Source organism: Botrytis sinoallii (genome assembly GCF_014898435.1).
Source record: "Botrytis sinoallii strain Bc 23 chromosome Unknown BSIN_011, whole genome shotgun sequence".
Classification (NCBI taxonomy): domain Eukaryota; kingdom Fungi; phylum Ascomycota; class Leotiomycetes; order Helotiales; family Sclerotiniaceae; genus Botrytis; species Botrytis sinoallii.
In genome coordinates, this window is record NW_024066038.1 from 1,019,330 (window position 1) to 1,138,922 (window position 119,593).

At 35.9% G+C, this 119,593-nt stretch overlaps 16 protein-coding genes across 16 annotated transcripts; 9 read left to right on the forward strand and 7 right to left on the reverse strand.

Moving 5' to 3' along the window:
* Nucleotides 1-1,995: 1,995 nt before the first annotated feature.
* On the forward strand, nt 1,996-3,221 carry EAF02_006951 (uncharacterized protein; the record flags this gene model as incomplete). Its single annotated transcript, XM_038902999.1, has 2 exons — nt 1,996-2,529; nt 2,580-3,221. The coding sequence occupies 2 exons, from the start codon at nt 1,996-1,998 to the stop codon at nt 3,219-3,221; spliced, it is 1,176 nt and encodes a 391-aa protein (XP_038757320.1).
* A 2,328-nt stretch (nt 3,222-5,549) lies between these two features.
* On the forward strand, nt 5,550-6,036 carry EAF02_006952 (uncharacterized protein; the record flags this gene model as incomplete). Its single annotated transcript, XM_038903000.1, has 2 exons — nt 5,550-5,594; nt 5,650-6,036. The coding sequence occupies 2 exons, from the start codon at nt 5,550-5,552 to the stop codon at nt 6,034-6,036; spliced, it is 432 nt and encodes a 143-aa protein (XP_038757321.1).
* A 1,436-nt stretch (nt 6,037-7,472) lies between these two features.
* On the forward strand, nt 7,473-8,319 carry EAF02_006953 (uncharacterized protein; the record flags this gene model as incomplete). Its single annotated transcript, XM_038903001.1, has 2 exons — nt 7,473-7,611; nt 7,664-8,319. The coding sequence occupies 2 exons, from the start codon at nt 7,473-7,475 to the stop codon at nt 8,317-8,319; spliced, it is 795 nt and encodes a 264-aa protein (XP_038757322.1).
* Nucleotides 8,320-12,721: 4,402 nt separating this feature from the next.
* EAF02_006954 (uncharacterized protein) lies at nt 12,722-18,345 on the forward strand. Its single transcript, XM_038903002.1, has 3 exons — nt 12,722-13,058; nt 13,113-17,013; nt 17,062-18,345. The coding sequence occupies exons 2-3, from the start codon at nt 13,266-13,268 to the stop codon at nt 17,928-17,930; spliced, it is 4,617 nt and encodes a 1,538-aa protein (XP_038757323.1). The 5' UTR covers nt 12,722-13,058; nt 13,113-13,265; the 3' UTR covers nt 17,931-18,345.
* A 1,791-nt stretch (nt 18,346-20,136) lies between these two features.
* EAF02_006955 (uncharacterized protein) lies at nt 20,137-22,082 on the reverse strand (the record flags this gene model as incomplete). Its single annotated transcript, XM_038903003.1, has 6 exons — nt 20,137-21,244; nt 21,311-21,466; nt 21,536-21,583; nt 21,645-21,704; nt 21,774-21,962; nt 22,037-22,082. 6 exons carry the CDS (start codon nt 22,080-22,082, stop codon nt 20,232-20,234), a joined length of 1,512 nt encoding a protein of 503 aa, XP_038757324.1. The 3' UTR covers nt 20,137-20,231.
* Nucleotides 22,083-34,714: 12,632 nt separating this feature from the next.
* On the reverse strand, nt 34,715-36,237 carry EAF02_006956 (uncharacterized protein; the record flags this gene model as incomplete). The annotated part of the gene is made up of 2 exons (XM_038903004.1): nt 34,715-34,777; nt 34,828-36,237. 2 exons carry the CDS (start codon nt 36,235-36,237, stop codon nt 34,715-34,717), a joined length of 1,473 nt encoding a protein of 490 aa, XP_038757325.1.
* A 630-nt stretch (nt 36,238-36,867) lies between these two features.
* On the forward strand, nt 36,868-39,940 carry EAF02_006957 (uncharacterized protein; the record flags this gene model as incomplete). The annotated part of the gene is made up of 7 exons (XM_038903005.1): nt 36,868-37,314; nt 37,375-37,576; nt 37,644-37,874; nt 37,929-38,768; nt 39,159-39,476; nt 39,524-39,729; nt 39,914-39,940. The coding sequence occupies 7 exons, from the start codon at nt 36,868-36,870 to the stop codon at nt 39,938-39,940; spliced, it is 2,271 nt and encodes a 756-aa protein (XP_038757326.1).
* A 30,528-nt stretch (nt 39,941-70,468) lies between these two features.
* On the forward strand, nt 70,469-74,199 carry EAF02_006958 (uncharacterized protein; the record flags this gene model as incomplete). The annotated part of the gene is made up of 3 exons (XM_038903006.1): nt 70,469-71,324; nt 72,245-72,652; nt 73,943-74,199. 3 exons carry the CDS (start codon nt 70,469-70,471, stop codon nt 74,197-74,199), a joined length of 1,521 nt encoding a protein of 506 aa, XP_038757327.1.
* Nucleotides 74,200-74,888: 689 nt separating this feature from the next.
* EAF02_006959 (uncharacterized protein) lies at nt 74,889-76,661 on the reverse strand (the record flags this gene model as incomplete). Its single annotated transcript, XM_038903007.1, is given in 3 exon segments — nt 74,889-75,115; nt 75,133-75,575; nt 75,610-76,661. The coding sequence occupies 3 exon segments, from the start codon at nt 76,506-76,508 to the stop codon at nt 74,889-74,891; spliced, it is 1,569 nt and encodes a 522-aa protein (XP_038757328.1). The 5' UTR covers nt 76,509-76,661.
* Nucleotides 76,662-81,531: 4,870 nt separating this feature from the next.
* Nucleotides 81,532-82,866, forward strand: EAF02_006960 (uncharacterized protein; the record flags this gene model as incomplete). Its single annotated transcript, XM_038903008.1, has 2 exons — nt 81,532-82,065; nt 82,120-82,866. The coding sequence occupies 2 exons, from the start codon at nt 81,532-81,534 to the stop codon at nt 82,864-82,866; spliced, it is 1,281 nt and encodes a 426-aa protein (XP_038757329.1).
* A 564-nt stretch (nt 82,867-83,430) lies between these two features.
* On the forward strand, nt 83,431-84,238 carry EAF02_006961 (uncharacterized protein; the record flags this gene model as incomplete). The annotated part of the gene is made up of 2 exons (XM_038903009.1): nt 83,431-83,552; nt 83,794-84,238. The coding sequence occupies 2 exons, from the start codon at nt 83,431-83,433 to the stop codon at nt 84,236-84,238; spliced, it is 567 nt and encodes a 188-aa protein (XP_038757330.1).
* Nucleotides 84,239-84,941: 703 nt separating this feature from the next.
* EAF02_006962 (uncharacterized protein) lies at nt 84,942-87,478 on the reverse strand (the record flags this gene model as incomplete). The annotated part of the gene is made up of 5 exons (XM_038903010.1): nt 84,942-85,371; nt 85,876-85,891; nt 86,296-87,042; nt 87,111-87,212; nt 87,271-87,478. 5 exons carry the CDS (start codon nt 87,476-87,478, stop codon nt 84,942-84,944), a joined length of 1,503 nt encoding a protein of 500 aa, XP_038757331.1.
* A 3,991-nt stretch (nt 87,479-91,469) lies between these two features.
* On the reverse strand, nt 91,470-92,203 carry EAF02_006963 (uncharacterized protein; the record flags this gene model as incomplete). Its single annotated transcript, XM_038903011.1, has 2 exons — nt 91,470-91,784; nt 91,847-92,203. The coding sequence occupies 2 exons, from the start codon at nt 92,201-92,203 to the stop codon at nt 91,470-91,472; spliced, it is 672 nt and encodes a 223-aa protein (XP_038757332.1).
* Nucleotides 92,204-94,077: 1,874 nt separating this feature from the next.
* On the reverse strand, nt 94,078-95,326 carry EAF02_006964 (uncharacterized protein). Its single transcript, XM_038903012.1, has 2 exons — nt 94,491-95,326; nt 94,078-94,432 (listed from the first exon to the last, which is right to left on the reverse strand). Exons 1-2 carry the CDS (start codon nt 95,086-95,088, stop codon nt 94,182-94,184), a joined length of 849 nt encoding a protein of 282 aa, XP_038757333.1. The 5' UTR covers nt 95,089-95,326; the 3' UTR covers nt 94,078-94,181.
* Nucleotides 95,327-96,009: 683 nt separating this feature from the next.
* EAF02_006965 (uncharacterized protein) lies at nt 96,010-96,647 on the forward strand (the record flags this gene model as incomplete). The annotated part of the gene is made up of 2 exons (XM_038903013.1): nt 96,010-96,193; nt 96,259-96,647. The coding sequence occupies 2 exons, from the start codon at nt 96,010-96,012 to the stop codon at nt 96,645-96,647; spliced, it is 573 nt and encodes a 190-aa protein (XP_038757334.1).
* A 1,146-nt stretch (nt 96,648-97,793) lies between these two features.
* On the reverse strand, nt 97,794-99,591 carry EAF02_006966 (uncharacterized protein; the record flags this gene model as incomplete). The annotated part of the gene is made up of 2 exons (XM_038903014.1): nt 97,794-99,227; nt 99,349-99,591. 2 exons carry the CDS (start codon nt 99,589-99,591, stop codon nt 97,794-97,796), a joined length of 1,677 nt encoding a protein of 558 aa, XP_038757335.1.
* Nucleotides 99,592-119,593: the final 20,002 nt, after the last annotated feature.

The window sequence follows — 119,593 nt, forward strand, 5'->3', positions numbered from 1 at the left end:
GTGCAAAGCAATTTGAATATATTTATAGATTAGGGATTCGGAAATTTCATATTCGAGTAATTTGTTAATCTCCTTCAGCTCAGCATAATACATAAATGCCGACTAAAGGTATTAATACCAAACCTGGGGGTCCTCCAATACAGAAGTACCAAATTCTGAGGAGTCCTTAAACTGATTAGATAAATGCAAAGCAATCATCGCAAAAACAATATTTTAATAGATCAAAACTATATAGTATCACAAGGATAGGCAAGTGGGATAGAGTTCTAATAACTTTACTCTAATCTGATAAAATTATATTGATTTGGATAATAGGTTCAAATTAAGGATTAAAATGTAACTCAAAGAGCTATAATACAGAATCTTCTGAATTAAAGATATACGGAATTTTCACAGCGAGCTAGCCCGATCGGGCCCTAGCTCGCTTGCGCTCTGGTGTGAGTGCTCCTTTCGGTCCTTTCCGATAGGACTAGCATATCATGTGAGCTCACACCGTGACAGAACCACGTTTTTCGTATCTCTCTCGAACCAACAATTATAATAATAAAAATTATATTAAAATAATAAGAAAAATCAACTCTATATAATAAATCTACAATAGAATTCTACAATGATTATATAATTTAATAATATTAGTTGAAAAATCAGAAAAAGCTAAATTGTTATTATTCATATTAAAGTTAAAACCAAATTGTTTCAGATCCTTTGGTGAACCCTCAGGAGGCTTATGCCTCGAAATCAAGGCCTAAATTATGTAATCACCGTGGGTCTGAGGATGAGATAAGGGCGATGCTGGATTGATGAACGTACTTCAGTCTTATAAATTCCCAAGGGAGGACGAATACTTTCGAGACTTTCACATAGTAGTCTCTCTTGGAGATACTTGAACTCTCTTCATCCGTATCGTCATACACTTGCTCTTTTTCACAGGGCACGAAATCCATTACACGTGGTAATATTACTAACTGAGTAGTCATTTGGTGATATATTCCTAAGATAACTTATTTGATTTCTATCGGTCCACCATTGTTTCCTAGGCTTTCAATTTCTCCAGACTGGGAATACTAGGAGTAAGTATAAGCTTACAAAGGTAATTTGAGGCAAAGTTCAATGATCATGCAGCTTGACACTGGTGTGGCCCCTTCATGTTTAGTCTTCTACACTGGCACTGTTAGCTCGAACCTTGTTGCAATAAGGGTTTCTATGATCCACAGCCAGCTACGAAACTCTTTCCCCGGACGATTGAAATTGATTACCTGGACTACTATTGAGGCATGCCAATACATACGTATTCGATCCAGCTCCTTTTCCTTCCATTCTCTCGGGGCTTGGAGGTGTGAGTTGTGGTAATAGAGAAGTTAAGTGCGGGCTCTAGAGAGCAATGATCATTGAGAAAAATACCAATAGCTCATATATATAAATCAAAAACATTCACAGGGAAAGTCCTGACTGACTCTGTAATATCCTTGGGTCTCGGCTAACGTATTTGAAAATATTCTTACCCTTCCACTGGTTCTCTATTCAAAAGTCGTGATGAACTTAATTGGGAAGATTATTCGAAATTGAACTAAGCAGCAGAACTCAATGGACAAATGTCAGTTCGACAATCTTTGAAGGAGCGATCAATACCTAGTGGACCTAGCTTAATACTATCCCCCACACCAACACTATCAAGCTTCATTTGGCCTGAGCTTAGTACACGCTATAAATACTAGCTCAGTATATTTCTTGTTTGACATTCTCTGTACACCTCACAGTCATTTTCTCGAAGTTTGCTTGAGCAGAGCTTGATTGACTAGATTCAAACTTAGTCTTAAATTGTACATCATGGACTTCTAGCCTTTCTTACCCCGTTTTTCTCTAATATATAAAGCCAGATAATTCCTCTCCACTTGCTTTTTCCATCTCACCTCGACAAAGTATCCAGGACATTCTAGAACCACAACATATACTTCAAATATTTCAGATCTCAATCATCCACTGACAAATATCAAGATGCCTAAGAAAATCAATCAACGACGGGCGAAGATTGTGATGGCGAAAGTCGAATACGAAATCAAACCCAAGCCTCCAGCCCCAAAAAACTCTTTCGAATCGGAGCTATGCGAATCCGTCTTTGATAACGACCTAATTTTCGATCAGATCTGCTCTCATCTCGAAATCAAAGATCTTAGCTCGCTCCGTCGTACCACTCGAAGGTTCAAAGATCTTTACGCAAGAGTCCTGAGATCTCAATGGAATATCCGCAAACAACTTTCCTACTACGTCGTTGATACTGATCAGTTTAGAGCACGAATGGGAATGCACAATGTCTTTATTACTGGTCAAATCGCACTACAATTCTTTGATCGCAATAAGACCGGTGTTCCATTCAAATTACTAGATGGAAGTGATGCCGCAATGGAAATGGTAGCTAGCTCTGGAAGTCATGCAGAAGCTTTTGCAAATTATTTCACTGAAAAGGAGCTGTATATTGTTGATGGATTGGGCATTTGTATGTGTTGTAGGAAAAAGGGAGGCTGTTCGAAAGTGTGTTTTCTTTTCCCAATACCTGAATAAATATACTGATTGTTAATTAGGTAAGACTATATAAAAGGGCTGTAACAGATGGCAGCATCAGGCGCATCCAGGTATCATACCTTCAAAACGAATGGTGTTGTAGAAATGGCGGTGACGATGATTCCATTGGTAATGGTCTATACACGGCAGGTACTCTCAAGGATTCATTGACTACGGCCCAAATAAACTTCATCACATGGAATAAAGCTTATTGCCTATTTCCGAAGGCTCTAGCTGAACACAAACTTGTCTCTTTCGAAACTAACGACATCGATCGTGCCAAACCTAACTCTTCATCAGATTATGTTAAACGCGGTTGGAAATTAGATACAACGTGGACTGCCGAAATGGGACGAATTCCACAGGTAGAAGCTGGTTTCAGAAGAATTGGAGATTCACAAACTTGGAAAATCGACTTGCCAAAAATCAAAGTAAATAGACGAGACAAAAAGTTGCCGGACGGTGTTATAGAATGTTCAAAATTTAGCATCCGGGCTCGTAAGAGATCGGCTGATGATGATGATGATGATGATGATGAGCGAACCTTTTTTAAAATAGCAGCAACTTGTGGCGTTTCCAAAAAATACAAATACATCTACACTGCCGCTTGGGGTTATCCAGACGGTGGCTGGTCCCCACTTGGTTCTGAACTTATGGATTAGTTAGGCATGAGGATGTATTCAGAGACTGGATGGAAGCTCTTTAGAATCATGCACCAAAGTCATATTTGAGCCGAAGTTTATTGATGTTGCAAAAGGGTTTTGTCAGGACAGACTCTCATCTCAATTTTATCGGTACCTCTTAGGATCATACCGATGAGATAGGGCTATATTCATCGAAGAATAAATGTCGAGTAAGCCAGACACCCCTCTTGGCCTTTTCCCAGAAGTTTGAGTATGAGGACCGACCTGGAAATATAAGCTTTCACCAATCCCCCCCCCCTAAAAAAAAGCACGGCATTGATAATTCAGAACAGCAATTTGAATAAGGTGCAGGTGGCAGGGAGGAGACGGCACAGCTCGTAGGCAGAGAAATACCATAGAGCACCTGGGCAAGTAAAGAGATATCTCCTCTCACCACCACCATCTGGGATGACTGGACTGAGATAATATTCTCGTGATAGTACTAAAGAGGGCCGGGGACTTGTCGTCTTCGGATAATAGCATATACTCCATGATGTTCTTGGAACTTCGAATGATATGTCTGTCATATGAGGATGGTATTCACACGTCTTATACTTTGGCGATTTACTTGTTCTTTTACACAAAGTCTGCTTAATTTAATGTACTTTGATAGTTCCATAGAACTCAGTAGAAAAAATTGAATCATATCCGTTGAAAGTGACCAATTTCCTGTATGTGCACTGGATATTATTAGCCATCAAGAGATATATCTCCTCTTGATAACATTGTCTCAACACAATAATCATTACAAAGAAAGCCTGTATACACTTACAATAAGATCTCTCACAAAAACACCTTCAATCACATTCACAATCACAATCCCCCATAACAAAAAGTCCAAAAATTTCCTGAAAAATAAAATTTCATTAGATCCAAAAAAACCAAAAAGCCCAAAAGCCAAAAGAAAAAAAAGAGAATCAGGTTCGCAATCCATCACAAGAACTAGTCAGTTTCCCAACAACCTCTCTGCGATTTCTCGACTACATCCCTTCTCTCGATCTCGTTTATCTACCTAGTACACATATTAGTAATTCCTAGTTTTGTTTTCGTATCGTACTTACCTCCAATACATTTTTTCTTGGATGAAGAAGAAATGTGTTGGGTGATTTCATTCCGCCATTTGGGTGGAGGAGTGAAAGTTCAGTTTGATACTCCAAAAGACGGGCCGGAGAACTGGTACCTGGTCCTGATGATGGGATTTCATGGTATGTGGTTTTTGAGGAGACTTTTGGAGATGGAGAGGCAGTTTTAGATGGGAGGGAGAAGGGGTTATATGGGAATAGGGGCTGGTTTGTTCTGGTTTGTTGTGATGATAGAGGTGTGGATGTTTAAGGATTGTTCTTTAATTTCTTTGTCAGAGAGGTTCTTTGTAGATGGATTTTTTATTGCTTTGTTTCTTGTTATTTGGAAGTTTAGATATAAAAAGTCCTTGGATGATTCTTTGTGAGAATATCTCTTTGTTTCAGGACCAGAGTATGATTGATTGTGAATATTTACCATGCAAAAAAAAAAAAAGCATCAGTCTAACTATTTCACACCACTCGAGACCTATCATACCACCAGTTCTGGACTCTTTTGATCCAGGATGTTGCACCATAGCATTCATAATTTGTGATGCCGCTTGCCAAAACTCATTGGTAGTTGCTCCCACCCAATCAGCTACCCGAGGGTCTTCTGCTAACACTCTAGAAGCGCTACAGAACCCTTGCGAAGCTCACTAAATCTACGTTTTGTCATGGTCTGACGAAGGATACGTCGTTCATTAAGCTCATTGGCACCACATAGTTTGGCAGTATCTGCATGTAAAGCTTTCACACAAAAAATATCAAAATAGAGCTTTATATACTGAGCTATATACCGAGAGAGATGGAGCGGCACCCTTTTAAGGAGATTAGTCTATGAGAGTAGCACTTCGGAAGAGGTAGCCACTGTCCGACAAAGAATGGTGATGTAAAACCCCAAAACTTTGGCATGTTACGAGGAGTCATGTCAGAGAGTAAAAATAGATGATTTGAAAAACTTAGCACGTTTCCAACCTGAGACATAAATTGAAATGTGAATTTAAATATGGTGTCTGTTGACCAGTTATGTTCCGTAGGAGAATGAGTAAGTTGCTCCAAATTCTTGCCCGAATCTTCGGACAATGAAGTGGATGGAAACGGGGTTTGAGGAACTTTCCAGTATCTCGACAATGTCTTAGTTGAGGATATCTCGAGGACTATAAATGTTGCTACTTACCAATAATTCTTTCACATCACCTATCACTGATCTCTAAACATTAATTCATCATTCATCATTCACGACATCATGCCGCCCCCTACCACCATAATACATGTAATGAGACACGCTCAAGTACGTATATTCAATGTGCGCCTATAGAGATTGCCAGCTAATTTCATGCCTATAGCATGATGATTCCACCGGACTATTAACGGTTGAAGGGGAGGAACAAGCACGAAGACTTGCTCGCCTATTCCTAAACGAACGATTTTTAATGGCGCAACATATCACCCATATTTTTTGTTCGCCAGTGCCTCGATGTCAGCAAACTGCGAAAATAGCCCTCAGAGATGTGATTTCTCGTGGAATTCCAGTTGTCACTGTACAAGAGCTTTCTGACAATAGGGAAGTAGGTCTCTCTTTCCTTTGGAGACACATCAGTCTTCGTGAGAGAAATGAGATCATAGTGATAACTCAGGGAGTTGTTCTGAAGACACTCCTCGGTCTCCACAACATTTGTTCGTCCCATTTTACTCCCTCTGATGCTAAAAGACTTTGCGTAAGACATGACTAACGCAAGTATCGCCTAGTGTATCAACCGGAAGAGTTTCCTAATGTTTTAATCAGAAGCTACCTTTTGATACAAGAGCTTCACTTTGTTCCTCGTCCAAGGTTACGTAGGGAGAGAGGGCCAATAGATCAACCGCCTGACTATTCAACCGCACACTACCGCATGGCTGTGAAATGTGCCAGAGTTTTGGTTAAATACGTACCGATCGTATGGTTTGTCATTAGTGTGATGGGTCTAACGATTTATTTCACAATTCCGTCGTCTCAAAGGGTCCACTAGTGTTCGTACATTCGAATATCCACATTCAATCGATATCTGATCTTCCATGATGCAAACCTAATCATCAACCACTTGGACGTTCAAGATCCTTAGTCATTAGCGATGAAATGATATCTTGGAATTGAAGCTTTCATGATAGACATAAAATTTGATAGATCCATTGTTATTTTCCTCTGCCTGCTATTTGCCATTCTACCAACAGAGATTTGAAACAATAGTCAATTCAGATTACAATAAAATTTCATACCCAACGAATGAAATTCGATTTGGTGAACTTGCAACCGTGAAACGAATATCTTGAGACTAAAACATGTTTTCTATGGGCCGGTAGTGCTCGGGAGAATAGAGTTCCAAGAAAATAAGCTACAAGCTATCCAGCAGTGAATGCAAACTAACATATCATCTGTTGCAGCAGAACCATTATTAGCTTCTCAAAATAATAGCCTTTCAGATTAAAAGTAATGGACGGGCTTTCACTGGGCGAGTATATATTGATGGGATGTTTGATAGTGAGCCGGAATTACTAAGAACACCATGCCGCCTTGTCACAATGTTCTCTAGAGCAAATGTTGAGAACTGAGATATCAATTTTTCCATCAAGTAGTAAAGAATGAGAAAGAATGTTCCCACGCTGCAGGATATCTTCACACAGTGACGGCAGTATGAACATCTGTTGAGGTTGTTAGAGACACTCTCTAGAAGCGCGTGGTCATCACATATTCCCCAAATGTGAACCAAAACTTGAGGTGCAATTCGGAATGATACAATGATAAATGAGCAGTACCCAAGTGTGGTATATCTTTTACATAACGTGATTTCACTCATAGAATTATAGAAACCATAACTACAACCGTACGATTTGGTAGAGTGATAGGGCAGGAGGGCAGGACAAGGGAGGAAGAAATGAGGCCCGAGGTCCATTTCAGCCACACCCTGTACTAAAATATCAAGGTACAGCCACACGTTGGCGCGAAATACTTGGTCGCATTTCCCATCTCGACGCGTTCCTGGCTTAAAAGGAATCCCATCAAATACCTAACCTCAACTTCAATTACAATTTTGACCTCAAGAATCATCAACTCAATCAAGATACTGATCCGCCATTGTATTTCTCATCACCTCACCAATTTCCCAACTCAAAGTACAACTACACCGCTAAGATGACGGACTATTCCCAACTCAAGGTCCCTGAGCTTAAGAAGCTCCTCCAAGAGAAATCCTTGCCTATCTCTGGCAACAAGGCAGATTTGATCGCCAGGTTACAAGAATCCGAGAAAGCGCCCGCTGCTGAAGCTACAGGTACGTTCAATTGAAAAATGCGGTCTAGAAATTTAGAGCTGAAAATTCTTAGCAACAACAGGAGAAGATGAAATCGATTGGGACGAAGACGACGAAAAGAAGCCAGCACCTGCAGAAGCCGCGATAGCTGCAGCTGGAGGAAAAGAAGAGATCCCCAACCCTACAAAAGTTCCAAATCAAGAACCTGCGATCGATCTTGCCAAAACCACAGATTTGAAGGTTACCGGAGGCGAAGGTGTTCCAACAGCTGAAGATGGTGCAATTGCAGCCTCGGGTCCCACCACAACTGAAGTCGCACCTGTACCAGAAGCACCCAAACAAGATTTCAGCGCCGGTATTGAGAAGTCTGATGCACAGAAGGAGGCAGAGAAACGTGCTGCAAGAGCCAAGAGATTCGGCATCACAGAGGACGATGAGGCGGCGAAATTAGCAGAACGTGCGAAGAAATTCGGATTGGATAACAGTAAAATTGTGGAGGGATTGGATAGCGCATTACCGGAAAGAAGACCAAAGAGAGCTCGGGAAGATGGTAGACAAGGAGGAAGAAATTCAAAGAGACCAACACCAGACTCCAGGAGATCACAACAGGGCCCAAGAAATGCGCAGAAGTCCGGTCCAAAACCGCCTGCAGCAGGTCGTGTCACCGATAACCCGGCTGAGAAGGCAAAGGCGGAAGCTAGAGCAAAGAGATTTGCAACTGCTGAATAAAGGGACCTACGAAGATGACATAGCTATCTGTCGCAACAACACGATTAGCTAGCGTTCCTGTATACTAGTGATTTTTTAATTTTCCACGGAATTCAGCGGCCTTAATCATTTACAGAATACTATTGATACGAAACATTTACTCCATCTTGTTTCGGATCCCGTGAGCGCTTCAATTTCCCAAAAGATACGTCAAAACAAGCTCTGTCCGTGCATTCAGATCAAGTGCCATTTCCACGAGGACTTTTGCAGTTGTATTTTATCTATTTCAATGGTTTTCAACGTTCAGGCGCAAGGTCCATCCAGGTCTCGGACAAATATATCATTATGAGTATGCAATAGTTGGAATTTTGAATGTTGGGAAGAATAAAAGGAACCAATAACCACTTGTGATTTGAGCAAGAGATATAATAGGCACTCGATAATGCCAGGGGAAGGTCGATTGAAATCTTGACGTCCAACGATTATCCTTTGAGCTTCCCGAAGGATCTGCACTATGCATTTGATGGAACCAAGTACCGCGAATGGAAATTCCCAAGTGACTTTTATAGATGTGATAGGAGTAGCAGAGAAAATGGTAAATATCCGCATCTACACACCTAAAAAGACATGCACGCCGATGCCCGGAAAAAGGTCTCTTGGATCAACAATTTCCTCATCCAATGATGTGACAGAACAGTCGATTTTCCCCAATCTAGTACGCCATCGATGTTCCAGACAGAAAAGCGGAATAATCGAACGGCGAGACGTAACTGGGTTTACAGCCATACATTTGAGCATCACGTTACCGTTTTGGACCCGAAGTTAGGGAAAGCTGTACTTTGTACGTCTTCTGGTGGTCCAATGAGAGGGTCGAGAACCCTGGTCGGTGGGAATTCATCCATCACCCGTGGCTTGGAAGTTGGAGAATGGATGGTTGCGGTGCGGTGCTGGGGCCCGGAAAAAGGGTTTTCGGTGGGTGATGTTTTTATCGCGTTTGATTGATGGATTGATTGATATTCCCTTTCCCCCTCTTCTCTTCTCTTCTCTTCTCCTAAAAATAAAAGTAAAAATAGGAATAAAATAAAAATAAAAATAAAAATAAAAAATTGGAATTTGAGTTTGAGGTTTTTTTTTCTCTCCCGAAAAATTTGAGAAATTTGCCTGCCAACGCATAGTATAGAAACCGGTCTACCTAGAAAAAAACCAACATCCGGTACCTAGGTACCTATCGTGTAGTGTAGTGTAGAAAATCATAAGAATTGTGTGGATTCAATATGTGGCGTAGGTATGTATGTTCTCCATCGTATGGATCCATCGTCGTGTATCTCCAGGGCTACCTAGGTATGGATGGATTCCAAGGTTATGTATGTATGTACTTCGCCACAGTGCAGCGACCCAGTTGATGATTTTCTGCATCGCATCGCATTGTGAGATTGTGTACCTAGGTAGGTAGAGTATGACAACGCAGCAAGTTCGCCTTTCGGTTGTGGAGTTGGGTGGGGGTGGATGATAGGGTTGAATTGTGGCTAGGTATGGAGTAGAGGGTAGGTAGACTTCAGCTTGTCTGGGAAGGGGTTGTGGTTATGGTATGTAGGTACCAAGATTTGGAGATGTGTATGTATGTGAGGTACCTATGTGTATGTGTATGGGGTTCTCAGACCGGTAGGTGGAACGTGAGGATATGTATGTACGGAGTATGGATAGATGGATGTTCACTCAGCCTCAACTGCCAACTGTTACTTTGGGACGGGAGTCACTTGTGCACGCACGTACAGATTGGATTTTGGGAAGGGAATGGAATGGAACGGAATGGAATGGGATTTGGAGAGTTGACGGAGTAGTAGAGGCGGGATTGGAATGTTGGATGGAGTATTGATTTGATTTGATGTTGGGGTTTGGTGTGTGTTGTGTGTTTTGTTTGTTGATCGTAATGATATTTGTCTGTGTTGGGTAAGGGAAGAAGAATTTGTGGTGTTGGGTGTGGGCAGGTATCGGTTCCTTGTATATACCTAGTATGTATGTTTCGCGTGTGCCGATATGCTTAGATTAGTAGGAAGTAATTGTATTGACTGACTGGTGATTTGATTTTACTGTTTGTGTGTTTGTACGGTGGGAGTGCTGGATTTCTTGATTTCTTGATGGGCAAGTAAGTCGATGTAATTACTGGGCTCAATCACTCAACGGAATACTACGTACTCTCTTCTCATTTGGATATATTGTGGACAAGGGTTCACGAGCTAAGATGTCATGTATACAGTATGGCTAATTGATGAACAATTGATGAACATATTGCATTCCTAACTGTTTTTGACCACTCGAGTACATTATGGATAGGTGATCAATCCTTCAGGATCCATAGACGGGTGAGAACTTTGTATGGTTGAAGATATCGTACAGGGAGACGGGTAAAGATATTCTGCACTCATCCTATCGTAGAGTACCAGAGCAATAGCAATGTAGCATCATGATATTACTCCGACGCGGAATGGAAAGGAGAAAGGTTCCTTCGAGCCGCTCCGTACCAGGTTTACGTCTGGAGATTGGGTCTTATAGGCTCGTTCATCTAAACCCCGGATTGTTAGTGTTGAGCCCGTCACCATATGAGATGATGAGAGGCCAGTTTACGGGGATTCTTGCTGAAAGCTGATGTGGTGTACGATGTGCGATGTGCGATGTTCGATGTGTGATGTGTGATGTACAGAAAAGGTAATAGGTAATTGGTAGTAGGCACCTTAGTCGTCTAGTTCAGGAAGGCGCTTGACAACGTTTAGTCCAACCCAACACCCAAACTTCAATAACCACGGACGGTGAGAATGAATGTCACCCAAGTACAATGTTACCAACCTTTTCAACCAAATTACCAACCAACACATACGACGATGGCATGGCAGAAGCGCAAAAGACCCGCTCAGCACATGGGCAAAGAAAGAAGAAAACCCCCAACTGGGCGTGCAACAAGCGCGCTTTGGAATCTGAGACTACATCACATGATTCACATCGTAGTACCTACATATCAATCATTTCGATCATCGTCAGGATTAAACCAATGGGAAAATTCACAAATCATACCATCTAGTCACCTCAATCGTTCACGATATGTTATCCATTATCTACCAATTATCCATTATTTTGGCTGTCTCATCTACCAATTATCTCGGACTCGGGCTGTCTCATCAATGTAACCTTGTTATACCCGACGAATGATGATTTGGCGTTTAACACGAAAACTCTGCAATCGGATCTTGAGCCAAAATTGACTCGTTGACTCGTTATGTGATTTACGGAGTATGTGATGGATAGACGGGTGTATGGTTAGAAAATTATAATCACAAAATAGCTGGGTCGCTGGGTAGCTGGGTAGCTAGGTATGTATATTGTCCAAGCAATTATTGCCTCCTCACCACCAAACCAAGCTTCGTCGTTTACCAATGAATCTTGGAATGAGGCCCAAGAAGCAGATCATAGGCTTTCGAGTCCATATCGGCCATTCTAACATGACTGTTTTGCCTTGCATTTACCTCTTTTTCATTATGCAGATACTCTCTAACCCTTACATGTACACCAAACCCGAGAATTGTGATCTTCCAAACGACTCAATTGAGAACACAATGACTAGACTGGACTTTTTGCTTTTTACTTTTGCTTTTGCTTTTGACTCTTTATCCTACTAGCTTTACATCTTAGGCCTCAATTTAACGGTCACTAATCTTTATTCATATCAAGATCTTCGTCTCATCGGCTACTCCAGAGGCACAGTCACATATGCCCATGTCGATGGACCGTGAAAGAGACCCAATCCTTCCGACAAATGGTTGAGCAGATGGGACCTCACAACCACGAGAACGCCACAACGCAAGCAAGTACCGGGCACGAACGGAGAATACCTAGGTAGCCTATGATACCGCCTCCAGCTTCCTAGGATCTCGAGAAATCATGATGACTCTCTCATGTATCGCTCTCCACCGCATACCCAGAACTCTTGGTTCATTCGGGGTGGAATCGAATTATTGGTACATTCTCCATACATGTACGCACACCTACGTACATATCATACCTCCATACCTATCCTTTGCATATAACCAGAATTCATTCGTACGCTATGTTATATTACGTCCCGCACTCTTGCTGCTCCAAGTGCAACCAAAAATAAATCAATCCAATGTCGAGACTCCATCGAGCTGCAGGAACCAAAACTCCAATCGGCGCCAGTGGTTTATCGCTCTATGTGTCGCTCTATCGCTCTATCGCTCTCTCGTCTCAAAAAGGTATCGTCTCCATTATTTTGACGAGAAAACTATACGGTGACAGTCCCCACACTCTAGGCCCTACCTATCCTTTTCCCGCTAGGTACGACCTTTATTATCAACCACAACCACAACGACTGGTATTCCTCAAAAATAATTCTTAAGAAAATCATCGGCATTTTTTTTCTTCTCTTTTCTTCTTTCTCTTTTCTGCTTTTGTTGCTTTTGACTCTTGAATAGTCAACTTAATCTTTCGTTGTATTTTCGGGATTTCCTATAGCTTTTGCTTTGTTTCAATATCCATACCCATACCCTGAGATACCCTACCCTGGCGGTGATCATACGTTTTTCATTATCCATTTGTTGCCTTCACGTGCTCGAATCCAGATATATTGGATACACATTAATTTCCTGCCATTACGACCACACCATCTCGCCTTTCAATATTTCTATGCAATAAAATCTTCAATGAGACGCAGATCCCCCGACTTGATAATCTAAGAGAGTTCTAAAAAGGTATTATACCTTACCACTTCCTTCATTGTCCGTCACTATACTCACTGGCTTTAGTCCTGAAAAGACATTGACTTTCTCATTGAAAACAAGGTTGTTTTTACATATACCATAGATTAAATGTCAAGAATATACCCTTGTCACTGCTTATAACCACCGGTGGATCCACACACACCTTTTCTTGAAGAATGTTACTTGAAGCAAGAAATCATGGCATCCAACAATATGCAATTTGGTTTACCATCCAGGCCAAATGTCACAGTATCGCAAAGAAGAGTTCCACGCCAGACCCAGCCACAAGAAGTTAGCAAGCCAAGGGGCGTAAGAGACGATAGTGCATATATTAAATCCAGAAGAGAGCAAAGAAGGGCAAATTTGGAGTTAAATCAGCAGACACAGCTACCCCGGCCGAGCATACGACAACCGTCGCCAGTACCGAGATCAAAATCCGAGACTGGATCCAGAGGAACGACAGCACCTTTATTAGGAGCTGGAGCTCGTTCAAATGGGGATGTCTCGACCATTCATCTGGTTCCGGCCATCAATGGAAACGTGTCTGGAAATGTGTTGAGGAGAAAGCCCTCATCGATAGCTCAACATGCTGAGCTTAGTCGGCCAACAACGGCTAGGACCGCGAATAGTTCCCCAGCTAATTGGGGCCATGTATCTGAACCTAAGCCTACCACTCCAGCTTCAATTAACCCAGGACATCCACGTATGGAAGCCTCACAGCAAGTTCGAAAGGTTTCCTCATCTTCTATCAAGGAAGTACCGCCACGGATTATACCGGAGTTGGATAGATATCGAACGAGACCGGAACAACACCGCGAGGGGTTGAATGCTAAGTTTGGATCCAATATTCCCTACAAATTAAAGACTCCCGATATATCTCCTCCAACTCCTTCAATGTCGGCGGGATTTGTAAGTTCGGGATCCAGTCACAAAAGGTACAGCGGATATAGTGGAAGCGGATACAGTGCAAGTCCCTCTACAAGGTTTTCCGAGTCACCGGGTCCAAGCGCTTATAGTAGAGATACGACTCCTACTTCGATGTCGTCTGTATCGCCTAGCATCTTTGTGCCTTTCAAGTCTAGCATTCCAAATCGTCGAGGAAGTAGTCCCACTAGGACTAGGCCACCTGTTACTCGGAGACGCGAAAGCGATGCATCGAACGAGCTCAACAATGCAATCATCGATTCACGTGGGCTACCATCGTTACGAGAGTCTGTTAATTCTTCTTCGTCTAATTCTACGGTAAAGGCGGATGGGAAATCTCGGGATAAGCTTCATAAGAAGAAGAAGTCTTTGTCTTCTCTTCCACCTAGTCCACCACCTCGTAAGTCGTCTAATCAGTTTCAGAGGTCGCCGCAAGAAAAAGTGTCACCTACCAGAGCCATTCCAAACCCATCATACGCAGGACCGATTTCATCTCCGATGTCATCGCCTCCGAGGCCATCAGTTCCATTGATAGAGACGATCGATAGACCTTCACCCCCAAGAAGGCCTAGCAGGGATGGTACCCCGGATTTGAGGTCCCAGATTGAAGACTTTGCAGTACTTCAGAGCAACTTTACTGGCATGCGGTTTACACACAACAAAAGCAATAGCGTTTCCTCACAAAGAGCAGCATCATCTCCTCTTCAAACTTCAATGACTCAAGCATCACTAGAGTCATCCCGGAACCCATCTCCAGTACCAGTCCACCCACTACATCGGGATCCTACTCCAGCACCTGCCGGTCTTGGAATAATCCCAAGCCTCAGGCCACCTTCTCGAAATCGCATGACTCGCACTCCAAGTCCAAGTGTTGATAGTGGAAAGCATCGTTTTGGACTTTTTGGTCGAAGGACAAAGACAGCCCCTGAAGTGACAACTCTCTCGACAGAAAAATCTCAAAAGAAAGGACCAGCTGCAGGTACTGGCCATGAAGGGTATACAAGATATGCTCTACGTGGGCGTACTACTACCAGATCCACTGCCGGTAAGCCTCGGGAAAGAAGTTTGAGTGGAGCTCCAACGTCCAAAGATCAATTGGATACCACGGATCCATTTTTCCGGGATCGTATGAGCCCTGTTATCATATCCGGTGGTGGAACTATAAAGGAGAATCGCAACTCTATTGTTGAAGTTGTCAGTCGTACAGAGAGTAATACTAGTCTTTCTGCACTAGATCAGAATATTTCTCAGACTAGTTTGAGTCAAAAGGCGCCCAGAACCATCCCGCAACCATCGGCAATTCCAAAGGAAAATAGTAAGAGAACTTCTACTGTAGGTTCTTCCAAAGTTAGAAGACCTTCCGATAGCCAAGATGAAGATGATTCAAAGAAACCATCCATTGCATTCCGAAGGTCGATCCAACGTCTCAATAGTGCGACAACAACTGTGAATATCCCTCAACAACTAAATATCACAACGAAAGTTCCTTCATCTTCGATAAGCAGCCTGGATCCTAGCTTAATGTCTGGAGAATCACAACTAGAATTGGAAGAAGAAGCCGAGCGTGGAAGACAAGCCCAACCTGGTAAGCCGGGAAAATTGGAGAAGCGAGCAAGGTCACCACGGAAGTGGAATTTCTTTCATCGACACGCACCAAAATCAGAGACCGAGATTAAATACGATGCGGTACCTGTCACCATTGGTAGACAGCCTGTTAAACCGATACCACACTACGCTATGTTTGAGTTTTCTGATGAGCCAGAAGATACCGATAGTGTGGATCTAGCGGAAATTTTGAGAGATTCAGAGGTGGTAGGACTAACTGATGAGCAATTGAACGAGCTTAGGTTTAGCAATTATAAGGAAAATATCCGACGTATCGAAGAACTTCAAACGGCAATGGCACCTTCGCTTCCAGAGATGGTTCCAGCAACCGTTGCTTTTTCACCACCGGAATTGATAATGCCTTCATCACCGCAAGTTCCTCAGACTCAAATAGAATCTCAGGTTCAGAGAGAAGTGACACCTATTCGACCGAGTCGCCTCCAACAAGTTGGTCGGATCCCAAAAGTGGTCTCTGCAAGACCTGAAGCTACATCTCCAATATCTTTCTCGAGACCATTTGCACGATTGAGCACTATACAACCTGCCATGGATGTATCTTCATTTGATGCTAATTCAGTTGCTTTGGGAGCAAGTCCACCGAAGTTTTCTAGCCCTGAAACTTACCCAGCGAAATTCAGTAGTCCACCATCGTATCAAGGAGAATTTCTATCCTTTTCACCAAGAAGGTCTCCTAGGAATAATTCCACAGCTACGACGAGTAGTTCGAGCACAATTAATGGTGCTGAGATTACGGCAATTATCCCCGAACCCGATTCGGCATTAGCGGAAGATGAAGTATGGGATGAATACGACGATTTGATCGAAACGGAAAGTACGACGAGGAAATCTCGCATTGTTTCTACGACATCATCTTATGGTGTTCCATTTCAATATGAAACGTATCAAAGTCCCTCTACCCGCATGATTAAGCCCATGCTTCAGGCTTCTCCTTTTCCTAATCGCGAATTGCCTGAACTGCCACGTCGAAGATCTGCTATTACCTCTATAGCGTCGAGTTGCTTTAGCGTCGATGTGGATGCGACTGTGAAAGCTGAAGATCAAGATGCGTTGAAATCGAAACCATCGTCAACAGCTCCGGCCTTCTCTCCCGAATTACTCAAACGCAACGATTCTGTTCATTCAACGCAATCTCAACACCTTTCGATAGTCGAATCAAGGAAATCTGGTTCGAGTAATACATCACGGATTTCAGGAGCTAGTCTTTTGAGAATTGAATCTGAAGAAAGCAGTTCTCCAATTTCGCAAGTGAATTTGAGAGTTGGAAGTATGAGTGTTAGTAAATGGCTTACTTTTGGGAATGTATTGTTTAGTCCAGCTAGGGATGAGGTAGGCAATTTGATGGATGGACCCAGGACGAAATGTCATTCCATTTTGGTTATTGATGGACTTGGCAATGGTATGTTTGATCCATATTTATCCCTGGCATGAAACTGATACAAATTAGACGACTGGTCTTTCTATGCTGCAGAAACTTATCCGACTTGCACTTTCTACAATCTATCCCCTACCGCCCCTCCTCCGACCACTAATCCCAAAAATCCTTCCTATTTACTTCCACCTCCTAACCACCGACAAATTCAATTTTCTCCTCTCAGCAGCACTTCCAAATTTCCCTTCTCTTCTTCTACATTTAGCACCGTAATTTTCCGCTTTCCTTCCTCTCTCACAACTCAAGTTTACAATCACATCCTCTCCGAATCTCGACGCGTACTCAAACCAGGTGGATACATTGAGATTACACTTCTCGATCTCGATATGTTGAATATGGGACCTCGTACTCGCCGCGCTGTGCGAGGTCTCAAAACGAGATTGAAGAATAGAGATGAGGGTGTTGTGTTGGGCAGTTTGGGAGATATGATTTTGAGAGGACTTGGAGTGAGAGCATTTGGGGATGTGAAGAGTTGTCGGGTGGGGATTCCAGTGGTGGGAGTATTGGAACGGGTTAGGAGCGGCAAGGAGAAGGAAATCGAGGAGGTTAATCGACAAAAGGAGAAGAAAGAAGAACGAAGTTTGGCCGAAATGATGAAGGAGGAAAGTGAATCTGCAGATGAGAGTATTACTCGCATGGTAGCGAAAGTGGGAAGGTGGTGGTATGGAAGATGTTATGAAGCTTCTTTACTTGCTTTTGAATCGAAAACCAAGATGGAGAATGACGAGAAAGAGGGAGGAGACCCCAAGGGGAAAGAAACGAAAAGCATCTTTACCGATATCAAGGTCTTGGATGAATGCGAAAAGTGGAACGCGAGTTTCAAATTGGTGGTTATACATGCGCAGAAACCGGTAGTGGTTAGGAGGAGAACTAATAGTGTTTGAGTTTTGCTCTATTAAACAAGACATGATTAATGAATGAAAGAATGAAAGAATGGGAGAGGGGAAAATTTTTAAAAATTTCATGAGATGGTTGGATGGGTGCGAACCCGGTTTTTTGTATACAGGTTTTTCTCTTTTTTTTTTTTTTTTTTTTCTTGGATTCGATTCGATTCAATTCGGATGGAGGTCACCGGTTGACTTATTGATAATGATGTGCGATCTGAGATTGCGGGTTTGGTGACTTGGGGCTTGGATGGGATGGTATTGAATAGTATGGGGTGAGAGGAGGTGGATGAAAGAAGAGGCGGATGAGAGAGAGCGGGGGAGATTTATGGATTATGAATTATAATGAGTTTATGAAGTTTGCTATTCTATTTGTTTTGTAAGTTGTTTGGGTGGTGGAGGTGGTGTAGGTGGTGCAGGTGGGAGAGAGTAATGTTGTTATGTGGGGGGAAGAGCGGGGTGGAGATGGAGTGGATGTGGATGTGGAAAGGGGGAAGTGGAAAGGGGAAGTGGGAAAAGTGGAAGAGAAGAGAAGGGAAGGGAAAGGAAGATACTCGGTTATTGAGTTTGGTTTAGATATATAGGAAAAAGAATAAATAAAATTAATAAATCAATAAATCAATAAATCACTAAGTTAATTATGAGTGAGTAGAGACGAGGTGGACCTGAGGTTTTTAATTATCTTGCTTTCTTGCTTTCTGAGAGGAATACTAGTTATAGTAATGGTAGTAATAATAGTAATAATAGTAGTAATAATAGTAATAATAGTAGTAATAATAGTAATAGTAGTAATAGTAGTAATAGTAGTAATAGTAGTAATAGTAGTAATAGTAGTAATAGTAGTAATAATAGTAATAATAGATGTAGTAATGTGAGCGAAACTTAGTGCTGGTCACGTGACCCTTTCTGTAGCTAGTATTTATAGCTCTTCTTTGTATAGTTTAGAAACGATAGTCAGTTTCCACTCAATTTCTAGTACGTCTTGTGAAACGCTATGTAGAGCCTTCCTCTCCTCTCCTCCGCCAGAGGCGCTATGTTGCAGTGACTTCTCTATGGTATATGCGAAGGACTACTCTATGACCCTACCACCTTCTACTCTTTTATAGTAATAGTAGTAATGATAGAAATTGAAAAATGAGCTCGGTATTATGTCACGTGATCACACATTGACCCTGACGACGCGAATATCTAAGCGAAAGCGAAAAATACTTATGAGGGGAGGGGAATGAATTTTTAATAGAAATTGTAATATGATTGAAATAATTGGAAGAAAGAAGTTTGATTATCTGAGTAAATATCTAGCGATATTAGAGTTGCGAATTGATTGTCTTTTTAAGTTATGAAAAGGAGCGAGGCTGTTAGATTATATAATACATTTAAGAGACTATATCATTTTAGAAATCCTTTGGATTCCTTTTTGATTTTCTATAGAATTCTATACTTTATTAATTGAACCCTAGTTTTTTATAACCCTTGATAAGTTACTTATTAATTTCTGTTTGTTAACTCGATTTCTTACTATTAGTCAATTAATTTAAGTAAATGAATAGTATAGTTGAAAGACCTCGGGAAAGCTAGATATATATATTATCGCTAGATGGATAAATATTGAGGGTTTAGAAAACAAAGAAGAAAAAGTATAAAATATTCTATTCTTCTCTTTTCTCTTTTCCCTATGCTCTTTTTTCTATAAGCCAACCACCTATTACCTCTATTTTCCTTTACAGGGTGATAGTCAGTTCAAATCATTTCAACATCAATCTCGTCATTAATGAAAATCACGGGCAGATGTCTGTGTTAGATTTACATCTTAAGCAATATATAATTAAAAACTAGATATATATTTGTAAGAAAAGAAGAGAGGATAATCTTTCATCCCTGAGTGTATTTTCCTATAGGCTATCTATCTCCTTTGCTTTAGACTCTATGTATAATGCACACGAATATACCTGGTAAATACGTAGGATCCTCCGTATCTTTTCACCCGGCTTGTATCATGATGGGTCGGTTATACGCAATGTGCATCGTGGATACGTGACTATATCTTGATAACAATAAAGTACGTTGCTTGTATTTAATTTAAATTTATATTGGCGAGTGATGCAGTCTCATTGTCCGAGTACGCGATACAAGATTACTGGCATATATTATTTCGCACATTGATTGCATTGTTTTTAATCTAATAAAAAAATCACAGTTTTATTGTTACCTAGTTGATGTTATCATGATACTAAATTCCATTCCATAGTCGAGTTTAACGCAAGCCAAATTTAAAAATATCAGAGAAATTGAAGCAAATTCTTAACGTTCTTGGAACTCGCTATATTCGGACCCCCGAGATGATATTTGAGCATGTGCTCCATCCTGCGCTTGAGGGTAAGGCTGATTGTACATAGCCTGGTTTGATTGAGTAACGGGTATCGGCATCTGACGAGGAATAGCGTTGATCTGACCGGGAGTTGTTTGAGGGGCTGTCTGCTGCCATCCCTGCTGCGAATATTGATTTGGATGTTGTTGTCCTCCATGAGATTCGTGGACTATACTAGGTTGATTGTAGGGGGTATTAGACGGTACCAATCTGGTTGGTTGATTGTAACTATATGTCTCTTGTTGCGCTCCGCCGAATGATCCGCTAGGTCCGTATTGGGCGGGCCCGTGGCCCGTTTGTTGGTAGGGTGAGGGACCCCGGGGAGGAAGATGTCCGTTGCCTTGGTACACGACATTGGTATGTTGATTTGTGGGTTGGAATTCGGTATCGCGATATTTTGACTCCGAGTTTTCCTTTTGGTGACCTTTGAAAGATCGATTCAATTCTTCTCGAGCGCGAAGTTGGTTTTCCTCGGCTCTCTTGTCACCCTCCGTACCGAAGACTTCGCCGAGATATTTTGCAAAGGCTAGATATGCTTTCTGAACTGTTGTGAAGTGACCCTGTTTCAAGTGCACCTTTGTACTATTGTCAATTTCCAGGGCAAGGGATTTGTTGAGAGCATCGAATTCAGCAAGAGCTAGGGCTGTTTGTGAGGCATTGCGAATTTGTCGTCCATTCCATCGTGCATGTTTATGTTCGTCGTAATGTTGTTTTGCGAAGCTTAGAACAGCGGAATCGTCGAATTCCAATTCTCGATTCTGAGCCTTGAAACGGCTTTCGATGAGCTCAAGGTTGAGCTTGAAGACTTTCTCCGTCTGCTCTCGATTGAGCTCCGGGTAGTATAAACTCATATGGATTCTGGAAGCGAACGCCTCATCAAAGTCGCCAACTCGATTCGTAGTGAGAAAAAGTATACCCGCATAGTACTCGAGTACTCTTAGAAACACTATTGACTCTTAGTACACCAGAAATAGGTTCATGCATATCTCACTCCATTCTGTCGTGGACTCACCCGCTACTAAGCCATTCCGTATGAAGTCTTTGCGCTCTCGCTGAGCAAGGAAAACATCTGCTTCATCCAGTAAAAGAACACAACCCCACCGACTTGCAAGGGCAAAATTCCTCTCGAATTCCTTCTCTACTTCATGTGCGGTGGTACCTAAATCTCCTGGTTTATTCCAAAATTCAATGTCAGCTGTTGTAAAAGCTAATATCAATTGAAGGGTAGCATTCTAACCACAAGTAATTTGAAAGAGAGGTCTCTTGAATGATTCCGCTACACCCTCTATTGAGATAAATTAGTACATCTTATTGAAAGATCTCTCGGAATAGACACTACAACATACCAGCCGTCGTAGTCTTTCCGACTCCTGGAGCACCATGAAGGAGTATGATAAGGCCCTTCCCTGAAAGTACGAATCAGCAAATTACTTGAGCAAGTGGCTTATTTCAAACTCCGTTCTTTCGAAACTCACCTTTCCCTCGAACAAGATCGTATTGCTCATCTCGAACAGAGGATGTCTTCTTGTCGCGAAAATGCTGGGTAACCAATGCCTGTACTACGTCCTTGTGACCTTCGGGAAGGACGAGCCGTTCGAAAGCTGTTTGCACCGTTTTGTTGTTTGCTTCATTCTCGTAACGTAGATATTTGAGGTCGAGTTTGGCTAGTAAAGATAAAAGTGATTAGTATTCCGAGAATAAATCGTAAGAAAAAAAAAAGGGTGGATTGTGTGTGTACCCCACTTCCGGGTTCTCAAAACAAACCCGAAAACTCTGAAAGTCATAATAGCAAGTTCATCTTTGGATGGTTCATTGCCACCACTTATCACTTCCTGCAATGGTCGAGGGTATATTATCAAAGATGGGTGCTGAGATGAAGTTTCTGGAAGCAAGCTTTGAACAAAATCTTCTGCACGGTACCTGTCGACTTGAGCATCTTCATATACGAATTGGTTCCTACAACACGAGGCTTGACAGTTTTGTTCCCGTGTTGACGTACTTTTATCGACAGTTGTTGTCACTAGTTCAATATCTGGAGCCCAGTGTTTGCGGTGTTCTTCAGCCAGTGCCTCATTGAAATCGATTACCACCTGGCTATCCACCTCATCTTTGGTATCTACAGTCGATTGATTGATTGATTGATTGATTGAATTTACGTCCACCTTCAGTCTAAGACTATATAGGACGACTAGGCCTTAAGGGCCTAGTAGATAACTTTTTATTTTATAATAATAGGAATAAACAATTTGGGGAAGTGCAAACGAACATTGGGGACCTAAGCCTATTTACTATATGTATAATATATAGTAAGACAATAAAGAAATCTATTCTATAGAGTATTCTTCCTTTTTTTCTCTTTCTTTAATCTCTCTTTCTTTTTCTCTTTCTTTTTCCATTTGAGTTCTTGATAAATATCAAACTTTTGTAGTAATTTTAATTATATTAATGAATTTGATAATTAATTCGATTCCTATTTTCATATAAAATAAAAATTGTAGAATGATTTTAGAAAGTAATATATTCTGAAATATCTCTTTTCTTTTCATTTTGTATATTGAGCAACTAATCAAAAGATATTGAGATATCTCAATATTATTATATATACATTTATTATTAAAGTAATTAAAATAATATAAGTATGATTTAATATAACCATGACCTAGTTTCAATTAAAAAAAAGCGTTAGTTATATTTCACCTTGTTTCAATTGATAACTTGATTTTCAATTCAATTTTCCATAAAAATAACTTTGAATAGATTAATACTATTTGGTTTGATCTGAGTTTATATTGATTGAGAGTCGAGCTCCATTAATCAAAAAAGGATTCTTTGATTATTATTTTTAATAATCCGAAATTAGTTTTATTTAAAATAGATTGTATTATAATTGTTTCCTTTGCTAGTTTATCTACTAGCTCGTTTCCTTTTATTGAAATATATCCTAGTATCCAATTTAAGGATATTTCCGTTTCTTTAGTTCTAATAGCTTTGGCTACTTTGATTGCTCGAATTTGATAAGCTTGACCAAAGTAATCCGAAAGTGTTTTTAGTTATAGTAGGCCTGTTTGATTATCTAAATAAACCTTGAATTTCTTTTTATTACTAGTAATTGAGTTAGTATATTTAATAGCTTGAATAACTCCATATAGCTCTTCATTATAAATCAATTAATTGCTTTCAATATTCACTTGTTCTTGATATGAAATTTGATTATTCGATTATATTGTTACTATCCCTATACCAATACCTATTCCTTTTTCTATAGAAAAGGCATCTGTATAGATATAGATAGTATCTTAATCTCTATATTTGAAAATAATATTATAAAATATTGTTACATTTTCTTTTGAAGTCTTACTAATATTGATTTTGAAAGGGATTTCCTTTTTCTATAATGGAAAGTAAAAATAAGTAATCTTTTTGAGAAAGAATGAATTGAATTTTTTATTAATTGATTCTCTTATTTTATTAAATTAGATTGGTTTATATAGTTTTCTTTAAGGAATATTGATTGATTCTCGATTAGCATATTGATTTGCTAAAATAGCTTTTTCGATATTAATTGAATGATTAAATAAAAGTTTTATTAATCGAAAAGTATACTACTTGATATTTGAATTTAATTAAATATTTACTGATTTTAATCCCACTTTAATTTTCATTGGGAGAATTGAAATGGTTTTAAAGATTCCTAATATCTTTCGAAAAGCTAGATTTTGAAGAGCTTGCATTTTATCCCTAAAATAGGATTGTTCTCTCTATCAAATCACTAATCCGTAATCTACTATACTAATTATACAGACTATATATAACTATCAAAGGGCTTTCGAGCTTAGGCCTTTTTCCATATTGGTTAATCGAGTTATTCAATAAAAGGCTTCTTTTGCTTATATAATTCGAATATTGATATATTGATTGAATTTGAGATTTGAATCAAACTATATACTTAGCTATCTAATCAGAAATTGGGGTGTAATAATATTGGAATTAGATAGTTTAATTAAGTGATTCTTAGTTAACTTGAAAGCTAAGAAATACATTAACTCTGTTTTTGCTAAATCGAATTGAATAGCGTTTTTCGAGCTAAATTCATAAATTTGCTTTATAGCTTTCTCAAAAGATATAATATTCTTTTTCTAAGAAGATAAGTTTATAATCAAAGCAATATCATCAATATAAAAAAGGAATTTGATTGATTTTGAAAGAAATAAATCTCTAATATATATTAAAAATAGAATTAGAGAAATAGAACTGTCTTATAGTATTTCAGTCGAAATAAACTTGAAAAATTCGATTTGATTATTAAAGAACAATTTGAATTGTTTTTGTTGAAGGAATAAGACTATCCAAATAATTAGATTTGTTGATAGTTTTAGCTTCTTATAAATATTTAATAATCGATTTTTTGAGATATAATTAATGTGACGATTCAGTCCCTTTCAGGTTCCTTTCTCAGTCACTTAGCTTCTAGGACCTTAGCCTAGCACGTGACTCATTGGTGTATATAGTCCGGAGCCCTTACAATTCTCTTCTTATTCTTTTCTTCCTTCTTTAGTTTTAGATTCTAAGGTAGAATTGAATCCTTTTATGACAGTCCTTTACATTATCTAAAACTCACTTATACAAGCCTCTGCTGGTAACGGTATACCAAATAATATCTTACCTTTTCTTAGAAAACCCAAGCATCAATATTGCATAGACTAGAAGAACCTATACCAGAAGATAAGGAAATGTTTCTAAAGGATGGTTAATCAACAATAATCCCCTAATCCTTATACTAATTTTTCAAAAAGATCGAAAAGAATTGCAAAGAAGTGTACTCAAGCTTTTCCTTACGATTCTAAAGAATCCAGTATGATTATAGTCTTTCAAAGTAAAGGACTATTGCGTACTCCCCCTTCTCAAGCAGAAGCTAGCCCTTCCATTTCAACCTCAAATCAGTTTGCTATTCTCGATGATAATGAAAAAGATTCGGATTCCTTTACTCCTGGAATAATTATACTACAAAAAGACAAAGAATCAGATAAAGAAGAGCCTTTTGCCTGGGCTAATAATCTTCTCAATCTTATCATTTAGCAAAATGCTATTATTACTAAATTGAGATTGGAAATCAATAATATTCGTATCTCTCATTCTTCTAAGAATAACTCTCGAAATCAATTTCCTGTTTCTCGGGAAGCCTTATATTAGTTAGTTCTTGATACAATTGAATTTGTAGATCCTATAAAAACCATTATACACCTTTCGCATAAAAAGGATACTCATCTTATTCCTAATTCAATCTCTTTTCGATAATTTATATTTGATAAGCAAAATACAACTTTCTTTATTTCTTATAGAATAAAGAAGATCCCCTATCTTACGGAAAAGCTTTTGAATAGCAAAGTCTTGAAGCCCAAATTATGGAAATATCTGATTGAATATAATCTGGAATAATATATATATGCTTTTATTAGCGAAAGGTAATGTAGGATTTATATTATCGTTAATACCGAAGATATAGTTTGTGATTATTTGTAGTCCCTGCTTTTTGATTCATTTCCCAAATATAACGCATAAGAATTAATTGAAGCCGCTGTATAAGTTACTACTAATCCAACTGAGTAACGAATGGCATTAGATCAATATGAAATATTGAGACAAGGTGTAAATCAGCCATTTTGGGAATTCTATCAAAAATTTCGACAATTAGCTAATACTACCAGAATTCAAGATAGCTCTACTCTTCTCAATAACCTTTGAAACCGAATTAATATCAGATTAGCATATATTTGTATTACAGAGTTCGCTAGTTTTCGAAGTATTAATAATTATGCAGCTCTCCTTCAAATTTATAATGTGAATTACCAATCTATTAAAACTAGGGAATATGCAATTGCATTGGTTACCCAATCGAACCCTACTAGTAATTGTACAACTGCTTTACAATAGTCACACTCTACGCTTAAGATTAGTTAAAAAATCCCATAATATTTCGTAAATATTGTTTTACTCTGTTTACTATCGAATTATTAATCCAATACAGTTTCTATCTCGAATAATCCTTATCATAATTCCCAATCTTGGAAATCTAATAGTTCAGTAAGAAATTCGATTTTAGCTCAATCCGATTTCCGAATTCAAGAGATTATTGATGCTAATGAATTTTTTAGCAAATCTACCGGTAACCCTTCCGATACCTAACATTTAATGGATTTTGTTTAAAAAAAAGAAGTAATAAATATAAAGCCCCCAAAAAACGAATTCTAGAAAAAGTCTCCCTTCTAGAGTATCTGAGAGATATGAGATATCTTGATCTACAAAAGCTAATGGGAGGTTCTTATATGACTATTCCTTACACGATTTCGAAATAAGGAATTGCTTTTCAAGTTTAAGTTCTTATTGACTCCGAAGCTAATAGCTATACATTTATTAATAAAGCCTTTTTATAACAAATCTCCTTGGTATTCATTATTTTTATTGCTAAACTACCCGCTCTAATATTTGTCAAAGAGTATAATAGCACTGTAGATAAACAAATTATTCATTACACTCGTTTTACACTTATAATTAATAAATGTATTCAATCATACACTCCTTTTCTGATTACTATTCTTCAGAATAATAATGTTATTCTAGAACGATAATGGTTAGCTAAGCATTCCCTCCTTCTTAATTACAAAAAGCAGAAATTGCTTTAGCCCCATTCTTATCCTTCAACTCTTTCTTTTATTTCCAATCGTATTCTCTCTTGAAAAGATCTTAAACCTAAGCCTCTAGATTTAGTAATGCAATTAGACACTAAGCAAAAAGATCGAAAGTTAAATCAATATTAAAGAAAACGAAAATCCTCTATTTTTAATAATATACATTATTCTTTGAATCTAATTTTACAAATTGATTTTGATTATGAAATCACCCTTTTAGATAATTCAACAGAATCCAATATATTCCTTAATATTCAAGCATTAAAAGTTCCTCCTCAAGAAAGCTCCAAAGTCTTGAAATCTTTAAAAAGAACTTTGAAAAGATTTTAAAGGAGATATCCTCGATTCTGATTACTACTAGCAATACTTTCAAGAAATCAATAACTAAAAGTATTAAGCGAATAAACGAAATTCTGAAGGATCTATTATACAAAATCTTAAAGGATAATTCATCTATATCTATACCTTATAAAAAGCGCTTTTCTATCCCGCATTCCTCAGATAGCTACAAAGTGCCTAATCGAATTGCTCTTATTATAAGCCCTGCATTCCATTTGACCTATATACGCCAACAAAACAATGAATTATTCATTAGCTCTTTCCACAAAATTAGTGAATTAATTAATTAATGCTTTAAAGAGGAAAGATCAACCAAATTAGTTGATATTGCATTGCAAGACCTTTGTTCTAGCCTATTGCAACACCATACAGCTGCACATTCGTTATTAGTCTCATTATCTACGCTGGATGCAGAATCTTCCATTCCACCAGAATATGAAGACTATGCCGATATATTCTCGAAAGCCGAATTGGATATACTATTACCACATTGATTATACAACTATAAGATTATTTTTGAAGGTAATAATGAAAAAGCTCTCAAATACAATTCTCTTTATAAGATATCTCTTAAAGAACTCAAAATAGTCAAGAAATATATCATTGATAATCTTTATAAAGACTTTATTGAATCTAGTCAAACCCCGTTTACAACCCCTATCCTTTTTATAAAAAAAGCAAATAGAAGTCTTCAACTCTGTATCGATTTTCATATACTAAACTCACTTACTCGAAAGGATCGATATTCTCTCCCTTTAATTGATAAAATCCTTGGCTGTTTTACTGACACTAAGATTTTCACCAAACTCGATATCCGTCAAGCATTCTATCGAATTAGAATGAACCCTCAATCCGAAGAATATACGACTTTCCGTATGCGCTATGGAGCCTACAAGTACTGTGTTCTTCCTTTTAACCTAATCAATGATCCTGCTACCTATCAATGTTATATGAATAATGTTCTTTTTGATTACCTCAATAACTTTTGTATAGCCTATTTGGACGATATCTTGATTTACTTTTTAGATCCTTTGGAACATCAGATTCATGTGAAAAAGGTCTTACAATATTTAAGAGATGCTAATCTTTAAGCCGATTTAAAGAAGAGCGAATTTAGTATTATTTATACTAAATACCTTGGCTTTATAATCTCTATAGAAGAAGTTGAAGTAGATCCTGAGAAAGTTGCAACGCCGCCAGCAACTCCTGAAAGACGATCAAATCGATTCTCTTATCCTGGCTCGCGAGCTTCGACCAGATCCTGCCGAAGAAGCTCTTATCCGAACCCTAGATCTAGCTCCGATTTTCCCAGCTCTACGGATTATCGATTGTATTCTACTCACTAATCGCTATACTCCTTCTTTGAAAGCCTTACAGAAACAAGCACAGAAAGACAATAATCACTTTAGCCTTGAAGATGGACTATTATTATATAAAGATAAACTAGTGGTTTCTGATATAGATAACCTTTATATTCTCTTAATCTGAGAAGCCCATGATAATATCTTTACCGTATATCCAGACATCCGAAAAACCCTGAAATTATTAACCGATTACTATTATTGGTAAGGAATCTTTCAAATAGTAGTTCAATATTGTCGAAATTGCAATATTATTGTAGAATAAATATTCCCCGAGACAAAACCCCTGGCTTGCTATACTCATTGCTAATATCAAGCCGACCCTGGGAATATATTATTATGGACTATTGTAGCTTCAACAAAGACAAATATGGATATGACAATGTATTTGTTATTATCAATCGATTAGCAAACAAGCTATCTCTATTCTTTATAAAAAAACGATCGATTTAATTACAATAACCAAATTATATATTTATTATATTTATCACTATTTCGATTCTCCTCTTTCTATAATATCCAATTATGGATCCTAATTCATATTAAGTTTTTGAAAAGAATTTTAAAAGATTCTAAATACTAATATTAGCTATTCAATTATGAATTACTTTCAAACTAATTGTCACGGGATCACTTCTGGGAGTATTCAGAAGCTTTACCGCTGAGCTAAACGCCCAAAAGACTAGGAGGTAGAACTGGAAGTTCTACCTTACTCTCACATATATAGCAGGACAGGACAGGACAGGACAGGACAGAAAGGGCTTAGTGTCACCCCGTGACACCACCCCCCTCCTCAAGGTATGGTCTCCATACCATCACCTACTAGGAGGTTTCAGGATTCTGGATTCTAATGCCTCAGGCATTCAGACAGGCAGACAGGATCTATATATGCTAGCCCCCAAACCAATGAAGGCTTGTAAGCTATAAGTGGGCCCCCCGCACAGCTCCACATATAACCAAGGGTAGTTCTACCTAATGTCACGGGATCACTTCTGGGAGTATTCAGAAGCTTTACCGCTGAGCTAAACGCCCAAAAGACTAGGAGGTAGAACTGGAAGTTCTACCTTACTCTCACATATATAGCAGGACAGGACAGGACAGGACAGGACAGAAAGGGCTTAGTGTCACCCCGTGACACTAATGGATAAACTGAGATTTATAATCAGTATCTTTAAAAGAGACTCTAACCCTTTGTTTCCTATTATTAAAATAATTGATTAGAACTCTTATTGATGATGGATTACACACAACTTATCTTATCTCATAATTCTCTTGATAATATTTCTTTATTTGAAGTTATACACGGCTATCCCCTATAAACCTCTTGGGATTAAAAGTTTTATAACATTGAAACCAAGGATAAGCTTAATATAGATAAAATCCGTATTATAGTTTAACAATATTATAATATATGGAAACTCATTATAAAATACTTTATAGATGCTCAAAAAAAAGCCTAGTTCAAGATTAATACATATTGACAATCTATTGATTTTAAAGTAAGCGATTTTGTATGACTTGATATGCAATATTATCGAATCGAGCGCTCTTCAAGAAAGCTAGATTTTCTAATAAACGGTAAGTTTCTTATTATCGAAAAGATAGGGTATTCCTTTAAGCTAGTGCTATCAGATATAATAAAAATTTTCGATACATTTCTAGTTGAAAAGCTACGAAAAACTATGAATAACCCTTTTTCTGGTTAAGTAAACAATTCTAACCCTTCAATCAACATTATTGATAAAGAAAAATAGAAAATCAAACAAATTATAGCTTTAAAGAGTATTTGTAATAATATTTACTATTAAGTATAATGGCGTAATTACAATATTAACCTTACTTGGTACACTGCTGATAATTTCAAATACTTTCTTTACAAACTCAAAGAGTATCACCTGGCCAATCAAGACTTTTCCGATCTGTCTAAAACATTATCTCAATGACTGAAATACTACAAAGATGGTAATAATAAGTATAATGATATTGTTAGAGATAAGGAAATAAATAAACACTCGAAAGCAAGCTTTTTTCAGACCAGGGGGTAATATAACGATTCAGTCCCTTTCAGGTTCCTTTCTCAATCACTTAGCTTCTAGAACCTTAGCCTAGCACATAACTCATTGGTGTATATAGTCCGGAGTCCTTACAATTCTCTTCTTATTCTTTTCTTCCTTCTTTAGTTTTAGATTCTAAGGTAGAATTGAATCCTTTTATAACAGTCCTTCACAATTAAAGGCTTTCTTTATATTTATAAATAGAATTGAGATCTTTTTGTGAATTTACTTATTTTTTTCGATTTTTATAATTAAAAGAAAAACTATATCAATTACTGATTTCTTTTGTCGGTTTCCAATTTGACTTTTGTGTAATAAACTAATAGTTTTTACTAAATAACCTAATCTTTAAGCTAATATCCTTTTGCTAATCTTTTCAAAACAGTTTAGAAATATAATAACTCTATATACTTTTGAAACGAAATAGTTAGGTTTTAAGGCTTTCTTCAAAATCACTTTAATAATTTGTTTTTAGTATTGTGGATAATATTCAAGATTGATTAGATTACTAAATAAATTAAAGAAGATCTATGGAATTGTTTTATATACTTTCATAATAATCTCTTGAGTGATTCTATTTGGGTTAGAGGTTTTTCCTTGGATTTTGATTAAATAGATATTATTTAATTTGATTTATAAAAAATTAGATCATTTCTATTTTTTGGATTGCTTATATTCTTTTTATTATAGTTTTGAAGTAATTGGGGGGGGTGGGAATAGAGTCGATCTGAAAATAGAGCATTTTTCTTTAAAAGAGCTTTTGGTTGAAATATCCGATATCCTTTAATCTTAATAGTCTTTTATATAGACCATTGCTTTTGAATATTATCTGTATATCCTTCTTTTCTAGAAATTTATTCCAATAATTCTTTTTTACTGTTTTAATAGTCTGAAAGTATTTATTTCTAGCAATTCGATATTCCTCTTTGAAATTTGAGTTTTCCAATCAGATTTGATTAATTATTTTACTTTTCCTAATACTTTTCGAAATTCTTTTAGTTTGGGTGTTTATTATAGTTTTTCCCTTTTTTCCAAACTAATTTTAAATATAGATTTTTTAGTAGCTTTTTGAATAATTCTTATAAGTTTGCTTACTATTTGATTCAGATTAAAATAATCATTTCTTTCTTTTAGATTATTGAGCGAATCCTTTTTAGATAAAATTGTTAATATCAAAGTAAAAAGAGTAGGAGAAAATAAGGTTTCTGATTTCAATATCAATTCGAATTTATTCTAATTAGCTAGCTTGGTATTATATTTAGCTAGCGATATTGTATTATGGGAACTTGATTCTTCTTTTTCTTTAAATTCAAATAATATTTCTATATGATCGAATTCTATATTTGATAATATTTGCCAGTTTTGGATTTGAGAAACAATTCCTTTTAAAACTAATGTGAAATCGATAATACTTGGATTAAGGAGATTATTATGATAGAAGGTATTAAGACCAGGCTTGTTTAGAAGAATGAGATTCTGATCTTTTAGTTATTTGGCTAATTGATTAGTGTTTCCGCTTTCTTCGAAAAAGGATCTTATTATAAGTGATGGGAGTTGAAGTTGTTTATAAGAATAGTTTTTTGTATAATTAATGAATTATATAAGTATCTTTCAAATATAAAGCTCTTTTCTTTAGCTTAATCAACTTTATTATAGATATTAACAATTTAAAAAGCTTTATTTCTATTTTGATAATCGAAGATCTAAATATCAGGATCTTTTGGAGAATTAGAAGAAAGATTGATTATAAATTAAAGGGTTTTTGAGGTGTATAATAATATTCATAATCGATATTTGAAATCGAATTTCAAAAGTGTTTGTATAAAATTAGGGTGTATAATCGATTTAGCATTTGAATAATTATTTCCGTTTTTGATAATTTAAGGTTCTTGAATAGTAATAAATTGATATTGAGTTTTATTACAATTTATAAAATGTTTTCTATAGTTTATAAATTCTGATTGAAATTTATTTAAAGGATTCAAATATTGATATAATTTATTAAAAGTATTATTCGATTTTTATTAAATAGCCTAATAGGTTTTATATATTTTCGAATTTGCTATATGATTTCCTTAACAATTCGAGTATTTCACTACTAAATGTTAATAGAATTTTCCTCTAATATTATATATTATATATAAGTGTATTAATATAATATACTTATCTTTATATAAACCATAAAAAGGGTTTCTTTTATAGTGAGTATTCTAATATCTAAACCCTTGATATTTCTGATATTGTAATAGTTGATTTTGATTTGTAGAATTTTTCTATTCTTATATTACTTCTGTGACGATCTGGCCTCAGGCCTAGATTAGTCCATCCATTTGCCCCACCTGGCAGGTCAAATCTCGCTTCGCTTTTGGTCCCCTCTTGGTCCCCTCCTGGTCCCCTCCGGACCTATAAAAGCCTCTTACAGGTTCACCCTTTGTACAGTAGTTTGTTATTCTCTAGTATCGATAATTGATTCATTTACTATCATGTCGTGAACCTGTTGTCGTCACAACTTCCAGTAAAATATAATTGCTTTCAGATAGTTAATTCCGTTTTTAATTTGGTAGCAAAAGTAATAACTATAGCTCTCTCTTATTGATAAGCTCTTTTCAAAATAGGAGTAAGCTAGAAAGAGATTCCTATAAACTTGAAGTCAGAATTGAAGATCTTGATTTCGTTTAAGATAAGATCCATTCTCTTTGCTCCTAAGAATTCTTTAATAGGGACTTTGTGAATAATAACTTTATACTATTCTTAATCCTTTTGAATCCTTTTGAATTTGATAATATTATTTCAAATAGCTTTTTTTTTTATTAAGAATTATAATATAAAAGGATTGTTTATTGTAATAATAATATTGTTATTGAAGGATAAAGTAATTGTTATAATAATTAATCCTTTAATTCCAGTCTTTTGAAAAGCTTATTTATTTTGTTTCGAATAATTAAAAAGGAAAAGAAAATGGGTTTGAGATTTCTAGTTTAATTAGAATAAGTTGTTTTTAGATTGAATCTATCTTTTCCTTTATAAGGATTGATTTATGCTTTTTTTGAAACTAGATTTTATTTTTCTTCTGAAACTTTTGTATATATTGATTTTGATATTGGGATAATATAAATATAGAAATTATAATTTAGGGCTTTAGCTTGGGATTCGATTTTTCGAATAACTGATTCGAAATAGGTGATTTAAGAGATAATGATTTTGGAGGTTATAATAAGGTTTTCCTTTTCAATATACTTTCTAAAGATTTCTAAAAGATTTAGAAGCTTGGATTGTTTGTTGTATAATTGAATAAATATTAAAGTTAGTATTATAAGATCTCTTGCTTTCAAAATAACTTCTTTTGAAGAAAAAGGGTTATCTTGAATTTTGGATTGTTTGTTTTGATTACCGAAAGGTATTGTGGGGCTGCATTTCTTGTTTTGATTAAAGATATAGGTAGTATTATTTGTATTTTGAATGAAAAAGAGATCACTAAGTAAATTGATTTCTTTATTTCTTTTTTTGAAGTTAATTAATAAAATTGGACTGGAGATTTCGAATATAGAGGTTTCAGAATGTAAATGGGGACTTGATATAGGAGTATCTAATATGATTGTAGGATAGGTATTAGATATAATAAAGACTTTGGGAGAAGCTTTTATTATATTAGTATTCTTCAATATATTTGAGGAATTCATTTTGGGGATTGTATTTCTGTTCTAGAGATTAGAATGAAAAGTTTTCTACACAAATTTTCGTATGTATTTCGTGTTTTGGGATATTAACAATAGTATTATAATAATTACTGGTTTAAATCAATTGGGAGGAATTGCAATGATTTGGTTTAGTAACTATAATCTATAGTGATTGCGAAACGGTCGTATTTCGAAGAAAAAGTTTCCTTCGAAATTTGTTGTGTGTATTGGTATCTACAGTCATACCCATGTAATACATAGATTTAACGGTCTTTATATCCAAAAGCATCCTACCACGCTCAATAAGTTGATCTCGATCGATCTTTTGGCGAGCGAATCGAAAGGGGAATATCGGTAGAGATCTAATTGGCTTTTCGCCATCGTACCGCGAGATAGAAAATTCGACGGATACTGGGCCCAAAAACTTCCCATCAAAATCAATGTAAACGCAATATATTTGGAAAGGCTTTTCTGAAGACTCTTCATCAGAATTCTTGTAGAATCTTCTTGCCCATGAAGGAGTGGAATCATGAACAGGAGTCTCAACTCGGATAACTCGGAACGTCTGTCGCTCGGCTTGATCAATGACTTCATCGCCCGGTTTGTAAAGATGCCAAAGATCATTGAATGATATATCCTGGAAAGTATTTCCATTTAAGAGATTCAACTTCGGTTGTATCTTGGTATCTATAAAATTAAGGACGCAGCGCAGCTGCAGTGCCTCCCTAATATCATTGTTGTCAACACCTTCACCTTCTCCAGGGATATAGTCATCTTGCTTGCTAGTCGGTTGAGTATTTTCAGGCTGAAGAATGTCTGTCTGACTCGCTGATATCGTTTCATCATCATTTTGGGGTGAACATGTTCTCATTTCATCCTTTTCGCTTGACTGATTCTTTTCTAGCTTCGCCAACCTATCTCGCATTTCCGTTTCGCAATAGAGAAGAATCTTGTACGGTCGCAGAATAGTGATTCCAACTTCAGTGTAATCCATTGAGGCAAAACTGTCGGATATAACGGACAAAGCATCAAAAAGAGACTTAGAAACAATCTTGATCCTTTCAGGAAGAGGATCTTGTACCCCAAGATTGTCTTTCTTTGCAATTGCCTTCGTTTCTTGGGGTTGCTTCATTGTCACATCCGATTCATTTGGCAAGACCACATATTTCTTGAATCCAATGCCTACTTCCGGTTCTCCAACCAAGACTTGAATTGGATGCAATATGGAATCTTGGCCTTTACGTAAAGCACTAAAATATTTCCAATCCATATACTTCGGGGTTAATGCTTCACCCTTCATAACGAGTTGAGAAATTAACAGTTTCTCTTCCGTTTCAACGTCTGAATTTGGGGCATTTTTGACCTGTGCTGTTTGCTCATTCCTGCTGCGTAGGCCTGGTGGGCTTTCCTCGGATCTTATCTCCCTTTCAAGTTTCCGGCGCATTCTTCTCCTGATCGTAGATTCAAGGGCACGATTTAAAAGTAATTTTTGATATTCGTCTTCTGTGTCTGAATCGTCATCAATATCTTTGATGTCATGGCTCAGACTGGATTGTTTCTCTTGGTTTATGCGCTGCATAAAGCCATCCATGAACGCAAGTTTCTGCTCAAACGCCTGAAGCTTTTCAAGAACCTGCTGATGTTGTTCACGGGGTACGAAGTCTGACATCCCGTTCTGCACATAGGCAGGAGTTTTGTCACCGATATCTTGATTTTTTTGAACAGAGACCATCTCATCATGGTCTTCAGAGCTGGCATTGCCTGAATCTCTATCAAGAACAGCTGGTGGCGTTTCATCGGGAATAAAGTTGGATGGTTCCATAATGCATGAAAAATGATCAATGTGCACAGTAGAATGTAAGAGAAAGGATAAATCCGAGTTCAATGTTCCTGGAGTGATGAGAACGACCAAAAAGTTGAAGATCGGAGAGAATTTATGTACTCGTATTACTTTTCTTTTCAGTCCGAAGCGCTGCAAGATCAAGATAAATATTTTCGTGTAGGTGGGATTGCATTTATGCAAGATTAATGCAGCATATCAACTGAGAAGCAGTCACTTCCAAATAAATAACTACAGCCTGTTTTCAGCGAATGAATTTTCCCTGTAGGTAGCCAATCTCACATACTCCTGCCAAATCCGTCTTTTGGGACATATCGGCAGAACACCCATCACCTGTCTGGACCAATGAATGAAAGCAAAGGGGTAGGGAGTATCGGCCAATCATGGCTTGTACCAAAATTGAAATACGGATAATCGAATAATGAAATCAAACCACAAGAATTCGATAATCAGTCTTCAGAATCCAATTTTTTAGTCTTTGTTTCTCTGACTACGATGGATAATCACTTAGCTCAAGACGTTCCTACCCCGCGGCTTCATCTTCATTCTCCTGCCGTGGATTTTGTAGAAAACAGACTCCTTCAATACCATCCTGCCTTCAATCAATCAAATATGATCCTTGATCCAGTATTACATCGATTTGTCGATGCCTCATCAATTGGCGTTATGCACTTGCAGCCTTATGGAAACCAGCATGTACAGCCGACACCTCGGCCACTACCACCTAAAGTCGAGGCAATGAAGTTCTGGGATAAGATTTTCCCTTCAGCTATGAAATGCCTAAGAGCTTGTGAAGAGCCGTACGATCACAGGAAATCTGAATTTGAAATCCGAACCTCTCAAGCGTGGGTAGAAATCTGTCGTCGTTTGGAAAATGCAAGAGAAATCTACGAGCATCGGGTCGCAGCAAACAAGGCTGAAAAGTTGATCAACAAGGCAAGAATAGGATTGAGAACAGGCATGGACAAAGGTGCTGGTCCGCTTAAGCAGGCAGCTCAATTTGTTCCAGATATAGACATTGCCAGTCCGATTATTGGGGCAGTCAAAGTGCTTTTCGGTGTGAGTTGGGTCTATATCATAACATTCAAGTGACATGGAGTTATTAATTAGTTTTACTAGGCATACCAAAATGCAATGAAAGTCCGTGAGGTAATCAATGATGGTTTCGACGATCTTTCCACTGGCATAGCGTTTATCGACATCGACTTTTACGTCACCCAATTTCCAAATGACCCAAACATTATCAAGACATCTGAGGATTTAGTCCTTGCCATATTCAAGGCCGTTGAGCACGCAATTGGATTTTATATAGGACATCAGAGTAAAGTTGCCAATTGACATTATTATTAATGTGCGCAAATGATGAACCTCGCTGACCCTTGCCGTAGTTAAGAGAGCTATGTCGGCCGTATTTGGAGGTGACAGTTATCAGGAACGTTTGAAAAATAGTCTCAGTGATATAAAAAGTTGTAGCCGATTGCTCAAATGCGAAGGAGAGAAATCCGAGTTCCATTATAACAGCGAATCTCGCCGACAAGACAGACAAGAATCAGCGACAATGTCATATCAATTAAACGCGACGAACCAGTTCCTTTATTTGTTGTTCGAAAGTGAAAGACGTGAGGATTTATATCTTGGAGAATATCTTTGTGGTTGCTGACCAAAAGTTACAGGGCATTATCAATCACTCGCCGAACAAATATACACTATCTCGAGAGCACCAAGCCCACAACCTGTGATTCAAGCTATATATACCCCCAAACATATCTGGAAAATGCTTCACATTCCCAAATTAGACGATGTTGATATATCGCATAATATGAGTCGAGCAGCAAGCTTTCTACCTGAGGACAATGGTCGCGCAGAGCAGCTTGTCGGTACGACACAATTTCAAACATGGATTTTAGATCACAGAATGAACAAGTTACTAGTCCACGGTGACTTTGGCATTAATAAACCCGAATCACCATTCTCGGTGCTCTGCGCCAAGCTTATGCAAGCGTTGCGTTCTCAGTCTGGTTTTATCAGTCTTGTGTTCTTCTGTGGATGCCATCGAGCACCACGTGATCACCACTCAGGGCCACTGAATATGATTCGAAGTCTTGTTGCGCAGGTTCTAGAACAATTTACGCAGATTCCTGATACGCTCGCGAATGATGTGAATCTTGCCAGCGTGGACGCTGGAGAAATCCAACATTTGTGTACACTATTCGTGTGTCTTGTCAGACAGCTTCCTGCGACGACCACAATCGTCTGTATGATTGACGGCATACAATTCTATGAGCAAGATCAGTATGAGAATGATATAGAGTTGGTGTTAGGTTGTCTACTTAGCCTAGCTGAAAATGAGGACCCGAGCATAAGCGTTAGGTTCAAAATACTCTTAACAAGTCCTAGGCTAACAACACGAGTGCGAAGGCGTTTTCAGATCGGTGTTTCATTGTTAAATATGGCATCTATTACCTCTAATGAGCAAGGTCCAAGTCAAGCGCGGCTTGAGCGTCAACTGGCGAGTTCTGGGTTTTCAAGATAAAGGAATTGGGATGAAGCTTCAGATCCAAACTATCATGACTTGTCGATGGATTTCATTGAAACGCTCGGATGATTAAAGGTGCTAGTTTTTGAATGTGTGATTTTTATTTTCAATACAAAAACTTTTTAAACAACTGCATTAGTAGGCGTGCGCGCGTATCATTGTCGCGTGACACAACGCGCTAATATGCCTCCTCGAAGTAAATAATCTCAACTCAAAAGATTATTCTCGAAAACATCATCAACACACCAACACATCAATTCAACCAAGCACAAGAATAACCCAACCCAACTATTCAATCCCTCAACACCCACCTTGTGAACATGAATCCCAACCAAAAAAACCCTCTCATCATCTGCCGATGTAAAAGGTACTGTTGCCAAGCCTGCTACCGATCTTGGCAATGTTCCTGTTACCACCACTGCTCTTGTTACTTTGAATCCGCACATAGATTTAGAGCTTATGCGAATTGATCATAGGAGTACTATAGATCAAATCAATGTTCTCGAGGCTCATGTTGTTACTTTGAAAGAAAGAGCTTCGATGTTACAGGAGAGAATAGAGAGATTAGACTCTATTAATGAGGTTTCGACGGCGGAAGTTACTTATGACGCTAGGAACAGAGGATTGTTGTTACCGGCAACTCAATCTGCTGTTGCAGAGAAAGAGTCACTGTCGATTGAGAGATGTAAGTTTTTAACCTTTGAATTGCTTTTCATGACTAATTAATTGTAGCCATGGTACCTGCGAGATCTGCGAGAAGTCGTGGGAGAGGCCGTAAGAATCGTTCAAAAGTTACACACGCATCCGATCTTCCTGGTGATCATCTTCAACATGATTGTGTTAACACTCCTGTTACGCCTCTCGTTACCCCTTCTCAAATACTTATCGACATGTCTCCCGATGTTACCTCTCCTGTTACTACCGCTCTCTTTGTTACTGTACCAATCAATAGCAACTCCCCCCCCCCCCGTTGCCATTCCTGCATTTGTGGAAGAGGATCGATGTCCTCAAAATGCAGAAGAGGAAGTCATCTACGAAGCTTGGATCCGCTGGCGAGTCTTGAAATTTTTTGAATTTGCAGAACGGGTTCGAGTGAATGCTTAAGATATTGATGTTTCGGAGACCAAAACTGCTGGTGTTATGTCATAATGTGTTTTTATAGGGTGAATTTGAACAATTGCAAGCATGATGATTAAACTATAAACCATGTTCCACCATTATTTTGGTATGTCTTCATGTGTAATGTGGGAATAACCTGGAAGGGATTATCAAACTGTGCAATATATGTAAGATTATATTTAAACCGCCATCTCGTATTAGGGGATAGACACAACAAATTTCGAAGGAAACTTTTTCTTCGAAATACAACCCTTTCGCAATCGATTTAAATCATAATTATTAAACCAAATTGATTGCAATTGCCCCTAAGTGATTCTGATTAGTAATTGTTATGATACTATTATTAGTACTTTAAATACAAAACTCATACAAAAATTCGCATAAAATTTTTACTTTAAATCTTCAAAATAAGAATATAATTCCCAATATAGATTGTTTTAATAATTTATCTCAAGGCGGACGATGATCTTCCAAACGATTCACTACACAATCAAACACACAAAGGGACCCTCCCCTAGAAAAGAACGATCTCGACTGAAGAAATAGAAAAGCACGTCATAAAAGCTTTGTGTACTGCACCAGAAGTGGATCGAACCATTGTACGCCTCCTTAAGATATATTAACCGAGCATCAAGTCATTGATCCGGGAGATATTTGTATTATACCTAGCTCTAAATTATTATCCAAAAGGATAGAAACTAATAAGATAGTAATAATTCCCAAGGTAAATAAGAAAGATAAAACATCACCACAGTCATAGCAACCAATAGCCCTAATCTCTTGCATCAGAAAGAGTCTCGAACAATATATAGCCAACCAAATATCTTGAACAGTTTTGAGATATAAAGTAATCAGCCCACAATACTACAAAGCGTTCCCCAAAAGATTAAAAACAAATCTAACAGTTATCTTCACTTACAACACAGAGCTCACATTAGCAATTAGCAATATGGTTTCGATTGTTATTATGGATGTATAAAAAGCTTTTGATACTTTTTTGAAGTATCAACTCTTGAGCCGAATAATCAAACAAGGGTGGCTAATTTCATTACTCAAATTGATAGACTTATTCCTTACAAACAGAAAAATCAGAGTGAGACTCGAAAACATTACAACTAAGAAATATCTAATAGCATACGATACTCCTTAGGGGTCCCTATTATTACTTATACTCTATATACTCTATCTTGTTGAGCTTCTCAATCAAGATACGAAATTCTGTTTTGGCTATACAGATAATATTGCGATCTATCACTCTTCCAAGCATCTTTTTACAAATACTAGAATCCTGCAACAACAAGTACAACAGATCATTAAATGAGGCAAAGAGAATAGAATCCTATTCGTCCCTAAGAAGTTCGAATTACTTTATATTACCAGACAATATGATATTACTAATTCACCTTTAATAGTAAATCCAGATCTGATAATCACTCCAATACCGATTATAATGAGTGAAAGCACTTAGCCTACTCTGAAGTAACTGGGTATCTTCTTTGATTACCGGCTTTTGTTTTTATAATACATCAAAACATATATAGCGAAAGCTATAAAAATAGCTTTGTATATCAAATCGATTGTTTGCATTATACATAGACCATTAGCTTCCTCTTTAAGAAAAGCAGTAATCATCTGCATTTTTCTAGTAGCACTATTCGATACAGAAGTATAATATACTGATAAATATAAGCCTGGCTTAGGCCAAAGCGATCCAAGTATAAGTGCAGATATAAAAGGTTATCTCCATTACATTAATAGAGTAATCAATATTGCTGTAAAAGAAGTGATTCTAATATACAAAACGATATTAATTGCAGCTTTTATCAAAAAAACAGGCCTGTTATTGGGGATAATCGTATTAGAATATGCCAAGTTGCAATTCGTATTCTAATTAAAAACAATCAATAATCAATACTTACTAGTAAATCATTTAAAGCTAGTAATACAAAAACGCGGATAAGGAGCAAGTATAGCAAGAGGGCCTCTTACAAGAATCCAGCGGCTTAGCCGTCTTATCCCAGAGATGCAATGCTCGAAACTATTCTATTTACACTTCTCGATTGGCTATAGAATAAATTCAATGGAAGGATTAATCAAAAAAGAAGCAGTTCAAGTTTTTAAAGAGTAATGGTGATAATTCCTATCCAAAAACTATACGATCTTCTCTAACGGATTAGAACAAATTATTGATTGTAAATATTGTATTGACTATAGATATATAATATATCATAATAATACTCAAATAGCCTCCGGATTTAAGTAGATCCAAAGCGATTCATATATATTCGATACAAAAGCAATAAAAACATAATATAGATTGAAGTATCTAATCATTATACTTGAAGATCCCTTAAATAACCGGATCTGGATATATATTAATAGTATATTGGTCATCTGGAATATATATAGAAACACATCACTCACAACATAATAAGCCTTCCACAAGTATCACAAAGCAATAAAACAACTCGACGTCAGAATAAAGTGGTCACCTGGATATATAAAGATCGAAGGTAATAAAGAAACAAATCGCTTAACAAACATAAATGCAATTGAGTTTATAAACCAGATAATCGACAAGTTACCAATAATCAATAGGGTCTGAACATTGTTTGTCAGAAGTGTCTACATACAGAATCTACCTGGTGGGAAGAGATAAACTCCTCTTTTTCCGTTAACTACAAGGAGTAGTCTCCTAGATACAATACAAAGGAGCTAAAGGAATTAATTCTATCAAGAGTAGTTTTATATTGACTGATAGCTATGAAAACAGGCTATGGTAATTACACCACTTACCATCAGCGATTTAGTCATTAAAATAACAAACTGGATTGCTTATACAATAGCGCTAAGGAATTATATTACTTCTTTAAATGTATTATAAACAATCTAAAGCATTCAGACTAACCCCTTGCCCCTATAAAAATACAATCTAACAAGCAAGTAATCACATATATCAAGAAACTCTTATACACACCTAACAAGCTTACTCAGTTGATTATCGACTCAGAATTCTATATTCAAATCTATCCTAATTACTAAAAGACCCTTAGAAAGCAATAATCTTTTTAATAAAGCTTGTTATTCATTCCTTATAAACTCACCACTCAATTAATTATTCGAATATATTATATCTCTAAAAATCGCAAACCCAATATATAATATAAAAGCCCTATTACTCGACTAAACAAATAGCAATCTACTTTTGCTTTTTCTCCTTTATTATAAGAATCGAAGCCTATAACAAGCCTATCCACTCGAAAATCAAGCTTTACCTTAATAACAATCCGGATTAGACATTCCCTTTTGAAAACAAAAGCAGATCGTACTTATAAAGAAGCAAATAGCCCCTGGTATTGAAGTTAAATTACTAAATTTGGTTACGACGATTATGCCGCTCAAATAATTCCTTATCTTAGCATATCTAAATACCCTTAGGGAGGTCCAAAACAGACGTTAATTAATATAAATAAATAAATAAATAAATAAAAAATTAATAATCTATCAATATTTTGGGATATAACTATAATAAAAACTTTTTCTAAAATCTTTATTATATTAAATACTTATTCTATTATTATCCTAGGTATTCTAATACCTTTAAGCCTTCTTCTACCTTTTGAAAACCTTCAATTCAAAATCTCTAACCTTATTTTATTAATTAATCAATTAATTGTTTTTAAAAAAAAAATCGAAAAATTTAATCTATTTAATAACCCTTTTATTACTCAAGATATAACCAATATTACCTATATATTCAATCAGAATAAAAAACATAACTTTATAATATCTCTTAGTAATCAGAATAAATAATCTAGAATACAAAATAAACCAATTATATTAAAAAAAGCAATCCTAAAAGCAAAAGATCTTATATTACTAGTATCCATTCTCACTCAATTACATAACAAACAATCTAAGCTTCTAGATTTTTTTGAAATCTTTAGAGAATATACCGAAAAAGGAAAGCTTATTACAACCTTCAATATTATTGTATCTTAAATCACTCACCTCGAATTAGCTACACAGAAGATCGAATCACAAGCTAAAACACTAGCCAAAATCCAATCCCAACCACTACAATACTAACTAAACCTAATTATATAATTATAGTAAAAGAAAGAGAGTGGAATCTAGTTAGTAAAGGAAAAGCTATTAAGCCTACTCTAATAAACAAAAAGATTGAAATCATTCAAAAACATTTAATCTTAATTAAATCAGAGATTACGAATATTACCTCCTTTTCGTTTATATCAATACAAAACCAAATAAACAAAGTATTTCAGAAAATTGGAATCAAAGACCTAATCATAATAATAATAACCCTATCACTAAATAATAATATAATAATTACTATAAATACTCCTTTTATATTATAATTTCTATTAGAAAAGAAAATAATCTAAAATAACCTTATTAAATTCAAAAGGATTCAAAAAAACTAAGAATAATATAAGATTATTATTTATAAAATATTTATAAAAGAATTCTCAGAACTAAAAGGAATAAATCTTATTCTTAAAGAAATCAAAACCTTTAATCTGGATTTCAAATTTATAGGAATACCTTTTTAGCTTATTTATTTATTTATTTATTTATATTAATTAACGTCTGTTTTGGACCTCCCTAAGAGTATTTAGACATGCTAAGATAAGGAACTATTTGAGCGGCGTGATCGTTGCAACCGAATTTAGCAATTTAACTTCAATGCCAGGGGCTATTCGCTTCTCTGCAAATGCGATCCGCTTCTGTTTCCAGAAGGGAACGTCTGATCCGGGTTGTTATTGAGGTAGAGCTTGGTTCCCGAGTGGATAGGTTCGTTGTGGGCTTCGGTCCCTATGGTAGAGAAGAAGAAGTGAGAATGGGTTGCTATTTGTTTAGCCGAGCAGTAGGGCTCTTGTGTTATATATTGGGTTTGCGGTTTTTAGGGTATAGTATATTCGAGTGATCAGTTAAGTGATGAGTTTATAAGGGATAGGCAGCAAGCTTTGTTGAAAAGATTGTTGCTTTCTAAGGGTTCTTTAGTAGTTAGGATAGATCTGAGTATAGAATTCTGAATCGGTGATTAGCTGAATAAGCTTGTTAGGTGTGTATAAGAGTTTCTTGATATATATGATCGTCTGCTTGTTAGATTACATTTCTATAGAGGCAAGGGGCTAGTCTGAATGCTTTAGGTTGTTTATAGTGCATTTAAAGAAGTGATATAGTTCCTTAGCGCTGTTGTATAAGCAGTCTAGCTTGTTGTTTTGATAACCAAATTGTTGATGGTAAGCGGTATAGTTGTTGTGATCTGTTTTCATAATTATCAATCAATATAAGATTACTCTTAATAAAATTAGTTCCTTTGGTTCCTTTATATTATATCTAGGAAACTACTCTTTATAACCAGTGAAGAGAAAGGAGTTCATTTTTTTCCCATCAAATAGATTCTGTATATAGATACTTCTGATGGATGATTATTCGGATCCTACTGATTATTAATAATTTGTTGATTGCTTGGTTTATAAATCTAATTGTATCTGTATTTGTTAAGCAATCTGCTTTCTTATTACCTTCAATCTCCATATATCCAGGTAACCACTTTATCCTAACGTCGAATTGTTTTATTACTTTGTGACACTTATGGAAGGCCTATTATATTATAAGTAATGTATTTCCGTATATATCTTAGATAACCAATATACTATCAATATATATCTAGATCTAATTATTCAAAGGATCTTCAAGTATAGTGATTAGATACTCCAATCTGCATTATACTCCTATCGCTTTTGTATCGAATATATATGAATCGCTTTGGATTTACTTAAATCCGAAGGCTATTTGAATACTATTGCGATATATTATATATTCATAATTAATACAATATTTGTAATTAATAATTTGTTCTGATTTATTAAAAAAGATTGTATAATCTTCAAATAAGAATTATCGCCATTACTTTTTGAAGGCTTGAGCTATTTCTTCTTTGATTAATCTTTCTGTTAGATTTGTTCTATAGCTATTCGAGAAGTGCAAGCAGAATAGCTTCAAGCATTACATCTCTGAAATAAGATAACTAAGCTGCTGGATTCTTGTAAGAAACCCTTTTGCTGTGCCTACTCCTTATCTACATTTTCATATTACTAACTTCAAACAATTTATTAGCAAGTATTGATTATCGATTGTTTTTAACTAGAGTACAAATCACAGTTTAGTATATTCTAGCACGACTATTCCTAATGGCAGGCCTGTTTCTTTGATAAAAGCTGCGATTGGTATAGTCTTGTATACTGGGATCGCTCTTTTTGTAGTAGTATTGATTACTCTATTAATATAACAGAGATGACCTTTTATGCCTGCACTTATACTTGGATCACTTTAGCCTAGGCTAGGCTTATATTTACTAGCATACCATACTTCCGTACTGAATAGTGCTACTAGGAGAATGCAGGTAATTATTGCTTTCTTAGAGAGGAAACTGGCGGCCTATATATAGTGTAGACAATCGATTTGATATGCAAAACTACTTTTATAGCTTTCACTATACATATTTTAACATATTATAAGAACAAAAGCCGGTGATTAAAGAAGATACCCAGCCATTTCAGAGTAGACTGAGTGTTTCCATTTGTTGTAATCGATATTGAAGTAATTATCAGATCTGAATTCATTACCAATAGTGGATTAGTGGTATTATGTTGTCTGGTAATATGAAGTAGTTCGAACTTCTCAAAAGTAAATAGGATTCTGTTCTTCTTACCCTATCTGATAATCTATTATACTTATCATTACAGAATCCTAATATTCGTAGAGAGATGCTTGAAAGAATAATAAATTACAATATTATCTGTATAGCCGAAACAGAATTCGTATTTTAATTAAAAAGCTCAGCAAGATAGAGTATATAGAGTATAGATGATAATGGAGATCTCTGAGGGATATTATATGCTATTAGATACTCCTCAGTTGTAATGCCTTCGAATTTCATTCTGACTTTTCTATTTGTAAGAAATGAGTCTATCAATTTGAGTAGCAAAGTTGACTATCCTTATTTAATCATTTGGTTCAAAAGTCGATGTTTAAGAGAATATCAAAAGCTCTCTGTATATCTATAGTAACAATCGAAATTATATTATTAGTTGTTAATACAAGCTTCATATCGTGAGTAAAGGCAGCTATTAGATCTATCCCTGATCTTCTAAGAAGCGCTCTATAATATTATAGGCTAATTACTTTATATTTCAAAGCTGTTCAAGATATTTGACTGGCTATATATTGTTCGAAACCCTTTTTGATACAGAAGATTAGAGCTATTGATTATTATAACTACAATGATGTTTTGTCTTTCTTGCCTACCTTGAGAATCATTACTATCTCCACTAGCTTTTATCCTTTTGAATAATAGTTTTAGAGCTAGGTATAATATAAATATCTTCCGGATCAGTAACTTAATGCTCGGCCAGCATGCTTTAAGGAGGTGTATAATGACTCGATCCATTCCTGGTGTAGTACATGAGGTTTCTATAATATGCTTTTCTATTTCTTTAATCGAGATCGTTCTTTTCCAAAGGAGGGTTCCCTTGTGTGTTTGATTGTGTAGTGAATTGTTTGGAAGATTATCGTCCGTCTTGAATCGATTCAGAATCGCTGTAAATAGGGTGTCCGCTTTCTCTTTTGTATCACAGATCTCCCGCTCACCGATTATTAGGGAGGGAGATTTCGCATTACTTTCGGAGGTCAACTTATACTATCTTATAATTCGATAGAGTTCTTTATCGTTCTTAACCCCATCTAGACGTATAGCCCAATAGGATCTCTTGGCTTGTTATACTACTTTTTGTAAAAAGTGTGTAGCATGAGTCTTCCTTTTCAAGTCTGTTCCCCTCTGTACTTCTATATATACTCGATAAGCTTCTCTATACTCATCCATCCATTATAACAAGGCTTTCCCTACCTTTCGATTGATCTTGCCAACCACTCGGATTGATTTGTCTAGCACTTTTGCAAGCTCATTAATGTAGATCTCGATTTCGATTATGATCTGGATATCTATATTACTAAAGTGGACTAGTTGATTGGCCATTAGTCCATCCAATCTCGGCAGATCCGCCTTCTTTATCCAGTAGTAATACTAATCCCACTCTGTTGTTTCGTGGTTCACTAGATTGATAACCTGAATAGTATAATCAGATCTATAGTAGAGTTCTTCCAGCACCTCTATATAAACGAATGATACATTGGAGAAGGTTAGGTCTAGCACATGCCCTCTTGTGTAGGTGGGTATGCCTAGGATACCTATAAACTCCATGCCCTGCTCGTTTGCCCATATTGCAAGCTGCACCCCTTGATTAACTACAATCACCCCCAATTCCCACAGCTCGTACTTTGTATTAAAGTCCCCTTCTATAATTGTACACTCATTTAAAATCAAATATATAATATAATTAATAATATTCAAAGTGCACAAAGCTCTATAAACATTCAGGATCGAGTATTCATTATCTTGGAGGTTAGCTTTTATAATAATAAGGAATAGTATTATTATAATGATAGTGGAAGATCTAGTCAATTTAAGCTTAAGGGATAAATCGAATATATAGAATAAGAGTTGAATTGAAGTCAATTTAGAAGAGCTAGGCTGAGTTGAGATGAATTGCTTGCTTTTTCCTAGATTTTCTTTAAAGAATATTCTAGGTTTATATAGTTTATAATGAAATTCCAGTATATTCTATGCTTATAAATAAGATCGATTTAAATCGTATCTTATAGAATCATTTTAGATAATAAAAAGAAAGTACAACCAATCAATTTAGCGATATTTCCTGTATACTTCCATCTAGTTCCATTTCATTCTATTCCATTATAAATCAATTTGATAAGAGATACTATTATACAACTATATGATAATATGATTTTATAATATAAGATCATATTATATGTGTATTAGTCATCAAGATATCCCTTATTTAGTAAGATATTAATAAGTGATTTAGTGGACTTATATGAATCCTCACACATTAACTCATATCCAAAGTAGATCTCTGTTTTCGAATCGACCCATTTGCTCTACTTTCAAATGCACACCTTTTCGTATATATATCATAACCTAAGAGCCTTATTCATTCTCCTCCAAATTTCCCTGAAGATTCCAGTTATCGATCGGCTGATATCAATCGTATACATTATAATTTTGCATGGTTGAATTCCAGTATAGTCTTGGCTCCTGTAAACAGATCACATCCAGCTGAGCTTCAGCTACTAGCTGTAATAGTGTGATATGATTCGCATATCCCCGGCCTACATTCACCCAAGCGATAATGAAACCTTTATTCCTCTGAATATACTTATTGATTGTATTACTCATAGAGAGGATCTAGATATAGTGTTTACCGTTATAAAGATCTCTGCATTATTCATCTCCAGATCTATTGGAGTGAAGGCTTTTTCTGCTAAAACTTCTATATTGAGATTCCGTTGGCTTTAGCTACGAGCTGGGTGTGTGTATAACATGATTAGTACGATTGGCAGACTTGTACTAAACCTATATAGACGTTTGCTGAGATATTTATTCTCATATACTATAATCCTTGTCCCTAGAATGATCAGGGTTTCTGTGATTGTTACTTTAGGAGACAAAAGTGGTTCAGGGGTGTGATCCGCTTTATCTGTATCTGCTCTGTGTAGTGTTTCATAGTTTTTTCTGTTAACAGCTTTGACTGCAGCCAATTCCTTTGTAATCAGAACAATCTGTTGTTTAGTGTAGACCCTAGGAGCAGCTGGGCAATTGGAATGGCCAGTGTGGAAGGGCCTATGACAATTAGTGTATTGAGCTGCTTTAGTGCATTGCTGATATACAAATATACCCTCATACTTAGTGTTTAGTTTACTGTATATCGAGCATCTTGAGGCTTTATTACAGGTGAAAGGGTTACAGTACTCTAGGCAGCCAGTGCTGTGAAGTTGAATTTCCCGGGGTTTGTCTAGGAGAACCGAGTAGGAGCTGTTATTGAATAGTCGAAACCGCGGTACTGCAGTATTGAAGCCAATGATCCAGGTGGCTCTTTTAGTGATCAGGTTGACCCCGCTACGTGCCAATCTGTAATTGATTGACTGCTTGCCGGTTTGAGCTGTAATCTCCTCCTTGATAAGCTCAATAGGTATAAGAACAGGAGTACCTTCGATGTAATAGAAATCGTATAATACTTGTAGGACTGCATACATGAACCATTTTTCTAATCTACACATACTTATTACATAAAGAGTTTTAAATACCCGCTCGACATTTTCTGTTTTCATGATCTCCTCCCGACTAGCACCAGAGCTACACCTTAATATCCAGCCTGTATTGTTCCTCTGAAGAAAGGGGATCTCTGCTAGTGTGATTCCAGCAACTGCCTCTTTTATTCTGAGTCTTAACAGGAATGGGCTAGTCTCTGAAAGCAGAGCTTCCCCGCCAGCTATTATAAGGATCGTTTTTCTCGATCCGATCATTCTCCCTTTTGAGTCTGCATGCTTCCGAACGATTAGTGTTCATACTTCCACTAGGAGCAGAGCGTATTGTATTAATAGAGCCTGTAGTGGAACTTGCTGCTTCAGGTTTTTATTTGAGTTTTCAGTATATTAGTATAGGTTTTCTGTGTATTGCTTTCTGGCTGTAGTTGCTTTGTTGCAGACTTTCTCCCTTAATTAAGGGTAGTCTCTATTACTCCTAGCAAAACAGAGATAATCATACTCTTAAACTTCGCGGCGAGTTTGCGTTGTTGGTCTTGAAACCTTTATGCAAGCTTATCTGCTAGTACTGTGAATACTTTGATCATTTCCCGTTTCTCCTTCTCTATCTTATCAATCCTTTCGAATCGTTCCTTGATTACACCAAGAGCAGAGCCTATGAGCGATCTTATAATTAATGGGGGCTGTATACCAGCCCCTAAGGTGTTAATGACTGCTTGGGGGGGGAGCACCCCCTGGGTTGAGGAACCGCTCGGCGCGCCAGGGGCGCGCATCGCCATCGGCATGATGGGAGCCTCCTGTGGTTACAAGGTTTGATAGGATTAAGCCTGCCGGGGCAGGGGAAATAAATAAGGAGTATATGTGAATCGTCCCTTGTTTGTGTGTGTTCTTTTCCAATAAGAATTGTAATATAAAGGGATTATTTGTTGTAATAATGATATTATTATTAAAGGATATAGTTGCTGCTGTAATAACTAACCCTTTGATTCCGATCTTTTGAAAGGCTTCATTTATTTTGTTTCGAATGCCTTTTTAGCTTATATCAATATCAAAAAGAGCTTATCAATAAGAAAGAGCAATAGTGATTATTTTTATAACAAAATCAGAAATAAAGCTAGCTATTCGGAAATGACTATATATTACTAGTATTAATACAAAAATAGAAAAGTTCTACAAATCCAAATCAATTATATAATACCAAAAATGCTAAGGATTTGGATATCAGGATATACATTATAGAAGGGATTCTTTTTATGGATTTTGTAAGGGCAAATATATAATATTAATATACTTGTATATAGTCTGCAATATCAAAGGAAAGTTCTGTTAATATCTAGCTGTCAAATACTCGAATTATCAAGGAAAGCATAGCAAATTCAAGAATCTGTAAAATCTATTAAGCAATTCAACAAAAAGCAGATAATATTAATTTATAAATTATATTAATATTCAAATCCTTTAAATAAATCTTAATAGGAGCTTATAAACCATAGAGAATATTCTATAGCTTGTAATAGAACTTAATATCGATTTTATTATAATTCAAGAATCTTGGATTATCAAGAATGGAATCAATTATTCAAATTCAAGATTTATTATATATTCCAATTTCATATAAATATTATCAAGATTTGATCCTAATTATTGGCTATATATACTATTATATATATTAAAAACTCTTCAAGCTATAATCAATCTAGCTTTCGATTTTCCAATAGATTCTGATATATAAATTTTTAATTATTAAAATAGAAACAAAACCTTTCAAATTATTAATATATATAACAAAGCTGATTAAGCTAAAGAGAATAGTTTTATAATTGAAAGATATTTATATAATATATCTATTATATAATAAATTATTCTTTTAAACGATTTTAATGCCTATTATTTATAATAAAATCCTTTTTTAAAGAAAAACAGAAATACTGATTAATTAATTAAATGATTTGAAGATCAGAATCTTATTTTTTTTAAATAAATCCGGAATCAATACCTTCTATCGAATTAATCTTTTTAATTTAAATATCCTTGATTTAATATTAATATTAAAAAAAATCTTTTCTCAAATTTATAACTAATAAATACTTTCAGATACAGAATCTGATTATATAGAAATAATATTCAAATTAAAAGGAAAAGAAGTTCTAACTATTCCTAATACTAAATTGATAACTAAATATAATACTAAATTAATGAATTAGAAAAAGTTTAAATCAATATTCAAATCAGAATCCTTATATTTCTTTATTCTTTTTATTTTAAATTCAATTACTTTAATTAAAAAGAATTTCTTAAATCTTTTGAAAAATAAAGATAACTATTATTTAATTCTAAATCAAACAATAAGTGAATTTATAAAGATTATTCAAAAAATAATTAAAAGATATATACCCAAAGTTATTTCAATTAAAAAAGCTAAATTATAATAAATACCTGAATTAAAGGATTTTCGAAAAGAGTTAGAAAATACAAAGCAAATAAATAAATCAAACCTAAAGAATCTTAACTTTAAAAAAGAATATCGAATTACTAGAAATAAGTATTTTCAAACTATTAAAATAATAAAGAAAAATCATTGAAATGAATTTTTAGAAAAAAAAGATATACAAACAATTTTTAAAGCAATAGCCTACATTAAAGACTTTCAAGATCAAAGAATACCAAATATTTCAACAAAAAACTTTTTCAAAGGAAAATACTCTATTTTTAAATCAACTCTATTCCTACCCTCTTTTATTATTTCAAAACCATAATAAAAAAATATAAATAATCCAAGAAATAAAAATAACCTAATCTTTCTCAAATCGAATTAAATAATATTTGTTCAGCCAAAATACAAGAAAAAACTTCTAGTTTAAATAAAATCATTTAAGAAATTATTATAAAAATTTATAAAGTAATCCTATAGATCTTTTTCATTTTTTTTAACAAACTTCTTAATTTTGAATATCATTCTAAATATTGAAAACAAGCTACTGAAGCTATTTTAAAGAAAGCCTCAAAATCTGATTATTCATTTCTAAAAGTATATAGAGTGATTATATTCTTAAATTATTTGAAAAAATTAATAAAAGGATTCTAGCTTAATAATTAGGATTTTTAATGAAAACTATTTATTTCCTATATAAGAGCTAAATAAAAGGTTAATAAAAGAAATCAGTAATTAATACTATATTATTATTAACTACAAAAATCAAAAGAAACAAATAAGCTAATAAGAAGACCTTAATATTATTCATAGATATAAAGGGAGCTTTTGATTATATCTCAAGAAACCAATTATTGGATATCTATAAAAAGCTAAGACTACCAACAAATCTTATTTCTGGATAGCTTTATTCCTATAGTAAAGATAATTAAAGTTATTCTTTAATAGTCAAACCGAATCCTTTAAGCCAATTTCAACCGGAATATTATAAGGCAGTTTAATCTTTCTAATTCTCTTTTTATATATATTAGGAACCTTTTCCTATTCAATTTAATAAAGTTTCTTTTTTATATAGATAATATTATTCTAATCATTAATTCATCCACTTAAAAAAAGAATATTAAATCTTTAGAAAGAGTTACAAAATAAATCTATAAACTCAACTCAAAGAATTCTATTCAATTTGATTTAATAAAAACTAAGTTAATACACTTTTCATTATCAAAACTAATGAAAAACTATTCAATCACATTATCTAATTCTGAAACAATTATATTTCAATCTTTAATTAAATAGCTAAGAATATAATTCGATTCAAATCTCAAATTCAATTAATATATTAATATTCGAATCATATAAGCTAAAGGAATTTTCCATCAAATAGTCTGATTAATTAATATCGAAAAGGGCCTTAGTTTTAAAGCCCTTAAACAACTATATATAGTATATATAACTAGCATAACTAATTATAATTTAATGATTTAATGGAAAGGTCAAACTTATTTTAAGAATATAATGTAATCACTTCAAAATCTAGCTTTTCATAAGATATTAGAAGTATTCAAAATAGCTTCAATTATTTCAATAAAAATAGAAGCTAGTTTAAAACCTTTTAAAATCCGATTAGATTCAAATATCAGATAATATACTTTCCGATTAGCCAAATTATTATCAAAATATCCAATCAATATTGAAAAAGAAACTTTAGCTCAATATCAAGCCGATTTAAAAATAATTCTTATATCTCGAAAAAAACGATATAAATCTATTCAACTAAATAAAATCAGAAAATCGATAAACCAGAATTTCAATCCTTTTTTATTTAAAAGATCATTTACTTTAATTTCTTTTTATAAAAAAGAGATATCTTCTTCAAAGTCAATATTAATAATTCGTTAAAAGAAAATACTGTTATTTTTTATAATATTGTTTTCAAATATAGGGATAAGAATACTATCTATATTTATACTAATGCTTTCTCCATTAGAAAGAGAATTGGTATTGGGGTAGGTATAGTGATTATACAATCAAATAATCGAATTCTATATCAAGAGCGAAGCAATATTGATATTAATTAATTGGTATATAATGGAAAGCTTTTTGGAATTACAAAAGCTATTGAATATACTAATTCTATTGCTTGCAATAATCAAAAGTTCAAGATTTATTTAAATAATCAAATTGATTTATACCGTCTAAAACTCCTTTAGATTATTCAGGATAAACCTACCAAATAAGAATAATCAAAGCAACAAAGATTATCAAAGCAAAAGGAACCGAAATCTCGCTAAATTGGATTCCTGGCCATACCTCAATTAAAGGAAATAAATTAGTAGATAAACTAATTAAAAAAACAATCACAATACAATCCATCTCAAATAAAACAAACTTTAGATTATTAGATATAATTATTAAGAAATATACTTCAGATTAATAGCTTAATATTCTCAATCAATATAAACTCAGATCAAATCAATCTTTATCAACTTATTTGAAATTATTTTCTTAGAAAATAGGCTCGAAAATCAAGCTATCAAGTAGAATCAATCGAAATACTATTAATGTATTCTTTCAATTCAAATTAGATTATGGATATATCAAATCCTATTTACATCACTTCAAACTTTCTAATAACAAATATATATATAATAATATTAAAGTATTACAATATTTCCTTATTAACTACTCCATATATAAAATTGAAAGAAAAGAAATCTTTAAGGAAATATTTTTATCCAAAATCATTATATAATTTCTATTTTATATTAAAATTGATATCAAGTTAACCATCAAATTTATTAATATTACCAAAATAGCTATAAGAATATAGTATTTGGTTAAAGCTCTAATATAAAACGAAATAGGAGAAAAAGAGGTAGTAGAAGAAGAAGAAGATATAATAATAGAGGGAGAAAGAGTTATTACAAAAATGAAAGAAATAATAATTGAAGAAAAAGAAGAAGAAGGAAAGAGTCTTTTACTAATTTCTTAAATGTTATACTTCCCTTTCCTTATTATATATAATACATATAATAAACGGGTACTAATCCTTAACATTTGTTTTTATTTCCCTAAATCGAATATATCTATCTTTGTAGAATAAAAAGTTATCTACTAGAGCCTCTAGAGGCCTAGCCGTCCTATATAATCTTAGACTGAACGTGGATGTAAATGAAATCAATCAATCAATCAATCATATTAGGGGACCAGTCAATATGATAACAAGTATCTCATCACTCTCAAATCTACTTGGATCTTGCAATATCTGATGACAATTAGCGATTTCCTAAACTTTGAAAACAAGAATCATGATCCTATCAAAACTTATCTAGATATAAATCCAGCAAGTAAGAGATAAATTGAAATGCTTGTGACATTTTGGCTAATACTACCTGTTTTATATTATCTGAGATTCCTTCCAATACGAAAAAAATCCTCTAATTCCATAATCTACAATCTGGTATTCGTCTTCCCTCCTCTGTATTGTTGGACTGCCATTCGGACTGTTAAAGACCCTGGAAAGATATGTCTTTTGGGAGAAGAGAATTAGAAAACCGTGACTTAGATTACCAAGCGTTGAATATGATTTGGGACACTTTTGATTTGCCTACACGGTCTTGCAGTGAGAAAAACTGTTGTGGTTCATTGTGAGCCTTGTGATTGTAGTTTTAGTAATCTCATAATTATGCATACAAAGATAGACGCCTCTCAATTCCAGCACAAGAAATCAATGATTTGACCGCCCTAACTCATGAGTTAATGATAACCCTATATGTTTTCGCGAAACCAGCGGTTTTTCAAAATTTCTTATACTCAGCAATCAATTCATCTGGAACGACCTCTCAACACGAATTGTCTCGTACCTGACTGGAACGCCGTGGAGAGTATACTGTAGTAAGTACGCATGCGTGCTCTAAGATTGAAGAAGACATAAGGGCTGCGGACTAACAATTGTTCGTGAAAGCAGAGAAAGTGTAACGCTTTGTGAACTAAGCATTACTGATGGTGAGCGAAAAGGCGACAGCGGGCTGCAAACTAACAACCACAGTTTAAGGATGGTTCGAACGACAGAAGGAGACTGAACAAACAGCCTCAATTCGCACAACTTCCTCTAAGCCTGGACAAGCCTCTCCACTCGTTTGATTCATCCAGCAGAAGAGATTTAGCATCAAATTCGAAACCGCAGCTCTAGCCAATTCTTCTGCATATCGCTATGTCAATCCATCATCCTCATCATGCTGCACGGCAATCCACTTGCATCTATCTTGCAGTTAATTATTTACAGATCCCTCGTTCACTCTTCTTTTTTTGGTGACTGAACAAAATAGTAGCTGAAGCTGACATGCTTTACCACAGATTGTCATTATCAACATCAACAACTACCAATGAGGTCTATCATCTAGATGCGCGAATAGCCCAGATTTCATTACAACCAGCTGCAAGAAGAACCTGGCAGGGCTGGCAGACTATAATCACAGACACAAGCACTGGCGTGGATCTTATTGCTAGTAATGTGGGATGAGGTACAAATGAGATGGATCTACGAACATCAGGGCCTGTCACTTCATGCAGGCAGTCTGCGAGGAATCTGCTGGAAGGAAGGATTGTCTCTGTAAACACCGAACTCGGTTTTATGTACTTCAACTAACTTTTATACAACGACAGGTCAATACAAGCGCTATTATATATGCAGTTACCCGTGTTTCAAACCTTGTTGACACGAAATTTCGAACTCTATCCACCCATTTTTGCCTCGGTTGTTCATGTGCTAGACGAGCAAGCAAACTTTATAGAAGCTTAATGGTGGGAAGTACGGGAGGAACCACTATTGCGTGTCGAAGACGAGGAAATATTGCTAGTGACAACGCCGGCTGAGAAAATGCTTTCATTGCGGACACTTCCAATAAAGAGAGGCAGTTTCTAATTCAGTCGATGAACGGAACAATTTTGAAGACACTGCTGAGGGTATTTGGCCGGCTCAAGTGAAGGCAACGAAGATACAAGACAAGATTGGATGCTCTTATGGAGAATATTGTTGAGTGCTATATGTTCGTGACGGAAGTACGATTGTGCGAAATTTCCTACGAACGCCTTGTGTGTACAATACTCAAAATAAACACGTCTCTCTGCGCAGTGTTCCGCAACACTCCATGTGCCTATGACCGCGTTCGTTCATATTACCTCTCTTGCCACTTTCTCGCATCTGTCATTACTCCAATTGAGTTTCCAACCAGGAAATGCTAACTTCTGCTTACTAAGGGCTTTTGGATCTACACTGGTAAGTCTTTAGTCTTTACTCATTCTAAGCTTACCTAAGTATATCCTTATGTATAATAATGGAAGTAAATAGATGTCGAATGAAGTATCTATCTGCTACGAATGGTCGAAATCAAAGGATGGCTACTACCTGGGTACTAACGCCGAAGTTTTAGCAGTGCCCATGAGTATAGAGTTTAGAGTACGGTATGGTATATTCAGACAAACTGGGTGAATCACACGAAGAAATAGCAGCATTTACAAAGATCAGTTTTTGATTAGGCGAGACTTGGAAGAGCAGTCGAAGCTAGAAGCTATGCAGGCCAATCATGGCCATTCAGTCTTGACTCTATGATCTATAAATCATTCACACTCATTCACCGTTTATGAATGAAGAAATATGACTTGTAGAGCACTAAATTCGCTAAGAGCTCACTAGGGACCTGCCGTATACCATCGACTGTACATGGTCCTAGCTCTCAATGAACCTCCAAGAATTTAAGTCTCTACATTTCTCCTCTGCAACTTTTACATTTGATTTACATTCTTGATTACGACAAACCATTCGGTGTTAACATCACTTCAATACATCATGGCTGGATCAAAGAATGAGGTCATCTGAGGCTTGGATGTACCGAATAATCCTGCAATAGAGACCGCCAGAGTTATGAAGAATCATGGCCACCCTTTATCAAGCGACAGTATCAACGAGTCTGGTAATTCTATCATTACAGTCGCAAACATGCAAACCACAAACCACTTGCACGAAGATATCACTCATGAGAAGAACGCTACTATCGAAGAATCAACCGTTAATTTGGAACTCACTGAAGAACCTCTTGTATGCCCATGGGGCAACACTTCACCGAATTTCTTGTTCAAGGACGACGCTGCAAGCAATGGAATGCGGTACAAAAATCTTTACCGTAGGAATTGCTTGTGGGGTGAACAATTTCTACTTGGGTCGAGCTTGAAAGAAGATCATCTCATGATACATTTACATGCTTTCCCAGACTTCCTCATGAACTACGTAGAAAGATATGGCTTCACGCACTTCCAGAGCCTCGCACAATAAGTCTTCATTTGGCCACCGACTCTCATTCATATCGTATCCCATGGTCCGATGATTTAAATTCCCATCTAATCACCGCAACTCTTTGTTTTGACGATGATTCAAGTGCGAATTTATCATCAGACTATCTCTTATGGACATGTCGAGAATCCTCCGAGATATTTTTGAAACATTATCGCCGTCCCTCGAGGAGTTAGACCTGTAGATGGCAAATACCATTGCCCAGATGGAGACAACAAGCCGCCTGTGTACGAGTTCAAAGCAAAGGCTGGATTGACTTTGAGGTGGATACTCTAGTTGCCAAGAACCTCGAATACACTTTTTACAAGCTAGCGTGGCTTCAAAGCCGCACAGATCTCTCCGCAATTACCAATCTTGCCATATCTGAAGCCCCTCCTTACGAAGTTTCCAACGACCCATGGTGGACGAATACTGTTCCATTTTCTCATAGAAGAGCAATTTCCCCAGACTGAAGCAGCTGTCTTTGATTGCTAATCATGCCGGGGAGGCTGACGAATGGAAATATTCAAGGGGTCATTTCGGTCCTTTGGCAGTTGTAAAAGCAACAACGTCAACTTCATGAACGAGCTAAAGCGTGTCCTACGAATTGAACGACTGGCACTTCCTGGCATATTCGATTTGGATTATGAAGAATTTATGAATTCTGAAAAGAAGGACGAAGCTCTTGCAGATCCAAAGGTATTGGAAATGCAATTTCTCCATGGAGCAAACATGAGCTACTGGGAGAATGTCGAGGTTACTCTAGCTTTTCTGGTACATTGGGAGAAAGACGGAGAGGCTTTACCCTTTGATGGATTAAAGCCAGCATGCGAGAACCATTGTCACTTCAACCTTTTCTCCGTATGGCCACTGGCAAAATGCACATACGTTGGTGGGGACACGAGTATGTCATTCCAACTGATGAAGACGGAATAGCTAATGGTGAATATTGGGGTGTCAGAGAGCTCTTTGATGACCATGAAACATCCAACAGACCCAAACCCTCGCAATGGCCATGGAATTATGCATATGATATAGTAGTTAGTAGGGGATCCTGTTGGGTCCAGAAGCAGACATAGCTAGACGATGATTTTATCTAAACATCGAGACTTACAATGTTCGACAGAACCGATGTCAATCGGATCTTGTGCGGATAATTTCGGGTATAGAGCCATCTTTCCATTATACTACCCAGAAATAGGCTTTCTATTTAAGGTCCTTATAAGCAAATAGATATTGCTCTTAGAGTCTTCATCTTCAAGCTAGCTTACATTTCAAAATACAAATGCACGTTATTAATTCTAGAACCAGCTCAAATACCGTGAAATATTTTCGTTCATAAATAGTGACTTTTGAGTGAACTATCAATGTAGTAATGTATTTCAAATCCCTTGGAAAATAATCTCGCAACTCCAAAATCAAAAGCATAAAACATACACTTATAGATTATTACGAAACTAATATTACAACACTCGAGCTTGCGCCTAGAGCGCTCGCTCTGTCAGCCTCGTACAATTGATTGTTTTATTTCATATACAGAAAAAATCATTCCAAGGCTTCATCTACCCTTTTCTCAAGCTTTTCTATTAATTTGTCGAATAAATTCTTCTCTCCACAAGACTGTACCATATTCGGCTCAAGAACTGTATACCTGATATGCTCCTGTACGGTCATGTCCATATTAAGCTCAGCGACGGTAGCAACAGCTGGAACTATCATAATTCTCAACTCCGTGTCCTCGTCGAGGAAGAGGTGGCTAGGATCTTTGAGGGAGTGAATGTTACCTATCCACTTTCTTTCCTTCTTTTATATATCCGGAGTAGTAGCATTGTGCTTTTATGTATACACACACAACAAATTTCGAAGGAAACTTTTTCTTCGAAATACAACCCGTTCGCGATCGATTTAGATCATAGTTATTAAACCAAATTGATTGTAATTGCTCCCCAGTGATTCTGACCAGTAGTTGTTGTGCTACTGTCGTCGGCGCTCCGAACATGAAACATATACGAAAATTCGCGTAAATTTTCTTATTCTGAATTACCAGAATAAGAATAAGATTCTCAATATGAGCTTTCTTAATAATCCATCAACACTTAGGGATACGGTTATGATAAAGGCTTCTTCTGAAGCCTCTATTATACCAATCACTTATCCTACTGTTGTCCTAGGTACCCCAATACCTTCAAGCCCTTCCTCGTCTTTTGAAAACCCTCAATTCGAAATCTCTAGCCCTATTCTATTAATCAACCAGCCAGCTAGTACTGGAAGAAGATTTGAAGAGTTCAATTTATTTAGTGACCCCTTTATTATTCAAGATATAATCAATACTATTTATATATTCAATCAGAATAAGAAACGGGGCTCTACAATATCCCTTAGCAATCAGAACAAACAATCTAGAATCCAAAACAACCCAAATACACCCAAGGAAGCTATTTTGAAAGCTAGAGACCTTATAGTGCTAGCTTCCTCTCTCTTCCAATTACGTAAAGAATAATCCAAGCTCTTAGATCTTCTAGAGATCTTTAGAGAATATACTGAAAAGGGGAAGCTTACTACAACTTCGAATATCATCACCTCTCAAATCACCCATTTGGAAACCGCTATACACAAAATCGAATCACAAGCGAAAGCATTAGCTAAACCTCTTTCGCCTACTATTGCTATTATCACTATATTGAAACCAATATACACTGATATTTCAAAAAAAGGAGAATGGAATTTAGTTCTCAAAGGGAAAAACATTACATCTATTAATATAGAAAAGAAATCTAATCTTATCCAAAAACAAATTATCTTAATCAAACCAGATTTTCCAAACCCTACCTCCTTTTCCCCCCTAATTATCCAAAACAAAATAAATAAAGTCTTTCAAAAGATCGGAATCAAAAAGCTAGTTATTGTAGTAGTAACTATATCCTTTAATAATAATATTATTATCACAACAAATAATCCTTTTACATCACAATTCTTATTAAAGAAAAAAGCGATTTGGAGTAATATTATCAAATTCGAAAGAATTCAAAAGGATTAAGAATGGCACAAAGTCATTATTCACAAAATCCTAATTAAAGAATTCTCAGGTACAAAAGGAATAGATCTTATACTCGATAAAATCAAAACCTTCAATTCAGATTTCAAGCCTATAGGAACCCCCTTTTGGCTTATACTTGCCTCCAGAAGAGCTCATCAACAAAGAGTGCTATCGTTATTGCTTTTGCTACAAAATCAGAAGCAGAATTAGCTATTCGAAAGCGATTATATATTGTTGGAAGTAGTATAAGAATAAAACAATTCTACAAATCAAAACCAATTATATAATATCAGAAATATTAAGGATTTGGGTATCAGAATATTTATTATAAAAGGAATCCTTTTTATAGATTATATAAAGGCAAGTATATTATATTAGTATACTTGTGTATAATATGTAATATCAGAGGAAAGTTCTATTAATACTTAAAAGTAAAATACTCGAATTGTTAAGAGAATTATATAATAAATTCGAAAACATACGAAACCTATTAGGTTATTTAATAAAAATCGAATATTATTTATTAATAAGTTATACTAATATTCGAATTCTTTAAATAAATCTCAATTAAAGTTTATAAGCTACAAAGAACATTCTATAGCTTGTAATAGAATTTAATATCAACCTTATTATAATTCAAGAACCTTGAATTATTAAAAACGGAATCGATTATTCAAATTCAAGATTTATTATACATTCCAATTTCATATAAACATTACCAAGACTCAATTCTAATTATCGGCCATGTATATTACTATATATATCAAAAACTCTTTAAACTATAATCAATCTAGCTTTCGATTCTCCAATAAATTCTGATATACAGATTTTCAATTATCAAAAATGGAAACAAAACCTTTCAAATCATCAATATATATAATAAAGCTAATCAAGCTAAAGAGAAAGGTTTCACAATTGAAAGATATTTGTATAATATATCTATTATACAAAAAACCATCCTTTTAGATAACTTCAATACCCATCACCTATAATGAAATCCTTTTTCAAAGAAAAGTAGAAACACTAATCAATTAACTGAATGATTTGAAGATCAGAATCTTATTCTTTTAAACGAGTCTGGAATCAATACTTTCTATCAAACTAATCTCCTTAATCCAAATATTCTTGATCTAACACTAGCATTAGAGGGAATCTCTTCTCAAATTCACAATTAACAAACACTTTCAAATACAGAATCTGATTATACAGGAATACTATTTGAATTAAAAGAAAAAGAAAATCTAAATATTTCTAATACTAGATCAATAGCTAGATATAATACTAAGCTAGTGAATTAGGAAAAGTTTGAATCAATACTCAAATCGGAATTCTTATATTCCTTTATTCTATTTAATTTAGAATTAATTATTTCAATCAAAAAGGATTCCTTAAACCTTTTGAAAAACAAAAACAATTATTATCTAACTTTAGATCAAATAGTAAACGAATTTACTAGAATCATTCAAAAAGCAATAAAAAGGTGTATACCTAAAATTGTTTTAATTAAAAGAACTAAATCATAATTATTATTATTATTATTATTAGTAATTTTCAACCGGGCCGTATAGGCGAGCCTCCCAGGGGGCATTACGGTTGGGCTAACTGCGGGATAATCTCTAATTTATATGATCCCCCTCTCCTAAAAATGAGGTCTCAATACCCTCAGTAGCCTCCCAAGCGATAGCTAGCGCGCTTGCGCTTTTGTCTCCGATCCTCTGAGCGCCTCCGTGCACGCTTTCCGATCTTTTATATAATGTTTTGATTGAGAGCTGCTTTATCCTATAAGGGTAGCTTTTGTATGTATTCTAGTGCAGTGTAGAGTATTGCATATATCGATTTTGTTCTTTATAGCCTTGTTATATCGATCGCCTCCTATTCTGTATTTGTGTTCACCCGGATCGGTCAATCCATTTCCATTTCCTCTTCCTATTCTTCTGGTAGCATTCTAGGGCATATACTTCTGTAGAAGTCTGTTATAGCAATAAATTCAGCGAACTTAGCTGGTGTATGTATTAGCTGTTTCAGTAATCGTTCTTGAGCCACCCGGTTGCAGAATGAGTATTTGGGCCTGATATCTGGAGGCTAGGTTTTGTAGATCACAAGGACTTTGCAGCAGTGCATAATGTGTTCAGAGGATTTGTATACACCACATGAGCAATGGATCGTTGCTTCCTTATATTTAAATTGTTGGTGATAGTTTTTGAAATCGCCGTATACTGAGCGGATTGCTAGTATGTGGTGGAAAGTAGCTTGTGAGAGTTCTAATTCATTAGAGCATTTGTTTGTGCTCCTTGGATTCCATTTCTGGTACTGTTTGGAGAGCATTGGTTTCTGTTTGATCCACCATGTCTGTGCTGCTGATTCCATAGCAGTTTTTGCTATAAAGCGGATATTGCTTGTTATAGATCGATTTGCATACCCTGAGACTGATTTTCTTGTTCTTTTATTAATGAGTATATCTACATGCTTATTTCTTTTGATCCCTATATAACCTAGCAACCATTTGATCTGAATCGAGTGTATTTGCATTAATTTGTGATATTTGAGGAAAGCCATTGCGATGTGATAGAGGCTATACCTCTCATTCCCCATATCACCGATGTGCTATCGATATACATACAGATTTCCATTTGTTTTATACCGGTAATATTTCTGATCGCTACTTGGAGGCCTCGATATACCCCGATCGTTTTCGCGTCGAATACATAAGAGTTGTAATGCAATCCATTGTTTCCTTTGTATACTACCGTCTGTTCTCTATATACGACATATTCATATTCTACTCGCCTACCATCCTTATCGGTCTGTTCCGATCCATTAAAGAATATAGTGATTTGATCGTGTGTACGCTTGTTCCATTATTTCTGAAACTGCTCTGCCGCTATCTTTTTTATAAGACCTCTAGTGGGATCCATTTGACACCCTAGTGTGTAATGGGACTCTACTAAAATTATCTCCTTGATTCGGGAAAGGCACTAGCTGATTACCTGGATCTTTGTTCTAGCTGGCTGCAATTGGCCTTCCCTGTTGCCGGAGGAGTAAGTAGCTCTTATCCCTCGATGATAAAAAGAGTGTTTTGGATTAATAGTTTGGACACGGAAGGCTGCTCTCCATTTTATTTGTTCTAATACTATTTCTACTGGTGAAAAAGCACTATCCCTTATTATCACTGTATTCGGGGTTATTCACCAGATTAGGAGGACTTCTCTGATTGCTATTCATAGAACCTTGTTGATAGCTAAAATCGCTCCTCCTAATCGAGTGCTCATTACTATTGGTATTCTGTTTCGATACTATCCAGTGGTTTTTGTTTGTCCTATATATTATATCTTTACCCTATAGAATAGAACTAGATATAAATAAATGATCACTGCTTTCCATAAAGATACTGCTGGAGGTCTATTTGTAATCCGGGCTAGCCCTTGGATGTGATGAGCTAATTTCCGGCCTTTGGCTATTTGCGTTTCGATATACTATTTGAATATGAGCTTGCAATCAAACTACACGCCCTAGCCATCATAGAGCCAATCCTGGTGCGATCGGAGAGATGATGCAATCGCGATTTATTTCACATGCCGGATTGATGGAATGCTTGTATCGTATTATATGGATCATCTCCATCTTTTTGGATGCGAAGATTATTTTGTTCCTAACTCTCCAGTGGAATATGCTTTTCACATCTCTTGCTAGTATTGTGACGTTTGTTGAACGCTTGCCGATGATCGGTATAGACAGATGTCGTTTACATACCCGAATCGGAGTTTAGGGTCTTGCTAGAGTAGCTCTGCGAGATAAAGTATGTATAGGACTGGCGAGAGGGGTGAGCCTTGTGGGGTACCGCATTCCACTGTGCTGTAGCCAGTTATTGCTTCGTTAAGTCTAACCCTGAGTTGCCTTTGGGTTAAGAAGGAGTCGATCAGAGCGATCAGGTTCTGTGGGAACCCCAACTAAATCATAATGAACACCTGAATTGAAAGATCTCCAAAAGAGCTAAAAGAAGTAAAGCAAAGAATTGAATTAGATCTAAAGAATTATAGCTTTAAGAAAGAATATCAAATTACTAGAAACAAATACTTTCAAGTTATTAAAACAGCAAAAAAGAATTATTAAATAAATTTCTAGAAAAGGAGAACACAAAGACAATTTTCAAAGTAATAGCTTATATTAAAGACTTTCAAAATCAAAGGATATTGGATATTACAATAAAAAGCTTTTTCAAAGGAAAATACTCTACTTTCAGATCAACTCTATTCCCATCTCCTCCTATTACCCCAAAACCATAATAGAAAGAATATAAACAATCCAAGAAATGAGAATGGCCTAATTTTACTCAAATCGAATTAAGCAATATCTGTTTAGCTAAAATTCAAGGAAAAACCCCTAATCCAGATGGAATCACTTAAGAGATTATTATAAAGATTTATAAAACAATTTTACAAATCTTTTTTACTTTTTTTAATAAACTTATTAATCTAGGATATCACCCGAAATATTGAAAACAAGTCACAAAAGCTATTCTAAAGAAAGCTTCTAAATTAGATTATTCCTTTTCAAAAGTATATAGAGTAATTGTATTCTTAAATTGTCTGGATAAAATAAGCAAAAGGATTCTAGCTCAATAATTAGGATATTTAGCGAAAACAATCCATTTCTTTCACAAAAGTCAAATGGGAGGATACCAAAAGAAATCAGCAATCGATACTGCACTTTTATTAATTACAGAAATCAAAAGAAACAAGTAAGCCAATAAAAAGACCTTAATATTATTTATAAATATAAAGAGAGTATTCAATCATATTTCGAGAATCGACTATTAGATATTTATAAGAAACTAAAATTGCCCACAAATCTAATAGTTTGAATAATCTCATTTCTTCAACAAAAACAATTGAAACTATCTTTTAATAATCAAATCGAATTTTTCAAACCAATTTCGACCGGAATACTACAAGGCAGCCTGATTTCTTCAATTCTCTTTCTTATATATATCAGGAAGCTCTTTTTATCCAATTCGATTAAGTTTTTTTTCTATATAAATAATATTGCTTTAATTACATATTCATCTATATAAAAAAAGAATATCAAAACTCTAGAGAAAATTACAAAACAAATCTATAAATTCAATTCTAGAAATACAATCCAATTCGATTTAGCAAAAACAGAGCTAATACACTTTTCATCATCCAAATTAACAAAAAAATATCCAATTATATTATTCAATTCGGAAATAATTGTATCCCAATCTCTTATTAGATAATTAAAAATATAGTTCAATCTGAACCTTAAATTCGATTAATATGTTAATATTCAAATTATACAAGCGAAAGGTGTCTTCCATTGAATAGCTCGATTAATTAATATTGAAAAGAGCCTTAATCCTAAAGCCCTTAGATAATTATATATAGCATGTGTAACCAGTATAGCTGATTACGGATTAGTGATTTAATGAAGAGGTTAAACTCATTTCAAGAATATAATATAATCGCTTCAAAACCTAGTTTTTCGAAAGATATTAAAAGTCTTCAAAACAGCCCCAATCCTTTTGATAGAAGTAGAAGCAGGTCTAAAGCCCCCAAAATTCGATTAGATTTAAATGTTAGGCAATACGCATTTCGTTTAACTAAATTCTTATCAAACCATTCAATCAATATCGAAAAGAAATATCAGCTCAATATCAAACCGATTTGGAAGTAATCCCTACTCCTCAAAGAAAACAATATAAATCAATCCAACTTGATAGAATTAGAGGATCAATAAATCAGGATCTCAATCCTATTCATTTGAAAAGATTATTCACTTCAACTTCCCCCCATGAAAAAAGGAAATTCCCTTCAGAGTCAATATTAGCAATTCATCAAAAGAAGATACTACTATTCTTCACAATATCGTTTTCAATCACAGAGATAAGGATACTATCTACATTTATACTGATACCTCTTCTACTGAAAAAGGAATAGGTATAGGTATAGGTATAATTGCAATACAACTAAACAATCGAATTTCATATTAATAACAATTGAATATTGATAGTAATCAACTAGTGTATAATAAAGAGCTTTACAGGGTTACTAGAGCTATTGAATATACTAGCACAATTGCCTATATTGGTAACAAATTCAAAATATATTCGGACAACCAAGCTGATCTATATCGCTTAAAAACACCATCAGATTACCCTGGACAAGCCTATCAGATTCGAGCAATCAAAACAGCGAAAATCATCAAAGCAAAAGGAGCTGAAGTATTTCTAAATTGGGTTTCAGGATATATTTTAGTAAAAGGAAATGAGCTAGCAGATAAATTAGTAAAGGAAGCAATTACAATATGTTTTATTTCAAACGAAATAAGTTTTGGACTTCTAGGTATAATAATCAAAAAGTACGATTCAGATCAATAACTTTCTATTCTCAATCAATACAAACTCAGATCAAATCAATCCCCTTTGATCTATTTAAAGCTATTTTTATGGAAGATAGGATTGAAAATCAAGCTATTAAGTGAAATCAAGCGAAACATTACTAGCGCATATTTTTAATTCAAATTAGGTTATGGATATATCAAATCTTATTTATATCGATTTAAACTTTTTGATAATAAATATATATATGGTAATATTGAGGCTTCATAATATCTCCTTATTAGTTATTTTATATACAAAGTAGAGAGAAAAGAAATATTCAAGAATATATCATTATCTAAAATCATTATATAGTTCCTATTCTATATAAAAGTAGATATTGAATTAGCTATTAAATTCACCAATATTATTAAAATCGCTATAAGAGTATGGCACTTGGTTAGGGCTTTTATATAAGACGAGATAGAGGAAGGAATAGTAGTAAAAGAGGAAAAAGGAGAAGAGAATGAAGAAGAAGTAATTAGGGAAATAAGAGAGGGCTTTGATTTTCTTATAATTTCTTGATTTTTATAATTTTCTTATTATATGCAATGTGTATAATGAGCGGGCACTGTTCCCCAGTATTTGTTTTCACTTCCCTAAATTCTAAATTGTATATATCCATTTTTGTAGAATAAAAAGTTATTTGCTAGAGCCTTTAGAGGTCTAGTTGTTCTATATAGTCTTAGACTGAAGGTGGACGTAAATGAAATCAATCAATCAATTTATGTATGCAACAGTCAGTCATTTCGGGGGATATCAAGGGTAATCCATGAATAGCTAGTCGTGAAGTTGACCCTTTGGCTTGGGCTTCCAATATTCAGGTTTAGGATGTAGAAAGCCTCGATGGCAATGAGATTAAGGTGCATGCACTAGAAACTGTAGGATTTATGGCGGAAGATGTTGATATATGTGTTGGTCAAGGTAATGCAACGACTGCATTACTGTGGGGTGATTCATTTATATTTTGGGTGCTGAATGGTCTTTTCGCTTTGATGTTACTGTGCTTATTCATCTAAAACTCGACCAAAAAGTTGTGTTTCACAGCCCTCCTTCTATTCATATCAAATTTCAAGTTGTCTATTTGAAAAGCACCTCGGTGACAAGAGACGGTGAAGAGCTATAGCTTGCAATGATCTGAAAAATTGTAACAGAAGATTATAGATAAATGAACTCGGTGAAAGGATTGGCTCTGATAGTTGGGTACGTCTAGAGAAAATGTGATGGTCTTAGAGCAGAGCAGTATTAATTTGCCTTTGTTGATAGGCCTGTGTTGATCGACGTATAATGTTCAACGTACCTAGGTAGTTCCTATCTCAGATATGGGACAACCAAGAGGGATAATTGTCGGGATATCGATCATGCGATCATAGAGAAGGCACTATTTTAGTCAGTGAGTCGCTAGCTCTTCCTTGTATGAGTACTAGCCTCCCATAATTGATATGATTAGATAAGAACGATTACAATTATAATAAACTGAAGTACTTTATACTTATCAACCATATTAATAACAACAAAATTCATCACTGCATACGAAGCATAAACTCAAGCTGATTTGATCAATCACCGTAGTAAAAAATAAGATACGTCTCGTTATATTTGGACGTTACACAAAATACCTAGGTACATCATATACTGCTCTGGGGAGTGAATAATATCCTCTAGGCATGAATTTAACATCGGATAAATAATTTGTATTCGGAATATGCCGTATGAAGAATTTGATACAATCGTACGAATAATGCTCAGTACTATATTAGTTGCTTGAGCTTCTGAGAAATTACAACTTGCTTCTAATCACAACTTCCAATAAACTGGAAAAAGTTTGCAGCAATAAACCAAATCCTACAAGTACACACTTTCAGCTATGTAGGGTGCTACTTTGTCACCAGAGAGATCGCAATCAAACGACCCGGAATCCGAAGTAATTTTGTTAAATACTATGAGAGAGAATATTAGTGAGGGTGAGGTAGCAGGTCTACAAAGCTCAGGTAAGGAACATTAATCACTACCCGTCCATCAGTAATGCTAATACCTTTCCCTTCAGAGGATTGGGAGATAGTCAGGTATCTTAATAGAAAATAAATCGATCAAATCAATGGTATGGGTCCAAAATCGGATCAAGAGACACTCAAAGCATACAAAGAGATAGAATGGCCTACTCTTTACTTCATGACTTTACCTGCTTTCCAGAGCTTCCACTTGAGCTTAGACGTAAGATCTGGTTCCATACTCTACCAGAGCCACGTCTAGTAACTTTTGAGTTGTACCCGAATTCCGGGGCAGGGCTGAATCGAAGGCAATATCAAAAATTCATCAGTTTTGCCATCAGGGATTATACTCCGACTACAGACGACACCAAAAACAAAGAAATGAGCCTCGATATTCGTCCATTCTTTCTGACATGCCATGAGCTCAAAGATGTATTCCTGGAACATTACAAGAGCTTCGATATCCATACCCAGATATCCGCTGATGGTAAATGTCTTTATACGCCGCCCACTCTACCCACTTACTCGACGATATGTCATGTGAGTATGGAAAGTCCTCCGAGTCAATGCTATAATGATCCTAAAGCCGACTGTCTGAAATTTAACAACCTCGCAGAATCAATAGAGATTCTTTCTGGCATCGGCATAACCTTGAATTTCTCGGCTTTGCGACATATTGCAATTGCTAAGTACTCAAAGTACGGCAATGGGAGCCTTATTTTGGAATCAACCTGGAAGGCCATTGAAGATAACTTCCCTCAACTTAAAAGTGTCACTCTTAGCGGAAATTATGGTGGCGCCGCTGTAAACAAATTGCCCAAGGGGATGCCAACCCTTACTCGTTTTCACCCCCTGACCGGAGACACCATGGGCGAGTTATGCAGGCAAACGATTTGCCAAGATTCTCATGGACTGGCGACCCCTAATGCCTGGATTGACAATGTTCAGCACATGGACATTATCTCTACGACAGCCTACGTAACCAGGAAAAGCTTCCTCGAGCGAACAATTAACAATAGTACCTATTGGAAGGGAGTTGATTTCTCCATATCTTTATGGATGGAGCACACATTGCATCGTGCGAAAGATTACATCCAATTGAAACCAAGATCTTGTTTAGAGGTTTATCATATATATATATAAGTGATATATAATAACCGATTTCCCCACTATGTGCACGTCCCTACTATGTGCACGACTTTGAAAATATCAACATTATGGCTTCAAACATCGATGATATACCTTTAAAGGCTCGTATAAAGCTTGCATTAGATCATTTGAAAAGGGTTCAAGCTCCTAAATACATCTAGACAGCTAATTTCTTTAAAATTGATCGATCCACGCTCTCCCAGCGGTATAGAGGTAAAACCACCTCGAGAAAACAGTTCCTTTCCGATACAAAACAAGCGCTTTTTAGTGATTAGGAGAAGATTTTAATTAATCAAATCAATAAGCTAATACAAAGATCTATCCCTTCTACAAGCTGTATAGTTAGAAATCTTGTAGAAGAGATCCTAGATAGAAAGGTAGAAAAGAACTGGACTAACAATTTTGTTAAGAGGCATTCAATATATCTTAAAAGTCAATATCTCCGTTGTATTAATAATTTGTGTGTGAAAGCCGATAATGTTGCTATATTTGATTACTTTTATAATCTGATTTGAGCTATTTTCTATTATTATTGATCTTTATTATCTAAAACGCTCTTGCTAATACCCCTCTTTTTTAATTTAGTTAATAAAAGTGATTATAAATACAATATACAGCCGAGAGATATATACAATTGAGATAAGAAAAGCTTTATAATCGGTATGGGGAGGATTATGAAGAGGATAATGAGTGCTAGCGTTTATAATAGAGGCAGAGTGACAAAAGTTAGGTAAGATGGATCAAGAGAGTTTATTACCCTATTGGCAGCTATATGCGCTGATGGGATAGCTCTCCCTCCCGCTCTTATTTATAAAGGAGACTTAGGGGATCTACAAGATACATGGGTTCAGGATGTAGGGGAGAAGGATAAAGCCTATTTTGAAGCCTCAAGCAATGGGTGGTCATCGAATGCTTTTGGCCTATATTGGCTTATAAACATATTCGACCCTGCTATACGTCGAAAAGCAGGTGGAAGATATCGTCTACTTATTGTCGATGGTCATTCTAGTCATGTCAATATGGAATTCCTTTCAAAATGCAATGAATTAAAGATTATTGTCTTAATTCTCCCCCCTCATTCTACACATCGACTACAGCCTCTCGACGTTGGAACCTTCGGTTTCCTTTCAACGAATTACAGTATATTATTGAATGATTTGATGTACAATAGCAGGGGGATTGTTAATATGACAAAGCGTATGTTTTGGGGTATATTTAAAAAGGCTTGGGAGCTTATTTGTACGAGGCATAATATCTTACGATCCTTCGAAAAAACGGGTATATATTCTATGAATAGGAGTCTTATGATTGACTGTATTGCTTTGGAAGCTTCTTTTATACCACCTATATTATTTAAAACTTGCAGGAATACTTTTGCTATACTGTATATATCAAAAGCGATATGTAGAATGAAATTAGAATTTCATCGCGCTCCCATTTATAAGATCACTTTAAAGCTTTTTAAGGCTGTAACTATATTAGAAGCTGAAGTTTCTATATAGGGGTATAGATCTAAAGATTTAGAAGAGGCTTTAAAGCTTGAAAAAAGGAAAAGAGCTTGTTCAAAGTGTTTAAATCTTATTGGAGAGGAGGGGAATAGTACGTTTTTATAATCACCTTTTGCTATTATTAAAGTTAGAGTGTATCAAGAAGATAAAGTACTTAAAAAGAAGTAAGAAAAGGAAGCTAAGTTTCAGATAAAAGTTGAAAAGAAAGCTAAAAAGGAATAGAAGGAGATTGAAACAAAAGAGAGAGTATTGCAGAGGGGAGGTTAATTATCAGATTGTATATAATACAAAAAGAGGAGGTTAAAAAGACTCTAAAATCAACAAAATCTCCAATCAAAAGAAATAAAAAGTTCCCCAAAGCTTCTTCTATTATAAATCTAACATCGACAAAGACTATAGAGCTCTCTGATACTGTAAAGACTAATAATTCAAAGGGAAAGAAGGAGGAGGTCATATTGCAATCTAGTAGAGGGCGAGCACTACGAGTTCCATCGAAATTCAAAATCTGAAGATTTTATTATATTTTTAGATAGTATTGTATCTTATCATTTATCAATTAAATTGCTAGCTCTTTATCTTATAAATTGGAATTGTTATTAATTTTAAAGTTATTCAAAAAGGGTGATCGAGATCGTGCATATAGCAGGGACGTGCACGTAGTAGGGAAATCGGTTATATACGCGAGTGGTGACTCAGATTTAATATTGTCCTTTTTTTGAATATTGATTTCAACTTGATTATTTATTTACAATGATAGAGGACCTGTATATATAGGCCTTTCAGGACTATCTAGAACCTTCTGTTTTATCTCTTGTATTTCTAATCAATGTCGTCGTCGCTACAAGACTAGAATCTTCTATAAGCCTCTGTCGATCCTGATTACCCCTCATTCCTAGTAACCTTAAATACAAGGCATTAAGGTTCAACACAAGAGAACCAATCGAAGGAGATCAAGACACTATCTACTACACTCAAGCAGTGGGAAAATTTGATATCGGGAGTGCATACTTGAAGCGCTCGGGTGGAATGTCGTTTATAGACTGCTATGCAGATGGCACATTGTTCAACTCTGAGGAGGCTAGGGAGAAGGGCCAAGAATTTGATGAAACAGGTCAAGGCGTTGGAAGCAAGTATTTGACGTGGCCATGGAATCGCCTGTCTTTAGGAGAAAATGTTTCATATGACAATTCTCGATTCAAGAACCATGTTTTTGGGGTTCGTAGAAGTTTCGCTTAGCTGAAGGACACCAGGTGAATGTGTAGTAATAGTACATCACTGGCGTCGAGATAAATGAATCCTGGCATTTCAAATAGTTTTTAGTTAGTTATGAATTACAATTGAATTCATCCCTTCATTAATACACTTGCTGTAGAAAATTAAGTATGTGCACCCTTGATATCCCAGAGGTATTCGGTAAATTTCATAGTGTTAACTAGGTAGGTAGCGTGTGAAACTCGACATAGCGACAAGATGCCTACAAAGACTTGTATGTTTCTGCCTCTTTGACAGTCTTTTTGCATAGATTTTCATCCTATAATTCCAAATTTTCATTCAACTCACTGTCATCAAGTAGGGAGCTATACACGTGACCTGCAACCCATTTAGTTGTCGCTCTTTCGGCTCCTTCTGCCTTGTTTGTAGTAGCTCACATATGTTATCTGTAACTATTTTTTGCATCATGTTTCTCATGCTCTCGGGAAAGCACCCAGCTTAGATTGATTCTCACTTACGGACTGTGAATTTTTAAAAATTATTAAGGCTTGCATTTATCTAGCCTATTAATCTAAGTTATTGATATTATGGACCTATCCCAGTACCAATCACTCCGCCCAACTATACAAACTTATTCTGCATTCATTTGGTCTACAGTATAGCGTAGCGGAGCTATCAACCATTTTACTATCCCCATTTCCCTCCGAGTTGCACTAATCCATATCTTGAATCGTCCTTGGATCATTCCATGGCCATTTATCATAGTCATATCTTGTGGCCGATTCATATCCCTCATGCTGCTCCTTCCCGCCACAACTTCTGTAGAATGATCCATCGTAGTATACTGGCAAGTTATCCTTCCAATGGTCAAAATATAGGCTTATGGTACCACGGCAACTTTTAGAGCGAGTGATCAGTGAGCGTGGATTACCTCCTGGGTCTTTTTGATTGGGGAACTTCTGTTTATGATGTAGAAGTCGTGGTCTGGCTGAAAATTGAGGAGGATTGATGTCTCAAACTCAATGCCTCCCCAATAACTCGGGTTAATTTGAACTCGCTCCAGATACTGACTTTTGTAGACTATGCAACTGTCTAGCGCCAATTGACCCTTAACAGATGGTTCTTGAACCCAGTCTTCGGGATTCACGCGGTTGTGAACCTTCTCAACACACTCTACCAGAACACTGATAGTATTAGCATTTACAGGATGCAAGCAGTTGATCGACAGCGGGTTGAAGTCAAGTTCTCCTTGGTCAACAGATCTGTCATTTCTGCAAGTATTTTCTATGTAAGTTAATTGCTTCAAGTGCGGAAATAGTGTTTCGATATGCTTCCATAGATGAGAGGGCAGCCCTCCGAAGATCCCTCGTCCATTCAAGTCGACAAAATGCTCAACTTCGCTGGTATAGATATATAACCTAGTTATAAACCGACAGGTTCAAGTGCATGTTGAAGAACAGTAAGTCCGTCGCCATTTCGTGCAAGTTGCGAATGACCAACGTATCGCTCTTATTGTCAATGTAGCCACTTGACGATGCATGAAATGTTGAGTTACTGGAATCGGTAGTGGCATCTGATATAACTTCATCGCCGGGCAGGCCTCTGAAGATCCATAATGCTATAGTGTTCGAGGAAGAAATCATGTGACTCGCGACAGACAAGTAAAAGTTGGCTTGGAACGAACCCCGCATTTTCACGCCAAATCTCAGCGGACACAAGTTCAGAGCCTCCGAAAAAGGAACATAATCTGATTCTCTGAAAAGATGCAGCCCCACCAAGCGTGGTTCCGGCAGGGCGTAGAACCAGATTGTTCGACGCATTTCGAATGGTAATTTTGGAAAGCAATTAAACTTTCTCAAAAAAGTCTGAGGCTGTGTCGGCTCAATAAATGTCTCCCAGTATACACAGATTGAATTTAGAAACTCCCATTGCTCATCCTTGTTCATACGCGCATATTCCCAATCCACTAAAGACGTTAGTCCAAATACTACAGCAAACCTTTGAAAATGAACGAGGGGTAAGGTACATTTGAAATCTTGGTCCACCACGGCTAATCTATCTAAATCTATCTCTTCTTCCGTTCCATCCTGTTTCACTATGGCAGGTTGATCAAATATACCTGTGCGTGGCTCCGTGTTCTGAAAGTTGATGATCTCTGGAAGTTTCGTGTCTTCTTGTAATTGTGTTTCATTTATCGTCTTAGTATCGCGGTCTGCAAATGTTAAGTTGATGGTAGCCGCTGAATCAATAGGATCAGGGGTTTCCGGTGACTCAACTGCCTCGTCACCCGCAGTAGTAGTTGTTCGAAATGCAAGTTCCTTCATGTCGTTCATTTCAAATGGAAGACCCGAGAATCTGGGCACAAGATTTGATGAATTTGTTTGACGATAGTATGAAGGAGGACAAGGGCATTGATTTGAAGAGAGATCCAAAAGCAGTAGATTTGGCTCTAGAGGCAATTCTATGAAAAAAGTTGCATGAATTTAAGTCGTATACCTACTGTATTAGATTTAGCGGGGCGCTGGGTCTCGTGGAAACCCCCTCATAAGGGATTCATTCTTCCTATACACTGTTCATTGGTGAATATACAGACCAACAGAAACACTAAAGGATTGATTTATAATATTCTTTGAAACCTCAGCTCGGTTCGAATACCTCGAGGAATGTTATGAAGGATCATTAAAGATAGATTCCAATATCAAACAATTGAAGAATGAATGTATTGTAAAATTCGAAATTTGAGAAGTGTCCTTTTAGCCCATACACTCACGGGTAGTCCTATCCTCAATGGCAAGATACAATACTGACAACTGGAACCTACATAGTAGGTTGCTACAATAAACGCACATTCCTGACCTCAAAGTACAAGAGTGCGAGTGTTATTCAAGATGACTAGATAATGTATCGTTATAACAATAACGATGGAAAGATTAGAATACTGTCGAGTTATGTTCCCCATGTTGCACTCATTTTTCTGGAATTTGGAGTGGCATTTCTAGTATAATGTCGGAGACATATGGGGTGAACTTTATACATGATTGAACATATGATATGCATTCAATAGCCCGGACTTGGAGATTGGACACATATCGTCAATGTTTCAACACAGTCAATATACGGATGCGATTAAAAGGACAATTGGCAAACCTCAAATATTTCAATATCTAGGTAATATGGGAGCCGGCGAGTACTCAATGCTCTTTTTTCTTGAATTCGCTTTAATTAGTAATATTAACGCGGTAAGTCCGTCATTCTAATATCAAGTATCTACTAACCATATACTGCAGGAGACTGGAAGATTGATATGCCGTTTCAAGCCATTGAGGCTGTGATTGCGATTACCAGTAGCAAACTGTTTCTATGGTAAATGATACTGAAAAACACAGACAAAAGTTTTGATGCGCAAGGGACGAAAGGTCAATCTGATCATTTTACATAGTTTTCTTGTAGCTCTTTTGTCAAAACTTATTACATTAGAACTTCATGGTAAGTGTTGGATGGTTACCCGGACTCCCACGCAAAACTGAAATCTCCGACCAAATCGACTGAGCTTGACTACAATGACATTATCCAAAATTCGATACACTTGGATTTAATACTGATTAAGGACTGATTGGGGCGAGGATCCAAAGCTACATTTGGATCCCTCCAAACTTGAGTGTTTTGGGTTGAGCTACAAGACAAATCCCAAGGCAATTTGATGTGCGTGCATTTTAAAAAGATATTTCGCGAAACTCAAGACTTTCAATATCGATATGAAAGTCGGTGACACCCTGGAAAGATGTAATGACTTTACGGTTGGACAGCAAGGGATTGGCAGTACTGGACCATACCATGATACGCTTGAGAGCTTATATGGAAATATCAAACTACCGGAAATACCGGTAACCCTCTCAGCTACAGCAAAAAGCAGATCGCTACCTAAAAGAATGAAAAGGAGCTCCGGGCGGATACGATGAAGCTGTCATAGTTCATCCAAATTACTAGGGCAAATTGACAATTAACTTGGCTTTCATCACTCTTGAAATCCTAAATTGGAGCGAAGAGTTTTGGGTCAAGCAAAAGAACTACTCTGATGAAATTGACGGCTTTCGAAACCATGATGATCCCATACCTTCTGGATTAAGGGTAAGGTGGAGTTATAAAGAACTCGATAAGAAATTTCGCATGCAACGTAGACGGCACACTATACCATCGAGACCATCAATGTCGAGGGGTCAAGGGGTGAAAGAATTGTTCGAAAGGAAGTCGAGCGATCCCTAAGTCTAACAAGGAAGGAAGACCGTAAGGCGATGAATAAAATGAAGGGTAGATAAAAGCCATTACAGCAAAACCTCTCCATAAGGATACCGGTTTTTTGTAGTCCTTTTTTAAGGATATGTAGAGGTATCCTTGTATAGAGATATCCAACTAATCCTGATATAATAATAATCCACTTCCGATCAATCCCAATCAAGCTATATTCCGTAACATTTTTAGAGTTTCAATTAAATCTTTTTCAAATCCAGATATATTGATTATAGAATAGTTAATCCTAATAATTCTATTGATCTAATAAGGATATATGTGATTCTGGGATTGGAAGTTATAAGGGTATCCTAATGGGGGTTTTAAGGATATAGATCATTTTTAGCTCTGAAAATTTTTGGGATCAAAAAATATATCCTTATAGAGAGGTTATCCTTATAGGGGGGATCCTTATGGAGAGGTTTTGCTATAGTATTAGTCGACCAGCACATCAAGAGTGGCGAAGAAATAAAAGATTAGACACTAAAAAATAAGATATCACCAACAATCAACTTGCATGCCTAATGTGATCTTCATACTCGATTATACCCTGGTAAGCGCCGGTGACTCAATTGAGTCAGTATTGTAAGATTACAATTTTGCATCGATCAGTTGTTATGATTTCAAATACTTCATCTGAAGTATTCGCACTATCTCCAATCGCTGAACATCACTCCCCAGCGACGATGATTTTCCCATTTCAATAAACTGCTCTGAACAGTATCATAATATGTCATCACCCATCGTCGCTTCTACGTAGATTTCTGTTGATCTTGGAAATCTCCCATGCTTATAGAGATCTCCCAATATTCCGGCATATTGTCGGGTACAACCCATTCCCCTAACCCATTTTTTCGGTAGCCATTCACAAAACGTCTCGCCAGTGGAAATTGATACGATTGGTCGAAATTACGACGCTAACTGTCAAATATCTCGCATCTCTCTCCATAAGTATCCTTTTACTCCTCCATCCCGAAAAGCCGTAAAAAAGTAGCGACGGGAAGTACAAATAAAATTAATCCATCTCCGGTTTCCCCACTCGTAAGAAGCGCTGGAACCACTGAGTTAACAGGGCTCGAAGTCGCTTCAATCCCCCACTCTCAAACTATCCACTTTCACACACTCCGAACCACCGAGGAAGTCTCACGAGAGTCGGAGTGAAGCAGAGTGAAGCAAAGACCCTTCCTTTGATCACGAACAGGACAGGATCTGGTACCTTGAAATTTTGAGTGATGAGACATGGAACATGGTTAAAGATGAACAGATTCATCATGAACCCACCATAGAGAAATTTCTTCAGACAAGAAGTTGCGACTAGAGTGTGGGAATTTGTTTACTCCATCAAAAGAATTCGGAGAGATTGGAACGACAGATTTTTTTCCAATTGGCCACGATTGCCAACAGGTTACCATCATTCATAATTTTTATCAATAGGGGAAAACGGAAGGTGGATGCATTTTACATACGGAGTAGCTCCATAGTAGGCAAGGACCGGTATAGTATTCATTAACCTATTGATCTTCAATCTTCATAAAATTTCCGTCACTATTATATAATCTGCCAAACAGATCATGTCCACTTTCCCCTGATTTTATATACTTTTGTGCTAATGAATCATGGGCAGCCTTCATGTATGTTGACGATGACCATCACTAATCACCAGCCGAAACGTAAAATATAATTCCAAATGTCAAACATGTCGGAGCACTGCTACATTTTGAGTCTTTATCCCCGTGACCCCAGACTTGACGCTGTGCCGTCGGACACTTATTTACTGTTGTCACCTGGACTGACAGTAAGACGGGAACATGGTGTAACACAAACCAGAGTGTTGGGAAAGAGGATTGAATGTTGTAATCCGTGAGGATCTCTCCCGTTACACAAAGCAATAAGATTATTGAACGATGGAACAATAATAGAAGCTTATTCCTCAAAGATTCTAGTCTCTCCACGTGGAAAACGATAGCGTACCGGTTGCCCAGCATGCTGTAGATACAAAATCGTCTTACAGACCAATATATTCTTTTTTTCTTTTCCAATGCTCTAGACTGATCCTTCCCTACTTGATGAACACACGATAGGTCGGCTACATTCTGAGCAGTAAGCTTTCACGTCGTACAACATGAGTGCGTCTAACTTATCATTCACACTTGGCGTTTCTTGGTGCTTTTGGTGGCGTTGCCTCTTACCCTAAAGTGATATTAGGCTTTCAGCTTAATGGCCAGGGGGGTTACATTATCCTCCCAGAAAAGCCTAGATTTTCATACCGTTGAAAGAAGGGGAGTTTATTCGCCATATGGTTGTAGAATCTTCCAAATTTGTGTTTCTCGGAAGATTGTCATTGTATTCAAGTACGCGAGTACAAGATATGCCTCTATTGTATTGATATCAAGATAATCACCTCAAAATAGTTACCCCATAAAAGTCGTACCGAACGTTTTGTACAATTGTCAATGTCAGAATGAATGCCGAATCATCTTAATCCTTTTCAGCCTCTACTATTTGTGCTTAGTTGCGACTTTCTGCCAGAAAGAAGTTAAGATCTACAGGGACCCGGAGTACAACGCAGCGCTAAATGAGCAAGTGTTTGATTTAAATCTCAACACGGATTTGAAGACCCGTTTGGGCCTATCATGCAAATCTAATCCACACTCTCCCTGTCAACTTCCCGTCTCCTCACATCTTCTAGGCTAGAAGCCTCATGGAACCATGTACGATTTATCTAGGCGTAAAGGTTTCCCCTGTTTGCCATGTGTATTTTCGTATTACCTTTTATCTCTCTTGCCGTGTCGATTGACATGCATCAAGCAATCCTCTCGAACTCATCAATTTGCATCATCTAAAAGCTTTGGCACGAACGAGTCCGAGAATTGCAACATCGTTATTCTGTCGAGGTATCTCTCCACTCTTCTACACACGGTTCAATTAGCTTCAATGAACTTATATGTACCAACATCTGTGAACTGTCAGTAGGGCTTGTCTTTGACTCCTGATTTCGTCTTTCTTCTGGATGTAAGCCACAAGTTGCCATTTTTAACCCCAAAATTCGATTCGGTACCGACGAAGGAGATGTTGGACGCAGAATCTTCTTCATTGACGCCTCTACCGGAATCCCTCTCTCATGGTTTAGTTGCTGTCGCGACCTTTGGTCTCTTATCATTCTTCTGTTCGATTAGTTTATTCGTCTACCTCACATACAAGATCTTTTCATGGAAGAAGAAAACACACATCGGTCCAGGTGCAGGTCAAGCAACGTCTTCTGTTAATCAATTCTTATTCCTGATATACAATTTACTATTGGCGGATATTCAACAAGCATTGGCATTTTTACTCAACATCAGCGCGCTCAAGAACAATGGAATTATAGTTGGAACGTCAACATGTTGGGTTCAAGGATGGTTTGTGTCGACGGGAGATTTGGCTAGTAGTGTATTCATTGCTGCCATCGCATGTCACACATTTCTCAGTGTCGTAAAGAAATACCGTGCTCCACAATGGGCATTCTATACGGTAATTGGAGGATGTTGGGTATTCATCTACGGATTGGCCATCATCGGTATCGCTATGCACCCACATGATCTTTACGTGAGGGCTTCTGCTTGGGTAAGTTCTTTCACTTTATACGTATCTAGAAATACATCTAATGATCACGCACAGTGTTGGATTGGAGATAAATATCAAGATGAGCGTCTATGGCTTCATTACTTTTGGATATTCGGTGCCATGTTCGGAACCATTCTCATCTACGCCTGTATCTTCATCTACATTAGTCATCAATCGCGTTCCGCGACTCCCGGAAGTCAAGCATCCGATCTTCACGGCGCTCAACCTCTTATGATTCTTTATCCTTTGATCTACACGATTTGTACGATTCCACTTGCCGCCGGACGTATTGCCGCACTAGCCGGGTCGGATGTCAGTCTGAGTTATTACTGTGTGGCGGGTAGTATGATTGCGTGTAATGGATGGTTAGATGTACTATTATACGCCAGTACCAGAGCAGAAATCGTGTTTAGTGAGTATGCACCAGGCGCGGAAACGGGTTTGGAAACATTCGCTTTTATGGGAAAAGGACATTCGTTGGGTACAACGACGACTATCGAAGCTGGGGGGTTAAAGGCTGCTGTGAGGGGGAATAGAGGGAGTTGTAATTTGGGACGGAGAGGACATGGAGCGAGTGATAGCACGGATAATCTTTACAAGATGGGAGATATTTCCGTGGCGAAAAATGTTAGTGTTCGTGTGAGTATAGCACGAGAGGGAGAGTTAGGGATTGGAGGATACCAAAGGGGGACACCGGGAAGTAAAGATGATAGTGAAGATCATGGGAGTGACTCGGGGTGGGATAATATGAAGGGTAGAAGGAGTGAAAGTGGGAAGAGTGGATTTAGCGATATGGCTTAATCTTTTGATCTTGAGTTAAGATCTTAGATAATGTCATTGATACTTGATGATTATTTCTTTTGTTAATTGCATTGCAAGGAGTGGATGGATTTTTTTGAGCACTGGCTCTTGCATTTACATCGCATTGATACCCAATAAGTACAATATTGTCTGATTATTAGTGGATATGACATGTACACACATAGTACATGATAACTATTCACATCTTTTTGTTATTAGACAGAGTTTCTCAACTTGTACATAGGAAGATACACATACAGATACACATCTGAAATACACACACACATGACATTTTGATACCTTACATTCAGTGTAACAATCAGGATGACTTCTTCCGTCATCAAAGCCACGCTTGTTGAGTTGACAGCCAAGCAAAGGTCAGCAGCCATTTAGGCTACCATAAATCACAAACCTACTGAACAGCTCCCCGCAAAAAGATGGCATCTATAAATATTCAACATCACCTCATCATTTACGTTACATCCAAGATCTAGAAGCTTACCAATACCATACCCGACTAGCACTCGACATCAGCATAACTAAGATTTCCAACTCATCCGAAACATGGCATCCACAAGCGGTGTGAAACCTACTCTAGTCGATCTCCTTCAAACACCCATTTCTCAAAGTCTTCCAGCTGATATTGTGGAGTTGATATTGTCACAACCAATGTTCCTACAAATTCCGTATGCGCTGAATCTTCGTACAATATCGGCTCCTCTTCTCCCGTCAAATCGGATATTTCGCTCCGGTTCTTTGTCTCATTTACCGTCTTCTTCACTTGCTCTTCTGGAGTCAATACAATGTTAAGACCATCCATACACTCATTTATGTCGTCATCAGAAGAATCAATACTAAAGCTAGATAGCATAGAAATAATTCGAGATGAGGGAAATGGCAACAGTGTAGTAAGAAACATATCAATAGCCGACTTCACAGGAGAGGGTGGGAAAACAGCATTTGTAAAGATGTATGGGGAGGGGATTTTAAGAGAGTAAAAAACGGCATTCGGAAAGTTTTCAAAAAGGTAGGAGACATTAAGGGAGGAAACATATTATTTCATTGTACTGCAGGCAAAGATCGTACAGGCGTTGTCGCCGCATTAATGCTTGCTTTCTTTGGTGCCTCGGAGGAGGAAATTGCGCTGGATTATGCATTAACACGTATTGGGACTGGACCACATAGAGAAAAGTTGTTACAAGAGATGTTGAAATGGGTAGGAGAGGAAGGTTTGGAACAGCCGGGACTAGATGATTTGTCTAGTGTAAAGGGGGAAAATATCATCGCATTTTTGAATTGGATGGATGCGGAATGGGGAAGTGATGTGGAGCGGAATGTGAACTGTTCTGAGCATGTAGAAGGTAGAAGGTAGAAGGTAGGAGATGGAACGGCGTTGAGGGATGGCTCATTAAGGAGTGTGGGTTTGAAGGTAATGAGTTGGAGAATATTCGAAGGGCTTTTATCTAGTTTGAAGATATTTGGAATTGTATACCAAAAATCGAGATGATGTCTTAAAAATGTGGAACACACTAAGCTCGTCGCCCGATCCCAACTCAAATACTCCCTTATGTTGTCCGCTGATACATTGACTGCTGCTGTCTACATAGATATGTCCAGCGTTTACAGTCAATACTCACCTCGGTATGCACATGTGAAAGGTCAGCAAGTCCAATATTCACACGCATTATATCTGCTGCTTAATTTTCAATGTGTTTATTATTCTGTAGCTAGTGTGACCGAGGACAGGCTACCTAAAGGTTTTTCTCTCATTCAATTCCCGATTCCCAATCTCCCATTTTGATCATTATCATCTATAGCAGAATATAGAGCAAAGATACATGTAAAGACTTTAATACCCGCCCCGGAAATGTAATTTTCGCAGCCCCAAAGTGCATAGGTCCGAATAACCTTAGAACCCTCAAATATCCAGATGAAAATGTGAGCCTACTGAAGCTTGGTAATCATGGATATCGGACGTCGCGAAGGAAACGATGGCGTGTGGAAAATACCTTAGACCTCCCTCCAACTTCCATGAGAAACTACTACTCCTCCAGAAGCAAGAAAATACAAAGCGCTTAGTCGTCGCCAATAACAATGAGGCGTTCCTCCTCGAAGGGTTCCTCCTCGAGGGGTTCCATAATATTCTCGTCTTCTTCATCAAAAAGCTGCTTGAAGTAGTCATATTCACCGAGCAATGATCCATCCTCATTACATCTTACAAAAAGCGTTGGGTTCCCACTCGTTTGAACCGCCATAAAGGGTCCCGGAATTACCCCCCTCCTAACATGATCGGCATAAAATGAAGTAATATAAACCATCCATACTGGCCTAAGATCAATCTTTTTCCAATAATCCATGTTCGCCTGCTCTACCTTCGAACTGTGAGTTTCCCACAACTCGCGACTCATCTGGATATCCCCCTCAATCTTATCCGAATGGATCCGTGGGTTAACCCACTGACCGTTTCGCAATTGTTCAATATTGTGAGGATTCATAATAAGTCCACTAAATCACTTATTAATATCTTACTAAATAAGGGATATCTTGATGACTAATACACATATAATATGATCTTATATTATAAAATCATATTATCATATAACGTGGTTTAACAGTGGCTCGGCCATATCAGTGGGTCGGCCACTTTAAAATACATATAAAATCAGCCTTTTTCAATATTTCTATTTTAATTATCAATCATTATTTTTGAAAAAGAAAAGAATATTAAATAATAATAAAAAATCAGTTATTCAAAGTAATAATTTTTTTTTCAAATAATTCTTTTCGATTTCAAAAAAAATCAAAATTGTCATGATTTTCGTTACAAAAAAGCTTTTTTTTATAATAACTATTTTAAAAATTCTAATTTATTGAAACTAATTAGATTTTTATAATCTATATATAATCAAATATTTAATATTAGATTTTTAGAAAATTATATCAATAAATAAAGAAAGTGCACGGTTGTGCACAGACGTATTTTGTATGTAAAAATGGTGGCCGACTTACTGATATGGCCGAGCCACTGTTAAACCACGTTAGTTGTATAATAGTATCTCTTATCAAATTGATTTATAATGGAATAGAATGAAATGGAACTAGATGGAAGTATACAGGAAATATCGCTAAATTGATTGGTTGTACTTTCTTTTTATTATCTAAAATGATTCTATAAGATACGATTTAAATCGATCTTATTTATAAGCATAGAATATACTGGAATTTCATTATAAACTATATAAACCTAGAATATTCTTTAAAGAAAATCTAGGAAAAAGCAAGCAATTTATCTCAACTCAGCCTAGCTCTTCTAAATTGACTTCAATTCAACTCTTATTCTATATATTCGATTTATCCCTCAAGCTTAAACTGACTAGATCTTCCACTATCATTATAATAATACTATTCCTTATTATTATAAAAGCTAACCTCCAAGAAATATACACTTCGTTAAAATCCTGAAATCGATGTTCGGGGGAAGTTCCGTCAAATGCTGAAGACGCGGGAATCTACGGATATTATTGAGTACAATATTGAGTCGTTCGAGTGCAGGGCATTGACTTTCTAATCCTGTCCAGAATATGTCCATATGTCGTTCGGCTACACTCAGCCAAGGCATATCGATTATATCGATCATATCTATAGTCAAAGATCTCAGCGCTGTTAAGATCAAAGAAAAGCCGTCAACATTCGTATGCTTTGAAAGCATATATATGTTTGAGAGATTTAAGGTATCCACCTCCATATCGAACCATATACCACCAGATTTTGCTATCACTGTCGGCTTTCGGTAATTATCGTCATCTTCATCCTCGGGATCACGGATTTTCTTATTGATACCATCAAATTTGAAGTGACTATAGTGCTTCAAGAATATCTCTCTTGCCGTACGGCATACATATTGTAGAGCATATAGGAATGTAAACGCAGTGAGACTAATTGACGAAAGATCATTCTCGATAGAAACCGCCGCCTTGGAACAATTGTCCCAATATCTTACTTGGCACAGAGCCCAAACGTTGCTATCTGGTGGGGGCAAAACGTGGAACCAAATCTTTCGTTGTGATTCGATGGGCAGAAGTGAGAATAAAACAAATGAATCAGCTGAAGCTGGAGCATCTATAGTGCTGAGTAGATCATTTCGATAAAGTTTTATCTCGAAGAAGTTGAACATCTCTTGAATCATGAAGATAAATTAGTATAGTCTTCAATATATGTATTTGAGTCGGGATTGAATAACCTACCAGAGCTGTAGTAAGCTGCTTCAAATTTCTCTTTTCCAGAGAAAGGAGTGTCATTGTTGGTGTTGCACCCAGAATCTGGGCTGACTAGGTTGACTGGGATGACTAGAAATGTTAGCCCATCGAATAAAATCGGTGAAATTATCAAAGTTTGTGAATATACCTGAAGTAAAGTTGGTTTGAAACTTGTTTTGTGTACTCACAGGCTTGACTTTATCATTTGTCATGACTTGATGATCCGGGATAGCTGCAGTAGCCATCCCACAACCAGTGCTTTCAATGCTTCCTCTGTCTTCAACCGGACTGGCCATCAAATAGCCTGGGGATACAATATCTTGACGTTGAGATTCATTTTGTGAGGAGGTGTCCATAGTTTTCAGGTTCTGAAATTTTCTCCTTGATAGATTATAATTCAAACACCAACTCCAGACTTCAAAAAACTCCTTGTTGACTTCAGCGCTAAGAAAAGTTAACAGAAAAAAGCAGACCAGTGGGAGAACAAAGTCGTTCGAGCTTGAGGACATTGAAATTTATTAAGAAACAAGGTACTGTAATATGCGGACATGGCCGAGTCGACCACCAATGAGAAGTCTCTTTAGCTACCAGAAAAAAATGGGGGGTCGCATATGTTCAGTGAATTCAAGGCCTAGGTAAGTTCTGCTTCTTATTCGATTTTATTCCAACATGTTCCGAATCTGTATTTGCCTTGCTTATTAGAATGAAAACAATGAATGATGAACTGCTTTAGACAAAAAAACCGGATTGTTATCCCTTCCTCTGGTACTAATTTTGCTCAATTCTCAGGATGTACATGACTGGAGCTCTTTGAGCTTTACATGAAGGAGCTCATCTGTACTTCTGGGGCTAGTGAATCTATGTGAATGAGCTTTTGAGAAGTAGTCCTGGGTAGATGATGAATGTAATTTGAACAAAATTCCAAGCTAACAATCAACCTCAAAAAGCTACAATCTGGTTTGGAAACGCTGGAACGAATGAAAGCAAAGAAGTTTGCAAAGTAAAAACGATCGTCTAACAGAACTCGAAGTTTGAGTACTGCATATATATCATGAACATAAAGTCAAATTCAAATTTTTGGACCTCTTCACATTACTCACATGGCATCTCGCCATGTTAAAAATGTCTCATAATAAGAAGCCAAAGGAGAATCCCCTTGCCTTGAGCAAGAGAACCACAAAAGTGAAGCATCAGCAATTACATATCATTTATAGCGGTCCTCCAAACCCTTGAGGTGTGTCGTAGAAGGGAACCACAGTTAATTTCATCCTTCTTGGTATCAATCTATGCCAGCTATAAGCCGAAATCTACCCACTGTGAAGAAGATACAGCGCCTAAAAATAAGAGCTCCTGCCAAATTTGATTTCTGGATGATAATAAACCTACCTGGTCAGTTGTATAGCCTCCTTTACAACTGCATTTCAGCATAGCATTAGCCTAGACAAAATGCTACACGTCTCATCCGAAGCTTTCGGTGCCCAAGTAGTGAAGTTTGAAGATGCACAAAGTAATGGAAAGGATCTTCGGATGAGTAAGTTTCAGTTAGTACATTCATACGGACGTCAGATGAGGAGGAAATATCGGTTTCCTAAGCATCAAACAATAGTTAATGTAGCGAGACAAACTTATTAAGCCGTAGCTGCCACCTTGTTTCTGTTCAGCTCAAGCTGCCAAAATCAGGAGGCTAAGCCTCAATTGATAGATATGCAAAGAATGCAGTACCTGATTTGATGAGGGATGTTGTTAAAGTCATCCCGCATCACATGAGCTACTGAGCAAGACATATGCTCAGTGCTTAGAATCGCGCAGAAATGACCGGCCAGAACACACCAGATTCTATTTGAAGCTCATCAATAGCCTATCCACCCTAGCTATTGAGACATTATAAGACAAGTTTTGCTGAAACAATCCAAACAACTTAGCTAGTATATCCTACTATATGCGGTAATGATGTGCGAATTGCGTCGATAGATTTCTCGTGCATTCGGTATCGTTCTCGAGGGGTCATAACCCGTGATCATTGAAAGAAATATAGATGAATGAGACAACGAGTGGATAGCATACTACGACCATCAAGGGCAGATAATGAGGTTTCGGATGGAGAGATTCGTATGGAACTACTAAATCATCAGATGAATTGATTGTTGATCTTGAATACAAAGCCGGAAAATGTTTGTCGTGGGGTAACGCAAATGAGACCACATGGTCTCCGTATTTTGGGGGTGGGGGCACCACGAACCACAATGAACCAAATGTCTACGGTTCCTGCGACAAGGTCGAAGGAAGAGATGATTGATGATGTTCGGTAATAGTACTGTCAAGAAAATCAAGCAGACTTCGAATATATTACATTGGTAAAGCTTGCATCGGTGAAAATTCATTGCCAACAACCCTTCGAGGATGCAAGTGCTATCCAGCCCTCCAGTTTTACATCTGCGAATGCTTCAGCGTTGGTTTGAGTTTTTTTTTATTCAAATCCCCCCCTAGATAATAACTTGTGTAATGTTATTCGTCTGGCGGTCATGCTGAGATCTTATCAGCGAAGCCCAAGCCGGTATACGAGTGTATGTGATGTACCAAGCGGTTGATTCTATCGACTGCCCAACAAGTGTTGAGCTGCTTTTAATACGACGTTTCTGCAATGAAGCGAGAGTTGTGTTTTCATGGAACCAGCATATACCATTATCCAAAGGTCCGTCTATGTGCAAATCATTGAGCCTTTGAAGGGAGAGGAAGAGCGAGCTTAGAAGTTTAAGGCTACTGTTGAACAGATAGAGATGGATTGATAAGGTGGACGTGTCTCAAGGCCATTTTTAGGCCAGAGAAATACATACAACCAGCATTCTTTATAGATGATCGAGCGCGCCAAACTAGCAAAGCTATTTTCCTCCTCAGACGCACTGAGATCGTGCCAAGGTTAAGATCGGAGAGGGAGCTGATTTGATTTTTGATGCTGAAAGCTATGTATGAAGTCGATCAGATAAGTATAAGTCATTGCTGCAGAACCGGTCAGATATTTCACTAATCTACCTATGATAATACAGTTGAAAACCATCCCGCTCCTTCCTATTCCCAACTTCCGATCTTGTTATCCCCAGGAAAAGAACATGGAGCAATTCCACAATTCCTTACTCAATTCTATCGTAACTATAGATGTCTCGACCGGGAGGGGCGAATTAGTGAGTCCTTTCCACGATTTTGTAAAATATCATATCCACATAAAGTTGTGAGAAATCTCTTTGTACCAAAAACAACATCTAAACAACCCCTCCGTAAATCCAAGTACAAGGTATGAACAATAGTAACGATACGTGTATAATAAAATGTCTCCAAACCAAACATATCACTCATCAAACAATTCAACTATCATCATCATCATCACCATCAACAAAAACAACAACCCAATTCCAACACCCCACAAATTTCACCCCCAAAACACCCCACTCCAAATCCCTCAAAATGCCCATCCTATGGGACCCCTCGATCCACTCCCCCTCCCTCGCCTGCCAAGTCTGCAAATTCCAAGAGGTAAAATGCTGTTGTTGCGGACTCATGGGGTACAAAACTATCGGCGATGGTTGCACCACCTGCTGTAACTATCTCACCGGTCCCACATTCGATGGAGATGCGGATGTTACGTGGATTGATGAGGCATTGTGTCCGGAGTGTTCGCCACTGGGATAAGGTAAGTTGTGATTCGATTGGACGAGATCCGGAGTCGAGTGGCTTGAGGATTCATCTTTCATTTCTTTGTTTTGAAACTTTGTTTAAGGTAGGCAGATTTCTCTTTGTGGTTCTTTGTCTTGTTTGTTGGCGAAACTCGTAACTTTTCTTTTTGTTTGGGTACTTAATATAAATTTGTTTGTTTAAATAACTTTGTCTAATTCAGTAAGTGAGTATGTATTGTGAATTGGTTCTGACTAATATCATTCTTGTAATCTTTGATGTTATCACTGGTGAGAAACCTCATGCCCCCTTTGACCCCTGGAATATCATAATGATTGTGAATAGGTAAGGAAGGTACTTGGTGAAAACTGACCCGGCAGGTGCCAAATCTTCAAGCTGATGTCGTAAATGGAGAGAATCTTTACCGTTTCATCTCATTGCTCTCCATAGCTTAGAGACTTTTAAGAGACTGTCACCCAGTCTGCTAACATACTCACCTAGAACCCTTCACATTGTACACACCACTCTCAAAGTTTCCATAAAAAATGAATTATACTACCGAAATATAAAAAAATCATAAATACATTTCCCACACATGAATCATTACCCCCAATTACCCAATATCGCAACCCATGAACCATTATGAACCCCCACAATTATCCACTTCCAACAACCTTCCATCTATGCAAGCTGACCTCTAACAACGCCCAATGGGAAAAGATTTGTATGAGCATCTGTAAAGAATCCCGCTGGATTAGCTTCAATCTGAGCAACCTTGAAACCGGTACTAGTATCAGGTCCTCTATTAGGAGCATTGATACCAGTTGTGAAAGGACCAGTCATACAGCCCACACTGACTCTACGATGATCATCACCGACTGGATTTGGGAATGCAAGACGAGGAGGTCCAGATGCACCGCGAGCGGCTTCGTGAATATGTGTTGCTGTTTTGGCGGGGGATTGATATGTTCCGGCTACGTTGAGTAGTGTGATGTTCTGAATTCATATAAAAGTTAGAGATAATTCGATCATTTAGATTTATGAAAACAAGTACTTACGTAGCAAATAGTATCTTGATGAGCGTTGATTCCATAATTAAAATACCCGACAGCATCTGAAGGGCCCGGAACCGAGACGGTACCATTGCGAACTTCGGATCCGAGAGCAACGAAATTGTATGTGCTAGTGAAGACAAAAGGTGATCCCCCGCTTTGAGCAGCTGGAGCGACTGCCATATTGGCTGGTACATCGGGGGATTTTGGGTTGTCCTTGGAAACATCTTGGTCGCTTACTGGGGCCCCGTTTGCCCATTGATAACTACCGTAGGATGCATAAGTTGCGCCGTCTGCAGGAGCCGCGATGGCTGTGGTTGTGAAGAGGAAGGTCGCAGCTGTGGCGGCAATGGTGAACTTCATATTGACTGGATCGGGATTTGTTTTATAAGAAGTATTAAAGTATTGGATGTTTGGATGTTTGATTCTTCAAAAAGTAGAGAGCTTACAATGTTAGTTGAGCTGTGATTGTGTTGAGAAATATGATTGAGACCAGACTTTCACCTCCTTCTTATACATATTTCCCATCCTGATTTTTGCTTTGGGACAAGAGATCTCATGGCCAGACTTTTACTTGCCAAAAATTTAAGCTGAGAAGTTGAGGATTGGAATATAGAAACCAGTCGTGATACCAAGCATGAAGTGAAAAGCACTGATATCGCCAAGTATGAAATCATGGCTGTGAAAGCTAACGTCCAGAAGCTTTTCTAGACCTCAAGGGCAAAAAGTAAACAAACATCGCTATGAGGTACGGAGTAGCTTCAATATTTACTGCGGATTGTAGTATTTGGAAGAATATTCACTAGATATTTCTTGGCCTTCTTGTTTATATTCAATTTGGGAATTTCGTAAATGCCAAGCTCCCCGCACAACTCTTAATTGAGAAAAGAAGATGGGGATCTTGAGAAACCAGATGAATAAATGTGGATGGGGTGTATGAATAAGGTTCAGTTGGCAAGCTATTTAAGTAATTACTCATGAAGCCATGCCGTCATTGTGCCAAGCTTCAATAATCCCGCCACTACACTGCCAAATCGGTTACCAGTACTACCTAGGTACAGGTTAAGCTTAAGTAACTGAATCCAGTACCGAAATGTTGTTATCATCATCTGAATGTGGCGCAGTGAATCCATATGTAAGCTGATATTGAGAGATAAGATTGATATTGAGGCGACAACCCTATCTGCCAAGCAAAGTAAAATGTTTTGAAAAAGTGCTATACGTGTAGTATGATCCATATAGCCGACGGGGGACATAAACGTGTGTAGCTCCCCTTAGCAGAATGCGTGTAGAGGCGGAGAACCAAGATCAAGACAACAAAACGAGCGGTGGCTTGGAATCATTGTACCCCCGACGGTAACACCCAGCAACTGGACCTGATCCATCATTGTGGCTTCTCCGGCAATCCATCATCCATTCCGTTGGAAGCGGAAATCTTGGCAAGATTTGTGGCAATCCTCTCAATCTGATATCCACGAGAAACCCCCAAATCCTCTTCTCAAAATCACTAATGTCCACCCCTTCTCAACTCAACCTCGTCTCCCAATGTAATCATACTGGATACGGAGTCGTTATTTTTTCTCAAAGTATTTCGTTTCGCAATCAACATTGCATTCATGTTCCTATCACCTATTGTCCAATCTATTCGCTTCATACTTGGAGTGCAGCTTGTATTGCCGCATGGAATCTCAAGTGAGGCTCGAGCATCTTGTCTGACCCGACAATCTTTTGCCTCTTCTTCTCCGAAATCTGCAGTTTGCCTTAGTGAGAATAACTGATATTTGTTGATCATATCACGGCAGATAGTGATGTGAGTAGTGATGCAAAGGCAGTGGGTATAACGTTGGATTGTTATGAGACACATGTTATCGTATTTGGTGGATTTGGTGAAATCATGAGTTTGTGGAATTTTTCGTATCGAGAAGGAGCTCAATACCATTCAGTCGCGAACTTGATATGGGTAGTGGAAAGGTACGGTAGAAGCTGACCAAGAGATGGATCTCTGAGTTGTTTTGAATCACTTCCTAATTAGTAAATGTACCTACCTAGGGCTACCTAGGTATGAATCACAAGGTCACCTGCAACGTTTGAAAGTCATAGTGGCTGTGCGTTCTCATACTCGCGGGAGTCTTGCAAACAATATAGTGAATGCAAAATGTTGCACAAATGACCTCGGGAATGAAAGTACCGCAAGTATCGTTGAAATTCTTCATTTGGATTCAATTAAATAAAAGAATGCTCGAGCGACATATGAAAATTGTCACAATTCTAATATATCCATAACAACTTTGCTTTAGACCAGTGTCTCTGGGGACTAAAAAGCCTAGAGGATAAATCCATCCTAATGTTGCGCTTGTGAGAGTTTACCCAACGCAAAGATTTTCCAAAAGAATGCTTTATAAATCCAACCCGCATTCAACTTATCAATCGCCCATCCTAATGTTGCGCCGGCTCCAGCAAAGAAACGCTGAGGTGGATTCATTTGAAGGATCTTTTGAACAACATGCTTGGTGTATGCTTCCACTGGTATTCCTCCTCCAATTCTGACCCAAGCTTCATTAAGATCGGATTCGATTAATTTGTATGGAGAGTCTGCGGTGAAAGATATTAGCAAGATATGAACAAAAGACTCGAGGATGATGATACATACCTTCTGGTAATATTTCCATTTGATTCTGAGTCAACATGGCGGTACCAACTGTACCTGAAGCCACATCGATAACGAATATTCCAAAGGGCTTAAGTTCGAGCTCCAAAGTCGATATATACGAGTGTAGAGCGGCTTTTGATGCATTATAAAGTGATTGGGTTGGGATTGGCATATACCCAGCCAGACTGCTAGAGAATGCAATCCTACTTCCAGGGCCAGCTTTCATCAAAAGCGGCATAAAGACTCTAGTGATCTCAACTATTCCAAGTATATTTGTACCGAAAATCTTTAGAGCCAATGCGTAGTCACAATGCATGGCGAGGGTTATTGTTCGTACTCCGGCATTCTGGTAGAGGATATCAAGAGTTCCGCCCGTGGCCGCAGATATTCTTTCGCAGGCTGCTTGGATTGAGGAAGGCGATGTAACATCGAGTTCAATCAAGGTAATATCAGGATCTTTCTCAAGAGATTTCATTGTACTGAGTCGACGAGAGCTGGCGAAAACATGGTAGTTTTGACGAACAAATTCGAGAGCTAGAGAATGCCCGATACTTCCATCACTACAACCTGTAATGAGAATTGTAGGTTTCTTTGCCATACTGGCTGAAATGATGAATGAAAGAAGGAAAGGTCCCGTCTCAAGATATGAATGGGAAGAGTGATTTCGAGAATCTACTGGAGGTACAACATTGTCGCATACTGAGATATATGTAGTCCTCCATGGTGGAAGAATGGAGTGATTGTTGTGCAGTTTATCTTGGAGGATAATTAGTAAATACGAGAGTTGTGTTGCTAATCAATATATCAATTGAAGGAAGCAGATTTGGGGGAAAACCTGGTGTATGTTGGTGATGATGTGAATTAATAATGATGAAGGATGCTGTCGCGGTTGAAACATTATTGAATTCGTCTCAATGATTGGTTGGACCGTACCTTCTGAGAATAGTTTAGCTTCACTTGAGTGAACTAAACCCTGTGCACGCCTTCGCGCCCCTCTGTCTTACATTTTCCCATCTTCCTGCATTATCTTCAAATATCAATCAATTTTGTCAGCCATAATGATTTCCATATATGATTTTCAATCCATTTCTTTGGAAAGTATTGCGAGCGAGAGAATGAGATTGGAGTTGGATGACTTTCATTCTTGTAAATTTCTATTCCCTCTTGCTACTTGAACAGCAGCAACATCGTTTTAATTTATGATGGCACGTCGTCACGGCAATTATCGAAAGGATGTCAGACTTGTAGGAAACGGAAGATTAAGGTAAGTTGCCTGGTTGGTTCCCGAGAGTTGCAATACATTACTGACCACAAGTTAGTGTGACGAAGTGATGCCAGCTTGTAATCAATGTTTAAAAGCTGGCTGGAAGTGTCCACAATATGGAGATTCTTTGGAAAGAATGTTCCAGTACTCAGATGTGAGAGATTTTGAAAATTCTGCACATAATGAGCCTTTGAAGTCTAAAGAAAGGGCTTCCTGTATGATATATGGTACGCAACTTCTCATTCTTTGGCAAAAATGCCGCCTATGTCTTCAGCAGCCATCATTGATACTCCTAAAGCAGGCCCACTCGCATTCAAGTCTCAACCACCACCTATCATTCTTTCCAAAGAGATTTCAAACACTATCAATGATCGTGCAATGACTTCTTTCTTTCTACTCACATATTTCGGGACTCTGGTCCTGTCAAAGGATATTATGAGTATTTATTCTTTCATCGCAACGATCCCAATATCAACCACACACTCTACACAACCATCACTGCAGTTTCTTTAGCTGCATATGCTTATGCTTTCAAATATCCGTTTCTTCTTCAGAAAGCAACTCAATCCTTTGGTTACGCACTCCATCTTGTCAATGAAGCATTGACATCCATCGAAGAGGCCACCAAAGATTACACTATTATATCCGTGGTTCTGTTCAATACATTTGGAGTACTCACCTTTCAAAATTTAGATACCTTGATGGATTGTGATAGCCATATATCTGGTGCAACATCCATGCTAAAATTACGTGGGTTTCGTCAAATGGAGACTCGGCATGGACTTCAATTGTTTTTTCAAATGAATTCAATTCTCCTACAAAGTTGTATCTGGCATTCATTTCGGGTTCCTGATGATTTGATTGAGTTACAGAAACACGCTGCAGGTTTTTAGATGCAAATAATCCAGCCTGGAAGTTGAACCACCTGATTGTGGAATTGACCACGTTTCGTGCTGATATAAGGATGGTATACTTCTTGAAAGTTCTTCCATAATTAGAGCAGCTATAGACTTGGACATAAAGTTTTCGTCTCTCGCGATTGAGATGTCCAGATCACCCCAATGGCATTACAATTCTATTCCCATCGTATCTACATCAGGTACGATATTCGGTACATGTTATCATGTATACTCAGACCTCTGGCTAACTCAAATTTGGAATTATCTTCGTACCTGTCGCATATTCATTTATGAAGAAATTGGTAGACAATTTGAAGAGGGACAATCCATACATCCTATTGCCAGTATGGATTATTGTCTTTGGTTTACAACCTTACAAGAATGATTTGATGATATTTTTGCTTCTCTACCTCAATACTGTGGTGATGTTCCCAAAGTACATACTTCATCAGGAATTAGCGGCTCACCTGATAAAAACTTCATCACAGGTCCGCTATCTATTAGTGTCGTTCCTCATATCGCTAGTACTTATTTTCTTCTTTGGCCTCTACTTAATTCAGGCCGATGAACAATTTCCAATCTTCAGCGGGATTGGATTATTGTTAGATGTCGAATTTGGGAGATAAGACTGGAATCCAACAAATGTTCACCTTGGCAGATGTTTTGGAGAAGAGAGAGATGTTTCCGTGTATGAAAGTTGCTTAGCAAAGAATATATGATGTATCGCAAGACACTATAGTATTTGTTTGTGTATCTCTGTCTGATCATGCTTGTGTACCTTCATGATCGTATTTACACATATCTCTTGGTGAGGGTTTTGTATTTCTTTTTTCATTTACGGGGACTTGGATATATTCTATGTTTTCGGTCATTTGTGATCGTTCCAAGCTCAATAGACACAATCCCAAAACTCAAGTAACGCATCGTGGTACTATCAAGTACCTACGAACGCCTTAAAGTTTTCTTCTTTTCATCTCTTAGACTAATTTACTCGTCCTACCAATGTTTAGAAAACAAAGATCTTTAGGTTAAAAGTGATCACTTCACCGGAGATGCAAAATTCAAAATTAATTTACTTTGTCTTCATAAATGTCATTACCAATATCTCATTATACATAAATCTATATTTTCCCCATCCATCTATTCAACAATGGCATACCATTTAAGTTCTCTCCCACTGACCTCCAAAATTGGAATCTCATTCCCATTCTTCCCTCTGAAACTAACCTGGTTAGCACCCTGCGCATACAAAACTGCACCCGATCCCGTGTTCGCACCCTTCTCTCCCACACTTTGCGCAGGGACAAATCCACCATTTGCAGCTCCCGCCCACGTAGTCGCATATTCACTATTTGTTCCGCGCATCGCTACACACACGGGTGTGATTCCCAAACTGGTAATCGCGATGCCGATATTATCGCCTGCGGAAACTTCTTGTCCGACGGGGATGGAAATGGCGAGCACGGCGGCGCTTAATTCTGCGGGTGTGACGTCGAGGGTAGAGAGGGTTTCCCATTGGTAGAAGGGGGAGAAGAGCGCGGTGGTGTTGGAGAAGCGGAAGATGGTGAGGGTGACGTTGTCGGTTGGGGCGTCGCCGGCGAGGTTGATGCTGACGGTTGTGAGATTTCCGGCTTGCGGGGTCGAGAAGGTTTGGTAGAGGGCGTATTGGGGGAGCGAACAGTTGAGGTAGTAGTCTTGATGTTCGTTTCCGGAACCGAGGGGGGCGCTCTTGGCTAGGCCGTTGATGGGGGTACTGCTGTTGGTGGATGGGAGCGTGATGGTGGTGCTGAGGGAGGCGGAACAATCCAAATCTTGGATTGAACCGTCGGAGTTGAAATTGAGAACTTGGAATTGATGACCGTGTTGTGCGTTCCGGGGGCCGGCAAGGGGAGCGCTAGCTTGGATATCGGCTTGGTGCACGTAGGTTGCGTCACCGCCGGTAGAGGATGGAATGGTCAAAACACCGGTGGTTTGTCCACCGCATGTATCGCTGCTGATGATTTGACGAGTCCATGGGCCGGAGATATCGGTGGCGCGGTACATGATCAAGATTGTTCCTTGGCAGAAACCACACGTGTTAGATGCGGAGATGTAGTAGTATCCATCGCGGTAGAAAATATCTGGAGATTCGGCTTGGAAATCCACGAGATCTCCTACGGGGAGAACCTGTGTTGCGTTTCCAGTCGTGTTCATGAAATCGCTGGTGAGTTGCTGGATGTAGATGGACTGTTTGAAAGGAGGCCAGATGGATGCTCCGAGAGTGGTGAAATCAATGAGAGAATAGGCGATATAACCCGTTCCGTTAATCATGGCGACTGAGAAGTCACCCGCTTGCTGGGTTGCGGGTTCGGGTTGGTATCCTACGAGAGCACGGGAGGATTCAGGCACGAATCCGGAGGTGGGAGAAGAGGATGTGAAGATTACGTAGCCAGGAACACCGGCGTTGACCCAGAGGATGTAGAGGGCACGGGCGGAATCATAGAGCATGTGCGGTCTTCCGCAATCGCCGGATGCTTCGCAGATGGTGGCCGTGGCGTTTTCTTTGGGGTCGAAGAGTAGACCGTTGGAGGACCACTGTGAGATATCAGATTAGTACTCCAATACAATTCATCCCATGATTTTTTTCAAGAAAATTATTGGTTCTCAAACAAGCTCTGAAGCTCACAATATAGCAAAAGTGGAAAAATAAACATACCGTGACTAAATCCAGCGAACTCCAACTCTCAATTCCGCAGAAAGCTTCGCCACAGCCGAAGTTTAAGCCGTACCATAGAAATTGGCCTTCGAAATAATCGATCTTGCCAGAGGTGGAATCGATGAGATCACCGTCCGTGGAAAACATGTTGACGAAGGAATTGGATATCGTGGTGTTGAGACATGTTGCGGCTCCTAGGAGTGAAGAGCCTAGGAGGAGGGTGGAGAGGAGGGGATTCCTCATTTTTGTGGTTGGATGTGTAGATGTGTGATTTATGGTATGAGAATGAGAATGAGAATGAGAAGAAGGATCTTCTGTTCTGTTAATTTTTCAACTCCAGAAGAGAGGAGAGCGCGAGAGAATTAAGTATTAAAGAAGAGGATATACAAAAAGAATCTTCTGCACAATTCACAATTCACAACTGCAAACTTAGAACTTAGAACTTCAAAAAAAGAAAGCTCAAGGGTTCAACCGCTCCTCTTTATATAACCGTTCATCCCATCCATCCATCTCAACTCTTTGATCACCCCGTCATGACATGTCAAAGCCTCGGGTGCGGGTCCTAGCACCAGCACAACCACCTCTCCAAATGAATCAGGCACAACCAAAATGAAAACCCCCCCCATTATCAAAGCCAAGTCCAACCCTCCAGCATCCAGCAACCCCCCTGAAGCGTCCACCTCTCATTTACGTATTCCAATTCTCTTTCCGTATCCTCACCATCTCTCGTGGCTAGCAAACCACACGACGATCCTCTTACCTTTCCATCGAGTACCCAGACGAGCCAGGTATGTAGGTAATACACATACGAAGTACAACGCAGCTGACATCCCCAGGTTTTCTCACTCCCCATACTTTCGCACCCACATCTTGCTTGAAGAATGGTTGGCTGGTCGTTTACCATGGAATCCCATTTTTCACAGAGTGGACGCGGTGGGAACTGGGTTGTTGGATTATGAGATGAATGCTCTCTTACACTTTAGTGTATTTCCTTCCACGTTTTCAGATCTTGGTATCGTTACCTAGTGCTATGGTAGTGGAGTTTCCAACATGGAGGAAAATTGGAAGGCGTAATGATCAGCTGTTTGCATGATGGATACATAGGTATTTAGGTAATCAAATCTGATCACATCACATCATATCACATCAAATCCGAACAATCATCGAATGAAATAAACAGAATGAAATATGCCACGCCGGCCGGTAAGATTTCTCGCAAGATGGGTAATCAATGGCAGTGAGTGCATACGGCTCGGATAGGGAATTTGTGGTCCTGTCGTCCACTCTCCAGATCCCCACATCCCCGCACTGGTTCCCCATCTTGTACTTTATTTTGTGGACGGATGGTGCATGGGTTGGGCTTGGGTAACCTATGGATGGCCGTAGGTAGGGAGAGGGAATTTGGATGGAAGAGGTGGGATGATGCGCGGATTTTTAGCTGCATACTTGGTGTATATTACTTGGGATGATGTTTTTGATTTGAATGGAAAAATTAGATAGATATGTATACTATATATGTAGAATATATACACAATATTACGAGATTAAAGATTCGAATATATATTAGTATTCTTGATTATTATACATCTACCATCTCTCTCTCTCTCTCTCTCTCTATATATATCTATCTATTTATCTATATACCCACCAACCTACCTACTAAAACAATATTACCAATACCTACAATAACGTATACCCTCTCTTCATACCCTTCCTCTCCCTCTACATCCATCCCTCTACCCAACTCCCCCTACCCACCTACCATCCTACCTACCTAGCTAAACACTCTACCATACATCTGCTCGATGGATATGCAAAAATCTTCAGCCCAATCACCTCCACACGTCCACCATATCACCTCTCCAGGGCAATCTACACAAACTCCATCTACACAAATCCATCTACACAACAAACCCTCCGAAATCTCCGACATCCCACCCATCCCATCCCATCCCATCCGCCTCCCCTACCCTCCCCTACCCTCACCGCTCGGGAATACTCAGGTAGCTACGGATAATGACATACAAAGAATTAAAAACATTTCTCCGTCCACATACGCATTCTTGGCTGCCGAGAATAAAACCTAGAGGGTATTTGTTGTCCACTTTTTGGAGGGTGAGGAGGAGGGTAGGTAGGAATAAGGTTTGGAGAATGTGGACGGGTGTGTGCAAGGGGGGGATGGGTTTGTGTTGGGTTGAGTTGAGTTGAGTAATTGATTGATTGATTGATGATGATTGATTGATTGATTGATTGATTGATTGATTGATTGATTGATTGATTGATTGATTGATTGATTGATTGATTGATTGATTGATTGATTGATTGATTGATTGATTGATTGATTGATTGATTGATTGATTGATTGATTGATTGATTGATTGATTGATTGATTGATTGATTGATTGATTGATTGATTGATTGATTGATTGATTGATTGATTGATTGATTGATTGATTGATTGATTGATTGATTGATTGATTGATTGATTGATTGATTGATTGATTGATTGATTGATTGATTGATTGATTGATTGATTGATTGATTGTATTGAGGGGAATGTGTATTGTAGGAAAAAAGTATATAAAGGGATAGAGATGGGATGGGATGGGATGGAAAAAAAAGAAAAGAAGAGGGAGGGGTAGAGGGGTAGAGGGTAAGAGGTAATTTTTAGAGAGAAATATATTTCGGAGTGTAGTGAAAGAAATTTATATATTGGATTTTATGGAATATTTATATGATATATATTGATTATATTTTCTATATCTAGAAATTCAATTTGTATATGATTATATGATCTGAATATAGTATAATACTTTTTAATAGTTTAATTATATAAAGTATTAGAAGATTGGGTGGAAGAGGCCTCTATATTAACTATATAATTATGTGTGTAAGTATATTAATCTCCCCATAATATTATATAAGGAGATCAATATGTCTATCTATAATTCGTTTAATCTAGTCTGTTTAGGTAGTTGTATTACTAATCATTATATGTGCTTAACACCGGTAACTTCTATTCCTTTTAACATTTCCCTATAAAAATTACCACCTTTAATCTCCCTAATCTTCCGTACTTCTATTATCTCAATCTCAGTATGTTTTTGAATTTTTCGAATGCTATTCTTGTTAAGGGTTTAGTTATCCTATTTGTTATCATATCCAATATATTGATGTAACTAATTACCACTTTTTCTTTTTCAGTAAGATCCCTAATGAAGTGGTAATATATATCGATATACTTTGATTGTTTATATAAATGTGAATTCTTGGTTAAAGCAATTACTTTTTGATTATTATCTAACAGTTAAACAGTATTTCTGTATGCAGATATATATTCAGCCTTTCCAAAATCTTTGAGTACTTGAGTTAATCATTTCCTTTACTTAGTGAATATTGTTATTGATATGTATTCGGATTTAGTATTTGATATCGCTATTAAATTCTACTTTTTATTAGTCTACAATATTAATCCGTTATAGAATATAGCAACTCCTCCAGAAATACTTTTCCGATTATATCGATTATTTGTTTAGTTTGTGTTAGTAAAGATTTTTATAATATTTACTGGTAGATTGTATTTCTTTGTAATTTGGTATTGTACTTTTTCGGATTTGTATTTGAGTTTTTGAATAATTGTAGTTTTCAGGTATTGTATTAAGTTCTTTACTTCTATTCTATAGCATTTCGCTAACTTTGCTATGTTGTCACGGTGTGAGCTCACGTGATATGCTGATCCTACCGGAGAGGACCGAAAGGAGCGCTCGCACTGGAGCGCAAGCGAGCTAGGGCCTGATCGGGCTAGCTCGCTATGAAAATTCTATATATCTTTAATTCAGAAGATTCTGTATTGTAGTTTTTTAAGCTATATCTTAATCCTCAATCTGAACCTATTACCCGAATCAATATAACTTTGCTAGATTAGGATAAAGTTATTAGAACTTTATCCTACCCGCTTACCCCTATAATATTATATAGCTCTTATCTATTAAAATATCACTTTCGTGATGATTGCTCCGCACCCATCTAATCAGTTTGAGGATTCCTCAGAATTTGGCATTTCTGTATTGGAGGACCCCCAGGTTTGGTATTAATATCTTTAATCAATATTTATATATTATATTGAGCTAGAGGAGATCAATAGATTATTTAAATACAAAATTTCCAAATTCCTAATTTGCAAATATATTCAAATCGTTCTATACAAGCAGGTTATTATTCAAAATACCTGTTTACTTGATTGTCTTATCGAATCCACGTTTATTATACCTATTCATTTGGAAACCGTATCTCCCGAAACTCCCGCTAACTCTATCCCTGAACCCACTGTACCTGCTCCAACCACTCGATTAAGTAAGCGCATCCCCAATCCGAAAAAGTTTGATAACATTCACTCTGATCTGTATAGATTCGTTCAACAAATATATAGAAAATTGAATGCAAATAATAATAGATTCCCGACGACTTCTGTCTGCTTGATTTATACTACTGGAAGATTTACTGAAAAGGTATACGAACTTATACTATCTAAGATCTCCTATAAAATTCCTCAATTCATTAATTATACTGTATTTCTTGAATATTTTGAAAACGCTTTTGGGAATTTTGATCAAATATAAAACGCATAGAATAAATTATATATACTGAAATAAAGACATTTCGATTTTAATACCTTTTTTATAGAATTCCAGAGATTTGCCTTAAAAAAAGAGATATTTGATAATACTTTAACCCTACTTCTATTTCAAGGAATCTCTTGCAAACTATAAGATATACTATTGTATAATCCTATTCCAATCTGTGAATTTTGTTAATACATTAATTACCTATAATAACTTGATAACCGATTTTATTAATATTAATAACAAATCCATTATATTCGTTCTATTATTTTCGAAATTTTATTCCAAAGAATAATTACTGCTCCGCCTTTATAACTCGCTAGCCCGAAGTTTACTCCTGAAGATCCAATAAACCTGAACTTAGAAAAAAAGGAATATACTACTAGAAATTTGGGTTTACAGCGGGAATATAACAAATATTATTATTACAGCTCTACCAGTCATTTAATACAAAACTACTTATACCCCGATATTTATTCTATTCAACTCCGAATTACTATTACTACAACCAGCTTTATAAAAACCAGCTCTATACCAAACAATTCTTCGAAAAGCCGAGTCCCTATCCATTCCCCACTTTGCTCTCCTCCCCGCTCGCCAATCAACTTAGTTAATTTGGGAAACGGGATATGTCTAATCTAAACTGTAATCAAAATAATCCTTTGTGTACCCTTCATTTATTTACTACTACTACTCATAGTCTTCCTTTAGAAAATGAATTAAATAATTATATAGATTTAATAATTCTACCCATTACCCTGTTTTTAGAAAAAGATACCCTCCCGATATATATTATAATCAATAGCGAATACAAAGGAATTGCCTTTGTAAATCGAAATTAGATATCTTCCCAGAAAATATTAATACATTAACTATCTATAGTATTCGAAGTTATAGGATTTGATAAAAACACTCTACCTAACAATCGAATTATTTTTTATATTCAAATAGGATTTAGAATTAACAATTATATCGAGAAAAAGATTATTTTGTATATAATCGAGCTAGCCTATTATCCTATTGTGCTAGGGATAGCTTAGCTTAAGAAATACAATTCCTATATCGACTTTACAATAAACTTGTTTTAGTTTGATAGTTTGTTTTGCTATAAATTTTGTAATACTCTGTTTTATTTGTTTTGCATAAAAGCTCTACCAGATATTCCTTCAAAAGCTTGATCTATATATCTACTTACCTGCTTTGAAAAATTAAAGAATAAGAATATAACTACAATCTCCCTGAAAGCTTATTCGGTTTACACTTACTGGAAATATAAAATATTTTAAATATTGATTAAACAAATCAATAATATTCTAAATAAAAAAAAGAAGGTATTTAATTCTAAAAACCTATTATTCGAATTCCGAAATTGGAAAGATATCTTTTTCCTAAAGAATGTAAAAAAGCTATTTTCTTATTGATTATATGATTATGAGATTTGTTTTAAAGAAAAAACTGTTTTTCTTTTCGATACTTTATATTTTATATCCCATTCTAAATTAGAAATTCTAAAAGAATGGTTAGAAGAGAATTTTAGAAAAGGGTTTATCTGGCCAAGCTTTTTCTCTATTGTTTCCCTTATTTTGTTTATCAAGAAAACTAATAGAAACCTTTGGTTTTATATAGATTATTGTATTCTGAATAATCTTTCAATTAAGAATTGATATTTTTTATTATTAATAAAGAAATCTTTGAATAATTTAAAAAGAATAAAGTATTTTAATAAGATTGATATTATTTCTATCTTCAACAATATAAAAATAAAAAAAGGGCAAGAGTATTTGATTATATTTTATACCCGATTTGGATTGTTTGAATCTCTGATTATATTGTTTAGGCTAACAAAAGCACCTACAATCTTTTAGAGATTTATTAACAATTCTCTATAAAAATACTTGAATGTATTTTGTATTGTTTATCTAGATGATATTCTAATATATAATTAAACCCGAAAGAAATATATCTGTTATATCCAGAAGATTCTATAAATACTACAGGAAGCCGGTTTGTTTATTAAATTCGAAAAGTGCGAATTCCTGAAATCCGAAATCAAGTTTTTAGATCTTATTATAGAAAGGGATGATATTCGAATGGACCCAGAGAAAATCAGAATTATTATGGATTGGAAACTGCTTGTTATTGTAATTGATATTCAAGTGTTTATTGGGTTTGTAAACTTCTATTAACAATTTATTAGAGATTTCTTAAAGATTATCAGTCTGATGGTAAATCTGATTAGAAAGAATATTCTGTTTCTGTAAAGTTCTGCTTGTTAAAAAGCGTTTGATTAATTGAAGTGAGTGTTTATTGAAGCTCTTATTCTGACTTCCTTCGATTAGGAAAAGGAAGTCATTTTAGAAACTGATGTTTTTGATTATATATCTACCAGAATATTCTTTTAATACAATAATAAAGGAATACTAAGATTTGTTACGTTTTTCTCTAAAAAATATTTGATAGTTGAATATAATTACAAGATTTACAATAAAGAACTATTAGCTATCATTTACTGTTTCAAAAAATAACACTTGAAATTGGAAAACGCTGTCTCTTTAATTCAAATTATTATTAATTACTGAAATCTAGAGTATTTCATTATTATAAAGCTATTAAATTATTATTAAACCTATTAATCCAAATTTCTATTTCAATTTAATTTTCGAATTATCTATTGCCTTAAGAAGCTAGGTGCTAAACCTGATATATTAATCAGGAGATCAAAAGATCTCCCTAAGGAAAAGGATAAACGCTTTCTGCATCAAAGCTGTATTATCCTGAAATAAAAGAATCTGGATTTCGATTTATTTCCTGTTATTATTATTCTAATCAAACCCAAGATTGCCAAGAAAGTACACTTCACTGTAACTATTCGTAACTAGAGAAACCCTAACTCTACCAACACCATCAACCATTTAAATTCCAATAACATTATAACTTTACCAGAAAATAGCAAAATTATAAAGCCTACAATTCTATTTACTATATTTATACCCAACTTCGTAATACAATTAGAAAATTCAGAAACCCTTCTAAACCTTTCTATCAACCTACTTACCTTGTTTTATAAAGGCTACCAAGCCAACCCTATATCCAAATCTATCCTGAAATCCCTATGAAAGGGATCCCCGAAATACCCGAAAATCATTCTTGCTAAGTATACCGAAAACAACAACCTGTTATATTATTGAGAGAAACTATACATTCCTAACTATGATCCCCTAAAAACCTACCTGCTCTATCTATATTATAAATCACTCACCACTGGTTACCTGCACTATACCCAAACCTTCGAATTACTATTCCGAAACTATTATTGGTCTGGATATTACGATTATGTTACGCAATAGGTTTGTAACTATTATAATTGTTATTGTACTGTTTCGAATCGTAGAGGCCAGGAGGGAGTTCTCTACCTATTCTCGATTCTATAAAAAGCTTGGCAAGATATTTCGATAGATTTCATTACATACCTACCTGAAAATACTAGTTTCGATATTATTATAATAATAGTTGATTGATTAACAAAAATAAAACATTTCTTGTTTTACTATAATATCTATAATTCCGAAGAGGTTATTTATCTATTCCAGAAAAATATCTGAAAGCTTTATAACTTATCTCTATTTATTATATCTGATTATAAAGTTTAATTTATCTTTGAATTCTGAAAACATATTTGTAAGTGCTTAGGCATAACCGCCAAGCTCTCAACTACTTATCATTTTGAAACTAATAAACAAACCGAAAGGGCTAATGCAATACTAGAGCAATACCTCCAATCATATATAGCATATCTACAGAATAATTAGATAAAGTGGTTTTCACTTGTTGAATTTTCTATTAATAATGTTTAATCCAAAAGCACTCGGATAACCCCATTCTTCTCGAACTACAGGTTCCACCCCCATTTAGGTTTCAAACCCATATCGTCTCAGAGTAACCATTCTGTTATACAAAACACCAAAAAATTCATTACTAAAATGGAAACTATTTTCTTACATTTATAAACCGAATTAACTATTAATCAAGCTCAATATTCGAAAAATATCAATATTTATTATTCTTTTATCTATAAATACCTACCTGATAACCTGATCTAATTGAACATCAGAAATATCAAGACCCTACATTTATAAAAAAAGTTCGATTAGAAAAACCTCGAGCTCTTCAAAATCTTGAATCTAATAAACCTTTATACCTATAAACTGAAGTTTTCAATCTTGATAAAGATTTATTCTATTTTCTATATTAATCTATTATATTCTGTATACAATAATCTTATTCCTGGGTAGCGTAATCCATTATTACCCCCTATAAAAGTAAATGACCTTAAGTGTTTTGAGATTACTGAAATCCTGAATTCCTGTTGGAAAAGAAAAGGTTGTAAAGAATCTCGCCTGAAATACACTGTCCATTGAATCAGCTACAATATATCAATCGAAAAACCTATAAACTATCTGAAAGATGTATAAGAACTGATTTGCAATTTCCACTATAAATACTCTAACAAACCCAATCCCGCTTGATCGGGCCCTGCCTGCCTATAAATTGTAACCCATAACATACTACCTCGATAGAGCTTGATCCTTAAGAAAAGGATAATATTATAATATAAACTTATATAATATACTGATCTTATCAAAGAGGACCGAAAAAAACATTATATCAAAATGCAAACAAGCTAGGATCCAATCAAACTAGCTCGCTATAAAAATTCCGTATATCTTCAACTCAGAAGATTCTATATTATAACTCTTTGAATTATATCTTAATCCTCAATCTGAACCTATTACCCGAATTAATATAACTTTGCCAGATTAGGATAAAGTTATTAGAACCCTATCCCGCCCGCCTGCCCCTGTGATATATGTATTATAATAGTTAGTCTAATATAAAGGAAATATTTGATCTTGTATATACTATTAAATAAATAAAACTACCTATAGCTTATTGGTATTCAATAATATCAATTAGTTTATTATCTTCTATAACAAATTGTAAGCATAAATAATCAGTAGTAAATATCTTCTTAGCATAATACTGAGCGTATAAGATTCTGAATTTTGTAAGTATAGTTTTTAGATATTCTTCTTGATTTAATGTAAAAGATCTATTTACTCGATCTCTTATAACCCTAATACCTAGAATCTTGCTAATCTCTCCCAGATTCTTGGTATTGAAGTGTGATGAGAGTATTGTAGAAAATTAATTGAGTTGATCTTTTGAGGTCGAGGAAGCAATTATATTATTGATATATATTAGCAGATTGAATTAACGAGCAGTGTATGTATAGAGATATGGATCAACAAGACTTTGGGTAAAGCCCCAATTAATCAATTGAGATTTTAGAAGTTGATTTTAATTTCGTTCAGTTTGTTTAAAGCTATATAAGTATCACGGCGCCAACTACATGATCTATAGTTGCCTTCGTGCCTCAGGCACAGCATACTAGCGCGCCCTACTTCCTATAAGTAGGGCTTCACTCTTTTATAGCTCTTCTACTTTTATAATATAATATAAGTCTTTATTTGTATCTTAATAGTTTGTATTATCTTTAAATAAGCTATTATAGCTTTATTTCTTATTTTATTTCCAAAGCTTTATTAACACTTTATTCCAATCACACTAATCACATCTATCGTTAATCTATTATATACTCTATTATCAATATTTTGAGTTTCAAAAAAATGCTGAAGATGGGTAAACAAGTATTTGTATTAAAAGCATTTACATCTAGCTTATCTTTACAGTTCCTTTTTTTAAATTATATTCTCAATTCTATTGAAGCTGATATTTCTTTTTTTATAAATCTATTTAATAATTCAAATGTTATACATTTTATTATTATTCAAGCTATATTTGAATTAATCAAATCGATTGCAGGCTTATTATAAGCTTAAGCTATTATTGTTTAGGTTTAAGTTATCAATGCTTAATCAAAGATTATTGAATTGAAAAATACAATTGAGATATTGAAGATTATTATTCGCAATAATTCATAAGCTTCACCTCATTACAAATATCTTGTTGTCCCCGAAAAGTTTAGTAATAATAAGTAAGATATTGTAAAGTGTTAAAATTAGTATATGACTTTTTGTAATATAGTTAATTATTATTTAATTGTGAATTATAAAAACGAATCAGAATTTCAGAAAATCATATTCTTTGTTAATTTATTTTCTGGTTTTGTTTATACAAACAATTAGATATATTTTGATATAATTATTGATAACCTATATAATTCTGATCTTTGGCCTTCTGGATAGTATATTATTGTAGGCATTTGATATAAACTAAATAAACAATATTAGATTTTAGATTTTTTATAAAAAGCTTTTATAAATTATAATAAATATAAAATAAAAAAGGCTTCATTTAGTAACTTCATTATCGAATTCAAGCAGCTTACAATCAAATACAAGAAAATCGCTGAATAATAAATTGTTGATTTTAAATTCAAGGTATTATAAGAATTTATTGATACTTTTATTTATTGTTTTAATAAACTATTTATTGTCGATATTGATATATAGGTAATATAGTAACAAGGAATTTATAATAATTTAAAGGAAAAGATTTATTTTGATAATTAATACAAAAATCAAGATATCAATTTCAATAATCAAATTAAACTCAATATAAAAAAAGCTTACTATTATTACTATATAATCAGACGCGCGGCGACTGGCCGCTTGCACCAAATCGACTTCGATCCGAATGGGACGCGATAGCATATGTCAACCGCGTTCTGCGAACACAATATAGCTTTATTGACCTTCTCGCTAGATCCAGATTCTATACTAGGATATGCTTAAACTACACGAAACTACACGAATTCCAACCTGCTCCAATACCCCGAGGATGAGCTCTCCACCCCAATCAACCTAAGACCCGCACCGAACAGCCATAAGCGCTCCGAGCGCTCTCCCGATCGACAGCGATCGACCTGATCATCCGCCGACACCCGGATGGCATACGAAACAAGGCTCTCTGAAACAGGACCACAAACCCTTAGACAGAACAGCCGTAGGATCGCCATGAGCGGTACTGAGCGGGGGAATACCAGAGGCAACAAGCCCCTGATTAGCTAACATTACACTACTATAAGCGGCTGGAACGCTAGCGGCCTGTAGGCCCGCTCCTTAGTACGTCTAGAATACCCCTTGGGAGGTCAGATATTAGACGTTAATCACTATAAATAAATAAATAAATAAATACTATTATTACTATAATACTTATATTTGATTACTTTGAAGATTCTATATAACTAAATATCGCTTATTAAGACTAACAACTCTTAGTATATTATATTAGAGAATAATGTTTTGAACTTGGTCTTTATCTTTATTATAAAAAGCCGGGTTATATCAAACTTAATTGTAAGGAAAAGTAATATAACGATACAAAATATAATATTAATCCAGAAATCATATTATACCCCAATCGCTTTTCTACTACAAATTAATATACTCCGAATATTCACCGTTTTCTTATTATCGATTATAATCACAATCCTAAACCCTATTACAATACTTACTGTCCTATTTACTAGAATACATTTCCGATTGCTACAATACCAATTCGATATATTACCTTAACCCCTATTGTTAGCTCGAATCTAGATGGGTTTGTAGAAGGCTCTGTATATTCTAATAATAACAGAAATTCAATTTCCTAGCCAAATATATTAAAAGATTAATCTCGATTTATAATCGCAAATCGAGATCCTTTGTAAAAAGCTTGTTTTTGTGGATTAAGAGATTAATTATATCTAAGGATTTTTATATCTTAAAATAATAAATAACAAATCTCTTAAAATCTCAACGAAAATTTCCCTTATACCTAATATGATTATTCTATTTATTAACTTAATAAATAATGGAGTTATAGGATATAGATTTATAAATAAAGTTCTTATATCTAAGTTTGGTATTTCTATATACCCCCTTTCTATTACCTATAATCTATTATTGATAGATAGAAAAATCTTTGATATTCTATCTCAGTATATACTATTAGATCTATAGATTAATGATTATAAAGAAATTGGTTTATTCTATATTATTAATCTTTTCAAAACAGATTCTATAATTCTTGGCCTTCTGTAATTCCAGTGTTATAACCCTATTATTGATTAGATAATAATAATTCTCAAATTTATATCTATATATTGCTCCAGGTATTACTACTCAATTAATTCTATTATAATTATTGTTTCTGATTATAATAATATACTAATCTCAGCAGATATAATATTCAATTCGATATTATATATATTTATTAGAAAGTCTATTTTGAAATCTAATTTAAAGAAATCTATTTCAATTTTATATCAAGCCTTTATTAAGAAAATCATTAACGAAAATCTCTAGACTTTCTCTTTCTCATTCCTAAAATAATCGATACTTTTAGAATATATTTCTCCGATTTCAGTTATAAAAAAGATTATTGATAGAAACCTCAATAATATAGATCCTATTGATCCAAAACTATCGATTTAAATTACCACTATATTTATCGAATCAATAGGAAAGCAGAAACCTGTGTCAAGATAATATTAAATCAATTGATCTTGAAATCAGCCTTAGTATAAATTATTATAGACTTTAGGATATATAAAAAATCGCTATGGAATCCAAATGTTTTATTTTTATTAAATTCTTTATCATTATCAAACTCTTTAGAGGAATTGTTTAATATTTTACGAAATATTCAATAGAATATAAACAATATAAAGTTCCTTATAGCTAATAGCTTTGTTCAATTCTGTAAAGATCAAAAAGCTTATATTACAAAGATAATATAGAATGAATTAGATAAAGCTTATAAATTACATTGGATTATAACAAATAATCCTATTCAATTATACTATAGTATTGCAGAAAACGATATCGAGAAGTTTATGAAAAAGATTAATTAATCTATACTATTTGTAGCCAAGATTCAAAGCAAACTCTTGTTTTGGTTTGTAATCTATTTACTAGTTTTTTATTTTCTTTTACTAATAAGCTCTCACCACAATGCTCTTGGAATTACAAAATCGAAATTATATTAAATAAAGAGCCTTTATATAATAAAGACTATTTAATATTCTCAATTAAACTCCAAATTGTTTGCAAATGGCTTAATGATAATCTAAATAAAGGATTTATCTGTAAATCCTATTCCTAATTAATTATTCTACTCTTTTTAGCTACAAAGTCTAAGGGGAGTATTCGGATTTGTTAGAACTATTGAGGATTGAACAATGTTACTATTAAAAACCATTATCTACTGTTATTAATCAAAGAAACCCTTGATACCCTATACTATACTAAAGTTTATACCAAATTAGATATTATTACCATATTCAATAAATTATGGATTACAAAAGGTTATAAATAGAAGACTGCTTTTACAATCCGCTTTAGTCTATTCGAGTTCCTGATAATGCCCTTTAATCTTTGTAACGCTTCTGTTTTGTTTCAGAACTATATTAATTATATTCTTTTCGATCTTTTGAACAAAAATTGCATAACATATCTAAATAATATCTTGATTTACTCCGAAAATGTTATAGATTATCAAAAACAGATTTGCAAAATTGTTCGGAGATTTATCAATACTGGATTACAAATCAATATCAACAAATACAAATTCGAAATAAAAAGAATAAAGTATTTTAATCTGATTATTATTTCTAATAATATCGAAATGAATTCTGATAAGGTTAAGATTATTCTGAATGGAAATTGTTAACTAAACTAAAAGATCTTCAATATTTTCTAGGGTTTGCTAATTTCTATTAATGCTTTATTTACAAACTTTTCTAAAATTATGGAATCTTTGAATTTTCTATTAAAAAAGGAGAATATATAGAATTGAACTATTAATTAAAAGAATATCTTTGAAAACTTGAAAAATGCCTTTGTCTCTATTCCAATTCTTGTAATATTTAATTATTATTGCTGTATAATTGTCGAAACAAATACTTCCGATTGGGCTGTGAGCGGAGTACTTTTTCAATATAATAATAAAGGCTAACTATACCCAATTGTATATTTTTTCTCAAAATATAATATTGCTAAATATAATTATAAGATTTATAATAAGGAACTATTAATTATCATTAAGTTTTTAAAAGAATGAAAACTCAAATTATATAAAATTCAAAAGTTATTCAAGATTATTATTGATTATAAGAATCTAGAGTATTTCATATTGATAAAGATATTGAATCAAAAACAAACTAGATAGACTGAATTCCTGACTAGTTTTAACTTTTGTATTATATACAGACTAGGTCTTAAAGCAGTTTGCCCCAATATATTAAATAGAAAAATAGAAGATTGCTTTATATACACCAACCCTAATAACAACCGAATCAAGAATCGCTTACAAACAATCCTCCCGAAAAGAGTATTCGATATTGCTATATTCAAGAATCTTATCTAATAAACAAATAACAACATCAACCTCATTGCAGTATCTATAATATGATCATCCCTAATACTGAGAAGCCGATTAATGATCTTATTGATAAGCATATAAATTATTCAAATTGATCACTACTATACATAAAACACTTTAGAACCCAATTGCTTACTATTAGCCACTATCGATCCGAAAAGATCTCCAAATCGTTTTTCAAGATTATAGATTAATCAATAATAAAATTTCTATTGCAATTGCTTTTTTGTTCCCCCCTCCACTAAGCTTTACACCCAGATTATATACTAAATGCATTCCACTGGTTTAATAGGATATTCTAATTAAATTAAAACTATTGATCTCGTTTTCCGTATATACTAATAACCCAATATATCAAGGGAAATCGAAATTTATATACAAGCCTGTCAACTCTACTTCCGAACCAAAGCCTCCCATCTTGTTGCACCCGGATTCCTAGAACCTTTGCCAGTATCATTTTGCCTTTAGTTTGATATTTCTATTGATTATATTATATTACTATCAATCAGTGAATACTATAGCAAAAAGCATCAACATATTATTACAATTGTCTACCGCCTAACGAAAATACATTATTTCATTCTGATTATAAGATTATCTGTAGAGGAGCTTACCGATTAGTTTGTTGAAAAAGTCTACTGCCTACATAGTGTATTTGACAATATAATATCCAATAAAGGTTTACAATTTATATCAGAATTCTGGAAATACTTATCCAAGTATCTATTAATTACTTTAAAACGATTCTCTTTGTTTTACTCCAAGTTCGATAGACAAATAGAAAGGATCAATGTTATGGTAGAATAATATCTTCAGGTTTTTATAAACTTCCATCAAGATAACTAATATGATTAACTTCCACTTACGAAGTTTGTACTTAATAATACTATTTCAAAGATTATCAGTATATCTCTATTCTTTACTAACTATGGTTTTCACCTACACCTCAATATTGAGCTCTCTTTATCTGTTTCCTCAAACCTATTATATCAACACAAACGCGAGTTTCTAAAGGTTAACGAGATTGTGAACTGATTTGATATCATCCTAACAAAATTGAAAACCCTAGCTGCTCAATCCATTTAGAAATATAAAGATTATACTAATAAGATTTGTATTAACATTTCTTTATATAAAGAAGATAACAAAGTATAGATTAATATTAAGAATATAAAAACCAATTATCTGATAAAGAAAGGTAATAACAAATAGGATAGTTTCTATAAGATTCTAAAAGTTTATAAACAAGCCTATCTATTTCAGCTCCCCATTAATTTTAAAATCTTTTAGTATTTTATAATTTATTATTTTAATCATTTTATTGTTTACCTAAACTAGTTAGTCAAGAAGCAATCAACAAAACCAAATCCCACCGAAACCAAGACTATATTCTAAAAAGAGATAACAAAACAAATAAGAAAATTAAGTAATAGAAATTCAATAAATTATTTGATTATTATAACAAGAACAGATTTCACTACCAAATCAAATAAAAATATCACCCAGTATTTTAACAATCTGCCGAAAACCTTTGTAACTAGGAAAACACAATTATCGCTTTCCATTTAGCAAATCCAGATAAGCTAGAATCATTTGCTTAAATAGACTTCAAAAGATCTACTACTTCTGATCCCTCGCTAATACTTATACTAAACGTACTCCCGAATCGAGACTGAGGTAAATCTAAAAAGCTCCGGCAATTAATTATTACTTCCAAGAAAGTTCATTTTAATTCAATAATAGAAATTAGAGTATTTTAATGTTATTTTGTTTTTTAAAAGGTTAATTGATATTGCAATCGTAAACCGATTGCCTTGAGCGGGGGTATTATTATGGCGCCAATTATATGATCTGTAGTTGCCTTCATGCCTCAGGCACAGTATACTAGCACGCCCTACTTCCTATAAGTAGGGCTTCACTTTTCCATAGCTCTTCTACCTTTATGGTACAATATAAGTCTTTACCCGTATCTTGACAGTAAGCTTCTCAATATGTATAAAATGTATTTATCTGATACCTTAAATTTCTAAGGTAATATTGTGACGATCTGGCCTCAGGCCTAGATTAGTCATCCATTTGCCCCACCTGGCAGGTCAAATCTCGCTTCGCTTTTGGTCCCCTCTTGGTCCCCTCCTGGTCCCCTCCGACCTATAAAAGCCTCTTACAGGTTCACCCTTTGTACAGTAGTTTGTTATTCTCGAGTATCGATAATTGATTCATTTACTATCATGTCGTGAACCTGTTGTCGTCACAAATATGAAAATATATCTCTTCTTTGAAATAGGATTCTATAAAAGTATTCTTTATATCGAAATATTAGTATTCCGAATTCTTTTTTGTAATGATTGTTAAAAATAAACAGAGCGTATCGAATTGTATTATAGAAAGTAAAGATTTGTTATAGTTTTTTTCGAGAATTTGATTAAAACCTCTTGTTATAATTGTGCTTTGAATCTTTGATCTTATTATTCTTTGTTTTTATTATAAATATCTATTTTATTGAAACAAGATTCCCTCTTTTGATAGAATATATTTTTTTTAGATATTATTTGTAATCAATGAATTATCTCTTTTTTAATAACTTACTTTTATTTTTCTTTATATTTGGGGTTCGAGATTGCTTGATGATATATAGTAGGAATAGGAATTCCTAGAATCTATTCTATAGGGAAGGCTGTATTCTTGTTTGTAGGGTTTTTCTAAGATTACTTGTAGGTTTTTGGATAATTTTATTTTAATATTTGTATCAATCCTTAGTGTAAGCGGTATGGAAGGCCACACAGGGATCGAAGGGAATGAGCGTGCGGATGCACTCGCTAACAAAGGGACAAGAAAATCAGCCTCAGGGCATACGAATCGATCTACAGCAAGCAATATCCGTTTTATAGCAAAAACTACTATAGAATTAGCAGTATAGGTGTGGTGGATCAAATAGATATCAACACTTTTCAAATAGTATTAGAAATGGGATCCAAAGAGCACAAATAAATACCCTAAGGAACTAAAACTTTTATGAGCAACTCTCCATTGCATACTAGTGATCTGCTTAGCACACGGCGACTTCGAAAGTTATTACCGATGATTTAAACATGAGGAAGCAACAATCTATTATTCATACAGAGTATTCAAATCCTTCGAGTATATTGTATATTACTATAAAGTCCTCGCGACCTATAAAACCTGGCCCCAGATATCAAGCCCAAATACTCATCCTACAATCAAGCAGCTCAAGAACAACTATTGAAACAGCTAATGCATATATCAGCCAAATTCACTAAATTCATTACTATAACAGATTTCTATAAAAGTATATACTCTAAAACATTATCAGAAGAATAGAAAGAGAGAAGGAAAGGGATCGATTGATTCAGGCGAATATAAGTAGGGAGTAGGAGGGGATAGATCTAGAAAAGCTACATGAAAGAAAATTGAAGCACATGGTATATCATGTTGTAATAGAATATATACAAAAGCTACCCTTACAGGATAAAGCAGCTTTCAAACAAATACTATATAGGAGATTGGAAAGCGTGTATGGAGGTACTCAGAGGATCGGAGATAAAGGCGTAAGTGTGCTAGCTATCGCTTGGGAGGCTATTAAGGGTATTGAGACCCCATCTCTAGGAAAGGGGGATCATGTAAACTAGAAGATCATCCCGTAGTTAGCCTAACCGTAATGCCCCCTGGGAGGCTCGCCTATACGGCCCGGTTGAAAATTACTAATAATAATAATAATAATAATAATAAGCGGTATGGAGATTATAGTATATTCGATAATATTTCTATCTGGGTTTGCTATGAGTATTGCTATTATTATTCTAATCAGTTTCTGGATATACTTGTTTAATCCATTATTATCTCGCTTGCATTTTCGAAAAAAGTATTTTTCAGGAGTATCTATATTTATAGATGTAATCAGGGTTTTGGTTGAGGGTTGAGTTGTAGATATAGTATCTGATATCTTTGTTTCTATTGTTCCTAAAGGTAGTATTGGGTTTTCAGATAAATTGATCTTGATGATATTCTTTTTGCTATCTTTATTGAATTCCTGGATATTGTTTATTTTAGGTGTACTAGGGATTATTATCTTTGGGATCTTGGGGATAGCAGTATCTTGTAATAAATCAGGTGGGTATTCTGGTTTTTCTTGTATTTTATAAGGTTTATCTTTAGGTTTTTTATTAGAAACGATATTCTTTATATTTTGAGGATTTAATACTGAGTTTCTTATTCTCAAATTTAGATCTTCTCCCTTTTGGATTTGTTTATAATTACTTGGCTTGTTTGTATAGTGTAGCCTAATTCTGGTGAGTATATTCTAATGTGTTTATTGGTTGTGGCCGAGTATTCTATAATGATACCTTCTCGAGCTGTATTTTGTAATTTGTTGTATTATTAATTCTTTGGGATTATCTTTGGATTGATATATGTATAGTATTTGCTTTTCTATATTTTATAATAACTAATATTCGGGGTTGATCCTATGAACACTTCAATCGGGTTGATTATGCTGTTATTGATGATTGGTTTAGTGTTTGTTTTGTTTCTGTAATGTGTATTATATTTAACAGTTTTGTTCTAGAATTCCAGTGGCAATCCGGATTCCTTTAGTATAGTTTTTATATCGGCTTTGGTAGTATTAATGTTTTTCTTAATAGTTTTGTTCTAATGAGATAATACTATAGTTGTTAATTCTAATCAGGTTTCAGAATTCTATTTTTTAATAGCTTAAATTAATTCTAGTATATTATTAGTCCGAGCAATTACTATCTTATTATCAATATCAAATTCCAATTTGGTTTTCTATTTCTTTAATCTTGATATGACTTCATCTTTTGTTTTTAGGATCAAAATCTAATTCATTCTTGTTCAACTGTTTATGATTAATAGGAAATAGCAATTTCCTTATAATAATCTTGGGAATAGATTAGCAATATCAAAATAAATAAATTCTAGTCTTTTTGTTTTGTAGGGATTGAATTATTTCGGGATTAGATTCTTTATTTTAATGAATACACAAACTTTGCATATAGAGATCTTGGATAGGATTTTGATTGGCTTTCCTAATATAATTATTTATTTATTTATTTATTTATAGTGATTAACGTCTAATATCTGACCTCCCAAGGGGTATTCTAGACGTACTAAGGAGCGGGCCTACGGGCCGCTAGCGT

Excerpts from the sequence above, each read along its gene's own strand:
- EAF02_006964 (XM_038903012.1), bottom strand. The coding sequence starts at position 95,088 with ATGGCAAAGAAACCTACAATTCTCATTACAGGTTGTAGTGATGGAAGT. Across the intron at positions 94,433-94,490 it reads AATGGAAATATTACCAGAAG|ACTCTCCATACAAATTAATC; the intron begins GTATGTATCATC and ends CTTTCACCGCAG.
- EAF02_006954 (XM_038903002.1), top strand. The coding sequence starts at position 13,266 with ATGGCATCCAACAATATGCAATTTGGTTTACCATCCAGGCCAAATGTC. Across the intron at positions 17,014-17,061 it reads TATTGATGGACTTGGCAATG|ACGACTGGTCTTTCTATGCT; the intron begins GTATGTTTGATC and ends GATACAAATTAG.